A 144179-nucleotide genomic window follows, 5' to 3' on the forward strand; every position below is an offset into this window, starting at 1 on the left:
TGGCATAGGTGGGCATAGGTTGGTATGGCGGTCATGAGTCATGGGGAATGGGATCGGGGGTCAGTCACGGGGGTGGGGTGTCGGGATCGAGGGTCGTCGCGGGGGTTCGCGATCATTGAGGGGGAGGTTTGGGGGTCAGGGGTCGGAGGATCGGAGTGGGGAGGAGGGTCAGGGGTTGGGGGTGGGAGGATCGGAGAGGGGGTTTGGGGGTGGGAGGATTGGAGTGGGGGGGGATCGGAGTTGGGGGGAGGATCAGGGTTGCGGATTGGAGGATCGGAGTCAGGGGAAGGATTGGGGGTCGGGGGTCGACGATCGGAGGGGTCCGCGATCGGGGGCCGGGTGTCCACATTTGTTGGAGGGTCGTGCAGGTAGGGGGAAGCACTCCTGCTCCTTCAGGTCAGCAAGCTGTGCCTTTCTAGGCACCTACCTGTTAGTCTCAGGCCTTCTCGCCTCCTTTCGTGAGGCGTAAAACAGAAGGCCCAGGAATCCCAGCCCCCTGGGGTTGAAATCGGGAAGTCCAGAAAAATGGAGGCCCGAAACCTCCTTGAAAGGTTTTAAGGCCCTACCCGCCTCCTGGGAGCAGGTTGGTCAACCACCCCTCTTCCAGCCCCCGTGAAAACAGGAAATGGGTGGGTTGGAGGGGGATTGGGGGCGGGTCTGAAATGGTGGCAATTTTCAATGCAGCCCATGGTGTCCAGGACTACACCACTCCAAATTGGGGTAGAGCCTAACAGAGCACTTGAATGGTAGGGAGTGCAACATGAGACATTACAGTTCCACCTTGTCAGTGCTTCAGGTGGGATTCTTTGCTGTCTACTAACTTACTTTAAATCGATGGATTTGGAAAGTGATGAGAGAGGAAGACAAAAGAATCAAAAGTAGAACAAATAATTTGTCACAACTCTCAAAACTACACACTAAATCTTAAAGGGCTTAAACCAGGTGATCACATCTGGATCAAAGGTTCACAATAAGCATGATAGTCACAAAGGCAAACACATCATGATTCTGCCTTGTCAATGGCCCAGGTGGGACTCTTCTCCAAAAGAGAGGAACCTCACACTTATTTCAACACAAAACCAGGTTCAAGAGAATAAGTCTGCTAACAACCAATTTGGGGATTTTAGGAGTAGGGGGCACAGTCTAAAAATTAGAGCAAGACCTTTCAGGAGTGAGGTTAGAAAACATTTCTACACACAAAGGGTGGTAGAAGTTTGGAACTCTCTTCCGCAAACGGCAATTGATACTAGCTCAATTGCTAAATTTAAATCTGAGATAGATAGCTTTTTGGCAACCAAAGGTATTAAGGGATATGGGCCAAAGGCAGGTATATGGAGTTAGATCACAGATCAGCCATGATCTTATCAAATGGCGGAGCAGGCACGAGGGGCTGAATAGCCTACTCCTGTTCCTATGTTCCTATGTTCCTAAGTGAAAGAATCAGGTACTGGCAACAACCATTTGTAACTTAATCATACACTGTAGAAGCATTGGACACTTGTCCTGGTAACCAAAGAAAAACAGGATCTTGGGCAAAATCTGGATGACTTTCAAAACTACTGTCTAGAATGGACTAGAGAAAAAAAAATCTTTTTTTCAATAAACCCATAGACTGGATGTAGAGTTAGCTGCCACTTTAAAAACAAGTATGACCTCCCTATGAACTCAGGAAGTGGAAATATTTGGATAGAGGGGTGGAGACAGAATGTCTGTGAGACATGTGCTTCTTGCAGTTCAGAATAAATCTGTTTAACTAAAGAATAGCAGCCTGATATAGTGTTTGTACAAAATAGTCTGAATTCAGTTCGCAGTAGATATAAGCCCATGCCACAAAACTGCCATCACTTTTCAGAGTTGTTCATTTGCCTAAAAAGTAAATATAGGATAGCAGCTCGGTGCTGATGGATAACACCATTGCTTAACATAAACCTGTAAGGTCTGTGCCTCATGAACACTACAAACGATGAGCTAGGGTGGCTGTTCTTACATCTCTTTGTTATCTATAGTGCGAATGAAAATAGCAGTAGGGTTTTTAGGGGGAGGAAGAATAGAAACTTTGAGGTTATTTTGGTTCTCTATACCAATTAATGGGCACATGGCTTTACTATGAAATCCAGGTCTCCAATGGAATTATTTTCTGCTGGGTGGTATGTTCTATTTATTGATTGCTGGTAGGAATTAGAACTTTTATATTTGAAATCTTGGTGATACACATCAAGTCCAGGATGCAGCTTTTGGTAGGATACTGTTTTGAAAATAAAATAAATTGCCTCCAATTGCAGGACAAATGAATAGTTGGACTCCTGTCCTACTAGTTTTCAACTGCTTGTGGGATTTTAGCTTTTAACAAAAAGTAGTTTTTATGCTTGAGGCGATATTAAAACCTACCTTGAGTTGGCTTTGACACTATTCCCTGACCAACTGTTGAGGGCCAATTGAGGAAGTCGGGAGTGAGCAAATATCACTGAATCATCCCAAACTTAGACTAAACACTCAAGGAAGAGTTAAACTCTGAGGGGACCTAGTGAGAAGTTGATGAGTTGCCACAATCTGGTATTAATGGATGGTAAAGTCACTGCCCATCTCAAAATCATTGCCTTGAATACTGGCTAATGAGAAAAGGATAATGTCAGTCTGTTCCTTTGCTTGTATCAGTGGTGAGTTTCACCGATCAATTGGATGAGTTAGAAAATCTTCCAGATTGTGGAGCAATATCTGCCTTGGTCTGCAATGGCGTATGTGGTGGTTTATATTGTTAAACATTTAATTATCTTCTCTAGTCAGATGTTCACCAATATGCATCCTCTTCCTGCTGAGAGGAAAAGATGGACTGAACTGCAGGCTTCTCACAATCTTCCTGAGTGACATTCAATGACTTGTTAGCAGATTAGGTTGGTATCAAGTTCTACTCACTTGTGAAATAGAATATCTTGCTTTCACACTGCACTTCCATCTAGTGGCCTAGCTGAGAAGGGACAAACCTCACTAAACTTAGGGGCCCGATTTTAAATCCGGGCGGGTTTTGGACGGGTGGGTAGTAGGGTGAGTTCAAAACTCACCCGCTGCCTCAGAAAATAGGCCCGAAGTATTTTAACTCTTGGGCCTCATTAGAATCTCGTGGATGAGTTTCCCACCCGAATTACTGACCCACCGGGAAACCCATCCAGTTTCAGAGCTCAATTTCCAATGGGTCAGCTTTTCTTAAAGCAAAGTTGCATGGCCTTCCACCTCCTGGATAAATTTTGCTGCACAGAGGAGGGGAATGCCATAGATATCGAGGAAATAAGCCTCAGGTTCTCTGAAGCTCCCTGGAGGTTCTGCTGGAAGATGTCAGAGTAAGGTGGGAAGTTCTCTTCCCACCCATTGGCAGGAGGATCATGAAACACCAAGTGCACCAGGCATGGAAAGGGATTGATGAGATTGTCCCTAGGACCTGGATCCAGTGCAAGAAGCACTTCAATGACCTCTCAAGATTAGCAAGGGTGAGTACAGCTCTTTCTTTCTCCATATCTCTCAACAGCACATTGCTACACTCTTTCCCCCTCCCGCTCCTCTCTCAGGAATTCCCTCCCCTCCATCACATCCTTTGCCACCCAGTACAAGGTTACGCTAGACCAACTTTTATTCTCATTACAAATACACACTCACCTCTTCCTTGTTCCCTTCACAGCAGTCACTAACACTAGTCTCTCCTCACTTGCTAGCCTTTGCAGAATCACCAACTTCTGTCAAGGCCCATTCCTCACTTCACACTCCACACACATGCTTTTAATTCAACGTCATTGCCTCTTGCTTCTCCCTCTCAGCATCCGCCCAGCAAGCAGTAGCACCACATATCTGCACTCTACATTGTAGGAGACACTCACTAACTCTCAACCTCTCTCTGCAGGATAAAACTACTCGCTGACCTACATTGGCTCCCGGTCTGGCAGCGCCTCGATTTTAAATTCTCATCCTTGTTTTCAAATCCCTCCATGGCCTCGCCCCTCCCTATCTCTGTAACCTCCTCCAGCCCTACAACCCTCCGAGATCTCTGCGCTGCTCCAATTCTTGCCTCTTGTGCATCCCTTATTTTAATTGCTCCAGCATTGGCAGCCATGCCTTTAGCTGCCTCGGCTCTAAGCTCTGGAATTCCCTCCCTAAATCTCTCTGTCTCTCTACTGTCTCTCCTCCTTTAAGACGCTCCTTAAAACCTAGCTCTTCGATCAAGCTTTAAGTCACCGTTCTAATATCTCCTTATGTGGCTCAGTGTCAATTTTTTTTTGAAAATGCTTCTCTGAAGCACCTTGGGACATTTTGCTACATTAAAGGTGCTCTATAAATGCAAATTGTTGTTGTTTTTGAGTAAGACCAGGGGAGGATCACCCAACTTCATGAGCCTCTCCGAGCTGGAGCAGCAAGGGCTGGAAATCAATGACCCCTCCTGAGCTGTCAGGATAGGACGTTTTGAGGCCGGGGCTTCTCTGAACAGCATTTACTTGCACCCCTTTGTGAATTTCTGAAAAATGCACAATCACACATCTTGACTGCATCAAGCTACATTTTGATGCCTATCATCTGCTATTGCCAGACTCTCAGTACCAGCGTAACTCTTGACCCATTTATCCTTCCTCTAGTTATTTCCTTTAGGTGCCAGCATTGGCTCAGTGGGTAGCACTCTCACCTTTGAGTCAGAAGGTTGTAGGTTCAAGTCCCACTCCAGAGATTTCTGCACATAATCTAGGCTGATACTTTGAGGGAGTGCTGCACTGTCATAGGTCTTTTGGATGAGATATTAAATTGAGGCCACATCTACCCTCTCAGCTGGACATAATAGATCCCATGGCACTATTTGAAGAAGAGTTGGGGAGTTCTCCCCGGCCAATATTTATCCCTCATCAATAACACTAAAAAACAAATAATCTGCTCATTATCTCATTGCTTTTTGTGGGACCTTGCTGTGCGTGAATTAGCTGCCACATTTCCCTACATTACAACAGTGACTACACTTCAAAAGCACTTGATTGGCTGTAAAGTGCTTTGGGACATCCTGAGGTCATGAATGGCACTATATAAATGCAAGTCCTTTCTTCCTTTTCTCAATAGCCAAAACCCGCAAAAGAAGACACCTCAGAGGAGGAGACTCTTTCTGAGGAGACACCATCATGCGTTCCATCACTCCCAAGGAACAGCACAGGGAGTGACACCCTGGCTGGGTTACAGAGGGTCTTGCAATGAGAAAAAAGCTGCTTGCTTCACACAAGTAGTTATATCAGGTGTTGGAGGCCTGCCAAGGAGTTTCACCACTACGGCTGAAAGTTTGGAGAAGTCTGCTTCCAGCTGTGTGGTGTCATCTCCTAAAGCATCAGCACTCTGCAGCCTACCTTGGAGGGTGTGGTCACTTCCAGGATCACTGCAGCCGGGCCCTTATGATAGAAGTCAATGTGCACAGCCTTTACAGCTTTGATGGAAGCTCAAACGGCTGCCATGCAGACTCTGGGCTCAAACCTGTGTTCCGCCTTAGAGAGGCAGATGTCCACCTTGGACAGGTTGATGGAGCAAATGGAAAGGGGCTTTCAAGGGTGTCTCTTATCTTCTTTAGTCTGGTCTTCCACAGATCAGTGAGAGTACTGAGCCCCATGGGAGTGGCAGCGCGCAGCAGGAGCGGCACGAGTTGCTCTCTCTCAGGTTATCAGCATGTCTGCTTCCTTGTCACCCCCTCAACCAATGCCAGCCATGGTGCCAGAATGTCATCTAGGCTAGTCTGGGCTGTGGTGCTCAAAGGCCTGAGTTCCCAGAAGTCACTGACCACAAGGACCTCAAGGATCACCACATGAGCAACAACAGCCTTCCACCAGCTCTGCTGAAATCATTGGGGGAATATCTCATAGGAGTGGCAGAGTTAGTAAAACTTCTTTTATGAAAAGCACTATGCGTTGATCACTGGGGTGACAAAAGAATTCACCCATATATTGTGTTTGGAATTAAAATCACCATCTTTATCACATTTGGGATTTTGGTCTATAGTTTCTTCTCATTACAGCATATTAGTCTGTATTGTCAGAATTTCATTGACAGAGAGGTTGGCTGAATGGGTTCAATGTTATTCAATACAGAATCAAGGTGAAGGCAGTAACAAGGACTGTTAATACTTTTTGTCACTTGTCAGAATAGGGAATTAAGGTGGTCATTGAAAATGCTGCTCTTTCAACTGACCCCTAGCCTCTCTAGTTGTAATGTGTTGTGCTGTCCCTCCATATGTGAAGTGATTAATTTTGGTAAGCGGAATGAAGAGAGGCAATAGAAACTAAGCGGTACAACTTTAAAGGGGTTGAGGAACAGAGAGACCTGGGGATGTACGTACACAAGTCTTTGAAGGTGGCAGGACAAGTTGAGAAGGCTGTTAAAAAGGCATATGGGATCCTTGGCTTTATAAACAGAGGCATACAGTGCAAAAGCAAGGAAGTTATGCTAAACCTTTATAAAACACTGGTTAGGCCCCAGCTGGAATATTGTGGATGATTCTGGGCACCCCACCTTACGAAGGATGTCAAGGCCTTAGAGAGGGTGCGGAGGAGAATGACTAGGACGGTAACAGGGATGAAGGACTACAGTAACGTGGAGAGGCTAGAGAAACTGGGGTTGTTCTCCTTAGAGCAGGGAAGGTTAAGGGGAGATGTTCAAAATCATAAAGGGTTTTGATAGAGTAAATGAGAAAATGTTTCCAGTGGCAGAAGGACACAGATTTAAGGTAATTGGCAAAAGAACCAGTGGCGACATGAGGAAAAAAAATTATGCAGCAAGTTGTTATGATCTGGAATGCACTGCCTGAAAGGGTGGTGGAAGCAGATTCAATAATAATTTTCAAAAGGGAATTGGATAAATACTTGAAGGGGAAAAATTTACAGGGCTATGGGGAAAGAGCAGGGGGAGTGGGACTAATTGGATAGCTTTTACAAAAAGCCAGCACAGGCATGATAGGCTGAATGGCCTCCTTCTATACTGTATCATTCTAGATTGAGAAATTAGATTAAAAGACATGATGGTAGATAAGCAATGGTGAATATTTAAAGAAATAATTCATAATTCTCAACGAATATACATTCCCGTGAGGAATAAAAGCTTCACGGGAAAAGTGGTCCAACCGTGGCTAACTAGAGAAGATAAGGATAGTATTAGATTAAAAGAAGAGGCTTACAATGTTGCCAAAAAGATTACAAAGCCGGAGGATTGGGCGGAATTTAGAAATCATCAAAGGATGACCAAGAAATTGATAGAGGGAGAAAATTGAATATGAGAATAAGAAATATAAAAACGGATTATAAGAGCTTGTAGAAGTATGTAATAAGGAAGAGAATAGTGAAAGTAAACGTGGGTCCCTTAAATGCAGAGACAGGAGAAATTATAATGGAGAATAAGGAAATAGCAGAGACATTAAACAAATATTTTGTATCTGTCTTCGCAGCAGAAGACACAAAAAACATACTGGAAATAGTGGGGAACCAAGGGTCTAATGAGAGTGAGGAATTTAAAGTAATTAATATCAGTAAAGAAAAAGTACTGGAGAAATTAATGGGACTAAAAGCTGACAAATCCCCTGGATCTGATGGCCTACATCCTAGCGTTTTAAAAGAGGTGGAGGGGTGTCTTCAGCCATGTGTGTAGAGAGTATCCCTTGCCTCCTGGCAGCCAGCTTTTGACGTTCCTGGATGGATGAGAGTCGCAGGTTAAAGACGATATGGCAGCTGCCAGCAAAACTGACGCAAATTCACATTATCCTTCTATGGTGATCACACACTAGTTGAACATTAATGGAGTGGAAACCTTTCCTGTTCCCATAAGCTGCTGGCTCATCTATGCTGTCTGATAGCTACATGAGTGCAGTCTATCATGCCCTGAACATGAGGGAAGCTGGCCACTGCTGCAAATCCCAAAGCTCTCTCTCATTCTGGCTATTGACAACCATCACGAATGTTTGATCTGGCATGGAGGGTATTGGTAGCCTGTTTAATGAAGCTGTGCACTGCAGATTGAGAGATGTGGGTGATGTCCCCTATAACAGCCTGGAAGGATCGTGGCAAAATAGTTAAAGGTGGTGGTGGCTTTGACAACCACTGGCAAAGGATGGCTCTCTGGTCCAGCAGGCAACAGTTTTTTTTTGCATGAGGCTGCATAGGTCAGCAACAGATTGCCTGGTGAAGTGCAGCCTCCTCATGCACTGCTCCTCAGAAATATCCAAGAAACCGACTCTTGGCCTATAGACCCTGTGTGCTGGCTCCTTGAAGAAGCCCCCCTCACCTGTTGTATTCTAACAGGACTGCCTGCTGCTTGTCTTGGTTGTTCAGGCTGCTGCTGCTCCTTTTCCTCCAACTGTGCATCCATCCAAAGGAGCAAAGCAAAAACAGCACCCATGATAAGCAGCAAGTGTTTAATGAGGGTAGATGGGGGTGGGGCAATCAGAAAGAAGCAAACTGAAAACTCTGAGCTGCTTTGGAAATGCACTATTCACAATGGCACACAGATCCTAATAACCTGAGAGCCTGCAGGTGAGTTCCTCTTTAAGTTCATCTTTCAGTCATGTCAGTCAGTTTGTGACGTCACTGCCAATATGTTTTACTCAGCGGGTTGCTCACTGTGCAGGATTTCTGGCCCACCCAGTTAAAATCGCATTAGAGTCCAAATGATGCCATTGGACTCCTGTTTGAATTTATTCATAAAGCACCCATATTGGCGACCTCAGTCAGTTGCAAAGTAAAAATAGCAGTTGGTGACTTTCCGGTGGCAATGGGGCGGTTAGTCAATTTTCAACATTTTCACTGCTCATCCGTTAAATTAAGGGCCAAGATGTTCAGGTCGTAAGTACAGGTCAGCCCTGCAGGAAACTGACTCCCATTGTGCCCTTCTGGTTAGAAGATGTGTCGCTGATTGTTATTCCCACTAGCATGAATTGTATATCATAAGCAGTATGATATACAATTGGCAACAATTTGCAACAAAGTTTTCATTTTAACTCTTAAGCATTACTTATAATGTCCATGCGCTAACCACATGAAGGACCTCTTTATTTAGTAGATCAAGCATTACAAATGACAGAAACAACTGGCCCTCACTAAAATGAAGGGGTCTCCTGTTGCTGTAATAGTTCTACATATGGAACAATCCGCAGTATTTGATTGGATCCTGTTTCGATAACCTGAATTTGTTGGTATTGGCAGTGTTCAGGTTTCCTGCTGTCAGTCAGACTAGCAGAATGCATGCAGTATGAATCCTGGCACTGGAAGCAGTCAGGCTCACTATTTACTGCTTCTGACAGTGTCTGCATTTTGCAAGTTTGATTGAAAGTGAAAAATGCGGGAATGGTTGACACTGGCAAAGGCAAACTTCTCCAAATCCTAATTCGTACAGACGACAATGCTTAGAACAAAAATGCACATTGTTAGAGAAAACTGAATTACTCCAATATCCACAAAGATATTGTGCCTAAATCTGATTTTCAGGATAACAGTCACTTCAAGCTGCAGCACTGCTTTTAAAATGAGTTTGCTTTTAGATGTACTGCTGCGAATGTAGTAAAAGCTAGCACAGAATGTGTTACAAAGCGGTAACGTAGTCAAGCGGTTCAGATGACACAATGAAATACGACAGCTAATCCATCCCATGTCCATGGTTGTTCCTGTCGGAATAGGCAAAGAAGTTGAGCTGTGAATTTCTCTGGTACTTGGGGGGCTATCCATCCAAGATGTACATTTCCCTGGCAGCCCAGAAAGGCTCTCCCTGCCGAATCCTCATGTCTGATCAAAATTGTTTTTAAAACCTCACATTTGGACCATCCAAATTCCAGATGGGTGGGGAGGGAATAAATCAAACCACTCACATATACAACACTATACACATGCTGATAATCCTAAACTGCTGTGCTTGTATCTCCATTCTGTGTATATAATTGTATTGATAACATGAACAGCCAGTATCATTTTAAGAATGCTGATTATCGTTCCATCTGGACTCTTTGTTCTGTTCCATGAGTGATGTCACCATGGGCTGTCAACATACGCCATTTGTGTTCTGAAAGTCTCCCTCAGGAGAGTCATGTCCAAGTTTGCGGGCTCTTAAACAGAAAAAAAAACTCTGAATAAATGTAAACCCATGCTGTTATCACTCTGCATTCATCACCCACAAGTAAAGGTGGTTTAAAAGAGCATTGCTTTCGCAAAAAAAAGTGACTGGCATCCTTGTTTTGGTTTGGCAAGAGAAAAAAGTCATAAGATCTATGTGTTATTTTCATCCTTGTGATACCACTTGAAGTGTTCTCATGTTGTATGTTTAGAAACAAATGAAATCAAAGTTTTTATAAAGATTTAGCAAACATGAAAAGAGATCTTTTTTTTTGAATCATGTCATATCATTGCTGTAATATTTTAAGACAAATTTGGGGTGAAAAAAGGGACAGCCAGTAGTGGAAATTTGGGGGGTGCTCCCCTTAGATGTCCAAGGCAATTTTCAGGCGGGTCTGTAAATGAGCACACAACATGCCCGCATGAAACAGACAGAAGGGTGCTTATATATGCAAATCGGGGGCTTATACACTCTGTCCCATTGTACCAGGCCGTGAGCGGCCTAACTGCGACCTAAACGCAGATATGATCAACTTTCTGCTTTTATTGTGTTCGACTATGGTAAGCACCAGTGTAATGAGCAGTTCTTTTTTATGCCAGGCTGTTTCCACTTCATTGCATTGTTGGAGAAATTATGAATGGACTCTCTGTTTGGCTGCACCATTCCATTTAAGTGATGTAAATCCAGCCCATTTAGTCAAATTTTGTGGTCATCAAAGTGAAGAATACCAGTGCTAGGAAGTTTTCCAGTGTCAGCACCAAGCACTCCCAGGTCAAAGGTATAATATAGGTCCCTCTGCTCAGCTCAGGAATGTGCCTTCATTCCACCATCAGAAAATCACCCACTACTCACCAGTGTGAAGTATTTCATTTTGCACACCAGCCATCCTATGGCTTTTTCAATAAGATTGCCAATTTGTGTAAATAAGGGACGGTTTTGTTCTAATGGCCTACATCTATTAAATACTGAGCTGAGGCAGGCTCAACTTATTTCAATGTCGACCCTTACAGCCAGAAAAGAGAGGAGGCTTTCATGCTCAGATCCATGACACGAAAATATTGGGTGCTAGTCCAATCCACCGGCCGATCGTTTCCCTCTGTATTCATCCTTTGAAAACTAAAATGGTGAACCGATACTTCTAGTTTCAACGCTAAACTACAGGCCCTGAAATTCTAACTCAGATATAGGGCAGAGAGCGGGGGATCAGCACCTGCAGCTTGAATTTGGAACAGAACCTGGTTCCACTGATATTCTGACCTGTGTTATCATTCAGCCATTTTTCGGTAGAGAGGCCTGTGAATGGATCTTCCGCCTTGCCCCATTACCTCAAGGTGACGGGGGGGGGGGGGGGGGGGGGGGGTGGGTGGGGGCGGGGAGTTCCTGGGCTACCTTGGGACTTTCCACTCTTGACATCTTTTTGAAAGGCCTCAAAGGTAATCAATTCTGGAAGAGATTGGAGACAAAATAGTTCCTTTTGGAACCAAAGACTCCAAAGTGTTTAGTTCAAAAGGGCCCGGGGACACCCTTGGCAGAGCGGCTGTGGGCCAAATTGAGGTGGGCGCCACTGAAATGCCAGCAGCCTGCTCTCACCATGCAAACAACCCCATCCGTACAATTTGGGGACATTATAAGTTGATATTTGTAATTCAAGGCGACAGGTTTGGACAGACAAGATAAGCAGAGCTAGGATTTATGCTGATATTATTTCAATAAGAACTGTAGTGGATTATGTAAAAGTATGTAATAGATCCGGATATGTCCATATAACCAGACTTGTGTATAACACTAAAACAAAAGCAATTCTGATGAACAACAAATGACAACAGCTGGTCTGATGAAAGGTCATCGATCTGAAACATTGGGCTCGATTTTAGCACCCGCGATCGGGTGCGTTGGTGGCGGGGGGACTACAAAAATCGGGGATTCCCGGGATGGGTCGGGAGCCTGGCTCCAACCTGCCCACTTCCGGGTTTCCCACAGATGCACTGACATGCGCGTGCAGCCCCCGCATGTGGGACTCCCGCAGGCAATTAAAGCCGGCGAGGTGCCACTTAAGCTATTTATTTTGGTATTTCAGGTCGTTTACAGACCTGATTAACGAGATATTTTCGGAGGGTTGGGATTTTACATACAACTGGGACTGTTTCCCGTACTGGGGGAAACACTCCCAGTTCAAATGGACGTGTTGCAGCTGCAAAGGTCCATTTGACAGATGGAGGGGGGAGACCCTCACTCATTGCAGGAGACCACTCTGTCACTTTGGACAAAGTTTGGCCTCCACCACCCTCCTCCTGACAATCAAATTCACCACCTTGCACACTTACCCCGGGGTCCAGACACATGTACCTACCTTGCGGACCCCCTCAGATGTACATCTTCCGGATGGGGGCTGTAGCTGCAGTCATGACCTCCTCGGAGGGCGAACAGCATCACCAGCCTCACCGGTCACGCCGTCCACCTCTGACACGTGGAGCTCCACAACACAGTGCTGTGACACATACACCAGCACAGCAGGAGGGAGGGCAACCGCAGAGAGCGATGCGTCGCAGAGGGCACTACCCTCACCACAGGGTCCACAAACCGAGGCTCAGCTTCCAGGACCTCTCTGAGCAGCAGTGCACACGGTGGCTTAGAGTCACTCGACATGTAGTCGTGGACATCTGCAGCCTCCTTCAAGCCGAGCTGCTCCCGGCTGGCCCGAGGACCATCTTCTTACCTGTCGCTGTCAAAGTCACCACTGCCCTCAACAACTTCTCCTCCATATCAGTCCAGGGTGCAACCGGGGACATCACCGACATCTCTCAGTCGTCTGCACAAAAGAGCCCTGAAAATACACCTACACCCACTCTGCAGTGACATAATGGGTGGCATCAGTTGTGGGTCTTCATTGTGACCCTCAGGAAAGGGCATTATTGCACAAACCAGACAAGATTCGCAAAGACGTGGCAGTAGTGGTGCCAATATAATATATAATGTGAGTTGATCAGAAATTCAATATAAGTAAAAACCATGACAAACCCTCAAACACCCTTGTGTATCCCCTTCATGCTCACGACACATTTGCCTTACGCTTCCTACTGCACATATGTGATGCATGCCCTGTGACTGCAGCACAGGTAGTGGCAGGTTGAGTGAGGCTGTCCGTGAAAGAGATGCATGAGAGGGTGAGTATGAGATAGAGCCATGAGATTGTATGAGGATTGGGTTGAGTGGTACTGGCGAGGTGAGTAAGTGCAGGTAAGATGAGGATGAGGTTTGAGTGGGTATGAGGGGTGATGTGACAGAGTAGTGTTGGCAGTGCAGAAGGAGGTGTGGGGTGGGGGCGGTGATGTGGCAGACGGAGTGTAGGGGAATGAGTAAGTGTACTCACTTTGGCTGACCTACTGAGGTCATTGCAGCGCCTCCTGCACTGTATGCAGGTGCACGATATGTTGGTGGTGCAGGTGACCTCCTCTGCCACCTCGAGCCAGGTCTTCTTGGTGGCAGAGGCAGGCCGCTTCCTCCCGCCCGCCGGGGGGGAGATCTCTGTCCTCCCCCTCCTCCTCACCCCATCCAATAAGAGCTGGAGTGAGGCATTATTAAACCTGGGAGCAGCCTTCCCCCTGGGCTGCTCCATGCTGTAATTTTTTCTGTTTGTTGCAGCATCAGTCAGTGGAGGACTGCCCCTTTAAATAGAGCTCCTCCAGCTGACAGACCTTACTGCGTATGCGCAGTCCGCCCGCCGCACAGCTCAGCAGCGGGGAACCCGGAACAAGAGGTAAGTGGATCCAATCAGTCTGCGATTGCGTTCGGAGCAGACTGATTTCACCGGGCGCGTTACCCACGAGCCCAATCTACCCCCCGCTGCGAACCTTGGTAATATCGGGCCCATTAACTCTGTTTCTCTCTCCACAGATGCTGCCTGACCTGCTGAGTGTTTTACAGCATTCTCTGTTTTTATTGTGTACAACACTATCGGTTATGCTATTACTCTGTCGATAAGGAGCACTCGAGCATAGCAACGAACTTGCATATATGTGGATTCAACAGTGCTTTTAATTTTTTCATGGAACTATTACGATCGTCAGCACCTGGCTGGATGGCAACATTTGACCTTCTGACTTGTGGCATCTGCAACCTGCTTCACAGGAGGAAAAAACAAGGCCCATAGTTAAAAACATTTCTACATGGACAGACAAATGAAATGGACGACACAGGCTGAAATATATTTCCTCCACACATGTGGTAATGCTTATGTGCATTATGTTTTTCTATGGCTCACAGATGATTGTACAACCCATAGACTGCTTTGTGTTGCTGTGAGTTGATCTCGCGTGTAATTCAGTAGCACTCTTCGCCGGCATCACAGTTAAATGGAATCAAAAGTCTGCTTTTTCTTTTTACACAGCTACGTTCTGACTTGAAATGCTGTTTGACTACTTTCATCTCAATGATTGAAATGATAATGAAAGCCAAACTTGCATCATACTCACGTCCGTGCAGGAAGAGTTTTGATAAAATTCTTAAACTAAAATATCATCAATGGTCAGGAAATGATATCTGTTCAGAGCCACAGAGTAAACAATTCTGCACAGTAACACTGCTGTTAGCGATCCCCAGAAGCAGCTAAAGGCTGTTCCCATTGATTTAGTTTCCTCACCATATAAATTGTTCCAGCTCATAGATCCACGCAGGCTGCAGAGTTAGGGACAGAGTTTTAAGTGTTTGTCACAAGTGATGTTTCTTCAGCTTTATAAAAATTACAACATGGCTCTAAAATTCCTGGAATTGGAGAAAGTGGAAAGCAAGAGCTTTGCCTGTGGAGTGCCAGGAATTTGGGACACAACCCATTTATGCCAGGAATCTGCCCTGTTTGTGCTGGTCTGTTAAATGTGGTGGGAGGGCCTTGATCGTCCACCAAAGGGGCATCTCTGCAGAATTCCTGGACTTTCCCAGAACATCCTGTCCATTTCACCCCTAAAAGACCTCAATGTTACCTGTGCCCCAGAAACTTCCAAGAGAAAGGTAATCAGTCGATGCCAGAAAGGGAATGTGTGCCACTTGTTCCCTTAGGAGCAAAAAAACCCCCCATAACATCCAGCACTTGTGCTGGTGAAGTAAGCCCCCACAAATACCGGGGCCCTTACGTCGCTGATTGGGCAATCTAATATATACATTTGATTTCCCTAGGCTAAGTAAGAGAGAGATAAAAGATTGGAGTTTTATTCTGGTAGGAACAAAAGGACCATATCATTTATCTGAAATTCTTGTCTGATGACACTTGCCAAAGGAGCATCCATTTTGTAATCTTCCCATTCTAAAGTAGTGCAGTTTTCAATGAATTTTAGCAGGCTTCAACACTCTAACAAAAAGTATTGATAAAGAAATATTAATGCCATTTTAAAGGTATACAACAGACTCTGAAAAAAGGCAATGAATTGAGATTCAGCCACAGTACTCAAAATTGTTCAAATGGAGGGAAAAGTGGATCATTGAGAAAATGTTGAATTTTATTTAAAAGACTGTTGACATCTGGGTGCCAATGAGTTTTCAGAATTTAAAGTTTGCCCTCAATACACATTGCGTTATCAGTCTCAGCCATGCCAAACAAAAGCCAGATACTGTCCTACAGAGAGAGAGAGAGAGAGAGAGCGGAAATCGAATGAAGTCATCCAGGGCTATTCTTCTGCACCACTTGGCAAACAAAGAGCAACACAGGCAGAGGACTGGGAATAGGTCATCTGGCTAGGCATGCTGCACAGACAAGGACGCCAAATGTAAATGTTGTTAAAAAGCCAAATGAATTTTGTAGACGCTTCGTGGAATGTTCAGCAATGTTTTGTAAATGAATAGAAATGACGCTGTCAGAAATACCTGTGATTACTTTTATAGCAATATGTAATAAAGTTGCACCGTAACAACAGGAAAAAAAAGCTACTGATCAATTTCAGATAGATATTCAAGATTCCCCTTCCTGCTCTTAACATTAGAATAATTTTTCAGTGAATATAAATTTCACGTGTTGTGCCCTCTGTGCATATATGCAGGTGGGTGTACTGGAGGAATAGAATATTTTTCCATATTTTAAGTTTCAGTTAGAATCATCAATATTGCCATTAAATGATGCTCACCAATAACCTGCTCACCGATGCTCAGTTGAGTTTCCACTAGAAGCACTTGGCTCCAGTTCTCATCACAGTCTTGATCAAAACATGGACACAAGAGCTGATTACCAAAGGAAAGGTGGGAGTAGCTCAACATCAAGGCAGCATTTTAACCAGTATGGCACCAAGGAGCCCCAGCAAAACTGAGGTCATTGAGGGTCAAAGGAAAAACCCTGGAGTCATATGGTTTATGGTTCTTGGAGGCCATTCATCGCAGTCCCAGGACATCCCTGCAGGAGTTCCTCAGGGTTGCTTCTTTTGCCCAATCATCATTGGTTGCTTCATCAATGACTTTCCTTCCATCATAAGGTCAGGAGTGGGGCTGTTCACTAACAATTCTACAGTGTTCAGCTCCATGCACAATTCCTCCGATAATGAACCAGCCCATACCAGCCGATAGCAGGATATGGATAACATCCATCAAGTTACATCGAGTCTACAGCACAGAAACAGGCCATTCGACCCAACATGTCTATGCCCCACACGAGCCTCCTCCCATCCTACTTCATCTAACCCTATCACCATATCCTTCTATTCCTTTCTCCCTTGTGCTTATCTAGCTTCCCCTTAAATGCATCTATGCTATTTGCCTCAACTACGTCTTGTGGTAGTGCATTCCACAATCTTACCACTCTTTGGGTGAAGAAGTTTCTCCTGAATTCCCAATTGGATTTCTTATATTTATGACCTCAAGTTTTGGACTCCCCCACAAGTGGAAACATTTTCTCTACATCTACCCTATCAAAACCTTTCATTATCTTAAAGACCTTTATCAGGTCACCCCTCAGTCTTCCCTTTTCTAGAGAACAGAACTCCAGCCTGTTTAGCCTTTCCTGATAAGTATACCCTCTCTTTTCTGGCATCATCCTTGTGAATCTTTTTTGCACCTTCTCCAATGCCTCTATATCCTTTTGATAATATGGAGACCAGAACTGTGCACAGTACTCCAAGTGTGGTCTAACAAAGGTTCCATACATGTTTAACATAACTTCTCTTCTGTTCAATTCCAGTCCTCTAGAAATGAACCCCAGTGCTTGGTTTGCCTTTTTATGGCTTTATTAACCTGCATCACTACTTTTAGTGATTTGTGTATCTGTACCCTGAGATCCCTTTGCTCCTCTACCCCATTTAGACTTATTATCCAAGCAATATATGGCCTCCTTATTCTTCCTACCAAAATGCCAATTACACGCCCATTCTGCAGACTTGGGTGGACAAGTGACAGGTAACATTTGAGTCACATTTGAAGGGGTTGTGGGATCAGAGAATTGGGGCTGCAGTGGTGTTGCCCCAACTCCAACTGCACTCCCTTTAAGCATAGTTCCCTGCTAGGAGCATGGGATCGGTGAATTTAACCGATTCTCTCCACTTCCCTATTCTTCCTTTGTCCTACTGTTATTTTAACTTTAATTTTACCCTTTGTATAAGTAATATAATTTATTCTACTTATTCTAGCCTTTTTTTCAATTTTTAGTTACCTATTTTCTTCTGCCTCCCGATTCCCATCATCCATTTTGAAAGTTTGAGAAATTTTGAAACAATTGCCATTTGAATGGCTGTTTTTTTTGTCAGATAATTAAGTGATAAAGATGTCAAGATTGGTGCAATTACATGATCAGGCCAATCTTTGACTTGTTTCCCAGGTCCAAAAGATGAAGGGGTTACACATCAAGTATATGGATTGGTTCTCCCAGCAGAAGGATGCATTCATTTGTGGCACACTAAAAATTGAACTGCCAAAAATCATTGATTTCAATTGTACGCAATTCAGATCACATCCTTAAAATGGTCACCACCAATATCCACACATCTAACAATTATGTGTCGATTCACTTGGCATTGTTGCCTCGGTTGATACCGTCTGCTACTTACCCATCTGTCAATTGTATTCCAGTGAAAATTCAAACAATTTCGCAGAGCAGTCAAGGGTTAATCAATAGAAATATAATCAGTCTCGTAAGAGTTAGTGGTTGAAAAAGTCCCTCAAGTGTTTGTATTATTGTCTCATTTTAAAATTTATATTAAAGTTTATCAGTTATAGAGATGCAATATTCTGGGGACTTTCCACAAATGCTGAATTCTCTTTTAAATTTCTATTGCCAATGTTGATTAGATAATCAACCCATTTAGGGCAAGTCAGAGGATAATTCACTTAAGTGATGATTACATATATTCAAATAAAAATACAATTTTTAATTAAAATACAGCCCATTTGTTAATCCAGCATTTTCCATAATAAGTCTTTGAGAGCTGATATAAACTGGATTTTAACTATACATTTTCACCCAGTTCTCAGCCAATAGACACCTGGGTTACGAACTCCCCAGTAATCTGAGTAAGAACATCTTGGACCTGAGGCTGGTGCACATCTGTAAAATACTTTCTACAATAAGTCAAAGACTGCCAAAAAAAGTAAAACTGAAATAATTTATTTAACCACTAGAGCACCACAAAATTTGCAGGCTTCACAGACATACCATGTGTTAAAATACATAGTAATTAGCCAACAAATATGTATGTTTGACCATAATGTACGTTTGAAAGATAAAACAAGAAAAAAGCACCCACCCTCCCACCCAAGTGGTAAGATCATCAAATGTCCAACATTTACTAAGGATCAAGAAATAAGTGTACAATTTTTTTAAAACAATAGTTTCAAAGACTTCAGCATTACAAGAGGAAGCTTTATAATAGTATCAGTGCAATCCTGAGGAAAAGAAACTTCATCCTAATGGGGCAAAAAAATCAGCAGAAGGAAATATTGAGCAAAATACAGAGATATGTTTTTTTTTAAAAAAGCATTCAACATTTGGCTGCGTCCAGCGCAATCAAGTATAGTTTGACATTCTGGCATCCCATCTCCTTCTTTTAGAGCTAAAAGACAACTTATTAAGCCATTCAGATATAAGACCCTATTCCATCCACATTGAACGACACCCATAAGAGTTAAAGATAGGTTATCCCTGACAAAAGTGCTTACGACTGGCATTCCAGATGTCAGAAGCTATTTTCATGTATTTATCCACAATGTATATTTTGTGAATTTCAACTGATGTTGAAAAGTGTTAGATGAGAGCTAAATTAAGGCCGCTGTCTTCATGAAAAAAGTATTTGGCAAACATTTTTTCATTTGTCTGAAACACATGACACAATTACCTCATAGATGTAAATCCAGCCAAAATGTATCATTGTGTCACTTGCAGGCAATATTACAATGATGAAGATGATGCATGGTTCTTCTCCCTCGCCAAATAAAAGACAGTTTGCCAATTACTTTTTTCTTGAAGGCAGTGGCCCTTTAAAATGATTTACTCTTTATATCCCAATGAACAATGGAAATCGTATGGGAATTAGTTCAACAATTCAAAAAGATCTGAAATGAATAGACAGTATTATAAAATAAGTGACATGGTTTTATCATCTAGTATGATGAGCATCACAGATGTAAGGGTTTCCAAATGGTTTTAAATGAATGTCCTATACACATCAGTGAGTCATGAGAAGTAATGAGGGGGATCTGGATATTTATTTTATTTATACAACTACACCAGCACATTTTCCACTGTATATCTTAAGGAAGCTGTCAAAGGTCACTGCTTATTTCCATGAGTTAACTTGTGAAATTTTAGCACACAGTTTCTTGCATATTTTTCTAGTGACCTTATGTTTACTTTACACTTACCAAGTGAATGGAAATAGTCACAACGGTGGGATATTCCCTTGGCTTAACATTGTAAGATTTTTTGAAATTACTGTTAAAAATTGCTTCTGAATTAAAATATTGGAAATAATAAAGGGTCTATGTTTTGTTTAAACTTGACTTTTCATAATCCCCCAAATAGGTAAGCCGTCCCATCCCCATATTCATGTCCTTCTTAGCTGGGAGATACAGCCATAAATGCGATGCCTGCTGTTCTCCATCTGCACCATAAATGCTGCTCCCTAGACACCTGCCAGGAACATCACTACAGTAATATGGAAAGGCATCTCTCCCCTAGTAGTTGTTTATATAATCATACCTCATAGAAAGAGGCCAGTCAGCCCATCATGCCTTTTCCCACTCTTTGAAAGAGCTATCCAATTAGTCCCACATCCCTGCTCTTTCTCCATAGACCTGCTCTCTTCCCTCTCTTCCCACATGGTTTTGACTGGGATAAGCATTCTAAGCCATCATTTCTAGTTAGGAGTCAACTAGCTATTTTTATAGTCACTGTGCTATCTCTTGACTAGGATTCAAATAGAATGTTCTGCTGAGGAGACAACATTCTGCTGTCATAGATACTGGGCTGCCCAAGGCAGGGAATGAAGCTTAGAAATCCTGATCAAAAAGCATACTACTATTATAGACCAGGATTGGAACATGGATCTCCTTGGTTAAGAAACAACACTTTAGTGTCATGGGTAGGGGGATCATTTGTGATCCAGCACCCTTTCACCTGTAGCCCTCAGCAGACATGCTTTATGGCTGCAGACTGTTGCCAGAGTATTTGGCACTGTTCTGTCTCCTTCTGTTGCTGTACAGTGAGAGAAAGAAAGGAAACTCTCCTGGTAAAGAGGACTATCCCTGCATTCATAAAGCATACGAAGGGGCTCTATTAAAACTAAAGGACATGTAGTTTCAATGAAACTATGAACTCAATGGTTTTCTTTTTCTTTCCTGTGAGGAAATGCCTGGTCTCCACTTGAAATGTCACACTTGAAATGGGGAGCTCACCATGCGAAGACCTGCTAGCAAAGACCCACGTTCTCTTATTCCATGATGCAGTTTGTTAAGGCATTCCTAATTTGGCCCTTGAGCAAAAAGGCACTGTCCTAGTATTATTACTATTGGCCTGCTCTTAGCCTAAAAAGGAACTCAAGTATCCTGGTCAGCTGAGCATTATAGCTATTGGGATGCCTTTACAGATAAAACTTTTCAACCTTGATGTAAACAGAAGCATCACTTTCATATTTCATATTGTTCTATTTTCTTTATTTTTAACAATACTGTACACATTTCAGTTTTGTGTCTGCTAACTGTTCACTCATAAGTAACTGATAACAATAAAGCATCATACGAGTAGATTTAAAAACAGAAGTTACTAGCAGGGTTAGAGTTGAGATTTTGTAAATGGGCTGATGCTCAATTTGGAGGAAGGGGAAAGCCAATATAATTTAGCATACCTTAAATCTGGCATTTGGGAGCAAGGGGCATTTCCTTAACTGCTCCTAAAGATGAATTTGAAGTATGGAACTCCAGAACCAGAAACCCCAAAGAACATAAGCCCCCATATTCTGCTCTCTGCATTCGTTTTTGCAAATTCATAAATGCATTAGCCCTGGAATTGCAAGAGTCTGCTCCTGATGTGCAGTCTTGCTCAACAGGAGTGCAGATTGGAAGCATGGGTGGAAAGGCCAGTGCCGGAGGTGCTGCATTTCTGATTTTTCAGAGATTAAAACTAATGGCCAGAATATTAAGAGTCCCAAAATTGTGTGTGCAGACCTCTGCATCCAGTTCTCTGATCAGCGCTGGAACTGGAGCTTCGCAATTTTGTGCTATTATCTGGAAACGCAAGTACAAATTCGTCAAAACCAATGCACAATGGAAAATATCAGTAAAGATGCTTTTGAAAGAAAGAAAGACTTGCCATTATGTAGCATGTCGGATTTGTGGCGTTCCTGATTTTCTGGCCATTGATTTTAGCAGCTGGAAAATTAGGAGCATTGCATATCAACCATGCCGACCCCCAATCCGATCAGCACTTCTGTCGAGCAAGACTCTGTACCAGGAGCAGAGTCTACAATTTCGGGAGCTATTATGCTTATGAATTTGTTAAATCTAATCCAGAGAGTAAAATATAAGGGTTTTAGGGGAAGGAAAGGGCATTAAGTCCAACAAGTCTGTTCTATTTGGGATAAATAAACCCCAGCTTTCGCCTTCTCACCATATCGCTCAATCCCTTCTCTCTCCAGAAATGCATCAACTTCACAAGTCTTCACTGGACACTTCTTTTATAAACATGTACACTTTGGGTTCCAAATGTTCCATCTGACATTCCTTCTTACTCCTAACATACTAATTTTTAGGCCCAAATGCTAATCTCTAGCATTCCCCAGACCAATACCATACTTGGCTGATAGCAAGTGTATACTTGGTGTGGATTTCAAAGTTTGCTATTGTTTCCTGCCACTTGACCCAATAACACATCCCCTCAATGAACATATCAGCAATACATTTGACTACATTTGTGCCCTAAGAAAGGAGTATATAGGATGCCAATTGCATAACAATACACAAGGGATCAAGTAAGGCACGGGACCTGTACAGCATTTCCACTAAGTGGGACTCTTTTTATTTCACATATTAACACTTACAATTCTTCCAGTGTTTTAAAAAAAATTTTTTTTAAAGGTTCTGTGTCTCATCTATCACACTAAAATAGTAGGTGAAGGTTAGGAATAAAGCCTTCAATGTACATTTTTTTCCTTTTGTTTCTGTTGGTAGTTAAACGACAAAATGTTTCCAAATAGTTCGATCTAGTACCGTGTATTGTTCTTTTGTTTAACACTGATGAACCTGGGATTTTCAGGGGAGTTGTATTCATTCTTAGCTGCATTTGCAAGACTTAACTACCATGTTCGAAAGATGTTCAATTTTGGGAGTTTTGCCAATGAAATAGAGGATAGTGAGCGGCTCCAGGTCTTGAGAAACACAGCAAGGGGAGGCAGAAGCTTCAGGATTTATATTGTTGTACAGACTAAGTATCTGAAATAAAGAAAACATCATTTAGTCTGCCAAATAATCTTTTAGAAAAACACAGTCAGATGGCCTGGGGTCATTATGGTAGGAAGTTTATATATGACTGAAACAAAGAGTGAATGGTCACTTGAGAACTGTCCTAAACAAATACTGCCATACTGGGACAAAGGTAGTTTTGTTGCTTGACCATTGACCCATTGAATAAGCAAAAGAGAATTGTTATACAGTTTTTTTTAACACCATAACATGTCCAGTTCTGAAATATGGTTTTATAGCAACATCACAGAAACAGTCCACCAGTGAAAAAATACCACTTACTGCATGTTTTTGACTTTTAAAGAACACTCAGCCCTATTGATGGACGCAGATGGAAGTGAAAATATTTAATATAAATCCATGGCAATGTGTGAAATATTTTGAAATGCTGAAGTAAATTTTGCCAGTACTATAGTATGTCACCTTTTGGCATCTGTAAAGATTTTGACTGTCTCCTAGGGATTAAACAAGGCTGTGTTGTATCTCTAATTCCTTTCTTTAAAAAAAGGTTTTTATTAAATAAGCTGTAAGTGATGCTGCTCATTGAGCTCAAATGCACTGTTATTCAGGGCTTCAATGTATTCACAGTGACTGCCAAAACACTGGTGGCTCTGCAGGTTTGACTGCTACCATTCTAACCACTAACAAGCTGTCGCTACCCAGAGGACGAAGCCTAACACCTCAGAATCCTTGCTCATTAGCTTCCAAGTGGTTTTATAGAACTGTTGCAGGACAAACCAATTAATGGGCACCCTGCTGATAAAAATATTGGGAGGAAATGGTACATTCTCTCAGGCACAGATTTGTTTTCCATCATTTTTAACGGAAAGAGTGTAAACTAGGGATGCAATTTTATAGGAACAGGCTGAAATAGAGATACTTCTTAATAGAAATAGCTCAAATGATGGAAACTATATGAACAGTACAAAGTAGGGACACTGCTCTATAGGAACAATGTGGGATAGAGGTACTGCACTTCAGGAACAGTGTGGAGTGGGTCGATTGCGCTTCAGGAACAGTGTGGAGTGGGTCGATTGCGCTTCAGGAACAGTGTGGAGTGGGTCGATTGCTCTACAGGAACAGTGTGGAGTGGGTCGATTGCGCTTCAGGAACAGTGTGGAGTGGGTCGATTGCGCTTCAGGAACAGTGTGGAGTGGGTCGATTGCGCTTCAGGAACAGTGTGGAGTGGGTCGATTGCTCTACAGGAACAGTGTGGAGTGGGTCGATTGCTCTACAGGAACAGTGTGGAGTGGGTCGATTGCTCTACAGGAACAGTGTGGAGTGGGTCGATTGCGCTTCAGGAACAGTGTGGAGTGGGTCGATTGCTCTACAGGAACAGTGTGGAGTGGGTCGATTGCGCTTCAGGAACAGTGTGGAGTGGGTCGATTGCTCTACAGGAACAGTGTGGAGTGGGTCGATTGCTCTACAGGAACAGTGTGGAGTGGGTCGATTGCTCTACAGGAAAATTGTGGAGTGGGTCGATTGCTCTACAGGAACAGTGTGGAGTGGGTCGATTGCGCTTCAGGAACAGTGTGGAGTGGGTCGATTGCTCTACAGGAACAGTGTGGAGTGGGTCGATTGCTCTACAGGAACAGTGTGGTGTGGGTCAACTGCTGTACAGGAATGGTATGGAGTAAGTATACTGCTGCATAGGAACAGCGTGAAGGGCGTACACAGCTGTACATGAAAAGTGTGGAGTATGCATACTGCTGTGCAGGAACAGTGTGGAGTAGGTACACTGCTGTACAGGAAAAGTGTGGAATGGATACTTTGCTATACATGAACAGGGTTGGGTTAATGAAATCTCATATACCAGATCTGTTGAAAAAGTCATCTTATAAACTCAGTCTCAACAATTGGTCTGCAGGCTCTGATACGTACGATGGGAAGACCAAGGGCAAGGATTTGACTTTATTTGCTGCTCTTGCTCTCAGCTAATTGACTATATTGTACTGTGAGTTGTGTTGTCAAGCATCCAGTTGTTTTGAGTCCAGAACAGTTAAATTTATGGAGCAATGTGCAAATGAAAAGTGATACTGTTCCCTGCCCTACAAGGCTTCCTAATTCTGGAAATTAATTTCATAGAAATTGGGCCAAGGTGGACCAAACTCCAACTCTTTCCTCTTCCACAAACAAATGTTCAGGTGTTACGATAGTAAAATTGTATTTGCATTGCTTTATCATTGTTTACAGGTTTCCATAGAATAACTGTCCAATTTTACACATCTTTAATAAAAAATGGGGTGTAGAAAGTACAAAGCAATGACATTTGGCTGCTTTCCTTGTGACAGCACAAAAATAAATCATACTACATGGCACAAGTGCAATTTAACTGTATCGTAAAAGATATAACAGACCAAAATGTTTAAGCTGTTCAATGTGATAGTGTCAATGCGACCATGCAGTCACAGACAGTACTTACCCTGCTATGTTGAGTATCTGAGCTCCACAAGTAAGGACAGGCCCCAGCACAAAAGTTAGCCTGATAGCCCTTGGGTTCATGAATCCATTTCCACCCTAGGTCTCTCCGGAAGTCAATGTATAGTGGGCGTAAGCAGCAGTTGTCCTGTACAGTTCTGTTCAATAGACAAACATCCACACTCAAATGACAGAAATATATATATAAATGTTTTTTTTTCAATTTCCACTCATTTTTTCCCCATATCTCCTGAAGTTTCTGACTTATGCAGGAGTATGTCTAAAGCAGATTTTTTTTTCATTCTCGTGACGTGGGAGTGGCTGGCAAGGCTGGCATTTATTGCCCATCCCTAGTTGCTCCAATACAGCTGGGTGGCTTGCTAGGCCAGTTCAGAGGGCAGCTAAGAGTCAACCATGTTGGTGTGGGACTGGAGTCTCATATATATTAAATGTAAATTAAAAATATTTTTTAAATGAATGTTTTTTCTAAATCTAGCAACACTCGCTGCATAATGTGCATTAGTTGTGGGAAAATTTATAAGGCTATCAGCCCAGCGCTTGGCTACAATAAAAAAAGGCAAACAAAGTAATGTTTTGCATTAACAGAGAGATAGAGTACAAATCAAAGGAGATTGTATCATTCCTGTACAAGGTGTTGGTCAGTACCCATCTTGATTACTTTGCTGTGACCTTGCTGTGCACAATTTGGCTGCCGTGTTTGCTACACTACATCAGTGACTACATTGAGGAAGCTGATTTACATCCATACAGTCAAGAATGCAATTGAAGCTCAGGGGTTTTCTAAATTCATTATTAAATGTAACACCTTGTGAGTTTAATGTAGGAACTCACTTGCATTCGCTAGTTCTCCTGTGGATAACTACTTTGCATAACAGGTGATGTTTATTGTTCATATTTCTCTGCCTTAAAGGAATAGAAACTAATCTGCACAAATCAGGTCTGTTTAGAAGAAAGATAACAAATGATGACAGTAAAGGTATAGCTTGAGGCTGTTTCTAAAGACAGAATATTCTTTAGAAAACCAAAACTACATGTCTGCTGGAAAAATATTTGTTTGCTTTTATTATGTTATCAGATCAATTATATTAAACTTAAAAAACAAGGCTTTTGAAAGCTTGCAATGTATAACATATAGGTACTGCAAGTTGAAAAAACATTATATAACAGAAGTATGTCACACTTTTTGCCTGTCTTTATTAATTTGAGGGGAAAAAAATAGATGTGAGTACAATGTAGCATTTTCTGTTTTCTATGAACACCCACTTTTTCACTAAAATTAGCAAAAATGGGAATTTCAAACTCCTTCCATGACACATAAAATTTCTCATCCGAAAGGAGAGTCAGGTGAATGAGAAGCCTACATCCATTTCTAATACTTTCTAGCCTAATTAATAGTTATTTCTAATGGAGATATTTAGCTGATTGTTTACGAAGATTTTCCATTCATTTATCTGAATGTCTTTTGAAATTTTAGTCAGTTGACCACTTTCAGGTAAAAAATACTCACTCTGGCTGTCACAATAATACCTGAAATATTGTTGCAATTTATTTTTTGCATATGAGTTTATAAAAAATTAAATAATAAGGTGATGCTATATGTTACCACTCCAACTGGCTACACCTGTATTAGAAATGATGTAGTTTGCACTGCAGATTCCCCTCAGGGCAACCTCTCCAATCTCATCCAGGCCACCAGAAATAGGCACAGTACGAAGGCTAGGCTTGTCCCTATATCAAAGGAGGAAAAATTGCTGGTTGAGTCACCAGCTGGGGACTGACTCAAGAGCTGTGTTACCAGAGGCCTAGGACCAGGTCACTTGCCCACTCTTTTGGCTAGAAAATGGTGCATGTCACCTGGGGAGTTAAAGGGGGAGAGAAGCACTTAAATATTCAGTACGGTAAGAAATTACATTTTATATATGGAATCATGAACACTTAATTCAGCAAACAAATAAAAATATAAAACTCTGCCCATTTATTTATGTAATTATTTTTCCTTGTGAAATATTTTTCTAAGAATTAAGTTGCCACATCAAATAATTAATAGAATTTTTTTAATGTAGGAGGTAGATTTTCCTGACCTTTACCACTGGGGAGTGCCCATTCCTTAGGTACAAAGGCCACTGTATCATCAAATATCCCATCAGCATTCCTTTAAGACTCTGGGGTTTGGGGTGGATAACTTTCAAAGATTAAATTTCTCTCTAATACTTCAGCATACTTTGCCGATATTTCCTTGTTAAGCTTTTTGTTGAAGCAGCCTTTTTGTTTACATGGTTATACATGCCAAAGATGTTTTTCTGTAGCATAGGACAAATTCCTGGACTAAACTGGCACTAAAAGGCATTTATGCCTGATGAAGAAATGTGGAGATATCTGCAAAGTGAAACACTGTTGGGAGAATTGGTGACAAATGACATGATGCCAAAAATTGATTTCCAACAAATTCTTTGACATGCAAACCAGAGAAAAAATGGATTAAAATTCAATTAAAAAAATACACGTTGGCATTAAGATGGTATAATTCCAACGAAGACTGGTGAAGTTTGCATAAGGAGTCACTGTGAGTGAAAGGTGAAGGCAAGTAAGTGACCCATTTCCAGGGTTGGACGGGCATTAAGTATGGATGAATGTTGGCATTTTCCTTAACATTCAGATAGCATGGGGAGTGAATGTAAATAGAAGGTGCAGACAAGTAAATGACTGTTCATCACGAAAGCCCCATCAAGTATCCATTGTTTTTTCCCATCTGCCAATTTTTTAAAAAAACTACCTGTTTTTTATTTTTGGTAAAAGGTGAAGGTATGAAACATTTAAAGGAGGGAGTTTTAACAGAATTTGGCATTAATGGGGATTCATGTCTGATTGTGCTTAATGGCCATGAGACAGACAGTGAAGGTAGCACAGGGGAGTGCAGTCGCAAGCAAAGCCAAGTAATTGCGGGGGCAAAAAGAGTAACACTAATAAGGAAAACAAGTGAGTGATTGTTGTAGGGAATTCCATAATTAGGGGGATAGATAGCCATTTTTGCAGCAAAAACATGAAGTCCCAAACAGTATGTTGCTTTCCAAGTGGCAGGGCAGTGGCAGGGCGTGATCAGCCAAAAGTTATGGTTCATGTCAGAACTAACAACATAGGAAAGAATACAACAGAGGTCTTGCAGAGGGAATTTGAGAAGTTAGGAGCTAAGCTACAGAGCAAGACATCAATGAGAGTATTGCAGGATTACTCCGGTGCCATGTGCTTGGCTACTTAGGGGCAGGAAGATTAGAGGCAACAGGGTGTAGCTTAAGAAATGGTGCAGAACTGAGGGTATCAGATTTCCAGGGTATGGGCAAATTCTGGGAAAGGTAGAAGCTGTACAGAAGGGACAGTCTTCATTTGTCCTTGCAGAGAGAGTTAATTAGATAGTGGGGGAGAATTTAAGCCTGCAAGGAAGGGGGAGAAACAAACAAGGCTGACCAAAACTAGGTAGGCTGATGAATATTGAAGCTTCCAAGAAGCTAACTATAGATAAAGGAGGCCTCAAGGATAGCAAAGGGGAAGGGAAAAATAACAGAAAACAAATAACACTGGAGAGGTTAGAAGGGATAATAGTGAGACTTACCTTAGAGGGGCAAAAGAGGGAGAATCAAAAATTATAGCAGCGAGAAAAAGAGAAGTTTTAACAACAAAGATAACGGCTAAAATGTATGTAGACAAAAGCAAAAGGGAATAAAACTGGGGGAATCAGGGCAATAATATACAGGTAGAGTGTGAGTTCAGCTAAGGAATTAAAGAAAGGATTGCTACAATAATGGGTGTATTTTACAGACTACCAAATTTACAATTTCAATGTTTAAAAAATTGAAAAGGAAATCTGCAGGCAGTTCAGGGAGATCTGTAGAAATAATAAATACATAAAATTTTTTAATGGATACACAGGTTAAAAAAAAAAAGAGGCCAAATGGAATTATGGCATTTATATTGGGGATAATTTAATACAAAAGCAAAGGTGTTACATTAATGACTCTGTACAAAACAAAGGTTAGACCACAACTGGAAAATTGTGCAGTTTTGGGTTTCCTCACTAAAGGAGAGATATAATATATATAAAAGATAAAGGTTTACCAGGGATCATACTGGGGATAAAGGGTTCAAGTTACAAGGAAAGGCTAGAATAGGTCTGTATTCTCTTGAACTGAGAAGATTGAAGAAAGATTTGATTGAGGTGTTCAGAGTGATAAAAGGGATAAGCAGGATAGACATAGATTGTTTTTCTCCCCTTGGTAGGCAAATTGAAGCCAAGAGGCCATGATCTCAAGATAAACATTAGATACAGTGACGGGGAGATTAGAAAAAACTTTTTTAATGCTAAAAATTATTGGAATGTGGAATGCTTTGCCACAAGTCATGATCAATACTAAGTCAATTACAGCATTCAAAAAGTACTAGATAACTAGTTGAAGAAGAAAAATATCATAGAGTATAGAGAGAAAGCACAAGAAATGAGTTAACAGGAAATTAGGACTGTATAAAATCAGCCACCAAGAAGGACCTAAATTCAATGCAGCCAAGAGGGGCTGAGTGGCCTCTTGTGTTAAAATGTCTATATTTCTTTGAAAATCTCCTCTCTTTGGTAGCTACAAGAGTCCTATGTGAAATAAAAATGACCCTAATTTAGCAATAATTAACACTTTGGGATTGAATTTCTTTGGTAGTGCACTGCTTATAACATTTGCATAAAATTCCTTAGCACACAATTTTAGCACAATTGTTAATATGCTCAAAATAAAGAGACCAACAATTGTATTAAAATAGCGCACCTAGCAATTTTATGCAAACCCATTAAGAAGTGGACTACCAGAGGAAATGAAACTCCCAAACTAGCAATCTCACTCTGTAAGGCCTCAGGATGGCTGGTTTGAGAAATGGGAAATGTCACACTGGTGTAGTAGGAGATGCTCCTCTGAGGCTAAAATTAAAGCTCATTGGTGGGGCAGCGAGGGAACATCACTCTACATTTAACCATCATATACATGGCCTGGAAGTACTTGATGATGACACTGAATGCCTGAAATAGAAAAGTGCTCCATTTCCCAGCATTAAATTCACTCAGTCACTGCAGAAACAACAACAACAACAGCTTGTATTTATACAGTGCCTTTTAATGTTGGAAAACATCCCAAAGATGGTGAAAACCAAGCCAAAGAAGGAGAGATTAGGAGGGGTGACCAAACCTAGGTCAAAGAGGTAGGCTTTATGGAGGGTTTTAAAGGAGAAGAAAGAGGTAGAAAGACAAAGATAGCAGATTCCAGAGTGGGACCTAGAAGGCTTGAGACGTCTCTCCCAATGAATGGGCAAAGGAAAGGGGGGATGTGTAAGAGGCAGAATCAAAGGAACAGAGTTCCAGGGTCGTAGTGCTGGGAGGAGGTTATAGAGAAAGGGATGGGTGACCACGGGAAGATTTAAAAACAAGGACAAGAATTTTAAATTTGAGGCATTGGGTGACCAGTAGCTAGGTCAGTGATGATGGGAATGACGGGTGAATGGGACTTGGTATGGGATAGGATACAAGCAGCAGAGTTTTGGATAAGCTGTAGTTTTTGGAGAATGGAAGACCAGCAAGGACAGCATTGAGGTAATCGAGTATAAGGTAAGAAAGGCATGGATGAGGGTTTCAATAGCGTAACAGCTGAGGTAGGAACAGAGGCGGGCAATGTTATAAAGGTGGACGCAGGTGGCCTTTGTGCTGGAAAGGTATGGGTTTGGAAACTAAACTGAGCTTGGTATCAAACAGGACACTGAAGTTGGGAAAGGTCTGGTTCTGACACAGTGGATGTGGTGGTGGGGCTGGTGGATGCTTGGCATCAGTGATAAGAGAACGGAGTTCATGGTTGGGGGATAAGGCAATGACTTTGGTTTTCCCAATGTTTAGCTCAACTTTACGAACACATATTTCACCCAAAAAATTATATATCTATGGAAAAAAGATTAACATTAATACTTAGCAATTTTAGCAACTAAGTTGATTGACAGGGCAATGTAGTCTCAGTGTTTATAAACATAACATTTCAAACCTTAATACTTTCTCTGGATATACACTGCAACTGAGTGCATAGTTGAGTTCACAGAGACACATGGGACTGAAGGATGTGCAGCATGTGTGTTTATATTACCTAAAACAAAATGCAGCATCCAGTGCACGTTTCTTCCGCCGACTAGATTGTTGTGACTCAAGTCTATAGGTTGGTAGTAGCATTAGGAGGAGATGCGCCGTTTTCCCATTATAATGTTTACTTTTTAGTTTTCTCATGTCACCACTGGGATAATCTCTTGGATTGTTGTCATAAATTCCTTCAGAAGTAACAACAGCTCAAGTTAGAAAAGGATAAAATGCATGATCCTGCCTTCAGCATATTTCTTTATTTCCATAAGTTAAAAGACCTTCCGAAAAGCCAGACCAGATACCCCACTTCTTTGATATTAAAAATTTAAATACTTCCCCTGTGCCTTGGGTACAGATTATGGTTAGATGTTATAGTAACAAACATTTTATTAATTGTGCTATACAGAGGTTGAACTCGCCTGTGCGCACTGGGTGCATTATGACCATTCTTGGTAGTGCGGGCAGAGGAAGTGCAATGCAGCTTCTGAGGAAGAGGAAGGGCTCCAGAGAAAAATAGGGATTAGTCCCATCTGTACAATTAGCCCCTCCTGTATGCTGATACAATGCAGTCTGACAGTAAAAGTCATATCCACTCAAGAAAACTGCCCTGGTTGTACTGGATACCATCTATTTGCTTTCTTTTAATATTAAGCAACTAAAATAATAGTCTGCTACAAATAAGAAGAGCATTAAGGAGGTGAAAATGAGATCTGTGCAGCTCAATACAGAAGAAGAGATATTTCAATCTGTGGACAAGGAAATCATTTTTAACATCCATAAGAAAGCAACATTTGCTGTCATATGTCAGAATGAGGTGGCTCATTACTGGGGGCAGAGTCTCCATCCCCCTCCCCCAACTAACTTAGAGATACTGCGGTCAATGTTAACATCACAGGTGAGTTCAACTAACTCAGTACATGTCAAGAATTGAACCTGAGAGCTTCCTGGTCTGTATGGCTCATAACATTTTGTGCATTTAGCCCCAGACCACAGAAATATCCTTTTAAGAACAAGATCTATCCCAGGCTAAACCAGCAAAAATCAGGCATGTAGTCTATCGGAAACTGTGGATTTCCCACTTGGCTGCCAATTAGCAATAGTATATTATTATTTGCTTTTTTTTGAATTTTATCAAAAAGAATGGAGCAGAATTCCATGACCTTCGTCCCAAGATAACACCTAATCCCCAGGCACAACCGTCAGGAAAAAGGGTGTGGAGAACAACAATAGTCGCAGGCCCAGCATTTGTATGGTAAAGAGGTGGGACGGGAGTTGCAGGCTCTCAATTTCCTGTGCTTGCATCCCAGGGGCACCCATTTTCACTGGAACCCAAGATGTTGGCGATGGGTCTTGCACCTGAAACCCTTCAGATTGGAGAATCTGAGGATACCAGGCAGTAAGATAAAGATAGGACAAAAGGTAAGTGGCCTACCTTTTATTGTAGCACCAATTAGATTTTCCGGCCTAGAGGTCCTCTGGCTGCTGTTCTCCAACAGAATTCCCTAAGGCCAGCAGCCAATTTTGCAGCTGTGTTCCTGTTTCCATCCCCGTTTCCTGGTACATGATGCTGTCAGGGGGATGGGCCTATGTCAGGGCTGTGGCCAGCCCACCAATTACCACAGCCTGCCATGAGCCCGAGCAGAGGGCAGCCAAGAAAATCATTCCCATTGTGTCCTTATGGACATATGGCTTTATTTTTTTAAGAGGACTCATCACCCCAAATTTTAAAATGTCTCAAATGGTTAAAATCTGACATTTATGAAGCAGCATGGTCAACACTCACAATTCTTAAAGCGAGTGCCAACACAGCACCAAAGCAAGAAACTCAAAATGGCACAGAACCGGAGCTGAAAGAGTCATCCCTAATTCCTTCAGCTCTACTTCAGTGCTGTCTCAAGACTCCCATTTGGACACTGCATTGGAACTCACTTCAAAAATTGGTCACACTAATAAAAGGCACTGAAATGCTTCAGTTCTGGGCCCTTAGATTTTCAATTGGGTTTAGGAATCACCCCTAGTAACTAAAATACTTTTGCTTAATTGTTAGAACTTAAAAATTCAATGTAACATTACTGTGAAATTCCATAAATATGACCTAACCAAGGTCTGTTAACTTAAGGAATCTCTGGAATGCTTACTGTTTCCAGTAGCAAGATCCATTTTTCCAGCAACTGTAATGTATGTTACTATAGTGCTGTACTAAATGAAGTTACAGCTGCTCAAAGTCCTGAATTCCAATGGCGGTCCTAGCAATGATAGGAAGAGGTTAGGTCAATAAAATGGAGTTTCAAAAAAAACTAACATAAGTTTCAAAAAATGATTCATCCTGAGTTTGGACACCAAACAAATAAAATTCTATTGATTTTATATTATGTCATATAGCTCTTTTAAATATAAGAATATCAAAGCACTATTCGACAGATATTGCTTTGGCACTGGTCCACTTTTGTTATCTCTTTCTCACTGCTGTTAAATGGCATGTTTGACTTATTGGTTTGGTTTTGTTGGAATATTAATGTCAAGAAGAGTTAGACAATTATTATTTATCAAAGAAACAAGCCATATTAGAACAACAGTAGTAAACTAACCAGTCAGACAAATCATACCAGTTAACATGAACCTTTGACCTCACTCAGTCACAAAACTGAAAAATATTTTTAAAGGAATTATCTATTTCTTATTTTAAGAAGTTGTTGCCACTGACATTGGAGAATGAATGTCCTCATCCCAAAGCAGTTAAAAGGAAAATATTTGGAGAACCTTATAAAAACTCTAGGCTATACAAATAATCTGTTTTTAAAATGTATATATATGTCAAGGCTATTTATTTTTGATGTCAAGAGAGTTTCCTCCTTGGACTCTCTCTGCCTGACCAGTATGTGATAAGGAACATTTTGTAGCCATTATTCAAACATGATACTTTTTCTTTAAGAAATCCAAAATATTTTAATGAATGTCCATAACAGCTGCTGCTTTCTACAAACATCTCACAATCCAGCATGGAGATAGCTCAATTTTAATTTATTACAAGTAGTAACTATGAGCGAAGTATCATAATCTGGTTCTTCTGTCGTTGCTTTTAAAGCTTCATCGTTAGCTATCTTCTTACTTACAAGCTAGACCAGATAATTGTATCCCAGTCCTAGTCCAAGTGGTATTGAGTGATCAATTGTGCCACACTCTTATAGTGCGCATCACAAATATTTTGCTACGAAGTCCATTCAAAATTACATTTATAATAAAATTACAGCAGGTGCCATTGGATCTGCTGCTTTTGCCATTTTAACTGATATCAATGCTATAACAGCAGTCAGCATTGTCTATCAAATAACAAAGCTCACAAAGGTCAAAATAAATGACAAAGAGCTGAGACAGATGACACAGGACCAAAAAATCTTACATTGAACTACAACACAGGGCTTAAGCAGAAAACTGGAGCTGAAACCAAGGCCATCCAGAGCCAAAGGAGGTGCAATAGCCCTTGATAGACTGCATGAAATGTGAATCAATTGATTACCCACAATACCTTTCTCTAAATGATGTAAGAATTCTGTTATATTCTCTACCTGCAAATCTGGCTTCCAGCTCTTCGCTCTTATTTGGTATAATATAATTATTTGAAGGCACAAATGTGCAACATGGGCAATGTAGACTTATTTTAAATCCAAGATTTCTGTCTGCAAAACACAAAATATTGAACATTTTAATGCACATCATAATGCACATTTTACAAAACCAAAATAGATAGTCTCAAAAATATTCTTTCAGACAATATTGCCATTTAAATAGAAGTGGAAATCACAAAATTTTACCTCGATGGAGCAGCCATTCATTTACTGTCTCAGTAACATCAAAGGACAACCATTCCCCTTCAGTTCTCGTTCGTACTACTTTACTGTCAATATACCGCTGAGTTGGAGATGAAGGTTCTTTAGATTTTAGAATCTGAGAATAAGAATGACATGATGGTAAGACCTTCTAACTACATCAATGTCAATCAAAGCATTCTGTCCTCAAATAACCTCATCTCGCTTTTGAATATCAAATCCCAAGAACCTGGATAAGAAAGCAGGGCAGGGAGGGAGTCAGATTATGAGTCAATAATTGAAATCTTACACAAAGGATAGCTTTCACACAAAGGGTAGTGAAAAGGCAGGAAGGAAGGGGAGGTGGGGTGGCTATGTTAATAAAGGAAGGAATCACTGTAATACAGAGAAATGATATTGGGACAAAGCATCAAGATAATGAAACAGTTTGGGTGGAGATAAGGAATAATAAGGGAAAAAAAACATTAGTGGGCGTAGTATATAGGCCTCCTAATAGTTGCAACTCTGCTGGAAGAAGTATTAATCAGGAGATAGTCGGGGCATGTAATAAGGGAACAGCCATAATTATGGGGGATTTTAATTATCATATTAACTGGACAAATCAAATTGGGCAGAGCAGCCTTGAGGACGAGTTCATTGAGTGCATCAGGGATGGATTTCTTGAGCAGTATGTAACTGATCCTATAAGGGGGCAGGCAACCTTGGACCTGGTCCTGTGTAATGAGTCAGGATTAATTAATAATGTCCTAGTTAAGGATCCCCTTGGAACGAGCGACCACAACATGGTTGAATTCCATATCCAATTAGAGGGTGAGAAGGTTGATTCTCAAACAAGCGTACTGAGCTTGAATAAAGGAGACTATGATGGTATGAGAGCGGAATTGATTAAAGTTGACTGGGAAAATAGATTAAAGGGTAAGACGGTACATGAGTAGTGGTGTTCATTTAGGGAGTTATTTTACAACTTTCAAAATAAATATATTCCACTGAGGAAAAAAGGGTGTAAAAGAAATGACAGCCATCCGTGGCTAAGTAAAGAAATCAAGGATAGTATCCGACTAAAAACAAGGACATATAAGGTAGCCAAACTTAGTGGGAGGATAGAAGATTGGGAATTCTTCAAAAGACAGCAAAAAGTAACTAAAGGATTGATTAAGAAAGGGAAGTTAGATTATGAAAAGAAATTAGCAAAAAATATAAAAACAGATAGCAAGAGTTTCTATAGTTATATAAAAAGAAAAAGGGTGGCTAAGGCAAACATAGGTCCCTTAGAGGATGAGACCGGGAAATTAATGGTGGGAAACATGGAGATGGCAAAAATGCTGAACAAATATTTTGTTTCAGTCTTTACAGTAGAGGACACTAAGAATATCCCAACACTGGACAAACAGGGGACTCTCGGGGGGGAGGAGCTAAATACGATTAAAATCACTCAGGAGATGGTACTCAGTAAAATAATGGGACTCAAGGCGGATAAATCCCCTGGACCTGATGGCTTCCATCCTAGGGTCTTGAGGGAAGTGGCAGTAGGGATTGTGGATGCTTTGGTGATAGTTTTCCAAAATTCCCTGGACTCAGGAGAGGTCCCGGCAGATTGGAAAACTGCTAATGTAACACCGTTATTTAAAAAGGGTAGTAGGCAGAAGGCTGGAAATTATAGGCCAGTTAGCTTAACATCTGTGGTGGGTAAAATTTTGGAGTCTATTATTAAGGAGACAGTAACGGAACATTTAGATAAGCATAATTTAATAGGACAAAGTCAGCATGGCTTTATGAAGGGGAAGTCATGTCTGACAAATTTGCTTGAGTTCTTAAGTATCTCCGCCAAAAGGCTGCGGCTGCTTGGTCAATTGAAATTTTCAAGAGTGAGATTGATAGATTTTTGTTAGGTAAAGGTATTGAGGGATATGGAGAAAAGGCGGGTAAATGGAGTTGAGGTACAGATCAGCCATGATCTAATTGAATGACAGACCAGGCTCAAGGGGCTGAATGGCCTACTCCTGGTCCTATGTTCCCTACCCACTGCCAGATTTTCCCTTTGCAATCTGAGCAAAAATCAAGCTTAGTGGGTTCAAACTTTGGTGGAGTGTTGATTGGATTTATTTATTTATTTCCCATTAAGATAGCGCACTTTTCTCAGGACAGCCCAAGCACACATGCTTGGCTGAGTTTGGATTGAATTGAATCATGCCACATATCCTCAATGTCAAGACCCTTACTGGTGACAGGACTCCTGCCCTCTGCCATGGATCAAAAGCAGAGTGGATCTATGGCCTTACATATTTCCTAACTTTTCATTCAAGTTGTCCAATAAATGCTCAAAGCATATTGGTGAAGATCATACGTAAAGATCCTTCTGTGCATTGATGACCTTCCTCCTTCGCATCTCCAATTTGGATAGCAATCCATTCCTGACTTTATGATAGGTCACATGACTGTAGCTGTGGTTTGCTGATAACATTTACATCTCACAGTCTTGAATGTACCACAAATTAAATATATCCATTGGAGACCTTTCAAGATATTGCAACAACATCAGACCCACTTGATAAGACAATCTTTGAAAGCCACACACAAAATGTATGTTAGTGTGAAATCAGTTATGAATAGGGTGTTTTGTATAACTTCTCTATTAGAAAGAGTCATAAGCAATGTGTATTACATCATAGATTGTAGTATATCAGACAATGTTATATTGAGTGATGATGTATCAGAAATGGATAGGTCCCATCTCTTCCAATTTTACTAGCTGAAGCCAACTGTATTTTGTTTTTTTTAACAGAAGGTTAACCCTCAGCAGAAACTTTCCACTGTTTACCATTTGCAGAAAAATTGTAAACGTGTGTATAAAGAATACATTTATAAATAGTAAAATCTTCCCCCATCATCCTCTGTACATTGTTCACAGTTGAAGCACTCTTTGCACAGAAGGAAAAGCTACTGTTGCCGACAACTGCAAGACTCACTTATTTTCAGTTTCTTTTATCATACCTCTTTACTGCAGCCTTTCTTTTCCTGAAGAGTGTACAAGTAATAAGGCAGAACCCAACCACCAAATTTCAAGCATTCAGCAAGCTAACATGAGCAGTAAGTTCCAGCAACATGATTGATATTTTGATGTTGGTCTGGGCCAGCCACTAGCCCACTGTAATTAACAGGTCACATAACTTGACCCTCAGAGTGCCACCGATAGACACAATACCAACATAATGTTTCAACCACTCACCATTTTTAATGGTATATATATATATATAAAATAGCTTAAAACACTGGCTGCACCAAAATTGGTTACAATTTAAGTTCTGTGTCGCCACAGGACATGCCATAAAACCAGTTGGGCACTATCACAATAATTCAAAAGATAGGGATCAGGATATATTGTTGTATGTCTCCTTTATCGTGTGTTTCACAATGGTTCCCGTTTTGGACTAACTTAATAAGTGAGTTAAAGAGCAAGTCTTGGTTACAATCAAGAACTTCCTGATATTTTAAAGTACTTTGAAGTCTCCTGTGTTTATTTCCTCCCTTGCACTTGAGCAAATTGAATAATTAAACACTCTGAACAAAGGACATTGTCACGGAGCGTCCATATCATTCCACTGCCTTCTGTATGTGTCCTGTGAGGCATGTCTAATATTGTGTAGCCACTGGCACTAGAAATGTCTTGGGCTTCTCCAAGCTGGTGTAAATGTTTACTTGACCCCAGAAAGGCTGTTTAGGACTTTCAAAGTGGATGGTTTTTTAAAAAAAATCACCAATGAATGTAAAGAGTTAATACAGTGATTCACAAGATCTCTTAATAGAAGAAAAATGTGACTTCAGTGTAAGCCTGGTTTCTATTTCAGCAAGCATGGCATTTGGTGTATATCGGTAAACACTGCAAGTGCTGGTGTAGCAAGATTTATTATGCCAGTACCTCCCCACGCCTGCCTCGCTTATCCCTGTTCTAAATGTTTCACCATCCAGTACTATCTTCAATTGACCAGGAAGAAAAAAAAACTCTCTATTTTAAGCCTTAAGTCTTTTTTATCTCTCTCTCTCGGTCTCTCTGTGTCACTCTCTCTAGTTCTGGCTCTGCCCACTCCCTTCCTTCCTTCACATGAAAAGATGGAGAAACATACTTATGCACACTTGAGGTACAAGTCAAATAATGAAATATCCAACTAACAACTGATTCTGCATTTTTTTGGAAATTGGGAAAAACATCTGGTAGGCAGACAGTGTCTGCTGCAGGACCAGTCCAAGAAACCACGGTTCATTTTCTTATTCAAGAATGGTAAATAGAATATCTGTACATGCAGCTGATGACTAAAGCAACAATTTTGAGGAAAGTGCAGAATTCTTTTCTGGTTCCAGTTTTTCTTCCATTCACTTTTCTATTTTCCATTTCCTCTCCCACAGTCTGTTCCAGTTAAACAAAATGGGTAAGTCCACACACATGCACATGGTTAAGTATATCATTTTTTTCTTAAATGCTGGGTTTCCTCTTTATTTTTTAAATAGCTTTGTGCTGGAAAACAAGAAGAGAAGAAAAGGAGAAGAAGAAATAAATGTCTTACAATTTAAAAAAATCTAAGTTCTTGGAAGGAATAAGATGACGCTGCTGGTAATGCGATGGGAGAGAAACCATCTAACTCTTTTACTTCAAACCCATTTTTTGTCCATTTATTATAGCTTCCATTATTGAATTTGTTCTCTGATCTAGAAAATATTCTGAAAGTCTCCTGGGAGACAGCAGAAGAAATGACTGGCAACAATATGTTGGGAATGTATCTGTAAAAAAAAATCTTTAATCCATCTCAGAGGCACAGGTGTTTGGTAGCAGATTGTACATTTGACATAATGTGACAGCCTTGACTGGTAGTTTGAGAGCAAGCAGTTAGAGAAAGGGGATAGCAGCTCTCTCGTGACAGTAGGATACAGGCTAGCACCAAATAATAAAAGCTTGATTCCACTGCAGAGAAGTCAGAGAATATGAATACTACTCCTCAGGCTCCAGTCAGTTGCCAAAAGAGTTAGTGATTTGGAGAGCAGGTTTCATCAGCAGGATCACTTCTCAGCTAAGGAGGCCTCCATCACTGGCTCAGAATGGGAAAATACGAACATTTAAATAAACAAGATTGCCATAAAAACCAGAGCATACAGAAATGACACCTCTAATAAAATCTGAATGTCTGCATTAGTAGCCTCCCCATTCGTAGAGAAAGTAATCACCTCACAGAGAGAGCCCTTTCAGCCTTGCAGGCTGCAACTTTATTAATGTGATTGAGATAGAGTGCATCACTGCCTCACTCCCAGTTTGCAGGATAATATGTAGCACAAGAAGCTGAAAAAATAGGAGCAAAAAAAAAGAAACAATTTACAGAAAGATTTTTAAAACATGTGGATATGCTCAGATTAGGGAAGATGTACAGGATTTAATTAAGTTCAAATGTGTGATGAGAATAAAGGAGAGATTTGAATTTGTAACTTTAAACAGTCACAAAAGAGAAATGACAGAATGACTCATTATGTACAGAAGTAGAAATTCAGGTATTTGGAGATGAAGAGAGACACTATAAACTATTATCTTAATTCATTACCACAGTGTTTAATATTTTTCCTTTCAGTATTCATTTTTGAATTTAAAGGTCACATGTTTTTACATTTACTAACTGCAAAAATGTTGTTATTGGCCTCTATCTCTATTACTTTTGGCAATAAGTAGAATATGGGAACAGGAAAGCGGTATTACAATATTAGAAGGGCTTGATGGTTGGTATTAAGACACAGCCTGCATCGTGCTTTCCATTAATGTCAATAGGTTCTGAAGTAATCTCTGGAATTGCCTGAATAAAAAAACCAGCTCACACACAGACTGTTGCTCCATTGTTAAAGGAAAATAATTAGAAGATAAGAAAGCAGTTTCCATTTTCTGCAGAGTGTTACACCACAGATATTGAACACGTCAGGCACTGTGTACAGAAAATATCCCAAAATATACCTCTAAAAGGTGATGAAATCATGAGGGACTTTTCCTACCCCCGTCCAAATTTTCTCCACCCCACCCCTCTTCTAAAGATGCTGACTTAAGTTGGAACCCAGTTTATAGGCACTAGAGACACTCCAAGACCTCACCCAGTTGGTCATTTCTTCATGTTTAAATCTAAATAGTGTTGGCAGGCTACGTGACCTCTGGGGAGAAGAGAGTTGCATCAACCCAAGTCCAAACCTGCTTTCACCCGACTTCCATCCACAAGCACTTTTCAAATTTCACTGAAAGCACTTGCCTGTGAAAAAGCAACTCATTTAGGTTTTCATACAGAAGCGGAATGCAGAGAGTGAAAGGATTCCAGCTGTGATGTTTGTAGGAAGAAAAGGAGATAGGGAGGAGGAGCCAAACTTTTGATGCTTAAGTATGGTTGAGGAGTCATCCTGCAGCCATACACCACAGCACCCTGGACCACACACACACATTATAAACAGAACACTATCAGTGCCTGAGTATAAGTCATTAGTTACAAGATAATAGATACCTGTAAGTGAATTATTAGGTACTCCTGCTCCTCCTAAGCTCCAAGTTCGTCATCCTACGCACTCTTCCTACTTCATATAACATACTGTGTTGAAATCAAGACCCACCACACTTTCTCCTACCCTAACTCATTCTTTCCCAGGGCATCAAACTTGTCAAACAATTTACATCTCTCAGTCTTCCCTTCCTCTTTTGATCTACAAGCTTTTCAAATCCAACCTTGGTGTCACTTACCCACTTGACTTATTTTGTTTTCTCTCCTACTCTTTTCAGCCTCGGTGGTGTCACACACTGTGGGTCTTGTCCCTTAGGTTTTGCAATAGGAACAAAAAATCTAATGCAGGAATTTAGTTGGCGTCATAAACTGTCCGAATGCATTGCAAAGGACCTCTGAGCCACTGGATTTAATTGCTGCCTTAAATCTATTAACTGGTATTGGTTATTATTTATAATACATGCCAGAGAATAATCCTTTGTTCCAAAGGTTGTTCTGCCAGTTTTCCTAAAGCAGTGATTCTATGGCACTAACACATACTCTTCATGTGTGAGTCTGGACAGTGACTGTCGATGGACTATTCAACCATAGTCTATCACAGCAAAGCCTGGTCATATCCTCACATTCACAACGCATACTCCCAGCAGGGGTCAGTGAGCAGCAATCTGGAATAAGGCCCCGATTGATTTTTCCTCTCCTTTACCTAAGTCACTGACACTAATTGTGGCATGCCCATCTTTATCCGGCTGATATCAGCTAACTCAGCATAACACAGGATCTTACTCTGGGACCCTCCTGGTCAGTATGATTCAGCACTTAACTACTGAGCTATCAGAAGCTACAACATTAACCTTCATTATTTTAATATATGTACAATATAGTTATTTTAAAAATCATTGCTTACTTAAATGAATTGGCTCTCCATGTATTCTCTAGCATCCAATGTAAGCAGATTTGCATTTTATGAAGGAAGGAACATACAATACACTAGGTATTATAAAAATAATTCCTTAGATGCTTCAGTCAAAGCCATGTTTTCTATAAAGTTCATGAATATATTCAACAACTGGTAAGTCTATCATATAATGGGTTGATAGTGGCAGAAAATTATATTTTTTAAGTAAATGAACAGATTAGATGGAAACAGTTTCTGTTCAAGATGGAATGCCTGTGACTATACAATTCTGTTCAGTGTTCAATTGTACATCCTACTACCCAATCCCCGCACCACCTTGTATATTGTAGCCAAACAGCATCACTCACTGTTTAGGGAATCCCCTGATGCTCAATTAAAAACCATTTAGAAGAATAAAGGGATGGAAATGAATATGGTAATTTTATTCAAAACTTCAGCAGTATAAAAGGTACCAACAGGCACCATGTATTAACCAACTGAATAATTTAACATTCCAGCACTGATGAGTTTACCCATCCAGATGCTGTCAGGTTCTGGGTGGTATCCAGATGTTGTTGGGCTTCAGCGGGCACTAATCAGTTTACCCATCCATGGGCTATTGGTTACCCGGAAGCCAATGAGTTTACTCATATATGATGCAACCATTTTACATTCTGGGCCTACTATTAGCTGGAAAAAAGCAGTCTTTGAAGTTGTGTTGATGAAAATTCAGGTCCTGAAATTCTGCCATGGGGTACTAGCATGTGAATGCTAACGTGTTTGTTGGATACTCCTCTTTTCACTATGTTAATGGACGTGTTGACTCATTTATGTTAAGCTGATAAATGCCCCGATAAGATAGTGCAGAGAGGAATTTCAGATAAACATGCTAGTGTTCATGCGTTAGAATCCCATGAGGCTTAATTTCAGGATCTGGAGTTTAAAAACTAGCTTTTACCTCCAAATGGACAGCGTGTAGCCAATAGAAATAAAGGTTTTAAGATTAGTTTTAAAATTAGGGAATTGGGTGGTGCAAAGGATTAGATACTAGCCTGTTAGCTCTAAGACCGCTGTTCAAATCCAGCCTGGACTGACGGGCTAAATGTCTCCTACATGAAATAAGTTTGGACAGTCTAAATCACTTCCTAGTGGACATGGGCCTACAGCACAAAATTAGTATTAATTGTCAATTTTACTCAAAGAGGCTACTGGAAATAGAAAACATCACGTTGGTGCAATAGGGATTGGGACAGAGTAGAGAGTAGAGACAGCTTTATTCTGTATCTTGCTGTGCTTTAGTTGACCTGGGAGTACTTGATGCTGACACTGGGTACCTGAAATGGAATGAGTTTCATCCCTCACTTTGATAAGCACAATTTTTTAAAAAGGCTTGGAAAAGCAGGCAGCAAAAAGAAATATAAATCTAATTTTTAAAAAATAGTATGGATTAAGATTGGGAGGACGGGATATAGATGAGCAGAAATGTTAAAAGTGCATTTTTACTGCTTACTTTAGTAATGCCTCCTCAAAACCTACCTCTTTAACCTTGCCTTGCCTTTGGTCACCTCCCCTAAATCTTCTAATCCTGCTTCTCCCTTTGTGAAGTATCTTGGGAAATTTTGTTACATTACAAGTGCCATTTAAGTGCAAATTGTTGTTGTTTCAACATGGAAAGGCAATATATAAAAGACAATTATTGTTATAAGTTTTGGCACTCACCCATATTCAGATATAGCTATAGTGTTTGACTGGCTGTGCTGAAATTATTTATCGATTTGTAAACAACACATCCTCTGCAGGGTCCTAAGATATACATATACATACATATACATTTTCCTGATATATAACATCCAGAAAGAAAATAAGATTCCATTATTTCTAAGGCTGAATGATTCTGGTGGAGGCCTGAAGGCAGGTTACTTATCTGCCTTCTTAACTGGGGATGGTGCAAGTCATGAGCTTCACGCTTTGACTGTATTTTCTCCCTGCGTTCTCCCATTTTTGTGGTTGGATGTCTTTTCTTCACTAATTCACATACTGGCAAGTGTGAATCTAAATTCTTTCACTGTTGTTAGAGTAACAATAAATAAATCTATTCAGACTTATCTCTGTAACCTTCCTGATTACAGAACACCCAGCATGTTCTGAGACCTGAAATATTAATTTTGAGCCTAACATTAAAGAATGTGTTTATTTATTCAAACAATGCTATGAGCTAAGAATATTCCCAGAGCTCTAAATGCTTCTTTAATTCTATAATATTCAGTGTTAGAAATTAAAGACTTACTCTCTCCCCTGGATCTCATATGTATACACATTATTGAACATTGCAGAATTCAGTTCTTCAATAGTTAAATAATTTTGGCATATTCACTTAAACACCATAGCCACGTATGAATATTTGTGGGCGCTTGTGCATACAAAAAGTTTGCCTTCCGAGAGCACAACGGAGCCAATTTTTTTTCTGATATGAATGGCGTTCCTGGCATTTCATTCTTACAACGCATAAGGACATGGTCTCACAAGAACTGGAATGCAGCTCAGAAAACAAACGTAGAGCTGTTGAACTGAAACTCACAACAAGAGTGAACCAGATTTTCCTTCATGCAAAGTCTTCTTCTGACATTAACATAGAATGAAATGCATGAAGAGAGTGCACGCTTAAGAAACTCTTCCACCTGACCTCCCTTGTCGTCTGCTCCATAATAAGCGTCTCCAAATTAGAAATATGTAAATCATCAAAACTTTTTGACCTTGCACTTGGGAATCTTCGTGGCGACATTTACTCAGGAAGAATTCCAAATCGTTCTGCCCATTGGAAGTGAGAACATTTTATGAATCTGGTGAAAATTGCTTTTTAGGCATTAATTCCTGGTGTTTGGAATTAGAGGCAACTATAAGCCACTGATGCATTAGTTTAGGACTTGAAAAGAACATACAAAAACTACCAGTCAGTGGGACCAGCAGCTGCTGAATATTATTGGTTCACAATACTGGCCTGCCAGTATCATAGCAACTGCTCTTACTGTATCTAATAGACACACAGGAGTTCCTCGTGTGTGAGGATATGGTTCAGCAAAACATAAGTTGGCAGTTGATAGCTATTCAATAGTTCACTGGGTCATTTATATTTTGACTGTCACTGTTTTTTTGTTAAATATGCTGGTCTTGGTCTAGTAGACTAATTATAAATCTAAGTTCTGCAGTGGGGAATCGGGCACTTAGGGCAGAACAGAAATAACTGGCTTCGCCAAATAGAAAGATTACCTGCTGCTCCCTTATAGTCACCATTACTACATTCAGTGAAACTGGCAGAGGCACATGAACATATATTGGTGCAATGAAAATAAACTGATGTTTCGGATGTGTAGAATGGACAATAGAAATGGTGAATTATCTCACTACGTTGTGCTATTTGTCTTAAAGGGGCATTTGAAACCCAACTTAAGTCAGAAATCATTTCCAGCACAAATTGGCAATCTAACTCAAAAAAAACCATAAAAATGATTTCTGTAAAAATGTGCTGAGCTGATTGGAGTTTTTTGGATTACTGCAGCAGTTATTCTAACAAACACATAATCAATCCTAAAAAAAAATGCAAAACGAACCACAGCTTAGTTCTATTGTACTGAACCAAAAATCCAGTTTTTAATGGTTGCTGTCAATGAGACTGGTTTATGTCCACCAATTTTCTTCCTATTTCTCTCCTCCTCTCCTGAAGGTGTCAACTCATGCTGGGATTTCATAGATACCTGCTGTCCTCCAGTATCTCACCAAAGGAGCCATTCTTCATGTGTGGGCCCAAGCAGTAAGTGTCACCAGGTTTTTCAATCATGGATGCATTAGAACAGAGCTTGATTCCATTCTCACCCAATGTCTGCACACACACACACACAATTTCCAATGGGATTGCTGGATTGGGTGCGAGGACACAGGATGATTTTTCTCCTCCCTAACCTGAGGCACTGAGGCCAATTATAGTGCCCAAAAATGCTTCCCTGGCCAGCTAACTCAGCACAGACCAGGGATTGAACCTAGGGCACTTGCTAGTCTGTGTGCCACACTGTAGTGCGTTGGAGAGGTGGAGGCAAAGGCTCTTTTTTAAGCCATTTTGCACTTGAAATTAACTTGGCTAGAGTCTCTGAATTGAGAATCCCCATAACTAAGAAGCCACTAGTACAGATTCAACTACAAGTGCTTTAAGTTGGTGATTAAAGGCTTTTTGCTGCCTCCCTGTTGGCATCGCTGTATTTCACTGAAAACCTGGATTTTAGTTTGAATGTTTGGTTCTGGTCCCTCAAAAGAATTTTTTTTCCTTGTTGTCTTATCTAGAGAAAAATTTACCATAGCCTCAGTCATTTGTTCAAGTGTCTTTGGTCAGGAAACTGGTCTCCACAGATGATAAGTTGGTGTCACTGGTCAGGAAGCTGGTATCCATAGCAGAAATCTGAAACATCTGTATATGTATATACATTATATGTATATATAGTACTTGGGAGGTTTAGACAGTGAAAAATCTGAATTCCCAGCTACAGGGCTTTTTAAAATCAGATATGCAGGGGCAATAATGGTTGGAAACAGAAAGACCTGCACCTTGAACACTATCAACTAAACTACTCTGTTTACTTAGTACATTAATGGAATTTGCTTCCTTCCAAACAACAAGTTAATGGTACAATGAAGTAGGGTCCCATGATGCCTTTTAGACAAATACAATAGATTAGGTCATCTATTGCCAAGTGCAAAATCAGACAGGGGGTGGAATTGGGGCAGGAGGGAATGTGGGATCATGGCTTGAATTCTGAGATTGAATTTGTTGGTGATGGAAAAGACCTTAATAACCTCAATAATTAATGTCTTCACATGATGAGACACAGAAGTGAATGGAAAAAATGGACTTGTATTTTAAAAATCAGACTTTTGATGTCTGGTTTACATCTTAGAAATTTCCGGACAGCCCACTCAAAAACAGGACTGTCTAATCCAAAACTGGACGGGTGGCAAACCCGGCAGTAGAAACTAGGAAGTTCCACAAAAGGACAGCTGAGACCGTTTGAGAAAAGAATGTTGTAATACTGTAGTACATTCCACAGGGAAGACAGCTGGGACTGTGAAAAAAATCATGATTAAAAGAGGAATACACAGAAAAGAAAAGGCAAAACAATTAGATGGTCTGCTAAGTAAATGGCAAGGGACTTGCTGTGTGATGTGTACAATTGGCTTTTGTTCAATTCAGGGACAACTGGAAGACTGAAGAGTTAAGAGTCTGGTCCTGCAGTTATTCAGCCAAGTGTTAGTATGGCGAGACAGGACACACATGCCTCCATTATATTTCTTTAAAGTTGGAATCAGTTCATGCCAATGTGGCGCACACATGTAACACCTTTTCCACTATGGGTTGGATGTGTGTGCCAGAACTGACTGTCTGGGCCGTTTTTAATCTTGATAAATGGTTGGCAAATGATTGAAGGGCCCAGAAAACTGAAGGTAGGCAGATATACACACCTTCAATGAAAATAACTGCAGCATTCACTTCAAACACCTTTCCGTTTACTTCCCTACAAGAGGTTTAAAAGGAATTTAAAAGCTGGCAGAACAATTAACCAATACGAACCTACCTAAAATCTGCCATTTGTGTGGCTGGAAATTGAAAAAAAGAAAGACTTGCATTTATATAGCACCTTTCACAACCTCAGGATGTCCCAAAGTGCTTGTACTTTTGAAATGTAATCAGTGTAGTAGTGTAGGAAAATTGACACGCTGTATCTGTGAACCTGTAAATGTGTCTAGTATAGGTGTGGAGGAAAAAAGTGGATGTATCTGGGATGCCTGTTGGTTGACTGTATTATGATTCATCTTCAGACACGTTTGCCAATACCAGAATTTCATAGCCTCTAAATCAAAATCTAAAATGGGCCAAATGCCCAGCCATAACACTGTAAAATAGTTGCCGTTTTGTAGTTTTTTTTTAAAGTAAACTAAAATCCTTGCTCTTTGCACATGTTGGCTATAATACTGCATAAAGGATTGGAATTGTTTTGAAATACAATCCATAGAAAAAAATTCTCAGATATTTGGGATTTGAGCATAATTTGTATGAAGGACACAGCTGCTCTGGTGAACCTGAAGCTAAAGGGAAGGACATTTGGTTGATGTATCAAAGCTCACAGACAGAGGGAACAAGCACCGAAGAAAGAGAGCAGGCAAAATGAATGGTATTAGATCTTGCTAGAGATTCCTGTGGCTTGGGTCTATCTTCTGGAATTATTAGACACAAATTCTTCTTTCTGTTTCCTTGGTACAGAACACACACCTAGTCAGTTTACTACAAATAGCCAATGTGGCTTCAATCAGTTTCTTTGACTGGAAGGCAACTTCTGTATTTTCAGGGTGGTCGTGGATAGAAACTGAATGGAGACCTTCATGAATAAATGGGGCCGATTTTAGTATCCGATATGCCTTGTTTATGGTCGCAGACGGTGCATACTGGCCTGCGGAATCCAATGGAAATCAGTTCTGCTGGTTTGCTGTTTAATTTTAGCCCTGCTCTATTATGGGATCATGCCTGGAGCGGGTGTTGAAAGCTCCCATCCGAAACAGGTGGGAATTTCATTCAGGTATTCAAAAGGGGACTGGCTGGTCACCGCTCCATTTCCCAGGCCTTTGATGTGCTGGGCACAAGGTCCAACAGCAGTGTTGAGAGTTCCATTCCCCCCCAACTCCACCAACCAAAATTTCTAGCCTTAATTATTCAACAGAGTGCTATTTACATTTGACTATTCGGGGAGGGAATAATGCCTGTTCTAAACCATTTGGAATTGACTTGGGTGATAATCAGCCCCAGTGTTTCTCCTTAGTACAGTAAGATTTAATTCAATCTCCCAAAGCTCAGTATTTGTATTGGATGAAAAAAGAATAAATATAACTGTCATGGCGCTAGTTTCCTCCCTCACCCGTATTGCAGTTTGACCTCTGCTATGGAAAATTTCTGCCTATGAAAAGGGTTATTTACAGCGCTATCAGTGCGTTTCATGCAATCAATTACCATGTGACTGTGTGAATGCATGTGCATGTCGGCAAGATGGGTATTTACCAACATGACAGCATTTCAACGAGTAATATGAATGAAGCCAGAGGAGAGTTTGGTATTGGCATTGAGATGATCTGATTAGATTTCAATGGATAATGACAGCGTGTGTGCTCCAATTAAGGAACAGGTGTGTGCCAGTGAATCAGCTGTACAGAAAGTGGGAAATGTTCGGGGGGCAGGTTGAGCTTCTAACTATGGTGTCGTTGTATATCAAAGACTATTTGTATGGAGGCACTGTTCGTAAATTCACAATGGGCTAGAATAGCTTGTTTATTGTTTTTTTTCTCACTCTCTCAAGTCATGTGTGTACTGTTACAGAATAAGTAAAGGTAGCAGCTTTTCACTAAACGCAATGGATAGATTAAAAGCAAGAGCAGCAGGATAGTAGCTCTTCACTAGTTAGTAAGAAAAAATCTTGCCCTGCAAAAAGAAATTATGTGTAAATGTCGCCTTGCTGCAAAACTAATAAAATTACATTAACACCACCTGGAACACTACATTAACAGTATCTTCCCTCTACATAATAATGTCAGAAAATTACTGCATTATCACTAATGGGGAGAAAAGTAAAAAAAGGCACATAGTTTGTACACAGATAGCGGACTGGAGTTTCCTTAATCCACCCCTATCTCGTTGGGGCAGAGTGCCCGCCTGCCATCCCAACTCTGCCATGATCCCAGCCCAGTTTCCTGGGTTGGGGGTCATTAGGTGTTCATGGCAAGATCCCGGTGCGATCCCCAACAGCAAGCGGGAGCCCACCAGTAGCACATTGGAGAATTAAGATGGTGCTGTAGCAGGAATGCTGCTGCAGCAGCACACAAAGAGGCAGGAAGCATCATTAAAGTAGCCACAGGGCCCTGAAGACTGGACCAACTCATTTACGGAGGGCCTTGGCTGAGATTGTGGTTTTCAACAGGTAAATAGTTGAAGGGAGAGGGTGCCTCTACTAGGCCTTCTCTTTCCTTTCAAAGAATTTTGGAATCTTCCCACAGCTGATCCAAGCCTACTACAACCTTTCCCAGGAAGCAGCAGGAAGAGGGCCAAATGCAAGGAATATCTACTTAGGACCAAGCCCCACCATCCCTCCCCCCACTGCCACTTGCACGCAGCAGCCAGGGAAGGAATGGTCAGCGGCAGTCCTGGTAGGGTTAGAGGCAGGAAAATCCAGATTGAGGCAGTAAGGCACCACTGCCCCATTTCCCTCATGCCCTCATTCTCTGCCACTAACCCACCCCATTTCATGCAGGATCACTGAGGAGAATCCAGCCCACACTGTGTTAGCATCACAGACTATAGCAGCAACACAGCCAGTACCATTTTGCACTTTATCTGTAGAGCACCACTTCACTGGCATTGGCTAAAAGACTAGACAAATCTGCATATTTCAAGCCTTTCCTTTTTAAATATTTATATAGTTATCTTTTAAATGTGTCTTTTTGATGTATATATATATTTTTTTACTTTATATACTTCCCTGCTTGCCCCCCCCACAACTTTCACTTGCCCCCTGCCCCATTCCACAGACACAAGACTGGAATGGTTTAGGCTGCAGAAGTTTCCATAACTGCTTTCAACAAAATGAGCTGTCAAAGTGGACAAGGTATTTTCTACTAGGCCCCCACCTGAACTGAATGGGCTCACTTTTGTGTGGTGTTTTTATCTAATAAGCCCACTGACAATGAACAATGCTTTCCCAAAGAAAACAATCAGTTAAAGGCACTCATAAAATTTTTCAGCCTTTTGGCTGGGATATAGGAGCATAGAAACAGGGGGACGCCATTCAGCCCCTTGAGTCTGTTCCACCATTCAATGAGATCATGGCTCCTCTAGTGGCTGGGAGTCAAGAGTTTGGCTTCTCGACATACTGGCTGGCTTCATACATTCCATATCTCAAGAAATAGCAAGACTATCAGCTTTACTGCTTGTGCTTTGGGAAATCATTACTTTGAGATAGATAAGAATAGCAATGCCAGGCTAAGTAAAATTCTATCGCCAGCAGCTCAAGATAACTATAGAATGTAGCTAGCTCAGCTAATATCAATTTAAACTGTCCAACAGACGCCCTTTTGGATTATATTCCTATTTTGACTGTATATGATCCAAGAATCACAATACAGTGTAGAAGGTGAAAGCTTCTTCAATTCCCCCTGTTCAATGCTCCAGTCTCAAAAATTGCTTCCCTGATATGAGTGAGCTAAAAGTACAGATTTGACAGTGCCGTTTCAGGCTGGACTCTTGGGACAATATATTTTATTCCTGATCAAATTTTCAGACCCAAAATTACTACCATTTTTCCGCTCAAAATGCATTAATGTTTTGATTTGATTTTATGAGGAGATCGCTTTGTGAAAACAAACAAAAAAGTGTGAAGAATGCTGTTGCTTCTGGGAGGCCTTGGCCCACCCTCAGATCTCTCCTTTTTATCAGATAGAAATCACTATTCAAAGGTGTTTTTCTCTCTCCATAAAAAGGGCTTTATTAAAAGAAGTAATCTAAGAGTATCCTGGTTTAGCTGCCAGTGGTATTATTGACATAATTCAATTTTGGCAGAGCTACTATTTGTAGCAAATCTATCTTGCCTTCCAATGAAAAGGACAGGGATTTCCATCTTTTAAAGGTGCACGACACCATGCTGTTTAACTTCTACTTTGTGAAAATAATGGGCTCCTGGAAACATAAAATTACAAAAACAGACTGCTTTTGAATGTGTAAGATATAAAAATGAGGTAGTGTCACAGCATCATATTGACGGGTTGTCGAGGAGCATGTTCTGGGATGAAGCAAGTCAGCCTCCAGTGAAGAATGGCTGACTGAACAGATGACTTATACATGTACTGAAGAGCAACTCTTAAGTCATGGATTCAATTTTATTCATAAAACTGCACCTACATAAAGGCCAGTCAGTAATGCCATGTTGATTGAAATCTAGTTATTGCAACACACTGTATTACATCACATAAATAATATTATACTATTTTCACAACTTTTTGTGCATTCACATCTTGCTGTATTTTGACTGGAGTGCTAGAGATTAAACATGTTAAAGCGACTGTTCTTCTCCCCCCCCCCCCCATCTCCATTTGTACAAGAACAATCTAGTTACTGGAGAAACAGCCCAAAATCCATTCATAAACTATCCAGTCAGGATCAGGATCTCATATGTTTTAATTTTTGGGGGGGACAGGGGAAGTACAGAGAAACACTATCCTTCCTTGAATAAAAACAGAAAATGCTGGAAACGCTCAGCAAGTCTGGCATCATCTATGGAGAGGGAAATAGAGCTAATGCTTCAGATCGATGACCTTGCCCCAGAATTGTGACGAAAGGTCATCAACCTGAAACGTTGGCTGTTTCTCTCTCCACAGATGCTGCCTGACCTGCTGAGCGTTTCCAGCATTTTCTGTTTTTATTTCAGATTGCCATCACATGCAGTATTTTGCTTTTTAATATATTTTCTTGCTTGTTTATAGAAATCTCTAACTATTCCCCTGGTGAGAGGAAGGGCAGGGAACTTGCTCTGAGGCATCTGCAAATGATTTGACTACAAACAACATTACAACCCCATAATGTGACTTTCCTGTGGAATTTCCCTCCCCTCCTGTTGAGAAATGTGTGGGCCACGTTCTCTGCCTCCCTTTGATGGTAAGACTGAGTTCAGGAACCTACTAACTGAGGAATTGAAACCATTAGCCTGCATCCAATCATTCTGTGGCACTGTCTACGACAGCCTGAATGCACTATGCCATGTCACCACTCTGCCACTGTGCCATCTTAGATTTTTTTTAAGTATTAAAATAAGATTGATGGCACAGTGCCATCTGGCATTCAAACAATGATTTAATTATATTCTCAGCACCACATCAGGAGGTTTGCCAACCTCCAACCCAAACACGGTGCTGTGGTACTCCTGCACTGGCATAATAGGAAGAGAGAGCTTAACTGAAACTACTGAACAGCAGCCTTAAGAAAATAAACAAATCCCATCATCCCAATCCACAGCTGATTTTCTTTCTACCAAAACATGCATGAACAGCCCATAGTAAAATACAATAACATTCATTTTAAAATCTTATATTTTCAAAACAAATCTTGCATGGTTCTTTTGTGAGCTTGTTATTTTAAAGAGAATACTTGCAATAAAAAGTACAGAACTATGAAGCTCAAGAAATCCAAATAAAACAACCTTCCTATAGCACTCTGTAAGTTTCCATAAACAATAGTGAATGCAGAGTAAACATTCCCCCCTATACTGTATGGCTCTCTGTACAATAGTAAATGCAGAGTAAACATTCCCCCCTATACTGTATGGCTCTCTGTACAATAGTGAATGCAGAGTAAATATTCCCCCCTGTACTGTATGGCTCTCTGTACAATAGTGAATGCAGAGTAAATATTCCCCCCTATCCTGTATGGCTCTCTGTACAATAGTGAAGATGTGGAGATGCCGGTGATGGACTGGGGTTGACAATTGTAAACAATTTTACAACACCAAGTTATAGTCCAGCAATTTTATTTTAAATTCACAAGCTTTCGGAGATTTTCTACTTCCTCAGGCAAATGTTTCAAGAGCTCCTTGAAGCCTACGCATTTATACATATAGAACAATACATGGTGTTTACAGACTGCCCCTGCAACTGCCCGTTGCCAAGGCAATCACCGTGTTCAGACAGAGAGGTGTCACCTGCAGAACCCCCGAATACACATTCAACAAAAAAACAAACAGGGAAAAAAAACAGAGAAAAAAAACACAGAGAGAGGCAGAAACATCCGGAAGGCAGAGAGAGCCAGCAAATGACTCATTATATTAAAAACAGATAACATTTGTTCGATGGTGGGGTAACGTGTAGCGTGACATGAACCCAAGATCCTGGTTGAGGCCGTCCTCATGGGTGCGGAACTTGGCTATCAATTTCTGCTCGACGATTTTGCGTTGTCGTGTGTCTCGAAGGCCGCCTTGGAGTACGCTTACCCGAAGGTCGGTGGATGAATGTCCATGACTGCTGAAGTGTTCCCCGACTGGGAGGGAACCCTCCTGTTTGGCGATTGTTGCGCGGTGTCCGTTCATCCGTTGTCGCAGCGTCTGCATGGTCTCGCCAATGTACCATGCTCTGGGGCATCCTTTCCTGCAACGTATGAGGTAGACAACGTTGGCCGAGTCACAGGAGTATGAACCGTGCACCTGGTGGGTGGTGTCCTCTCGTGTGATGGTGGTATCTGTGTCGATGATCTGGCATGTCTTGCAGAGGTTACCGTGGCAGGGTTGTGTGGCGTCGTGGACGCTGTTCTCTTGAAAGCTAGGTAGTTTGCTGCGAACGATGGTCTGTTTGAGGTTGGGTGGCTGTTTAAAGGCGAGTAGTGGAGGTGTGGGGATGGCCATAGCGAGGTGTTTGTCCTCATTGATGACATGTTGAAGGCTGCGGAGAACATGGCGTAGTTTCTCCGCTCCGGGGAAGTACTGGACGACAAAGGGTACTCTGTTGGTTGCGTCCCGTGTTAGTCTCCTGAGGAGGTCTATGCGATTCCGACGGGCCACAGCAAAAAATCGCATAGACCTCCTCAGGAGACTAACACGGGACGCAACCAACAGAGTACCCTTTGTCGTCCAGTACTTCCCCGGAGCGGAGAAACTACGCCATGTTCTCCGCAGCCTTCAACATGTCATCAATGAGGACAAACACCTCGCTATGGCCATCCCCACACCTCCACTACTCGCCTTTAAACAGCCACCCAACCTCAAACAGACCATCGTTCGCAGCAAACTACCTAGCTTTCAAGAGAACAGCGTCCACGACGCCACACAACCCTGCCACGGTAACCTCTGCAAGACATGCCAGATCATCGACACAGATACCACCATCACACGAGAGGACACCACCCACCAGGTGCATGGTTCATACTCCTGTGACTCGGCCAACGTTGTCTACCTCATACGTTGCAGGAAAGGATGCCCCAGAGCATGGTACATTGGCGAGACCATGCAGACGCTGCGACAACGGATGAACGGACACCGCGCAACAATCGCCAAACAGGAGGGTTCCCTCCCAGTCGGGGAACACTTCAGCAGTCATGGACATTCATCCACCGACCTTCGGGTAAGCGTACTCCAAGGCGGCCTTCGAGACACACGACAACGCAAAATCGTCGAGCAGAAATTGATAGCCAAGTTCCGCACCCATGAGGACGGCCTCAACCGGGATCTTGGGTTCATGTCGCGCTACACGTTACCCACCATCGAACAAATGTTATCTGTTTTTAATATAATGAGTCATTTGCTGGCTCTCTCTGCCTTCCGGATGTTTCTGCCTCTCTCTGTGTTTTTTTTCTCTGTTTTTTTTCTCTGTTTGTTTTTTTGTTGAATGTGTATTCGGGGGTTCTGCAGGTGACACCTCTCTGTCTGAACACGGTGATTGCCTTGGCAACGGGCAGTTGCAGGGGCAGTCTGTAAACACCATGTATTGTTCTATATGTATAAATGCGTAGGCTTCAAGGAGCTCTTGAAACATTTGCCGGAGGAAGGAGAAAATCTCCGAAAGCTTGTGAATTTAAAATAAAATTGCTGGACTATAACTTGGTGTTGTAAAATTGTTTACAATAGTGAATGCAGAGTAAACATTCCCTCCTATCCTGTATGGCTCTCTGTACAATAGTGAATGCAGAGTAAACATTCCCCCCTATACTGTATGGCTCTCTGTACAATAGTGAATGCAGAGTAAATATTCCCCCCTGTACTGTATGGCTCTCTGTACAATAGTGAATGCAGAGTAAACATTCCCCCCTATACTGTATGGCTCTCTGTACAATAGTGAATGCAGAGTTAATATTCCCCCCTATACTGTATGGCTCTCTGTACAATAGTGAATGCTGAGTAAGCATTCCCTCCTATACTGTATGGCTCTCTGTACAATAGTGAATGCAGAGTAAACATTCCCTCCTATCCTGTATGGCTCTCTGTACAATAGTGAATGCAGAGTAAATATTCCCCCCTATACTGTATGGCTCTCTGTACAATAGTGAATGCTGAGTAAGCATTCCCTCCTATACTGTATGGCTCTCTGTACAATAGTGAATGCAGAGTAAACATTCCCTCCTATTCTGTATGGCTCTCTGTACAATAGTGAATGCAGAGTAAATATTCCCCCCTGTACTGTATGGCTCTCTGTACAATAGTGAATGCAGAGTAATTATTCCCCCCTGTACTGTATGGCTCTCTGTACAATAGTGAATGCAGAGTAAACATTCCCCCCTATACTGTATGGCTCTCTGTACAATAGTGAATGCTGAGTAAGCATTCCCTCCTATACTGTATGGCTCTCTGTACAATAGTGAATGCATGTTAAACATACCCTCCTATACTGTATGGCTCCCTGTACAATAGAGAGTGCATATAAAACATTACCTTCCTACAACACATTGGCCCAGAATTCCCAATAAATTTGCACCCAAAAAACAGTGTAATTACAGTGTAATGCCGATTTCTAGCACAAAAGATTGAGTGCGAGGGACTCATGGACTACTTTGTCACTAAGATTGATACCATCCATTTAGCTGCCTCTGCCGCTTCCCTCTCTTCCCCTAGCCCACCAAGCCAAATTTCCCCTAAGGTTTCCCCCTGCCCTAGCCCTGAACATGCATCTTTCTCTAGTTTCTCTCCTATCTCCCCTCATGCCCTCTCCAAGCTCATCTTGACCATGAGACCCACCTCCTACTCCCTCGACCCTATTCCTACCACACAATTTCCCTTCCTGGCCCCCATGTTAGCTGATATTATTAACAGTTCCCTCACCTCAGGTACTGTCCGCTCCCCTTTAAGTCTGCCGTCACCACCCCCTCCTCAAAAAACCCACCCTTGACCTCTCTCTCCTTGCAAACTACCGCCCCATCCTCAACCTCCCTTTCCTCTCCAAAGTCGTTGAACATGTTGTCGCCTCCCAAATCTGTGCCCATCTTTTCCGCAACTCCATGTTTGAATCCCTCCAATCAGGTTTCCGCCCCTGCCACAGTACTGAAACGGCCCTTGTCAAAGTCACAAATGACATCCTATGTGACTGTGACCATGATAAACTATCCCTCCTCATCCTTCTCGACCTGTCTGCAGTCTTTGACACGGTTGACCACACCATCCTCCTCCAACTCCTCTCCTCCATCGTCCAGCTGGGTGCACTCGCCTGGTTCCATTTTTATCTATCCAGTTGTAGCCAAAGAATCACCTGCAATGAGTTCTCTTCCCGCGTCCGCACCGTTACCTCTGGAGTCCCCCAAGGATTGATCCTCGGCCCCCTCCTATTTCTCATCTACATGCTGCCCCTCGGCGACATCATCCGAAAACACAACGTCAAGTTCCACATGTACGCTGATGACACCCAGCTCTACCTCACCACCACCTCCCTCGACTCATCCACTGTCTCTGATTTATCACACTGCTTGTCCGACTGGTCTAACTAAATATTGGGAAGACCAAAGCCATTGTCTTCGGTCCCTGCCAAAAACTCTGTTCCCTAGCCACCAACTCCATCCCTCTCCCTGGCCATTGTCTGAGGCTGAACCAGACCGTCCGCAACCTTGGCGTCCTATCTGACCCTCAGACGAGCTTCTGACCACATATTCGCTCCATCACCAAGGCCGTCTACTTCCACCTCCGTAACATCAGGTGTCTCTTTCCCTGCCTCAGCTCATTTGCTGCTGAAGCCCTCATCCATGCCTTTGTTACCTCCAGACTCAACTATTCCAATGCTCTCCTGGCTGGCTTCCCATCTTCCACCCTCCATAAACTTGAGCTCATCCAAAACTCCCGTATCCTAACTCGTACCAAGTCCCGTTCGCCAACCTACACTGGCTCCCGGTCCAGGAATGCCTCGATTTTAAAATTCTCATCCTTGTTTTCAAATCCCTCCATGGCCTCACCCCTCCCTATCTCTGTAACCTCCTCCAGCCCTACTACCCTCCGAGATCTCTGCGCTCCTCCAATTCTTGCCTCTTGCGCATCCACGATTTTAATCACTCCACCATTGGCAGCCGTGCCTTCATCTGCCTAGACCCTAAGCTCTGGAATTCTCTAAACCTCTCCATCTCTCTACCTCTCTCTCCTCCTTTAAGACACTCCTTAAAACCTATCTCTTTGACCAAGCTTTTGGTCACCTATCCTAATATCTCCCTATGTGGCTTGGTGTCAAATTTTGTTTGATAATTGCACCTGTGAAGCGCCATGGGACGTCTTGCTATGCTAAAGGTGCTATATAAATGCAAGTTTTTGTTGTTGTTGAAATTTGGAAGTAAGTCATTTACACCCATTTTTATACTACACCCGAATTTCCCGAAAACCTCAGCTGAACCCTCTGCTGCTCATTAACATAGTTTCGCCCCCATGAGAAAGTGCAGCTCGCACGAATTTCCTAAATTTTACGCCAATTCTGAACAGGCAGTAAACTTATGCCTAACATTTTAGGCACAATAGGACCCAAGGTAATATTTCTGGTGTATTATAACATTTTAAGCGATTTCTTTTTAATTATTTCTCTTCATTGAGACCTAAATGTATTTTCTGTTTCATTGAATGCATCTTTACGGCATCAAAATGATTTGCATTAAAAACTGAAGAACTTCTATGCGTTCCTAATGTGCATATATGATGGTTTGATGATTTAAAACCTCAATTTTCATGCATAAAGAGGGACAAAGAAGGAATATGGCGTCAGTTTGACGAGTTCCTCGGGCCCCAATTGTTTACTCTGATTTCCACTTGTTTTACGCACGTTCCTTTTATATTCCGGCGTATGCTAATGAGATTTTCAGCGAATTTCGGCATAACTCACCGACGGGAAGATTGACGTAAATTTCAGCGTAACTTGCTGGTTATGCAGTTTCAGGAAATTCCGAACCAATATTTGGTTCCCTGCCTAATATAGGCACCAATTAATAACAATGTATGGGTACTCTCTCATGCTCCCATTATTCCCAATTGTTGGCGTGAGTCCCCATGGTGCAGGTTTGGTATGTTCACATGTACCAAACAAGTTATCTGGCCACCCACACTCTCCTTTGAATTTTAGAGCATTACCACAGACCACAGTACGTGTGCATACAGGTACATGCTATGCATTGCGACACCATGGGGGTGATTCTCTATATTGGGGCTCATTGTGTTTGAACGACAGGCTTCTAGCGGGATTTCTTTCATCAAGGTGGAACCCACCAATGCAACTAAGAAAACTCCGGCAGGGCTGCAATGGGAACATCGCAATAGCACAGAAGAGGCTCCAGGGTCATAAAAAGGGCAGAAATGTTCCCTTTGAAGGCCTTGGCCAAGACCAAGATCTTCAGCACTGAAGTGTTTGGAGCTGAATGAAGGGAGAGGAGACTGCTACAAGACCTTTTCCTTCTATTGGTGGAAATAGGAGCCGTCACAACTGCTTCCTGGGGCCTCCTGTCATCTCCTCCATTGCCCCCAGGAACCAGCAGTAAGTGAGGCAGACGGGTGGGAACCCATGGGGCATCTGGCCCCGACCTCCAACCATCATTTTACATGTGGCGGGCATGGTAGGAACAGCCAGTGGTGGTCCCAGTGGGGACTGGGGTGGGAAATGCTGGTGGGGACAGTGAGGCCAAATTTTCTGTCAAGCTCTGCTATTTTGGGTGGCATCACAGAGAATAAATCCCCCCCCCTCTTCCACATGCTGTGTATGTACATAGTGGAGTTGTGAAGTTGGAAGAAGTGAGGATGTGCAATGAACATTATTGAACATTATGACTAACACTTCAGCAATATCCTCACCTATATCTTTTAATACCCTGGGGTGGAAACCATCAGGTCCTGGAGACTTGTCTATCTTAAGTCTCATTATTTTCTCCATTACCATTTGTTTACTTATATTAAATCTAATAAGTTCCTCCACTTGATTTATTTTTAGTTTCTCTGGTACCACTGGTATTTTGTCCTCTTCCTCTATGTGAAGACAGATACAAAGTACTGATTTAACAAGTCAGCCATTTCCTTACTGTTGATTACAATATCACCTGTGTCTATCTTTAATGGGCCCATATTCCCCTTAGCCACTCTCTCTTAATATATTTTGAAAAACTTCTACTGTTAGCATTGATACCCCTTACAAGTTTTGTTGTTCCTTTTTGCAGTTCTTATTACTTTATTTGTATCCCTTTGTTGCTTTTTATAGCTCTCCCGTTCTTGTGGATTTTCACTTTTCTTTGCATCTGTTTAAGCCTCTTCTTTTAGCTTTATATTGTATCTTACCTGATTTTTTGATTATCTGAGGTGACCCAAGAAAAGGACTTGTGCTAATATGTAACAACAACAACTTGTATTTACATTGTACCTTTAAGGTAGGGAAATGTCTCAAGGCACTTCATGAAAGTGTAATTGGACAAAAATTGACATGTAAGTGTTACAATTGCATTGATACAGCCAATGACATCATGAAATGCCATAGCTTGGACAGAAATTGACACAATGCTAATCCACCATAATACAACCATACTCACTAGATGCACCAAAGTTGGGAGCAATACTGACACCCTACATTCACATTTTAGTATAGCATTTACAATCATAGGAAAATTAATGTAGCTAAAATTCAAGCATAATAGGAGTATCGTAAAAAAACATAAAAAACATTCCCCCCCAATAGCAGAGTTGTTGTTCCCTTTTTAATACAGAAATTACACTATTGATAACAAGTTCTATGTGGCTTGCAGCCTAATAGAGAAATCATATTTAACATTTCATATAATACTCTCTTACTAATACATTCTGCATGATTCATTGTCTAATACTGTAGTTAAACCAGATTAACTGATTAAATAACAGTATCCTGTGTACATAGGTGCTGATCTAGAAAACTCATTCATGTTGTTGAACATCTCCAAAAAAGCTGACACAGCCCCATAAGCTGACAATTCAAATAACAATCAATAATTCAAAAAACAATCTTGAATGCAGGCTCATGACCAGCGCTACTGCTTTATGGTGATTAAATAAGATAAATCTTATTTCATTGCAAGTTTTGCGATCACATCTTATAATTCAGACTATTTTCCAATGAAAAACAAAACCTAAAGACCTTGTCTATGACATAAAAACAAATGGGTGTACTGAGAGTGCAGTGGAGCATAAGCTTGTTGTAACTTAAGCTGCTAGTACACCCATTGGCCCAGATTTTGCTGAAAAAATAACTGAGTGTAAATGACGCAAGCCGTTATTAATGTACAAATCGGCCAGCAACTTGTGGTGAGGAAGAGATTCCCCATGAATTGTGAAAAAGGCATATCCTCTTTAACCTCCCCATAATTTTCATGAAGTTGTTGCATTTGAACATTATTTGCCCGTTAAACTCGCCACAGAAAGTTAAGTCTAGTAATTAACAGCGTAAGTATTCTTTTAACGACATGAGAATTGTTAATGACTGCCAATTAACCTCTCTTGCCTAGAAAGTGAACAATTAAAAGTGTGGAGTCTCATTCCTTCAGATTATAAATTGTTGTTGGAGATTTTAAAAATGTCAAATTTAAAATTTTTACATTTTTTTCTTATTTTTCCTTTCTGTCTCTTTTTTCTCTCTATCTTAATCCATTCTTTCTTTCCCTCTGTTTATTTCTCTTTCGGTACCTGATTTGACATTGAATTCACCCACTCTAATTCACCCTCCTTCTCAATCCTTCCTCTGTTTATTTCTCAATCCTTTCATCTCATTGGTTAAGGAGATACACTGTTTGTCCCGTTGTTCACCAAGGTCCCAGATGTTGCCCTCACTGCATCAGCTCGCACTTACAGCAAATTTGTGGGCAAAAATTTTTAAAACCTAAACATGCATGAACAAGTCTAACTAAGAGGGCATGCCCTGCGATGCCCTGTTCCAGCAAAATCTGGGCCAATATCTTCATCGCTTGTACTGTAGAGAAAAACCGAAGTACACAAAAATGTATTTTTCGTATTGGTGGAGCCAAAAATTTGTGAAGGGGTATGTGAGTACCAAAGATATAAAGTTTATTAGCATGGCCACCCCCTCCCCCCAGATGTTTTAGTTTTTGACTTTTTTTTTGTAAACGTTCCAGAATTTTGTAGTGTACTGTGACTCAGCCTTTGAAGTCAAAAATAATTAAATCTCAAATGGTTACAGATATTTTAAATATTAAAATCAACTAGTTGTTACAAGTTACAATTGACTTTTAATTTTTGAGTATACTACAGCAGAATGCTGATTCATATTAATACCAGCATTATTTATCCCACAATAACAGCAGCTCATGATAATAGAAGACACTGTAATGCTGGAAATGATTTAAAAAAACTCTAGTATGGGGTTCATTAATTCAAAAGAAATGTCATTGGAATGCCAATCCCCTCACCTGTCAGCCACCAAGTGTTGGGCTGAACCATCTTGGGACCCATGTGCTTTCCCAACCCCTGCATATGGACACACATTTCTGGTACATTTGTGGCATTCTGGGGTGACTTTAACAAAAGGTTCCACAAACCATAAAAAATGCTGATTTCAGTATTTGGCATGTATATATGTAGAGCACATAGTTTCTCTCTAATAAAGAACTTTCCCCACTTATGACACTTACATGACTCCTAAAGATGAAGTAATGGCAAGGCTTCACCATACCTATATACAACAATTACTGAACATTTAAATTAACAACAATTAGAAAGCACATTAAATGTAATAACTTTTGAAAAATGAAAAATTACCTGATAAAGTTCTATTCGTTGTTCCTCTACTTTTGCTTTTGGATTCTGTAAACGAAACACTCTGAACTCTGCCTTCACCAGGTTGGAAACATTTTTCTCCATTGAGCTGACGTCTAAATACACACGTCTGAAGTATGGGTTGTATTGTTGGGACGGAATGACATCTACATGGAAATGTAAAGAGCAATGGCAAGTCAATATATCAACAAAGATCTGCAAGCATACTTGTAAAAACAACTGAAGCCAGTATGCAAAATATTAGATTCAGTCAGTGATCCCAGATGTCCCTCTATAAATATAATGTAGTCCACGGCCCCCGCTCCCAGCTTTCATAAATGATCAGCTTAATTGTAAATCATTAAATTATGATATTTTCCACATTCTTAAGGCTGGCATCATTTAATAACAACCTGTTTCAGAGGGTAAAATGGCTTCAGATTTCTATGTAGGGTAAGCATTCTATGTGCTTGCATTTCAGAGGTGTATGATAAAATTTTACTACTCCAATACTATAATTCTTGAGGGCTGGCACACTAGGGTCTCAATTCCTCATAATTTTGCTCCCTTGTTTTGCCCTTCTGTGGCACACATGGCAGGACTATTTTGCAGGTAATACATCATAATAGCTAGTCAGGATATTTATAAAACATCTGCACTAATGTAACTGCCAAATTAATAATTCATTTTAACAATACAGCCACAACAGACTTCCACCAAATTTATCCGCATTCTACAAAATATCAGGCATTAATGAAAGAGCTAGTTAAAGAAAGTATTATATATCAAATATTATGGATGAAATGAAGTAAAAGGCTGTAATTTCATCTCAGGGGGTCAGAGGAGGTCCCTGAACAATTTGAGCTGCGCTCTTGCCACTTATGATGTTACCTGGAATCTTCAATTAAATAACTGGCTTGTTACTTTCTCTCAACCATGCATTATACTATATACATATGTTCTCTTTTTCCTGTTGAGAAATAGTTTGAATTGAAATTCATAGGACTAATTTCATGGTTTCTTCTTGCCAGTCTTGTAATTTAATTCCCTTTCCTTTAAGAAAAGTGGAAGCATCACTTAAGGACTTCAATATGTGGATACGGAAAAGCCTCCCTGTGGTTTAGCTGTCAACTAAAGGTGTCCACCATCTGATTGGTTGAAAGGATGGTACTGATTTATAATGATCGCTGCAGTACTTTAACCATTTAAACGCTGACATTTCCTGGTAATTTCCCAAATATACGTGTAGTAGAGATCTAAACAACTTCAGTAATAGCAGATATCTGCAAACATAATTTAAAAATCAGCTACTCTTTAGGGTTGAATGGTGCAATCATTTAACATACTGTGTGCCTCCATCTCTGGAGTTCAAAACCAGGCCAACCAGCTCCCCAATGGTTCAGCAAATATATTGAGTAGCTGAGCCTTGCGGCCAGAAAGGCCCCAGACTTGATCTGCGCTGCGTTACCTGGTCTCAGCTGGGGCCGTGGTAGAGGTGGTATAATTAGTCTCAGCAGCTTGGACTAGGTAGGTTAGAGCTCCTGTTGCCAAATCATCCAATGGCCCCTGCTGGAAATGCGTGTGTGTTGACATCAGATGAGGACAAGATCAGGCTTGGCAGTGATACCTCTGTTGTTTAATTGCCTCTTAACACTCAATGTCAAATGTAACACATGAATAACAATCATTTGGGCAAGGCACCAAAGATGATTGTTATTCATTGAACTGTACCTAGTAAGGAGCCAATGCCTTTATTAGAGAAAGAGATAGAAGGAAACTGGTTGAGAATAAATACAGCCCAGACTTATGGGATGAAAGTCTATTCTCCCTGCTGGTTGTAGGAGTCTTACATGAAATAAGTTTGTGCAATCTCAACCCACTTCCCAATAAGTACAAATTAACAAAACAAAACTTCCCACAATTCAGCACTAAGTGGCACTGAATTGACAACTTCACTCAGAATCAATAAGGATGGATCCTGCGACAAATGCAAGTGTCACACAGGTGCAGTAGAAGATGCTGTTCTGAGGGTTAATGTTAGAGCCATCATAAGACCACAAGTTACTTACAGATGAGGAAGACCATTTGGCCTATTTTAATTAATCCATCCTGAACAACCCTACACTCTCCTGATAGCTGCATCTAGTTGTTTCTTAAGTGATTCCAATGTTTCCGCCTCCACCACTCTATCCAGAATCCCATTCCAAGTATTGATCACTCTGTATGGAGAAGAACCTCCAGATATCAGTCCCAAAGTTGACCTTTTATTGGTTTGAACCTGTGCCCCCTTGTCCTACTCACACAGTTTAATTTAAAATATTATTCCAGAATAACCTTTTCCATACCATACGCTCTCTTATATAACTCTATAATATCACCTCTCACTTGCCTCCCTTTCAGGCTAAAAAGCCTCAGTGTCTTCAGTCTTTCCTCATAGCTCAGACCCCTGACACTAGTGATCAGCCTCATGATTCTTACTTGCATTACATCCAGCAATTAAATATCTTCTTGTTTCTCAGTAACCAGAGCTGGACATAGTACTCAAGATGTGATCTGACCAGAGCACTGTACCGTTTGATCACAATTTCCTCTGATTTATATTCGATTGTTTTGGCTCTGTAGTTCAACATTCTATTTGGCTTTGTTGATTTCTGCTCTGCATTGGTAGCACAAGTTAAGCATTGAGTCTACTAATACTCCTAGGTTTCTTTCAATTTCATCCTTAGCTACTTATACACCATTCATGGAGTACGTAAATCATCGATTTTTCCTTCCTCTGTGCGATATTTTGCATTTGTCTGCATTAAATTTTATCTGTCATCGTTCAGCCCAACTGCATATTTTGTTTAACTCATTCTGTAGTTTCTGGGCTGCCTCATTGATTTCACTGCCCTTCTTACTTTGGTATTGTCTTCAAATTTGGCCAATTTATATTGAATTTCTGAATCCAAGCCATTGATGTACATTAGAAACAGCACTGGCTCCAACACTGAGCCCTGGGACACCCGACGCAATACTTCCCCCCCCCCACCACCCTGACATTACCTCTCTAACCAATACTCATTCATTTCTGCCCTTCATCCAATTTCTTATCCATACCCAAGTTTTGCTCTGAATCCTAACAGCTATGAGTTTAATTAGTAACCTTTCATGTGAAACTTTATCAATCACCTTTTGGAAGTCATACGGTTTAGCACAGTTGATTTGGGTTGTCACTTCTAAAAGAAATCAAGGAGTTTAGTCAGACAGGATCTGTATAAAGCCACGTTCACTACTGTTCACTAGGTTATTTTTGTACAGATAATCCTCAAGTTTTCTCCTGATTATTGGTTCCAATATTTTACACAGGATTGAAGACTAAAGGGTTATCATTCCCTGTGTCTGTTTTGTCACCCTTTATGAATATGGGCACCACATTAGCATGTTTCCAATCTATCGGAATCTCCGCGGTGCCCAATAACTCTCTCACAATGATTGTCAGGGCCTCACAGATCTCCTCTCTAGTCTCTCCCGACACTCTGAAATAAATATCAACTACCCCTGGGGATCTCTTTGTTTTAAGCACTTTCAGCTTGTCCAAAACTTCCTCATTTATATCAAAGTCCTGAATTTTACTTTGATATTCTTTGTCTGGAGAGGCCATCTTGTTCATGTCTTCCTTTGTGAATATTTGGAGGAAGTGATCATTCTAACTAGAATTTTCACATCAAGTATAGTAGTATAAATTTGAGTTAAAATTCCTAGTATAGAGTTGCCAATTACACACTGAGTTGGCTGCTGCACCTCCAGAAACAATTCCCTGAGTAGGTGGTTGAATGTTAGAGTAACCGTGCCAGCTCCAGTAGAACAGCTGGAGTTGACAGAATGCCCCAGAAACCAATGCATGTCATGACATCATCCTATCTACTTACTGGAACAAATCTAACTCCAAAAATCAGTGCATTATTCCACATGTGTAAATCCATCTATGCGCATGTGCAGTGGTACTCTCTTTTTTGAAGGAAACCAGGGCACCACTGTTGGTGGCTTTCATTACCTGCTTGATGTAAGTGAGGTAGTAATTTTAATGCACATCACTTGTGTCCCCCACCAGATATGAAAATGACATAATCAGCATTGTACCTGACCTGGAAGTACTTGACGCACTGAGTGGGAAACGCAGAAGAATATTCTCTACCTCCAGCAGTAATGGTCACAAAATCCAACCTTCCAATAATGTAATAATATGTATGAAACTGATATTCTCTAAATTTTTAATCTTTAATATTTTAAATTAGAATTAAGGGAATATATGAAACCACAGTATTATTGTGTTTACTGCAGTCTCTGAGTGAAGTCCCATAACGAGTTAGCACAGTGCTATAGCACATTGTCCAAGTAAACCCAAGGGAAAATACATGGTAACACAAAATAACAAATTGCCAGTCTTATTGTATGAGTCTACACTACTGGTGGGGGAGTCCAGAACAAGGGGACATATCCTTAAAATTAGAGCTATGTCGTTCAGGGGTGAAGTCAGGAAGCACTTCCTCACACAAAGGGTGGTAGAAGTCTGGAACTCGCTCTCCCAAAAGACTGTTGAGGCTAGGTCAATTGAAAATTTCAAAACTAAGATTGATAAGATTTTTGTTATGCAAGGGTATTAAGGGATATGGAACCAAGGCGGGTAAATGGAGTTAAGATGCAGATCAGCCATGGTCTAATTGAATGGCAGAACAGGCTCGAGGGGCTGAATGGGCTACTCTTCTTCCTATGTTCCTATGTTCTAGTTTTAGTCCATATAGGGAATATAAGACTTTGTCATTAGTCATCCTTTATACTGATGGAATAAAGTTCCCTGCTCCTTGTTGTATATGCTCTTTTCTTCTCAATATCTGGTAGCTAGACAATGGGACCATCATCAGCAACGATGCTTCAAATGTGGGCTTTCAAATGTTTGCACACAAATCTTGGCATCACCTACTTTCTGGATTATTTTCCATAATCTACAGAGTCCAGGTGACCTAAAAAAAACTGGCCAATAAAAATAGCTTTAAGTGGCCAAAACAGCAAGTTTATCCAACATACACGAAATATTTTTTTGAATATAGAGGTCACCATGACAACACCTTTGGCTGACAGATGTTTTGGCTTGTTTGCACAAAATTGCACTTTAAACTCATTTTTGTTTCCACTACAGAGGAACACACACTTAACCCTTTCTGGACAGAACTTCAACAGTCCCTGGGAATTTTTTTTGTTGTTGCTTAAAATGATATTCTTTTATTGGAAATTTAGCAGATAGTAATTAGAGTCAAGGGCAGATTAGGAGTAGACATGTAACAATTTCACTTCCAGTTAGATGGGAGAGAGCCTTTGGCTTAGTGGTAACATTCCTGTCTCTGTGTTAGAAGGTGCAGGGTTTGAACTTCTCTCCAGTGAGTCCTGGAGAGTGGAGACCGAAGCTCTGGCTCTGAGTTCTAGGTTGGCATCCACCAGGGATACACATGTCCAGTGGATGTGGATGCCCCCCTACCCCCCTCATCATATGGGTTGTGGGAGCCCATAAACCCATCTCGCCCTATAGGGCTAACCACCCTATCAGCTGGTATAAAGATGGTTACAGCCATTGAAAGAGCATTTACATTATGGCCTGTTATGACTGTTAATCAGCCTGCGAATCCTTCCACTGCTTCACACTGTTCTCCAAGGGAAGAGTGTGAAGATACGAAAATAACAACAACTTCTAGTTAGATGAGCCACTGATTCATCATACATGGTGACCAACCAAACAAACACACAAAACAGTTAGAACATAAGGAATATCACCAGATACAACTCTATTCATTCCCTTGTTCTTAGGATATATTGCTGTGTATCTAAACCAGTTACAATACATAGAAGGGAACTGTTAAAATTTCGGTACATCTTTTATAACTGAGTAGAGATTTATGTTTTTATTCAAACGCACATTAGATAGATTGAAGGGGGAAAATTGCAGAGCTATGGGGAACAAGCCGGGCAGTGGGATTAGTTGGATAGCTCTTTCAAAGAGCTGGCACAAACACGATGGGTCGAATGGCCGACCTCTGTGCTGTAAGATTCTTTAATTTCTATCAGAATATAATATTTTGGAATACAGTATATGAGGAAATTAAGACATGACATATGGTAAGTGTAGCATGCTTGGGAGGAACAGATGAGTAGATCTATTGATTCCAAAGCTTTCCACCACTGGGGATTTTCCTTGCCTCATACCTGGGTCGATTGTAGACTAATTGATAGAGATTGATTGACATGATTAGTCAACAACTCCATTACTGTTATATCATGCGACTACCAGATTGGTAGGAAGCGAACTAGTTGGATCTTGGTCTTTTTTCATCTAGCAATTCTTATGCTCCTATGTTTTGATTGACCACAAACATCAGGCTCATTCCCACATGATCAGCACAGCACTGGATCAAACATTCACTACCTTGTAATGACTTTTTTTTAAGGTAAAATCAGACAGCCAACAAGGGTTTCTAATTGTAGAAATGTAGCAGCCAGACTAATATTTTGGGCCTTCCTGCCTACTGTTAATTTTAATCCCTAGTCTGGACTTGTGAATTTTATTTTTGTTTATCCAGTCAGGGAAAACAGAAAGTTGTAATTTCATGTTTATTTTAGATGTTAAGCAGAAAATGGTGCTTTAGCCCTTAAAGGGCTAAAGAAGTTGGTGGTGTGGAGTATTGCGGTGTGATGCATTTAAGGGGAATCAAGATAATTACATGAGGAAGAAAGGAATAGAAGGATATGCTGATAGCGTTAGCTAATGTAGGGTGGGAGGAGGCTCGTGTAGAGCATAAACACCGACAGAGGGCCGAATGGCCTGTTTCTGTGCTGTAAATTCCATGTTATTGTCGCTCCAATGTGTTGTATCACATGGTCCAGCACACTGGTACTGTACCATGCTGTATTCCATGACCCCCACATGTTAAGTGGTAGCCATGCTCGCAGGAGTAGGGCAGAGAGTAAATCCCAGGCACTTAACCCTGCCCCCAACTGAAAGGAAAATTAAAGGTCAAATCATGCCAAATCACTCATGCATCCATCCCAGCATCGAGCATCGGAGGGGGTGCAGGGTAAGTGAAGAGAGAAAAGTAGGACACTAATGCAGACAGAGTTAAAAATATCTAAAGTGCCTATATCCTTCTTGTACTACTGAGGCAGCTCTTCAAAAATATCCACAGTCACAGCTATACATCCTTATTTGTTACCACAGACTCTGTAAATCAAACTTATCAACAGTCAGAGCTACAGAACTTTGTTTTATTGTTACTATTTATCTTTTTAAGAATTTCTGGATTGTTTCAATCAACATTTAGTTTGAACAATGGAAAGTAATTTTACAGGCACTCAAATGAAGACAACTGTTTCCTGTTGTCATTTTGACTGACTGGAAAATATTTCAGATACCATAAATAAGACTGGAGGGGGAATGTAGAATGTTATGTTGCATGGCATTTATTTTGGAAAACTTCACTTGACAATATCAGTTTTCATACGCTTTTCTCATAAAATCAAGCAAGCTTTAAATATTCTTTTATAGACCATCATAAAGAGTGGAATTAATTTGCAGTGCTTCCTGCTGTTCGGGAAAGTAAACATTTTGCTAGGATCATAAAAGCAAATTCTTCGTGGTGCAGCCTGAAACAATTGGACTGTCCTTGGCTGCAGGGATGATCCTCTTAGTAAAGTCTAGAAACAACTCCTGGGGCATCTGTGTGGCTTTTGTTTCAAAGGGGTGAATTTTCACTTTACAGACGAGTGTAAAATGGAAGGGAGCAGATCGGTTGCCAGTTTTACACACTGCTCAATTTTTGTTTCGGGCGGGGTGTAAAATGGGCCACCAATCCGCTACCGCCCTTTTTCTGCCCGGTGATAAAAATGAAGATTTACCCCGAAGTGTTTTTGATACAAGTTTTAGCTTTGAATGAGCTACCGATTCTTCACCTCTGGTACCAATCACAAAGCTTGCTTTGTGTCCCAATACAGTTTTACAAACGGTGAATAGAAGCAGTTTCCCAAAACTGCACACAGGTAAATCATCTGCTAACCGCAAAGGTTTCAGCTGCTTTCCAAGAAAACTCACTCCACAGGAATTCACTTCCCTGAGGCTTGCAGCACATTTCTAATTACATGGCGGAAGCTATGGCCAGGAAATTCCTCGGAGCTGCTCCCACTCCGCCGGCGCTACTTTGCCAGGATTGTGGCATAATGGGGTTTCTGCCGCACTTCCAGAAAAGTAACTTCAGCAGAGCAAGAACAGCTCTTGGGAATTTCATGGTCTATGGAAACCATTTTGTACCATTATCGCATGTATATTGATGAATTGTCAAAAATGTTGCAGCAGGAAAATATGGACCACAATGAAGAGTACAATCATGCACAATTTTGCCTATTACTACAGAAAAATGTAAGGAGACTAGGTGCTGCAGTGGGTTAAATATTGCCTTTAACCTCTAGGACATGGCCTGACTGTAAAGGCTCTAAATGAAATGAGTTTGGATAGTCTCAATTCAGTTCCTAGCACAAGGATCTTCAGCACAAAACTGCCCAATACCAATTAGCACCATAATGTCAATCCTATGTAAAAATGCCACAGGATGGCTGGTGTAGGTAATGAAAAACTGTCACTCTGGTTCAATTCAGATTGCTCAGGGTGGACCTGAAGTGATTTGTTGGGCAGAGTAGAAAGAGCTATGCTCTTCATTTAATCGTGCTGTACCTGACTTCAGAAAGCTTGGTGCTGACACAGAGTAACAGACATGGAAAGTGTTCCATTCATTAATACTGACATTCATCACCTTGATGAGCACAAAATTCATACTAAAAAAAAGGGGAATACGTATTATCACAAGTTTATGAAATTAAGCATTAAACACACAGGCCTGGAGTTTCCTCTTTTACCGCATTCGGCATTTGGGCGCAAATTGCGCTGATGCATTTTACGTTGAGTTTCTGCTAAAATCTATCAACATAATCACAAACGTAAAATCTAGCATAGCGTAATCGTTTATTTATTCTTTTTGGCAATAAAAAATATTCATTGATGAATTTAAGAGACGTATTTAAGAGTGGTAGCCTGGTGCAGTTTAATTAATACAGCTAAAAATGGGTTTATCACAAAAAATAAGCATTTATAATAAGAGTGTCTGGTCCTCCAACTGTGAGTAATCTGATTTAAAATCACTGAAAATGACTCAAAAAACTTTACTGTAGCATTTTCTACTTTCATTGGTGTACACTAGGCAGTTTCTTAGTAAATTAATATTTTTTTTAATATTTAAAATGTTTAAACCGAGCCTACTAGTGCATTGGCGCCTAAGAAAGCTAGAGTAATTTTAAAACCCTCCTTGAACATCCGCAGGCTGGCACAATCGGTGGATACTCACCATTCTTGTTGTTTCGAGCGGGAGCTGTGGCCAGTTTTGTGGGTGGGGCTGGCCTTAGCGCAATTTTTTTTAGCCAGCACAAAACATTGCGGAAACTCGACTTATGCTAGGTATAAATTATGCCGAGTGTAAATCGAAATTCCTCAATATTTTGCACTGATTCAGTCGATTGCACTGAAAAAGCCAGCGCAATCTAACGGAATCTCTGGGCCACATTCTTACCGTGCTAATTATTGCTTAGATTATAATATGTAACACTGTCTGTTTTTGCTCATTTAAAGTTAAATCTGCTTCAAAGTGCCTAGGCACACTGTAAGTAGGGTTGCTGCTTTTAGGTTTAAATCATTAAAACCTGATGCCATTCCTTCTCCTGAAAGGAAAATGTTGAAGTCAGCATTTATTTCAAGAACACCGAGTAATCACTAAAATTAAGGGGAAAAGGTTAAAAAAAAGCTCGGCTATATATTTGCCTGCTATATATTATACCTACATTTTGTGTGTTAACTAAATAATGCTTTCTGGAAAATAAAAATGTTATTTTACTTACCTCAACAGTAATACAGACAAAACATTTATTCTATCTGTCAGATTACACTGAAACTGTCTATTTGGAAATGCTCTACATTATTGGTTTTGCACAGAATTTTACTCCAAATTTAATCTTTCATAATGAAAGAAAAATTGAAACCACAGAGAAACTGCCTAAAATAAGCATTAAAAATCATAAAAATCATAAACTTTTATCTAGTTTAGTTTGCTTTGCCTCACCTTCCCTTTTTTCAGCCTCCTCATGCTACATACTAACCAGATGGTGGACAAGTGACCTGCTCCCAGCCTTTAGTAATACCGCTCTATACCTGTTGCTAGCAAGTGTGCAAGATCAGCATGAAATGACCCACCCTCGATGTTCCCTCCCTATCTGAAGGAAAGATGTCTGACTGCTGTTCTGCACCTTTTGTTCTTGACAGTTAAAATCATTACTCACTCTGCAGAAAATTGCATATCTACTCTACCATACTGAACCCATCAATCAGTAACTACATTCAGTGAGCACATTCATTTTTCTTTGCACTCTTGACAAGCCTTTGCTAAAATACACTTACCAAAGACAGAGAAGTAATAAAGTACATCTAGCGATCAGTCCAAAAGACTCTGGGGACTAAAGTCTGCAGAGAGGCAGATGTGGCACTCTGAACAGTGGGCTTAAGAGACTGTCCAGGACCTGGTGAGAACGAGAACAATGAAGATGGAAGCAAGACAGTTGTGAGCAAATCGTTGGAAGCAGGAAGACCTGTGTACTAGACAAGAAGCAATCAGAAATGGGAAAGGACAGCAGTGAGCGAGTTGGGGGTATTTATTTTGAGGGACACATGATGGTAGGATTTGGGTCAGATGGGAGCCTGTGAATGGGGGAGGGGATAACACTGCAATAGAGTGATGCACCCACTTGCACTGCCATGAAGTTGAGGTAGTCCAAATTCCACAAAATACATGCAGGCAGCACTGCTCACTGCTTCTGACTGCTTGTAACATTTTTAATGATTGAAAAGAAATGAGACATTTGGCCGTTATCAATCATTAAATGTGAATGGATGCACTGTACAGCAGACTACCAGAGTTTGTTTCAGAAATAGAAAAATCTTTTGGGTGGGAATTTAGGCTGAATGTTTTATACTGAAGCTGGTGTTTACCATTACTGATGCAAGACCACCTCTTCCAGTCATTTACAACCAGCACATCAATGTGTATTTGCCTATTTTGTACCACACTTTTGGTATTGTTTCAGTACCCCAAAGGAATCTAAAGCAGCACCTGAGTGCAGTATAAAAACAGCATTAGAGACACTTGCAGTGCTAGGGTAGGTCAAGTGACCACACATCTATCAGCATTTGACTTACCAATCTCCTCAACCTTTTTCAGTGCACTGGACTTTTATATTTTGCAAATATTTTCCCACTAAATCTTTGGCTGCACACAATGTAAAGATTTCCTAGATAGGTCTACCAATACCCCTAAAGCCGACAGATGTTGTCAATGATGTAATATATTAAGGACACTCTTAGATAGATATTAGGACCTGGCTGGAGCTAGCTGATCCCAGGCAGGACAAGACCACTTCCTTACTGACAAGAACTTGGAAATATCAGGAAGACGTTACATAGACTGCAATGGCACATCAGTATCTCCATTTGATAAATTAGTGGATGATTAATAATCTCCCTGAGTAGAGAGCTTTTCATTTGCAACCACTAGCCTTCCCAAATTAACTTCCCAAATAACTTAATAGGTGCACTTTGAAATGACCTTTGCAGGGCTGTATATACAAACATATATATAAATTAGCTTTCAGCAGCTACTGCTTTTCATTAAACCTTCAGCTAAACTGCACTGCTAACTGAGGGCAGTAACTGTAGATGTGAAATGCAGCCAGCAATACCCGATTTATACATTGGACTACGCGTGGCTGGAAGTCATACTCTGCCCAACAGGAAAGAGCTCTGTGCATGAACGTTTACACACATGCATGGAGCTCCACTCCCTGGCTTTTTTTTTAATGTTAACAGAGTTGGCTTAAATGTTCACTTTCTCATAACATTTGAAAGACTCAGTGCAAAGTTTATAAAGTTCCCAGGTGTTACAACAGACCACCTGAACACTTTTTAAACCCAGACACAATCGTGCATCTTCTGAATATATTTACATTCCTAATAAAAAGATTGTTAGGCCAGTTCCAACTTTCCAGTCATATAAAGATTTCATCTGAGGATCATTTGCTGAAATCTTCCAGACAATTATTTAAATATGTTAGAATGGCACCAATTGATTATTCTTGGGATTGCTTGGGAACCAAAATAATTACTTTATTTGAAGTGTTTGGTTTTGTTTCCTTGCACTAAGTTTATTTCAATTGTACTTCCTATGTCACTTGATTCACATTTTGGATTTGCATCTGTTTCTGATGATTTGTAAAATATATAAAGCCGAGGATAGTGGTTACATATTTCGACAGCAGCTTTCAGAAACATCATCTGTAATCATGTTTCCTGCCTAAAGCCACCACAGCAAAGTAATCAAATCATTCAATAACACAGCATTTATAGGCTGAATCCAAACCTGCTTCCACAAGGCAGCAAATGTTTTCATTAGTCCTGTCAACTGTGTGATACTGCTCTTTTAAGGTAGAAAAGTAGGCCATGCAGCATTGAGATCTGCATCATTGTGCAGCTGCCTTGAGGGTTTGCATTCAATTGTAATTCCAGCTCTTCTTTCATTTATTTTTCCAATTGTATTTTACTTATAGACTGGACCATTTATTTACAGTGACTAGATTAGTCAAATTCTGTTTTAATTACATGGATTCTAGGACTTTTTAACTATATTTTTGAACTTGCAATCCAGCATTCTGACCATTTATAATTAGGGCGACTAGTTTACAATGGCTGTAGGAATTATATTCTGTTTTTATTACATGAGATTCTGGGAATTTTAAGATATTTCACAATTCCTTCTGTGAAAACCTCAATCCAGTGATATTTTAGGAATTTACCCTACAGTTAGAGAAATGATTTCTTAAATAAGAAGAACAATATATAATCATTTTATAAAAAAGTTTGAGCAATGGTTTGGCTTGTCATTTGTTTGGTGAGTACTACAATATGACAAATGATCAGGTTTTATACAGCACCTATAGAATCGTAAATATTCTCTATTCTGTGTAAAATACATCGATAGCCGGGAGCTGCGGGGCACAACTGTTAACCTAAAACGTTAAAAATCCCTCCTGAGCTAAATAATAATGAGAAAAAAGTGTGATGAAAATTAGTCGGAAGAAGGTTCACAGGATGGAACGTTAGCTTGGAAATTCAGTGAAACTATGGCATAAGAGTGGAGTTGTGCCAGTTTTTTTCCAAGGAAATTCGTGCATAACTGATTTAATGCTGATACATCACTATGCGCAAATTTCCTCGATTGTTTGCACCACTTTCGTGATGGATCCGCTGAAACCCTCTACTGCTTATTTACATAGCTACGCCCCCATACAAAAAGACCAGCTCACGTGAGTTTCCTGGATTTATGCGAATAATGCTCTGGCGTAGTTTGACGCCCAAATATTTAGGTACAGCAAAGTCACCTGATATTAGTGTAACTGAGATTTCTGGGGTTTGATAGAGATTTTCTTTGCAATTTGAAAAAAATATTCTTACTGAGAGCTGCACTATACTTAACCAAAATGCAGTCAGTCTCAATGCACATGAAATGTTTTGACACCCCACGCATTCAAAAGGGCTAAGCAGCTGGACATACACACGTTCCGCGTTATAATAGAAGAGATAGAAGAGCAGTGGAAGTCAAAGGCTCTGAGAATGAGGTGCCATGGCAGAAGATAGCAGCACGATATATTTCCCCTATTGGTGGCGCTGCATCTGCCCTTGTTTTATGCTGGCTGTTATGTTCTGGCGTAGGCAAATGAGCTCCGCAATTTGGGTCTAAATTCCCAAATTGGCGCAGAAACCAGTGTAAATTGCGGTGTAACTTCTGCGTAAATTAGATCCAGGAAATTCCAGTATTTCAAGAAAACAAAGCAGTTGATGGTATACTTCCCCAGGAAGTGATGAAATGACCGTTTCTGAAACTAATCCAGTGTTTAAAAATAAAACTCTGTTTCCCGGGCAATCCCAAACTGACTCTTGGCAGTGCCGGCTGCCTTAAAGTGGATGCAAATAGGATGCGGACCCTTAAGAGGCTCCAACAAGTAACGCACCGCTTTATTGGGAATCGTTGAAATGTGGTCTTGAAGCATGTTGTTGTCTTTTAAAAGAAAATGTGTTGAAATGTATTTTCAGAAATGCATCTCTTCCGGTCCCCTTTACCGCTTCATGAATTACAACGAATACAGGCAAAACAGCCAGTGTGAAGAAACTGTTGCCAAATACAGTTTAAGATCGTGACCAGTGATGGGGAGAAGAAAACACTTTAAAACAAAACAAAACCTATAAAACCTGTGGCTCACGAAGGTCAAACTCCGCTCGTCCCAAGTTAGTTTGGCCTTTCAGCTCGGAGGAAGTAAGCACAGAGCTTAATGTTGGGAAGCCAGTGTATTTCTTATGAGCTTTTTATAGTACCGGCTTGTGGGAGAGATGGTCTCATTGTCCGACACTGGACTAACGCTTGATGACTCAAAACATTTAAACCTCCACAGTATCATTTCGTGAGCTGTGTGTAAGCCTCTTGAAATTGCAATGAAAAGTACTGGCTCACTTTTAATTCTGTTTCTTAAGAAATGTCCTCTGGCTGTTCGCGAACTGCAGCGACAGCACATCATCGTTGCTTACTTTCTGGCATCCGATTGGTTGAAAGTTGTTCATTGAAATACATAGAACTCACCTCAGAAAACAACAAGATCGTGATGGAGCCTGGATTCAGAGCCAGACGTACAGGGCATAGAACACAGGGGCTTGGGTTTGGAGCCTGGAGTCTAGTGCCAGAAGCATAAAGCTGGAGCATGGAGTTTATAACCAGGCACATAGAGCACTGAAGTATAGAGGCTGCGGTTTGGAGACTGCAACCTATAGTTTATGCCCAGGAACAAAGTCCGGATCACGGGTTCATCACAGATCTTAGAGGCAAAAGCAATTAATATGGACTCTGGAGTTACCAGGAACATAGAGCATGCAATTTTACCATAGCACCCATTGTACCAGGTGTTCATGCAGAATTACAACAAAGGGACTTCATTCCGGGCCCCTCCTCTCTTGGATTGTTTTATTTTCAGTTATCTAACATAATCCCTGCGTACACATTTCATAAAATACGGACACATTTTCATTCTTAACAATCCGATCTCCCCGTCCCATATACTGGGTTTGAAAATATTCATAAGAGCAGGGACATGCCCACGGATCTAACTTTGGAAATTGTACTCGAATGCTTTAGAGCAACTCGTTCAAAGCAAATGTATTTGCGATGGATTGAAATGTATTAATTTGCATTACGAACGATTACAAGAGTATTACTGTAGATATATGTAATTCCTTGGCTTGGACTTCTTGATAAACAGCAACCTATTCCACTCACCCTTACTCTTTCTAGGCTCTACTCATATTTGTACCCAGCAAACATTGAGACTATGTTTCTATTTTCCAAGGCAAATAAAGCACAGATACTTCATCCAGTCAAACTACGGTCGTTTTTGTTTAGTTACTAAAGCTTTTTAATACAAGGAGGCTGTAGCTTTGAGATTTGACCTCCAATAAACTAGAACTTCTGTATAGGAAATGTAAGTTTCAATGCCATTCTCCTAATTCAGGATTCAGGTCAATAACTACAATTAAGAAAACTTTTTAATATATAAATTACTAAGGTATCGTAATTTATATCTCACAACTACCCTTTTGACCCATTTCTTGCGTGTAATAATTTTGGCACGCAGCCCAAGCTGGAGGTTGACGGTATTTTTGTAACGGCCAAGGATAGCACTGTATGTGAAACTGTACACTGAGGATTGCGGGGCATGAAATTTCTCTCCATTAACCTGGTGCAAAGCGACTTAACGTGCACGTGGTCCGCACAGAAATAGCGGATTACACTTTGTTGTTAAGAGCTGTTGCCTGATCTGAATACAACTTGCAGCAAATGCACTGGACTGATACTCAATTTGTTGGAATGGAACTCTGTTACTGTTCACTTGCAGTTCTGAACTGTATTAATACGTTACGCTTCGACGGGCTATTTTTAAAATGCGATATTATACTGTTTAAGCCTGATGCTTAATACTTCACAAATAATTTCAATAACGTCAGTAAAAGGTCTAACGAAGAATATAGGGAAGATTCTACAGTTTATTTTCCAGTTACTGCTTCTCTGAGAAATTCTATAACTATTTAGCGGTGAAGCTGATCCTGAAGATCACATTTTATAGATTTACTTTCTACTCTCTTGACATAAATTACCATTTTCACGCAATGTAAACATCGGATAGTTAACCCTTTAAGGACTGCAACAACGTTTCCGAGCCCAAAAAAATGAGCCTTTAATCAATCTAAAAAAAGTAGTTGGGTTTTTTAATGTATTTATTTCTACATTCTACAATAATCGGAGTTAGAAACATGCATGCACAAGTCAACTTTATTTATTCTGTGCGATATTATCTAAGCGCGCGTTTTGAAAGCTACAGAAGATGGTTTAGCACGCAATGAGTTAAACGGTGGCTGGAGATCCGAACCTTTATCCCTGTGCCTGACTGTCGTGTTTGTTTACATAGCACCTGTCTTGGAATTTCAGCATTTCCACTGAAGACAGCAGGTTCTAGATTCTGTGATTAATATTTTAGATACGATTTCCACGGGGTATTATCCAACACCGCTTGGTGCTCAGATGACCGTGCTCACCACCCACAACCTAATTTACCGCTACAAAAATAAACAAAACCAAAAAAAAAGTCTTTTTTTTTTCAATCACGTCAGTTTGCTCTGCACAAACTGCAATGTGCAAGTAGGCGAATACCCCCGACGCCTTCTATATAATATCTATATTACATCTTATATTTTAAAAAGTTTCGCGCGAAAACAAACAGACTTTTTTGAGGTGTTGGTCATACGTGCAAAAACATTTACATAATTCTTAAAGAGGAATGGCATCCCTTTTTGCTGGCATAGGTTGGATATTAAAACTATTAGACTCTTCCTTTATACGAAGCATTGCCAATCCCATATCTTTAGCCAAACTGGGGCGTATTTGAAATAAGCAGATTTATGGGCTCTTAATGTTTGATAAATACATTACAGCCTCCATAGGCTGACAAAAAGGGATACGATCTCTTTAAGTTGCTATTAGGGCTTACTTTCAGGGTAGTTATATGGATGCATATCAATCTTGTAAACTTCTTTTGCGTAATACTCCTCTTCGCTTCTCTCTCGTTCACAAGTGGCAGCCCTCTCGTTTGCTTTCTCCAGAAGCAAATCCCTGGTGCTGTTGTAAATCGCGATCACCTCCGACGAGACCTCTTCTGGCTCCGGGTGATGTTCCGGGGGGTTTGTGAGTTTCAGTTTGCTGAGGATTTGCCCTCGGATGGCCTCGATCCTCTTCTTCATGAACTGTTCCATATCGAGAGTGTTGCAGGTCGACAAGCAAGCGGCGATCATCGCGAAATCCAGCGTGAGAAAAACAGTGAAAATGGAGTAGTGCATTTTCAAAGTTGGGTAGTTGGAAGTTGATGGGGGGGGGGGGGGGGAGAGGAGGTGTGTGGGTGGGAATCAACTGCAGATCGTGATCTTCACGCGAAAAAGTATCAACAAACTAGATATTTACAAAAAAAAAAGACGAAAGGCACTTTTTTTAAAACCTTGATTCTCAAGTCCTGTGGAGTTCAATGACTTGCCAAGAGCTGGCTTCTCGCTGCAGCTGCAGTACAGGCGGTAACGCTGCTTGTGCCGAAGATAAACACACCTTCACTTCATCGCAGTCCGGAGGAATCTCTAACTTCTCCAAACTTTTTTTTCTCTCTCTCAAAGCGTTGGCTTTCTCCAGTTATAAAATGTCAAAATACCAGCTGCCACCTTTATTCCACCAGACTGAGCTCTCCTGGAGTCCACGATGAGGTTTTTCTTAAAAATGGGAGAATCTTAACAAAAGCAAAACTAAATTTGGGAAATGCTGTTAATTTTTTTTTTAAAAAATAAGGCTGGCAAAAGATCAGATTTTTTTTTAAAAAGGTTTTTTTATATATATATATATAGTTTAAAAATCTGAAGCAGGGAGCCTCACGTCATTCGCGAACCGTTATTTTCGCTCCTCCATCCTAGTCTGAGAGCCCAGGCTGGGAGAAAGTGAGTGAGAGAGTATGTGTGCGTGTTAGAGAGAGAGAGTTGCCAGCAGATAACATCACGCCTGCACAGGGGAGAGATTTATAATGTCTCACTTTACCACGTGTTGCCTCCACCGAGTGACGTGGGGGTCCGACCGCTCGAGGATTCCTCAGCACTCGTTACCAGGCTGCCCACTTGACAGGCAAGGGTCGAGGAGTCCGCGCTGTCCTAGCGCCCGCACGTCTTCTGAGACGTCACCCACTTCCCTCCCCACTCCACCCACTCCGTTTCACAATCGGCTCATGTTTGAAGCGCGGATTATTGACTCAGGCTCCGGCATTGGATTTTAAAACGCCGGGTTTCCGGAAAAGTGTAGTTGCAGCAATGGTTGTATACCCTCACGAGTTTTGTATCTCGTCCACCTTTTTTTTTAAAAAAAGAGTTTGCATCTCAACTGTGGCACAAGATAAAATTTAACACTGAACAGTAAATATCTAGCGTTATTTCTGGGTGTTCTCCTGGGGAATGGATACAGTGAACACAATTCCACCCCACGCTTTGCAGTACGTACCGATGAAAATAAACAACCGACAGATCAGAAGCTAATGTTACAGCTTTTTGTGAGGTGGCTTGAAGATTTGTTAACTCATCTGCTCAGTGTGACTGTAACATTAAGGGTGGTGCTGCTGACAGTTTGTTTAAAAGTGTGCTCTGTTGTAGCTTTAATAAATGCGCTTTCGACAGTCCTGCTCCCCACGTCAACGGACAATGAATCGGGGCTTAGGATCCCTAGCAGTCCATTAACACACTTTTAATTTAAGGGAATGATGGATTCTGTAACCACCTTAGCACCCTAACATTACAAAAATCTGTCAAAGATATCACAAGCCGCCTAAAACATGGAACTGGACTGAAACTAGACAACACGCGTGGCATCAGTGTGCACGAAACCAACCAGTGTTTGGTCCGATTTCTAATTGATTTTTCACTAGACAAAAGTCCCACTATTCAGTAAAATACAAACAACTGAGCAGCCTTTTAAGTTTACAAAGCACCGGGCACGGGATCAAAGGGATTTGCACAGAACCCCAGTGAAGATGAACTTTTGCTTCAAGTCGAGTGAGTCATAATGAGATGAAGTCTCTGGCCGCATTGTCAAGAAGACCTGGCGCTGCTCTCATGATCTGTAACTTTTCCATTCAGGGACTTATTACATACTCCAATTATACTTTGGAGTTATGAGAATTCTTACTTGTAGATATTTTAATGTTCATATTAAAGGGGGGAGGGAGAGAGAGAAGACACTTGCTCCGTGATTTCCGTTCCAGCTGTCCTACGTTTTGTATAAAAAAATTGTTCAAATATTATTAAAAATCCGCTCAAACTCGCCTCAGAAAAATAGGATTTTATGAAGTAACGAACATAAATTATAGGGGCGCTAGGGCCCAGGGGGCGCCGCACTTCTCGCGGTAGGAGCCGCCACTCCACAGAATGGTGCTCGCTGGCTCAGAATACTTTCGTGACAGGCAATTCTGATCATTTGAGAAATCGTCTACCTACGTGACTCAGAAAATTAGAGTAGACAGTTGGACAAGTAGTTTAGTTTTTAAACCAACAGACAGTTGGGCAAATATTTCCACATCGCAGGGGAAAATAAAGTGATTCAGACTCGGCAGCACCATTGGAATTCTCCCTTCAAAAACGTGCAGTAAAATAAAACATACAGGTCACACAAAGTAAATGCCAGTTTCTCCAGCAACTCCCCAACTCGCCACCTCCTGAGGGTCGGCATTATCTATTTTGAGGCTCTAGCAAATACTAAATTCACACTGACTGCAAGATCTACATTTTCTGTCATATGTCTATATTATATGCAGAGAAATGTTTATAAGCAAAAGTGATAAATATGTTTTGTAACATTTTACACATCTCCCTTTTACAGCTACAATAACAAGATTCTTGTAAGGTAGGACAAAGCGACTGATAGTTTTTTTTAAAGTGGACCAGCACAATCTTCTAGGCCAATACTTCAATGCAGTACTGAGGGAGTGCTGCATTGGCAGTTATTGACTGAGATGGAAAGCCTGTTCAGGCAGATACTACAGATCCCATAGCAGAATATTTGAAAAGCAGTAAGCTCTCACAGGTATCTTGGTTATTTCTCCTCCAACCAACAAAATTAATTGGCCATTTATCTCATTACTGTTTGTGGGATCTAGCTGTGCGCAAAAATATTGCCGTTTATCTTCAAAACTTCAATATGTTTCGACGTGAATGAACCACAGGTGTTTGCTTTATGCTGTGAAGTGCACCTCTTTTTGTCCAAGGGGGAAGGAATAATTGGTCCATCTGTAGCAAGGATCAGACCTAAAGGGTACAAGCATACATCTGGACCATTACTAGTCTTTATTAATTCTATATTATTGCTATTTCAATGAGCATTGAATCTTTCCCTGAATTCCAGTTTTCCACCATTCAGTTCTGAAGGGATCTGCACACAAAATACAGTGGAAGGTGTGGATTAGGAACAGGATTTTTAAAAAGCCCTTGGAAAGAAATAGTTTGCTTTATTAAAAAGGCAGTTCATTCCCCACATTGTACACAATTTCATGCATTCACAGAATGAGCATTACTGTAGTTTACATTTCTTAGGCGAAGAGGTGCTAATGATCGCAAGGCTCATCGGTCTGAATCACCATCACTTTCCTCGCCTGCAACATCAGCCCTTTTTTCCCCATCGCTCTCTTTATCCCAGTCTTTCATGGTGGCTCCCATCATGAAGTCATCACGTAATATGTTCCATGCTGCACTATCTTCGGATTTAACTTCAACCTGAAAATAAACCAGTTGATTACTAAATATAATCAGAAGCACAAACGAACACACGAGATTCACTTTTCCAACAGCTTTGGCAGTCTAAACACCCATCTGATGTAATATTTTAACCCCCGGTGCTGGCTCATTAGAATATTTCCTGGCACACAAATCCGTTACAAAATATGGATTTAATAAAACCTTTTGAAACGAGATACAATATTTCTTTTGATCTCTGAACCAAATTCCCTTTATGTGCTACATTACCTCATATGGCACAAAGCTGGCTTTTAGGAAGTTTGATGACTATAATATAGATCTTTATTTGGAACGAGTCAAACGTTGTTATCGTGGCACTAATTCACTTTCTTGCGGTCAGTTGGTTAAAGCGGAAGCAATCTTGTACAACATTTCCTATATTTGTGTTTAAAACTAGAGGCATCCGGCTCAGTAGTTGAAATCAGCCGTGAGCTCCCCCTCAACTCCCTTTCCTCAAGAGTTACTATTTATACAAGGCTGTGCATCATGGCCATGTAGAATTTTATAACTGGATACGGGAGCAGAATGCCGAGGCACAGACTGGATTATGGTGGAGCTGGGGCGCCACTCCGAGGCACCTTGCAGTATTACATTATTAAACCCCGATTCCACCGCCTACGATACAACGCCAAAACGCTCACTAGCTTGTTTGCTGGAAAATCCATTTCATGCGCTGTTAGAATTTACAGAAGCAGGAAACATAAAATAACGGATAACCTCGTTAGCTTCCTTTAAAAAACACGAAAATCTTAAACAGCTAAAATACACGAAAGTGCTGGTTTTGCAGTAGCAAAGTTTTTGAAGGAGGACATGAACACTGAAGATATTTTTTTTTTTTGGGGGGGGGGGGGGGGGGTTGTTCTGAGAGCTTGCCCCCTCCCGTTTTGTAAATGTGGCCCTGAATCACACTGCCGGAAGGCTGCAAGCTAGGAGTACTGAGCATTCTCACATAACGTACAAGCTTAATTGGCATTGGAGCTTTGGTCTTTCACGTTTTTCTTCAGTAACAAAATAACCGTCACTTTTTCTTAGTATGGTTCAGAAGGAACCTTGAAGTTGGCATCCACCAGGAGTTGCAGGTACTGATATGAATCAATAGTCGGGTCAGACGGCCCTTGAATCTTCCAATTAATACCTTTGAGATGCTGCTTTGAGTCTTGTAAAGCCATAATACCAAACCTTGGGTGGGTGCAGGGGGTGGCATTCACCACCATATCCCACTGGTTTGCCCGTTGTTCAGGATGGTGAATGGAGAAGTCACAATACAGAAGTCAGGATTAATACCTTTGTATTATGAGTATGTATTCAGTGTGATAGGAGGCATGGTTTAGATTAGGTCATTAGGATTCTGCAGTGGAATGCTAAGCTAGCAGGAGGTGTCAGGTTAATGCAATTTAAGCATCAAAGGGTTTGTGCAAGAATTATAGCTATTTTGCAGCCAACATGTCTACCTTTCGGTTGTCATCACTGTGTTAAAGTGTAATATTTATAACCATGCAAAATGTCTTATCATCTACAGTGACTGTGCATACCATGTGGAAAAATACATTTCTATCATCATTACTGCCATTAAAGATTCAAGAAAAGTGTAGCAGTTATAAATAAAAAATATACTTTCATTATTTGTTTTCAAATGGAGTTTAAAGTTGCAACCATCAGTCCTCCAGGATTGGCCAGAGCTCTGGTGGGAGACATGGGCACAACCAAAATTCTAAAATGAAATAAACACATCAGGGAGTTCACAAATCCAAGCCAACTCCTCTCCTACAGGCATCACCTTTTGTTAGGGTATACTTACATAGGCTCTAGCAATCCTCCAATACCTTACCCAAGTGACCATTCTTCATGTGAGCCTGGACAGTGAGTGTCATTGGGCTATTCAGTCACAGAGAGCATCACAACCGAGTCAGATCATGTTTCCATACATACACTTTCCAGCAGGGATCACTAGATAGTGATAAAGAGCAAGAACAGAACCCTGGTGGGTTTTCTATTCTATCCTAATTTTAGCACTACGACTGTTACCCTAGCTGACATGAGCCAGCTCAGCACAGACCAGAAATAAAACCTTCTGGTTCGTATGGTTTAGTATTACACCAGGCAGTATCTTTACCCTCTGGGACAGGGGTGTTCACCTTTTTGTCTTTGCGGGTGCACAGATGTACACCATAGAGTCACATACAAAGTGCTTGCGTTTATTTCAATTAGCTAATAGCATAACTTGTTGATGGTTTAGGATGTACCCACCAATGAGGCAACTGTGCTAAGAACAGCCATTTCCAAAACTCTAGGCCCACAAAATTAAAACAGGACAAACTTGCAAATAGGAATTTAGAACAAATAGGACCAAGTTGCCCTAGTTTGTATTTTCCTCTTCCCCTTTAAATCTTCCTCCTTTTGCTGAGTTATCTGCATGATTACGAGACACATTGTTTCACCACTTTCTTTCCCACAGTGGATAGATCTTTCCACAATGGATTTGTAGTTCAGCATTTAAGCATCTCAATAACCCCCTCTTGCTCATGCTCAGATGCAAACATTAGTCCTCTGCAGTGCCAAAAAATCCTTATCCTAAATACCATAAGCTCAGTTTTTTATTTAATAGTTTAAACTGCGTAAAAGGGGAAAATCTATTTTTCATCCCTTCCCCAACCTCCCCTCACCCTGCTCAGTGATTTATAATTTTTCTGCCTGGTGGAACAGGTTATCACTGTACATTTTGGATATTGAGGTTTCACCGGAGCAAGAGAAAATGTAATTCTCATGATGCATTACACACATACACAAAGCCAAAAATTCCCAGCACCCCGAGCCCAGGTGAAATTTCAGACTTAGACCCATGTAGGAAAACTTCTTCCTGTCAAGGATTTCCAACATTAAATGATCAATTTTAATTGTACATCTAGTGTTTTCTTTTCACCAGAATTGTGTACGAAGTTACAAATGTTAATTGTACACACTGATCTGACTGAAAACAGAAACTATGAGTGTGGTTTGATCTGTAGCAGTTTCCAGTTCCAGACTGCTTAGTTTGAGGAAAAGAAAATTGAATAACTTAATTGGGTGGTTCTGCAGAGCATGCCCATTGGTAATTGGAAAATTCTATCTGTCAAGCGAATGGACTTGGTTTTTGATTGCCTCAAATATCCCATTGACTAAATGCGAAGCAATCAGCATGGTTAACTTTGGTGGCTCTTTGAGCCTATCATGACTTTTGTGCCCTACAAGATTTTTAATTAGATTTTTCAATGATAAAAATACTAACTTAATTTTACTTCCTTTCTTTACTGATCTTCTGCAGCATCTTTTTTCCCGATAGTTTAGTTTGATTCATGGCTCTATATGTCTATACTTTGCATTCTTTTCTTTCCATCAGGATCCATGCCAAAACTTCATGAACAGATCAAATGCAAAGCACAACAGTTAGAGCTGCTCTGATCAGCAGCCAGTTACAAGACTTTTCTTTTCTCTTGCTGCTGATCGGAGAGGCTTACCACTGCTACTCACATTAAAACCATGTGTGAAGCCTGCAAGATGGAAGAATCTCTTCTACCTGGCAAAGTCTATTTCTTACTAGCCAGAGAAAGCTATAAACCACAACTTGTCTGAAGCTCAATAACCCTCCAAATTTTATTCTGCATTAAAAAAAAAATCAGTTTATTTTAACCACTTCACAACCAAATTATGGATTGATTGATGCTTATGCTGATTACAAAAAAGTGCCAAGCTCCACATCCAGAGTCATAGATTGAGATCCAGAGTCTCAGATTGGGAGCCAGTTAAGTGTCTATTAGCTGAAGGATAAGCATTCAATACTCTCCTTGCAAACATCTTTCCTATCCATGTGCCTAATGTAAAGTTAGACTATCCTTGACATTGATAACTACAAATCAAATAACCTGTAATTGTATTCGATTTTTAGGTCAATCTTTCAAAGTCTAACTTAAACACGACCATCTAAACCAGACTATTCAAAAGAAATATTAAAAATCTCAACGGTTGAGCAACTTAGTCTACTAATTTTGAACAGCATTTTGTACAATAAAGCATGGATGTTAAAAGACATTGTGTCTCAACACATTCCTGAAAAATATCTAAAGGTGCTTCACACAAATTACTTTTTGACTTATGTAGGCAAACACAGTAGCCAATCTATGCACAGCAAGAGCTTACAAACAGTAAATGAGAACTAACCAGGTTAATCTGTTTTTTGGTGGTGTTGGTTAAGGGAAGATTGTTAGCCAAAATACCAGAATTCCCTGCCCTTCTTTAAAAACTGCCAGGGCATAAGGTGTGACTTGAATGACACATCCAACAGCACAGCACTTCCTCAATACTACAGTGAAGTGACAGCCTAGATTATGTGCTTGAATCCTGGAGCAAGGCTCGAACCCAAAACCTTCTGACACAACAGAGAGTACTACCAACTGAATCACACTGATGCCTTTCTGCGAAGTTGATACAAAAAGCATACCTGTAGTGTTAAAGAGCAAATGCTGTCACTTGAGATTAGAGGCTCATTTTTAGTACCATATCTATTCTATACTCTACCACATAGGATATCCCGGACATGGATAAATGCTAAAGGTGAATATTAAAATGCAAACAAATTCACAGCAAGAGCAATTCCTTGCAAAATGCAGTCTCCATCTTTCCTATTTTTGGATCCAGACTGTTTTCATGCAACTAAAAAAAAGCCTGGATTTTATGTAGTACCTTGAACCTAGTCTCAAACATCTCAAAATCCTTCACGCACAATGAATTCTTTTTGAAATGCTGTATTATACAGGCAAATGCAGCAGCCATTTTACATACAGCAAGATCTCACAAATAACACTGAGATGAATGATCAGTTAATCTGTTTTCAGTGGTGCTGCTGGTTGAGGATGGAACATTGGTCAGGATACAAAAACTTTCTGCTCTTCAAATACTGCCATCCTTACTTTTCTTTGTAGAAGTTAGTATTAATATTAGAAGCTTGTTAAGGATAGGATAGGGTTTATTACCCTTTACACATCCTTTTTGTATCAGATATGCTAGGATTTCCAACAGCCTATTCTACTGAGGGTGTGGACCTTTCCAAAGAATTCTCCTTGCCTTTTTATAACCACAAAGTAAGTGGAAGAATCAGCCTCACAGGTTCAACAAAAGGCCATCAGTAAAATACAAATGAACCAGCCAGAATTCTGATATATTTGAAAATGGTGAACCACCAAATAACAAATATCTCCTAAATGTCATGGAACATTTTGTAATTTCAAAAGTACTTATGTTTATATGCCAATTGTACATGTTTAGTCTTTAACCCAGGCTGCTACATTAATCTTGCCAATTCAGTTGGTTATTTCAGTTTCTTGTAAGAGTCTCAATTCCTCCTCTTCACTATTTCTCCAGTTTTATGAAATTTGATCTGTTACCTGCCTGATGCACATTACTCTTTCTTGCTCTCGCTCACTTAACAGCCCTATATCTTTTACAGAATATCAAATCAGGTACAAAGTAGACATTCTGCTCAAAAAGAACTGACTTCCTGAAAAATTTATCGGATGTGAAGCATTATTGCTGTTTCCACCTTCAAACACACAAAATGTCATTACATAAAAATCCAGTTTATAGCAATCGATCCGGCCAGCAGCTCACAAGATTGCCATAATCAACTGATCAGTATAGGTGCTGTGTGTTGTCAGCCTTGGCTCAGTGATAGTACTCAAGCTCCACGTCAGGACTTGAACACCTAATTTAGGCTGACACTCCAGTGCAGTCCTGAGGGAGTACTGTCTTTCAGATGAGGCGTTAAAGCGAAGGCCTGCCTGTTTCAGTGAACATAAAAGATCCTGTGGCACTATTTGAAGAAGAGCAGGAAAGTTATCCCTCAACCTATACCACCAGAAACAAATTAACTGGTCATTCACCTGATTGCAGTTTGGGGGACCTTGCTGTATGCAAATCGGCTGCCACATTTGACACTTCAAAAGAAATTAATTGGCTGTAAAGTTCTGTGAGACATCCCATGGTTGTAAAAGGAACTATAAAATGCAAGTTCTTTACATGTACCAATTTTAAGAGCATTAATATTCTGAGCAGCACATTACAGGAAGGCTGAGCAGCTAATTAATCAGCTTCTTAAAGAGCTGGTGAACAGCATTTATTTGTTCAATGCTGTTCATTGCCACTAAGAAATAATATAGATGGCATTGAAGTGAAAACAAGGGAGATTCTATCACAAATTTATTAATACAATTGATTTGTACTAATCAGTACAACCAATGGAAAAGCCAGAGTTATTGAAAATGGATTTTGGCAAGTTCTACTTAAGCACTATATCCACATGATCACCACAAATGATTTCTTTGTACCAATTGTTAAGCATGTTAACAGCCAGTCAGATATTGGCAGAGGCCAGAGTGACCTGGAAAAGGGAGAAAGATGGAGAGGAAAGAAAATAAAGTCAAATTTGGCAACTGTTCACAATTTGTTTTTTCTTTTAAACGTACTAATTTAACAAAATGACTCACTTTATTCACATAATGGTCAGTTTTCTGACACAATCATCTGGGATGGACAGATGGATGCACGCACACACACACATATATCTACTCAGTTGTTTAGATTCTATTCAACAGAAAGCCAACAAAACAAGCACAATTATGCAATCTAGGTCTTTGGTTTAGTGGTTGGCTAACCACAAATTAATTGAAAAACTACTCAAAGCCAGCTGGATTTCATTTTCTATGAGAATACTACTCTGTAAGACACTGTTCAATAGATCTTGTACGTCATTTCAATCATGATTCAATATTTGACATTAGGAACATCAACTTCACAGTTTTTTGCCAAATTAAATGTATGCATCATTCAATTACAAAAAACAATATTCCTTGATGATTATTTAATTTCATGCCTTTACTAGAAGCTGAAGGAATTAAGCCATAGATGATCCCTTCAACCAGTACGGCATTTAATATTTCAAACTTTTTTGGGGTTCATCTTCACAGCTCTTCCTTTCCAAAACCAAGATAAATGTAAGGAATCTTACAACACCAGGTTATAGTCCAACTGTTTTATTTGAAAATCACAAGCTTTTGGAGGCTTTCTCCTTCGTCAGGTGAGTGTGTGATCCCACACTCACCTGAAGAAGGAGAAAGCCTCCGAAAGCTTGTGATTTTCAAATAAAACAGTTGGACTATAACCTGGTGTTGTAAGATACCTTACGTTTGTCAACCCCAGTCCATCACCGGCATCTCCACATCAAAACCAAGATATGCAGGGAGACTTTCAACTGCTAGCTACTTGTTTCTCACCTAAAAACGAGCGACTGGCAGTTGAAAGTCCGATACGGACAGTGTGTGCCTATTGCCTGTCTGAATCAACTTTTAGGCAGGCCTTTAATGGGCGGCCAGCACTCCTGCCCAAAACAGACGAAAAACTATTCGATTAAGCAAATTGGGCTCTTTTCTCTGTTGTAGAGCCCCAATTGCAACTTTTACAGAGAAATGGGTGGAGCATGCATGGCGCACGTCAGTCCCATTTCTCCAGGCGTGGAGAGTCCTAACCAGCAATCTTTAAAAGGGATCACTGGAGGCCTCTCCAAAGGTAGCTTTCATGTTCTTTTTTTAAAAATTCACGGGGCCAAGAGGAACAAGAGCGCTCTTCCTGGTGTCTCAAAGATTTTCTGTCTCAGTCTCGCACTCCAGCTCACCCCACCTTGCCAAGCCTAGCTGTGCCATTTTCCACCGTGGGAAACCGGCGAGCTGCAGCGGGGCACCTGTTTGGTGCCCACAGCTTGCCAATACAAAATGTTATGAACCTGAAAGTGGTTGGGATCTCCTGACTGCCACGTTGGGGGTGTGCAGCACCGACAGAACGCCGTTCAACACCCAAACCTAAAGTCTTCCCCGCAGTCTACACTGCACTCCTGCGGCACATCTCAACAAGTTGTGAAATTGTCCAGAACACTATTTTTAACTGCTGTCTTGAAACATTTTTATCATCCATGACGGGGATGGCATGAAAGCAGCGATATATGCTTGAAGGACTTGTGTAAACTTTGTTTCTAATGGTGTTGAAATGCTGTCAACGTAAACCATCAAAATTAACTTTATCTCTTAACAAACTTTGAAATTACATGTGCTGTTTCAATAGATTGTGCAATTTAAATTTCAACATTGCATCCATAAAGGGATCTCCTTGGTTCACTGATTGCATCTATACACACAAAAAATGTAAGTAATCCAGCTCGTTTGCTTACTCTTTTTACTGTCCACTGTTCAAAGTATCCTTATGTATTGCCCTACAGCTGACTACACTACATAGAAATGAGTTCAGAAAAAACTCAGTTCCCTCATGTTGCTAGGTAACACATCAAATCTTTCCAAATATTTCAGTATTAGTACGCATAAGCTAAGCTTTATGAGTTTGAAGTATTTAATTACAACACCCAATCTTTTTTGGAAAAGCCTTTCACAATCTAATGAATTCTCAGTATTTACACTCAGTGCCTCAAAAAACACTTTACTAAAACTCAGGATAAAAAAGTGGTTTCTAGTTGCAAATGGAACCACAATTCAGTGCCCTACTTAAGTATTACTTTGAGACTTTACAGAAGCAGGAGGAAAACAAAGTGCAACTTAAAATGTCAAGTCCAAAGTCATTTACGAAGAAAAAGACACCTTAAGTTAGTTTTTAAAAAACTATTCTGGCTTACACTCAGAGGTAATCACTTCCATCTGGGCATACAGAACCTGCGAAAAGACTACAGTTTCAAGCCATGAAAGCAAATATTTGACTCCAGCCACAGCTCTTTCAATCACAACTGTTCACAAAATAAACAGTCAAACCTCAAACCATTCAGAGTATTTCTCTAGAAAAACAGATACACAAGCATGACATGTATCCCCTGCCTCTTCCAATATTTTAGTTGCCACATTTTACTGGAAAACAAATCATATATGTGTACTAGTTTAAAGAAAAAGTAAAGGACATCATTTCAGTCAAATGCCAATGTCCACCCCCAAAAGGAATTAATGATAAAAACATTCTTGTCCAACCCAAGCTGCAAATTCATTTTGTAAATGTCAAATAAAACAATATGATTTCCAATATGTCAGGATATCTAACTAGATGACTATTCAACATTTCTGCTAAATATTAATTGACAATGACTATAAGGAGCCACAAATCAATTGTAGTCCAGGGCTTCATCAGTTCAAACAACTAAAGACACAAGAGTCTTATTTTAGAATGTTATTCTTGTTTTTCTCTTCCTTTAATATAAAAGAGATACAAAGCCACTAAATGAAGCAATCAACCAACCTAACCCTACCAATTAGATTAAATAAACATATCCTGGTTGATTGCATCATTTAGTGGCTTGTTTTCTAGTCTACCAACTAGAAAAGCAGTCCAAACTTGACATGCGCAACATCTAAATTAATTTGGTTTCTAGTAGAAGAAAAAAAGAACTTGGATTTATAAGGCACTTCACATAATCTCAAGGCATCCCAATGCACTTAACTGCCAATGAAGTACTTTTGAAATGTAGTTACTGTTGTAGGTAGTGATGTCCCTTTATGACCATTACCCTTGGTGGACATCAATGACACTCTCCTGTGTAACGACTTCACTTCAGAAGCAACTACTATCACCAGATCCACCCTCCCCCTTTCTGCTTCCTCCTGTTGCCATCCTCAGTAATTGAACTTCAGGTGATTGCACTCTCTGGTAGAACAGACACAAGGACATGGGGCCCGATTTTACCAGGGGTGCGGGTTCTCGGCGGGTAGGCCAGCGGGCGCGTTGAAAATGCGCCCGGTGAAATTAGTGGGTTGCCCGCGCGATCGTAGCAGGCAACCCACTAATTGGATCCACTTATCTGCTCCTCCGGGTTCCCCGATGCTGATCTGCGCGTCGGGCGGGCTGCGCATGCGCAGTAAGATCTGTCAGCTGGAGGCGCTGTATTTAAAGGGGCAGTCCTCCACTGACAGATGCTGCCACAAACAGCAAAAATTACAGCATGGAGCAGCCCAGGGGGAAGGCTGCTCCCAGTTTAATGATGCCTCACCCCAGGTATCATTAGATGGGGTGAGGAGGAGGGGGAGGACAGAGATCTTCCCCCCGGCGGTCGGGAGGAAGCGGCCTGCCTCTGCCACCAAGAGGGCCTGGCTCGAGGTGGCAGAGGGGGTCACCGGCGCCACCAACATATCGCCCACCTGCATACAGTGCAGGAGGCGCTCCGATGACCTCAGTAGGTCAGCCACAATGAGAACACGTAGTCTTTCCCCTACACTCCGTCTGCCACAACACTGCCCCCACCCCACATCTCCTTCGGCACTGCCAACACTACTCTGTCACATGACCCCTCATACCCACTCAAACCTCATCCTCATCTTACCTGCACCTACTCACCTTGCGAGTACTCACCCCGCCACTACCACGCAACCCAATCCTCGTACAATCTCATGGCTCTATCCCATACTCACCCTCTCGTGCATCTCTCTCACGGCCAGCCTCACTCAACCTGCCACCACCTGTGCTGCAGCCACAGGGCATGCATCACATATGTGCGGTAGGCAGCGCAAGGCAAACGTGTCGTGACCATGAAGGGGATGCACAAGGGTGTTTGAGGGTTTGTCATGGTTCTTACTCCTATTGAATTAAAGAACAACTCACATCACACATTATATTGGCTCCACTACTGCCATGTCTTCGCGAATCTTGTCCGGTTTGTGCAATAATGCCCGCTCCTGGGTATCCCTATGAGGACCCACCACTGATGCCACCCAGTGTGTCACTGCAGAGTGGGTGTAGGTGTATTTGCAGGGCTCTTCTGCGCAGACGACTGAGAGACATCGGGGATGTCCCCGGTTGCAGCCTGGAAGGCTGTGGAGCAGAAGTTCGGGAGGGCAGTGGTGACTTTGACAGCGACAGGTAGGAAGATGGTGCACGGGCCAGCCAGGAGCAGCTCGGCATGAAAGAGGCTGCAGATGTCCACGGCTACATGTCGACTGACTCTGAGCCTCCGTGTGCACTGCTGCTCAGAGAGGTCCAGGAGGCTGAGCCTCGGTCTGTAGAACGTGTGGCGAGGGTAGTGCCCTCTGCGACGCATCTCTCTTTGCGGTAGCCCTCCCTCCTGCTGTACAGGTGGATGTGTCACAGCACTCTGTTGTGGAGCTCCACGTGTCAGAGGTGGGCGGCGTGGATGGCGCGGCTGGTGATGCTGTTCGCCCTCCGAGGAGGTCATGACTGCAGCTACGGTGGCCCCCATCCGCAAGATGTACATCTGAGGGAGTCCGCAAGGTAGGTACATGTCTCCGGACCCCGGGGTAAGTGTGCAGGTTGGTGACTTCGACCATCAGGAGGAGGGTGGTGGAGGCCAAACTTTGTCCCAAGTGACAGAGCGGCCTCCTGCAATGGGTGAGGGTCTCCCCCCCACCCCCCCCCCACCTGTTAAATGGACCTTTGCAGCTGCCACAGGCTGACGGCTGCAACACGTCCATTTCAACTGAGAGTGTTTCCCCCAGTGTGTGAAACAGTCCCATGTTGATCCAAAATCACACACAGTCCCTTAATCAGGTCAGTTAATGACCTGAACAAGCAAAGTAAATACACTCAAGTGGCATCCCGCTGGCTTTAATTGCCTGCGGGATTCCCACCAGCGGGGGCTGCACACACACCCCCGCACATCAGCGCGGAACCCGGAAGTGGGCGGGATCGAGGCGCGATCCGGTCCCGCACCTGGATTTCGAGAATTTCGGGGCCCCCCCTGCCGAGAACGCACCCGGTAGCGGGTGCTAAAATCGGGCCCATGGTGTCTGAAACTTGTGAATGTTGAGGTGCTGTTGCAACAGTTTTGTGTTTTTGGTATAAAAATGGATGTCCAACTTAATCTCCAGAAACCAATGTAACTTGTTATAATCTTGTAGAAACCTGACAAGATAGGACTCTAAAATAGAACAGACAACTTTTATGAAGTCTATTGCTCTGAATGCACCAGACTGCACTGAGGTTTGGTAAATAAAGCTACAATATTTCATTGCAGAACATACAAGTTATGGAAGATATTGAAGTTGCTGACAATGATGAATAAGAACTATATTGTTTCACATTGCTGATAAACTTCAGACTGCTGACTGGTTACCTTCTTTGTCAAGGGGAAAGTTCTTAACGGTCTTAGAACATAAGAAATGGGAGCAGTAGACGACCATGCAGCCCCTCTATCCTGCTTCGCCATTCAATAAGATCATGGCTGATCATAGACTTCAACTCCACTTTCCCGCCCTATCCCTCGGTATCCATCGATCTCAGTCTTGAATATATTCAAAGACTGAGCATCCACAGCCCTCTGGGGTAGAGAATGCCAAAGATTCACAACCCTCTGAGTGAAGAAATTCCTCCTCATCTCGGTCCTAAATGGCCGACCCCTTATCTTGAGACTATGACCTCTAGTGCTAGACTCTCCAACCGGGAGAAACAGGCTCTCAGCATCTACCCTGTCAAGCCCTCTAAGAATTTTATACATTTCAATGAGATCACCTCTCATTCTTCTAAACTCCAGAGAATATAGGCCTACTCTACTCAATCTCTCCTCATAGGACAACCCAAGATTCAATCTAGGGAACCTTTGTTGCACCCATCTAAAGACAAGTATATCCTTCCTTAGGTAAGGAGACCAAAATTATACACAGTACTCCAGGTATGGTCTCACCAGAGCCCTATATAATTGCCGCAAGACTTTCTTACTCTTATACTCCAAACCCCTTGCAATAAAGGCTAACATACCATTTGCCCTAATTGCTTGCTCTACCTGCATGTTAACTTTCTGTGATTCATGTACAAGGACACCCAAATCCCTCTGACTACCAACATTTCTTAGTCTCTCACTTTTTAAAAAAAATTCTGCTTTTCTATTCTTCATACCAAAGTGGATAATTTCACATTTCCCCACATTATACTCCATTTGCCACCTTCTCGCCCACTCACTTAACCTGTATATCCCTTTGCAGCCTCTTTGCGTCCTCCTCACAGCTACTTGCTCACTTAGCTTTGTATTGCCAGAAAACTTGGATACATTACACTCGGTCCTTTCATCTAAGTCATTGATATAGATTGTAAACAGCGGAGGTCCAAGCACTGATCCTTGCAGCAACCCACTAGTTACAATCCGCCAACCTGAAAATGACCCGTTTATTCCTACTCTATGTTTTCTGTCCATTAACCAGAAAATCCACGCCAATATATTACCCCCAGTCCCATGAGTCCTGATCTAGTGTAACAACCTTTTATGTGGCACCTTATTGAATGCCTTTTGAAACTCCAAATATAATACATCCACTGGTTCCCCCTTATCTACCCTGCTAGTTACACACTCAAAAAACTCTGATAAATTTGTCAAACATGAATTCCTTTTCTTAAAACCGTGTTGACTCTGCCTAATCATAACGTGATTTTCTAAGTGCCCTGTTACTACGGCCTTAATAATATATTCTAGCATTATCCCAACTACTGATCTCAGGCTAACTGGCCTATAGTTTCCTATTTTCTCTCTCCCTCCTTTCTTGAATAGCAGGGTTACATTTGCTACCTTCCAATCCACAGGGACGGTTCTAGAATCTAGGGAATGCTGGCAGATCAAAACCAATGCATCCACTATCTCTGCAGCCACCTCTTTTAGAACCCTAGGTAGTAGGCCATCAGGTCCAGGGGATTTGTCAGCTTTTAGTCCCATTAATTTCTCCAGTACTTTTTCTTTACTAATCTTAATTACTATAAGTTCCTCACTCTCGTTAGACCCTTGGTTCCCTGCTATTTCCAGTATGATTGTTGTGTCTTCTACTGTGAAGACAGATACAAAATATTTGTTTAACGTCTCTGCCATTTCCTTATTTTCCATTATAATTTCTCCAGTAACTGCCTCTCAGGGACCCACGTTTACTTTCTCTAATCTCTTCCTTTTTACATACTTGTAGAAGCTCTTACAATCTGTTTTTATACTTCTTACTCTCATATTAAATTTTCTCCCTCTATCAATTTCTTCATTATCCTTTGATGATTTCTAAAACCCTCCCAATCCTCAGGCTTACTACCCTTTTTGGCAACACTGTAAGCCTCTTCTTTTAATCTAATACTACCCTTAACTTCTCTCGTTCGCCACGGTTGGATCATTTTTCCCATTGAGCTTTTATTCCTCATGAGAATGTATATTCGTTGAAAATTATGAATTATTTCTTTAAATGTTCGCCATTGTTTGTCTAGTCATATCTTTTAATCTAATTTCCCAATCTACCTTAGCCAACTTGCCCCATCATACCTATGTAATTGGCTTTGTTTAAATTAAAGACCCTGGTTTCGGACTTAACTACATCACTCTCAAACTCAATATGAAATTCTATCATATTTTGATCACTCTGCCCAGAGGATCCATAACTATAAGATTACTAATTAACCCTCATTACACAATACTAGATCTAAAATAGCCTGTACCTTATTTGTTTCCTTGACATATTGTTCTAGAAAACTGTCTCGAATGCATTCCAAGAACTTGTCCTCCAAACTACTTTTGCCAATTTGCTTTGTCCAGTCTATATGAAGATTTAAGTCCCCCATGAAAACTGCATTACCCTTGTTACATGCTCCTCTAATTTCCTGATTTATACTCTGTCCAACACTATAACTACTGTTAAGGGACTGTAAACTACTCCTACCAGGGTTTTCTGCCCCTTGTTATTTCTTAGCTCCACCCATACTGATTCTACATCCTGATTTTCTGAGCTAAGATCCTTTCTCATTACTGCCTTTATCGCATCCTTTATTATCAGGGCTACCCCCCCCCCCCCCCGCCCCCAAATCCTTTTCCATTTTGTCTGTCTTTTCTAAAAGTCAAGTACCCTGGAATATTTAGTTATCAACCTTGGTCACCCTGCAACCATGTCTCAGAGATGGCTACTAGATTAAACCCATTTATCTCTATCTATGCCATCAACTCATCTATCTCATTACAAATGCTTTGTGCATTCAGATACAATGCCCTTAATTTTAACTTTTTACTATTTTTCCCTTGTGTGACCTTAGTCACTAATGCCCTATTACCTTTGTTAAGCTCTCTGTCCCTTCCTGACACACTCTCTTGTTTTTACCCAAATCGCTACTCTGCTCTACAGCCTTGACTCTTCTCTTTAGACTTATAAATTTACCCTTACCTAAACCCACCCCCCACTCTAGTTTAAAGCCCTATCTACCGCCCTAGTTATTCGATTCACCAGGATACTGGTCCCAGCCCAGTTTAAGTGGAGCCCATTCCAACAGAACAGCTCTTTCCTTCCCCAGTACTGGTGCCAGTGCCTCATGAATTGAAACCCCTGCTTCCCACACCATTCATTCAGCCACACATTTAACCATCTAATCTGTTTGTCCTATGCCAATTTGCAAGTGGCTCAGGTAGTAATCCAGAGATTATTTCCTTTGAGGTTCTGCTTTTTAATTTGGATCCTAGCTCCTCAAACTCCATCAGCAGAACCTTATTCCTAGTTCTACCTATGTCGTTGGTTCCTAAGTGGGCCACAACAATTGGATCCTCCCCCTCTTGCTTTAAGTTCTTCTCCAGCCATGAGGAGATGTCCTTAACCCTGGCACCAGGCAGGCAACACAGCCTCGGGACTCCTGGTCAAGGCTGCAAAGAACAGTATCTATCCCCCTGACTATACTATCCGCTAACACTACCACATTCCTTTTCGTTCCCCCCCCCCCCCACCACTTGAATGGCCTCCTGTACCATGGTGCCGTGGTCAATTTGCCCATCCTCCCTGCAGGCTTTGTTCCCATCCATTCAGGTAGCAAATATCTTGTACTTGTTGGACAAGGGCAAAGGCTGAGGCTGCTCCGCCACTGCATCTGGGGTCCCCTTACCTGGCTGACTCACAGTCACATCCTCCTGTCCCTGACCATTAACCAAATCCAAACCACTACGTAACCTAAGGGATGTGACTGCCTCCAGGCTCAAAGCGTCTAGGTAACTCTCCCCTTCCCTGATGCATCGCAATGTTTGCACCTCGGACACCAGCTCAACAACTCTGAGCCAAAGTTCCTCGAGTTGCAGACAGTTACTGCAGATGTGGTTGCCAGGGATCACGCTGCTCTCCACAAACTCCCACAAGCTGCAGTTACAGCACATCTCCTGCACTGCTATGTCTATCTAACCTTGTTTTATTTACCTAAAGTTTTTATGTAATTAATTCACTTGGTTTATTTTTAGTTATTTTTTAAATTAATGTATTTAGTTTAAGTTATTAATTTAACAAAGTATTAGCAAGTTATAGGTTCCTAGTTTAGGAGCAAAAAAAATGTATTACTCACCAACCAGTCACCAGTCTTAGATAAGATGCTGGCCTTGCCAAGTCAGAGTAGTTGATGTGGTACAAGGTGACTAAACAAGGCACTCAATCACAAAGAGGAAACTGCTAAGTATAAAACCTAGGACTTGGTCTCTACAATGCCGATTACGCAGACCTGATAGCGGGTGGTGATTTGCTATCTCTGTAGTTGAAGTCAAACAAAATGAGTCTACAGTCTTCTAGCTGGCCATCCACTAAGGAGGGTCCCATAACCTGCAAAGGGAAAGAAAGCAGTTGGCCTGTGAAGCATTATTTAAAGCCTCTGGAGCAATTGAGAATTGCTGTGAATGTATTTTATGATGTAGCACATTGTGAGGCTAAGAGGATCATTAGGAAAGGAAAGCAGGATTAGTACATCATTTGGGAATGCTTGCAGTTACACAAAAATGAACACAAATCATACTGCTTTTGGCTGAAGTTGGTCATCATTCATGATTCCTCTGATCTAGGGTCGAAGTCCATTGTTTTTCAGATGGCAAAGATGCACTCAGATTTGTTGGAGACAGAAATACATTAAGTTGGCATTTTCCCCAACAGGCTGAAGTAGGAGCCTATTTGCCCAAGAGGTTGGAAAAGGTGAAGGGGCTACTTAGATAATAGGCTTTGACGAACCTGTTCGTAGCAACTAATGGTAGGATGGCAGGTGTGGATAGTGCTAATATCAAATTCTAAAAGTTGCTCTAGACTAGGTTGGGGGGGGGGGGGGGGGGGGGGTGGGGAGAAGGTTGGGGTTTGGAAGAGATAGTAATAGTCTTAATGATTAATGTCAAGAACCAGAGTTGCCATGTAGCTGCCCTGAAAGAAATTGGCACTTCTTTTGCCAACTTACCTTAGGATCTGGTGCACTCCATTCACCATCTTCAACAATTGGCCAACCAGTGATGTATAGTGTGGGTGCCACCAGGTGCTGTCTCAAAAGGGGATCGCAAAAGATACCAAGTAGAAAATATAAGTGGTGCCTGACCAATGGTCAATTTGTATTGGTACCCGAGGGTTCTGATCAATGCCAAGTCTTTAGGACTGACCTGAGAAGGGACAAAATGCTCTGTTTTTCCTCATCTCTATTCAATAACAGTAAAGTTCTATGTAGGTCAAGTTTGTGGCAAAAGAAATGCATGCAAATAGTCCCCCTTCATAGTTCAGAGCTCCTAGGTATGCAATGGTTTCTTTGGCTCCCATGAGAGATCAGGGGCCGAGCTATGAGGAGGACTTATGGCAGAAGAAGAAAAACTGTTACAGGGATGAAGGGTTGCAGCCTACGCCAATCTACTGTTGGATGCCATGTTTGGACATTGAGCATGAATTCTCATTCCCAAATATCAAAAATTCAAATGCTTCTCTTGATTGCATTTTAAAGAGGCAAGCAGTTGTTGAAGTTCCACATCTCCAACCGGTGAAACCATCATGTGATGATATGTGGTGTGTGTCTATGTCGTGGGCAAGAGGGTGGATGCAATACACATTTTATAGCAATATGTGCTACTTACCGTGCCAATCAGGGGTTGTTCCTGGTACCTGTCGCTGGAGTAGGGACAGGAATAGGAACAAAAAAGTTAAGCAGGGGGTCAGGGTCGTTGGGGTCAAGTTGGTTCCAAAATGGCAGGCCTGGAGTTGAGAATTTGCCAGAGAGCTGGAGTAATTACCGGGACTGGGATTATTCCTACTCTGCTCTAGATGACTCTTCAAGTCAATGCCCTAATGGGTAGGTTACTCCTAGTTGGAAGCTAAGGCTCAATGCCATTAGCTGCACAGTTTTAGTTGACTAAACTCCAGCAGTATCCCTCTGTATATTTGGAGGTTCCCAAGCCTTAGTTCATGCCAAATGGCACTAGGTTCTTTTCATTTCAGTAATGGTAGGTATCCTTGCAGGGAAAGGAGTGTGCATTCTACATCAGTCAAACAGAATCTACTTGCATAACTTTCTAAGTAATTTGTTTTGGAGACTCTTAAGCAGGGTGTCTGACAAGAGATTCAATTGTGGAAATCAGATGTCAAGAACGTAAATCTTGCTAAAAGCATCTTGTTGCTATTTAAATATTGTAACTACTAATAAAATGGAGAAAATACATTCTCCTGCATTTTATTAGTCCAATTATGAATTGTAAACCCAAAAATGCCCAGAAACGATTTCAACGAGGAAACGAGTATGATTTGTTCAGAATATGCTCCCTTTTTGTAGGAAAAGTGGTATTATCGGAAATTTGAATTTTATTTTCGAAATCTCACTTTCCTTGCTGATATGAGTCTCCCTCCCTGCTAGGCTGATCCAGTGAAGCTAATTATTGGGAGCGCCTTCGGTGTTCCATTAAACAGCAGGAGGTATGATTTCAGACCAACCAGAGAACTTCCCAACCTCAGGAAACCCTGCTGTAGCTAGAAATGCAGTTTTCCTCTGTGTGCCCTTGCAATGGAGTGTTCAAGGATGCAAGGGAACATTCCTTGTGATGGATACCACTAGGAGTGAAGGAGATCCTATCTGCAGGTGTCCTTATTAGTATCATAGTAGGTACAGCACAGGAGGAGGCCATTAGGCCCATCGTGCCAGTGCCAGCTCTTTGAAAGAGCTATCCAATTAGTCCCATTCCTCTGCTCTTTCTCCACAGCCCTGTAAATTTTTTCCCCTTCAAGTATTTATCCAATTTCCTTTTGAAAGTTATTATTGAATCTGCTTCCACTACCCTTTCAGGCAATGCATTCCAGATCATTACAACTCACTGCGTAAAAATGTTTCCTCATGTTGCCTCTGGCTCTTTTGCTGATCACTTTAAATCTGTGTCTTCTGGTTACTGACCCTTCTGCCCCTGGAAGCTGTATCTCCTTATTTACTCTATCAAAACCATTCATGATTTTGAACACCTCTATCGAATCTCCCCTTAACCTTCTCTGCTCCAAGGAAAACAACCCCAGATTCTCCAGTCTCTCTACATAACTGAAGTCCCTCATCCCTGGCACCATTTTAGTAAATCTCATCTGCACCCTCTCTAAAGCCCTGACATCCTGAAGTGTGGTGCCCTGAATTAAATACAATACTCCAGCTGAGGCCCAACCAGTGATTTGCTTTTGTACTCTATGCCTCTATTAATAAAGCCCAGGATCCCATATGATTTTCTAACAGCCTTCTCAACTTGTCCTGCCACCTTCAAAGATTTGTGTATGCGCAAGTGGCTCTGTACCTGCACCCCCTTTAAAATTGTACTATTTAGTTTATATTGCCTCTCCTCATTCTTCCTACCAAAATGCATCACTTCACACTTCTCTGCGTTAAATTTTATCTGCCATGTGTCTGCCCATTTCACCAGTCTGAGTATGTCCTCCTGAAGTCCGTCACTATCCTCCACATTGTTTACTACATTTCCGAGTTTCAAGTCATCTGCAAACTTTGAAATTATAGCCTCTATACCCAAGTTCAGGTCATTAATGTATATCAAAAAGAGCAGTGGTCCTAATACTGAACCCTGGGGGCACTGTTTCCTTCCTGGTCAGGCTGGAAACACACTGTTCCAGAAAGTTCTCGAACACATTTCAGGAATTCCTCCCCTTCTTTGCCCTTTATACTGTTACTGTCCCAGTCTATATTGGGAAATCGAAGGCCCCCATTATCACTGCTATATAGTTTGCGCACCTTTCTGTAATTTGCCTGCAAATGTTCTCCTCTATCTCCTTCCCACTATTTGGTGTCCTATAGTATACACCCAGTAGCATAATAGCTCCTCTACGGTTCTTAAATTCTAGCCAAACAGATTCTGTCTTTGACCCCAAAATTAAATCATCCCTTTCCGGTGGTGGAATAGTTTCTTTTCTTCCCCCCTCCCCCCCCCCTTTTCTATCTGTCCTGAATACCTTGTAGCCAGGAATATTAAGTACCCAATCCTTCTCTTCTTTGAGCCAGATCTGTTATTGCCACTGTATCACAGTCCCAGGTGGTGACTTGAGCCTGCAGCTCATCAACCTTATTTACCATGCTACATGCATTTACGCACATGCACTCCAAACTCATCTTAGACTGCCTTGCATTTGCCCCCTGCCTGATCCCTTCTATTTCTGAACTATTAGTAAGAAAGTATTTTTAAAATAAAAAACTCAAATATCCAGTAAGATTTCTGTGGGAAGTACTTTGAACACGTTATTCTCCTTTAAATAACTAAAAGAAAACATTCAATTGAATGCTAAACCTTCTTGCCTGAGTGGCACTGAATTAAAGCTATAAATGAAACATGCCTTAAAAATCATTTCAGTTGCCACTTTGGGGAGTATTCAGGCAGTGATAAGATTGTTGAAAATGTATCTGTTTTCCCTTAAACCTTTTTAAATGTTCAGCTCCAGAAACAACTGATGAAACAATGACTCCAATGCTACCAATCATGTAATCTGTTTACAAACTTGAGGTATGGTTCTACAAGATGCTTTACTGGAATTAAAATGTCCGTGATAAACTCCCAAGCCTGACTGTAATGTTAGAAATGGTTACTCTCAATTCATGCTTTATAAGATGAATCAAACATCATAGATAATTGTAGTAGGGTTTCATCTGGGCAAATTTAAGAAATGGCTCATTACATCCAAAAACTGAGCCCGAGTAAAACTTTTAACAATAAGCAATACATGTCTTTGAAATAGCAATAAGTAGCGACCCATTAAACAGATTGATAAATCAGTCAATGGTGCAGCTGGCCAGTTTAAAAAAATAACCAACTGGTCTAATGTAGAGGTGTGGTGATGCAGACTGCCATTGTCCCTTGTACAAAGGCAGATTTTTAAAAACAAATTGGTGCTTTCACCAAAAGCTAGCAGATCTCCTGTTACGTTGCTCATGGTGAGTCAGAGGTTATTCTGTTATAAGGGGTATTAGTGTTTGGGGGTGGGGAGAGAGAAAAGAGAAAAAAAAGTCTACATAGATACTGGAAGAATTTAAAATGAAGTTTGAGAGAGATGTACTAAAAGACAGTGAAATAAATCAGTTTTCATTGCACTCTTCACCTATTCCAGCTAAATAAATTTGTTCTCTTCACATACTAGTTACTTTAGTTGCATGAACAACTTGTTGAATATAATTACTTATTTTTTTCCTATCCAAGTTGGACAAATAAATGTTCAAGTTTAATCTTGTTTTGATGTTTGTAAATACAAAAAAACAGTTTCAAAGTTGTAATAACAGTTTTCTAGCTTTTAGTGCTGTCTTCCCTCAGATCTTTCTCCACAGTGGCTGAGACTTGACAGTCTGCATATCCTGGTACACTCTGAACAGTCAATCTTGCTGTCCATGTTAAAAGAAAATCTTGACTGTTGCACAGCCCTAGTCCAAATGTGGTGCTATTTATTTCAGTCAAAAGGAAGATATCCTTTAGTTGAATTCTGGAAGTAACAATGCACAGATTGCTTGTAGAGAGCAACATTGGTACATACTGAGAGTTTTGTGCACACAATATTTGCAGTTACAATGGTGCGTTCTGAGAGTTGTAGTCTACTACCTAGTTCCACCTCTTCATTCAGCTAAGTAACAACACTGGGAAGCCTCAATAACTTAAGGATACTCAAGAGAAACAGGTTACTAACATAAACACTGACATTTCAAAATGCATAAAGCAACTTTATAGGTAAGTTTAATAATTTTCTTCTAATTTTGTGCACAGTATTATTAGTGTGCAAATCGGCCAGCAAATTCAGGGGATTAAGAGATATGCCGTGAGTTGCAAATCTCCAGAATTGGTGGTCACTTTACACCACTTTGCCGTTTGCTTCGCACAAACAGCAACTCGCCCATAGCCTCCCTGTTATTTTTTTTTAAGAACTTGTTCGATTTGCACATTAATTGCCCATTAAACTCACCACAGAAAGTTATGTCTGGTAATTAAGAGCACAAGTACCCTTTTAACAATGTCACAATTGTTAATGCAATGCCAATCAACCTCTCTGGCCCAGAATGGGAACAAATTAAAGTGTTCAATCTGGAATGCACTGCCTGAGAAGGTGGTGGAAGCAGATTCAATAACTTTCAAAAAGGAATTGGATAAATACTTGAAGGGGAAAAATTTAAAGGGCCGGGGGAAAGGGCAGGGGAGTGGGACTAATTGGATAGCTCTTTCAAAGAGCTGGCACAAGCACGATGGGCCAAATGGCTTCCTTCTGTGCTGTATCATTCTATGAATCTGTATCATTCTATGATTCTGCATGTATCCCTTTATGTAGTCAATTGTTGTTAAGAGATTTTAAAAATGTCAAATTTAAATTAAATATTTTTTTCTTACTTTTCCATTCTGACTTTTCTCTCTCTCTCTTAATCCAATCTTTCTTTCCCTTTCTGTATCCGATTTGACTCTAATTGTCCCACTTTAATTCACTCTCCTTTTCCGTCGTTCCTGTTTCTTTCGCAATCCTTAAATCTTATTGGTAAGGAGATACGTTGTTGGTCCCACCGTTCACTGACGTCCCAGATGCCCCGTTGCCCTTGCTGCGCTGTTATCAGATCGCACTTCCAGCAAGTTATGGTGCATACATTTTTCAAGCTGAATGGTGCAGAAAAAAGTAACTAACGGGCACTCCATGAGATGTGCAGCTCCAGCATGATCCGAGATCCGGCCCAATTATTTCCAGCACTCAGTTTAGCAGAAAAAAAGCTGGCAGCCAAAAAGATTGTGAGACTATTGGGTTTTTCTTCTTTCTTTTATTGGTAACAATTTCCTAACTGCTCAGTGTTGGGCTGGCTGTTTTCATACATCCTGATAGTTAATCATTGGTAGTATTTGCACCATCTTTTCCTTCTTTTGACTGGAACATTTCCTATCCTGTTCAATTGTGAGGTACAGCTGTGACGGGGCAAAACATATACTATATCTATATTAGAAAACTCTTGCATCTAACCTCAAATCTGAATTTTGGTCCTGTCAAAATATTTCCTATGCCGTATAAACCTTGTAAAAAATACCTATACCCAAGCTCAGCACTTCACATCATACCATTGCTCAAGTAATACACACATGGCTGATTAACCCACAGGGCCTACTATGTTTATCAAATTATCGTCATGTGTTGTTCAAATCTACACAAGACAATGCCTGAGCAAATATGATGGCCAGAGGATATGGAAACCTAATGTAACTGTTCTTCTGTTAGGCTGGGGGCGGGGAAGAAAAGAGGAAACAGAAAGTGTAGGGAGGGAAAAGAAGAACCGTCGAAGCTTAAATTTTGAGCAACACTGGATGTGTCCAAGAAATATCGTAATTCCTTTCGTAGAAAGTTACGGCACAGAATGAGGCCATTCGGCCCATCATGTCCGTGGTGGCCTATGTGATGCCACATTTTGCGTTTCTACCAGTTTAATTGAAAGGAAAAGCAAATCAAAGTGCCCAAATAAAACAGCTGCTGTCAGTCTGACCCATCTTTCCGTTGCTCTCTCAAAGAAAATTGTCGAGCTACGTAAAGACACTCATCACTTTTATATCTTTTATCACTTCTGCATCAGTTATGATAACAAAATGCATCAAAACATTTCAATACTGAAGACACTTGGCTGAAAATCCACAGGCCTGACAGCGAGACATAATACAAACGCTTAAATGTACGCACCAGCCCATGACTTCTGGTGCTGACCTTGCCAAAATATGTGGAGGTCGGGGGGGTGGGGGGGGGGGGGGGGTGACACCACATTTTAATATGCCCTGCCCATCAGCTTTCTATACAAGAGGCTTAAAAAAATAAAAATCTTCAGAGGACTCGGCCAAATTCCAGGCCTGGACCATGCGGTGGCCCCCAACATCTGCTGGTCAGCAATCCGACACACCCGCCTTCACTCGGTGTATTGGGCTCATTGATGCTCTGCCAGGCCAGGGGCAAGAAAACTCTGCTATGCTCCCTCTGATGACAGACCTACAGAAACTGGTAAGGAAGATTTGGACCTAGTGGACTTACAGTAGGAATATACCAAAAGGGCTGTGAATATTCAGCCCACATTGATGAATGTGACACAAAACACAATGTTGGGCTACCTCTCCTTTCAAGTTCTGATCTGAAGGACAGTTTTTCCTGTATGTCTCAGTTTGCTCAAGGTAAGGAATGCCTGTGCTTGGGAAACTGAACTATCCCCCCCATTTTTTGCACCAATTATGAAGTGCTCCGGGTTCACTGGTGGCATGCGCCAGATGTGGCACGTCAAATGCTGCCGTTGTGCGTTACAAGGCAAACGCGCCCAAACCATTCATTGGTGCATCAGTCAATGCTGTTACACCACCACCTTGATGAGGTAAGGTAATTTGCATCAAGCATTTACACAAAAGCAGTAGTGTAATTTAGAAGTCAGACCCCCAATCTGACTCCTAAGTGCACTGAAGCCAAGAGGTGCAAGGTCACTTGGGTTTTGCACAGGTGCAATGCAACTCCAGTCAGCTATAAAGCTATATCGAAAGTGCCCACACTGTCTATTGGTGCATCTGAGCGCTTTAAAAACATACCTTGCAATTATTTTAGTCTTAGGAGAGAAACAAGGCTGCTGTCTGTGCACTAATATTTTTTAAAAACTAACTGGTCAGGGAATAGAGCACATATGCACAATGCTCCTTTGTGCTAACCTCAGTACATGGTACAGCTGGCAGTGTAACTTGGGTCTGTGCCCTGCACATCATACTTTAGACTGGTATTAGTAAAACAGCACCCAGTGTAAGATTTTCATTTCTCCCTTACTCCACCCTAGCTGGTCTATGAATCAGTACCAAGTAGAATGTGATTTAAATGTGGAGCAAATGATTCTCTAAGATACAATGGAAACTGTGTTGTTACTCACCAATTACTCAAAATCACCTATTCCACAACGGCACACAGTGATCATCAATAGACTGACATACTGAGCTTTTTAAAATATGGCTTTCATCATGCCACAATCTCCACATGACCAACAGAGTTGCCAGTGTTCGGTAATCTTGTATGAAAGTCCACACACCTGTTTTCCACTGTTAGCCGTCCTTTCTGCTGAGTCCCGTTGCACATTCTGTCCTGATCCTCGGAGAACACTGATGAAATCTTTCTTTGAGACAGATGACAACAACTTGGCACGCTTTCGTTCAGACCCACCTACTTCTTTAACTTTTTCATCCACACTGGTTTGATGCTTTCGCACAGCATTAAATAGTTGCACAACACCCCTGTATATTAAACAAATAGGTCAGTCATCCTAGTCCATAGAAACAGGAAACATTTGACTAGTTTCTAGCCAATTTGCCTTTTTTTCCCTCACTTACAGTGATAGATCAAAGTGATTAGTTCTCTGCCTTCTCCAAGCAAGCAGAGATATTTGCCACAATTTGTCACTGATTTGCCTACAGGGCCAATTTTTAATAGGCATCCACAGGTTGGTTCAAGTGTCTTCAGTTTTCTTCTGCTACATTGAAAAGTAATTCAAAAATGAACATAATGTTTTTATGAAGTGATTTTTTTTGAATCAACGCAATAGCAAACATGGCAACATGAAAGCAAACCCCTCTGGACCAGATTACTTTCGACAGTACAAGTATTTTCAAACACAATATGCCAGGCAATGCCAAAAGCCAGTGAATCTTCAAAAGGCTGTTCGTCTGACATGATGGGTCCTTAGCTGCTTAAAATTCACATCAGTGAGCCTAGACCACATAATCACCTAACAATTTTGGTCTTCGCATTGAGGGAAATGTGTAAAGACTTTCAGTATCAGTGGATTTCATTGCCAAATACAACTAATAGCTGGCACAGGGTTCCTTATCAAGTTAAACATATTTCTACCCTAAACCCACTTGGAGTAGTATTTATAAATACACTGGAGCAGAGATTCATAAAATGTTGATTGGGTCATTCATTGGATTAGCGCACTGTCCTTTCATCCTGTGATCAGAATTCAAACTCAGCCCAAACTAATGAGATGAAAGTCTCTCAGTTGGTTGTAGAGATCCCAAGTGAAATGAGCTTGTACTTAACTTTCAGGTGCTCAATACCAACACTGGGCACCTGTTTTAGTTTAACCTGAAGGACAGGTGTCTGGCATGCAAGGAAATGAGGCAATATAAAATGACTAATACAATAGTAAAACTTCATTGGGTTACTTTAGTTTCTACTGGTTAGCTTGTAGATGAAAACTTATTGATCTGAAACTATCCAATACTAGGTTCGAGAAAAAAATCTGGTAGTGAGCTTATCAAGCCTCACTCTGTAATACAGGTCATTCAAGACATGGCCAGACTCCAGGAAAGGGACACAATAGATGATCTCTCTTCATCTCCCTTGTTGATCTTGCCACTGCAGATTATAAATGAACTAAGGAAACCTTTTTTTGTAAGTTTACAGATATTATCAGTTCCAAATGAGCAACGGCTTACAAACAGATAACATCAGAGTATTGGAATTCTGATATTTATTTCTTATTTTAATTTGAAAAAGGAATAGATAAATACACGAGTCACAGCAGGTTACTCTTATGCGCCGCCTAGTGGGAAGATCAAGTAAAGCATGAGCAGAGATTTAGGAACAAATCACAGCCTAGACTTTCAGATTGGGGCGTATCTCCAGCAGAGTGGGATATTCGCCTGCCATGGATATTATTCCCAACCCCAGCCAACTTTCCGCTGGAGGTGGACTTCTCAGCCTCCGCCGTGGGAGTCAAACTAAACTGGGGCAGAAACTTGCTGTGGCAGGTCTCGAAGCTGCCTGAAAAACTGAAAAAATGTTTCAGAAAGTTTTTGTTGCTGCTCTTGGGCTTCGTGCACCTACATGCTCTGACTGAATGTACAGCCCCCCTAAAGAAACCTATGAATCCCTCTCCACCAACCCTTGGATGTTAGATGCCAGGACATAACAGCCGTCCCTGGTGTCGTGTTTTAATGGGGCAAACCGCAGAAAACGCAGTGAAGGCCGTATCTCCCTTATTTCAATCTGTTTTGCGTTTGCTTGTCTACATATAGGCAGCTGCAATTTATGTCCACCAGGCTTATTCTCTGGAAAGAGGTGATGGAAATGTGGCCCAACTCATCCCTCAGCACTTCTTCAGCCCTATATCCTCTAAATATGCCTGAAAAATAGAGAGAATGAGCGAGAAGGTCAAGGCCCACCCGTCCATCCTCAGCTCGGGGATGCTGCAAGGCCGAAGGAGACGTAAAAAGGGTAAAAATATTTAGGTGGATAGGTGGAATTTAATTCTCAGAAATCAATCTGGAAATTTACCTTTTGCTTTAATGAGAAAAAGTCATGTTAAATAACAAAACCCAGAAAAAAAGGTCTCTATAACAAACTTGTCCTGAAAAGTCCTTTGATTTCAGTGATCTGAAACAAACATTTAGCATCTTATTTACCCTATCACCATATCCTTCAACTTATGCATTTACAAGGAGAGCACTTACACACTGCACCTTTTGTGATCACATCTCAAAGTGTCGCCTCGCAATCTTAAGCTATCGGAAATTAAAATATCTCTATGTGCCAGACAACTCTTCTATGTTGAGAAGCATGATATCTACCTGGTGGCTATTCTCTGGAAGTTCCTCTCAGTGTCTCGGTCTCGGACTACATCGGGTTTCACTCTGCACATCTGCTCCCATTCTCTCTTTTTATCCAGCTGCCAAAGAAAGCTCATTTAAGAACATACTGAATAATCCCGTAACTTCACAGAAATCAATAGGTTTTTAATGTATAAATTAGTGTATTAAATATACCAGATTTTTACCAGGAACTGGTGAAACCAGTGTCAGCAAAAGTAAAACCTCAGCAAAATAGTTACTAGCATTTGTAATAAAGCTGTGAACACCATGAGACAACTCATGCCATGTAAAGTAACTTTTTAAAAATAAAATTTTGTGCTCAAAGTGAGGGACATTAGTCTGAAATGGAATACTTTCCCATTCAACACTTGTCAGCCTCAAGCACTTCCACATCAGGTAAAGCACAGGTTGGATGCAGGGTAAATCCCAATGTGCTTTTACCCCAACTGCACTAGTATGCCATTTGCTTTTCTCACATCACTCTGAGTCAGATTATCAATTCAATTCAATTAGAAGCAGTAGTGTGTGGTAGGCCCACATCCACTAGGAACTGCGAGGGAGCCAGGCAAACTTGTTTCACATGCAACCTTTGCATTCAGGAAAAGCAGACTTGCATCCTGTCAGATTCCAATCCAGAGGTCAAGAACAATATGCTAACCCACTGCACTGTATAGTGCCCATCAGAATCACCTCTGTCAAAACATGCCACATTAACTGGAATTTCAGAAATATTAGAAATGCGTGTAAAATTAATAGCATTTACTACTAAACATTATCAGATACACAGGAGGTCTGGCACAGGAGTACTGGTAGTAATCCAATCTTGGGAGTTTGTTGACAAGCTCTTCAAATTTCATTTTTGTGGCTTACAATGTGATTGAGGGGTTCAAACAGCATTGCTGCCTCCAGACCCACTGCCAGCATCCCTTATGTAACCTCCTTGTTGAAATAAGTGGCCAAGACAAACATTTGCAATTCCACATTGGTCAACAGCAAACACAGTGCTCTCCAAGTGCTGTTTTAGCAGGGGTCACCCATACACACCACGCAATTCCTGCAATCCATTTTTAAATTCTACCACTCAACCAACAAGGCATTTCATAAGAAGAAAAAAAGATGAGAGCAGGTTTTATTTTCCACGTGATTTGGAGTTAAGTTAGACCCAATTCAAGTCTTGGTTTTGACTGTAGACACTCCTTGCTTCTGTTCAGCCACAAGCAAGAATTGAAAGCAAACAAAATGGGATACTTGACTGAAAACAGTGACAGCTGTGGATTCAACTATTTGGATTTCAAATATTTTTACACCTGACAATTCAGAAATGTGGAAAACTTGGAAAGCAGCAATATTTGTTTGAGAAGCTCCTTGAAGCATGCCTAAGTTTTAAAAAGACATGGATTTACATAAGAACATAAAAAATAGGAGGAGTAGGCCATACAGCTGCTCAAGCCTCCTCCGCCATTCAACAAGATCATGACTGATCTTCGATCTCAACTCCATTTTTCAGCCGGATCCCCATATCCCTTGATTCCCCTACAGTCCAAAAATCTATCTCAGCCTTGAATATACTCAACGGCTCAGCATCCACAGCCCTCGGGGGTAGAGGATTCCAAAGATTCACAATTCTGAGTGAAGAAATTCCTCCTCATCTCAGTCCTAAATGCCCGACCCCTAATCCTGCAGCTATGCCCCCTAGTTCTAGACTCTCCAGCCAGGGGAAACAGCCTCTCAGTAAGTCCCCTCAGAACCTTATATGTTTCGATGAGATCATCTCTCATTCTTCTAAACTTCAGAGAGTATAGCCCCATTCTACTCAATCTGTCCTCATAGGACAACCCTCTCATCCCAGGAATTAATCTAGTGAACCTTTGTTGCACCGCCTCCACGGCAAGTATATCCTTCCTTAGATAAGGAGACCAAAACCATACACAGTACTCCGGGTGAGGTCTCACCAAAGCCCTGTACAATTGTAGTAAGACTTCCTTACTCTTATACTCCAATCCCCTTGCAATTAAGGCCGACATGGCATTTGCCTTCCTAATTGCTTGCTATACCCACATGCAAATTTTTTGTATTTCTTGTACGAGGACACCCAAATCCCTCTGAACACCAACATTTAATAGTTTCTCATCATTTAAAAAATAATCCGTTTTTCTATTCTTCCTACCAAAGTGAATAACCTCACATTTCCCCACATTATACTCCATCTGCCACTCACTTAACCTGTCCATATCCCTTTGCAGACTCTTTGTCTCCTCCTCACAGCTTACTTTCCCACCTAGCTTTGTACTGTCAGTAAACTTGGATATATTACATTCGGTTCCTTCATCTAAGTCATTAATATAGATTGCAAATAGCTGAGGTCCAAGCACCGATCCTTGTGGCACCCCACTAGTTACAGCCTGCCAACCTGAAAATGACCCGTTTATCCCTACTCTGTTTTCTGTCCATTAACCAATCCTCTATCCATGCTAATATATTACCCACAACCCCATGAGCCCTTATCTTGTGTAACAACCTTTACGTGGCACCTTATCAAATGCCTTTTGAAAATTTTTGTAACGAATGCTGCCAATACTATTTGAGCAGAAAAACAAACCAAACCATCTGACTATGAAAATCAATTATCATTTTCTCCACGGTATTCACTCTACCCTGACCATTATGTACCACAGAAAACATTAGGAACCGAAGGGCCATTAGGCCCAATAAATTTGTTTTTTTTATTGATCAGCCCCACCGACCTGCCCTTCTACATTTCTCCTCTTTCCAGAAACACATTGAATTGTATGTAAAACACATTTATAGTGTCAGCTTCAATGGGCTTCCCTAGTAAATTACTCCACAACTCTTATAACCTTCAGGTGAGAAAGAAATCCATTTGATTTCCCTTTTTACAACTACCTTCTGGCACAGTTACCAGCTGATAGTCAACAGATGCTCCACTTGCCACCACAGTTTAAAATGAGAGCCTGAAGAGCATTTAAATTCTTGTCTAGATGTAAAATGGCTACTACAGCAGCTAGTAACTTCCTCCAGAGTCAGACACACAGGGAAAGACAGAGTGTTTACATCTCAACAAGAATGTATCTCACTATAAAGATAGGACAATAAGTACAAAAGAATTTTAGAAAATGTGTGCTATGACCCTGGTAAAAAAAACTATTACCAGCAAGTCATCCTCTATCTTGCTTCTTAAATCTTAAAAGCACAGCGCAGTACCTGTTCCATCCTTTCTAACATTGCCTGCTTTCGTTTTTCTTTTTCTTTCTGTTTCTCTTTATTTTTAGCAAGTATTGTTGCTTTGTTCCCAGGCATCTTCTTATTCAGAATTCTGTTCATAGCATCTGCCCAGCCAGCACAGGGATTTGCTGGATTTGGGTCTGCAGTTTCCCCTCCGGGTTCAGTTGCTGGATCATGATTTTTCTCATCTTCCCCTGAAGAGAAGCTGTCATCTGCAAGATCTCCATCAGAATCTAAAATGGAACAGACAGGTATATTGCTTTGAATATAAAGAACGCACTCAAGTCGTGTTTTTCATTTGATGCAATGCTGACATCTAGTGTCAACTACAGGTTCAGCAATCTCAAAGCTGCAGCTTTTTAACAGACCCACAACTCGCCTGAATAATAAAATCCGGGCTTAGAAATATTTAAGAAAGGGTGTTAGAATTTAGTCCTACCTACCTCATAGTGAGCAGTTTCAGGCCTGGGAGTAAATTGCTGTTGGTCCTGTCTTATATATTCAAGGCAAGTCATGCAACATGCCATTTAAAAGGCAGCACAAATTTCAAAACGTAAATGAAGTGTACAAAATCACTAGACAGTAGCTGCCAGAATTCTGTCACTCAACATCAGCTAAATCCGTACTTACTAGACATAATGGCCTAGAAATTAGCTCGCACTGACAGAACGATTTCTGTGTTGGAACAGGTGTTCCCGAGTCATACCCAATATTGGACTTCGGGCCTCATTTACGCGAGACCGGCAAGCTGCAGACACCTGCTGGGCGTTCCCAGGCAGCTCAATGGTTAAGAAGAATTGAATTTTGGGCCACTGCATTGCTGGCACCAGCCCCTCTAGTAGGTTCTGGGAGAGAGGGGGCGATTGGGAGAGAGTAATCGAAGGCCAGCAACGGTCTTTGGCATTGCAATGGACCCGGGAGAAGTACTGTTGCATCTCCTGGCTCCACATTCAGGCAAGTATTTATTTTTAAACTTACCTTTTTGGTGGCAGCCTCCAGCGGTCCCTTTAAGGTTTGCTGGTGAGGCCGCTTGTAAACCATGTTCTCCTGAATGCAGTCAGCCTGGCACTGGATGCTTTCAGGGCTGCCCAAGTTTGCAAAGGGTGCCTCAAACAGGCATTAAGCTCCCTATTTACATTTGCAAAGGGCCTAATGCCTGTTTCATGGGCCCTGGATGCCTCATCTTCTGCCTTCATCTATATTGCAGCATGATATGCGTACACCCCACCTGCCATACTGGATGTTTCAGTGCTCGTTTTGAGCCTGAAAACCTGGTACGGCACCGTCAAATTTCTAGGCCAACATACATAGAATGTTCCCAGAATGTGGAAGGTCCTGTAGCAAAATCATGATGTCAACTGATAACCATTTGGACCCAGCCATACTTCCACTGTCACTGGTCTATGAGTAAATGAATTAATATTAATGTGAAGCCCTGAAACCGTTTCAATTTCATTAGCTAGCCCAGGAATAAATTTACATTTTGCTAAGAATCCTGTGGATACACAAAGTAACTGTTTGTGAATCTTTTAGAATACTGTATTATTAAGTAATACAGTACCAACCATTTTTTGATTTACATAGTGCAGGGAGGAAAGAATTGATAAGGAAACTTGTTGGCGCAGGACTATCACTGTTTGTACAGTGCTATAAACAGGAAGCATGCAGTTTTCTATTGATCAAGGAAGTCTTGTTAGCTTTTCTCGGTTAATAGTAAATGCAACCATAATGCAGGGGAAACATTGGTTTTAAAAAGGTAAAATGGCTGCTTCGTACTTTCTGCAGTGATCAACCTACATTTCTAAAATGCCGTTAGCATCAACAACATCCCACAGCACTTCACAAATAAGCGCAATGAAATCTGATGGCAAGCTAGGAAGAGATTAAGAGGGCGGAAAGGTTTTGAGGAGGTTTTTATAGATGGAGTGACAGAGAGGTTTAGAGAGGAAACTCTTTAGAGTAGAAGAGGTGACTGAAGATTGCCATCAAGGGTGAGATGAAGGGAGTCAGGGTAACAGAATGTTCAGGAGGGGATATGGGGCTATAAAGATTACACAGATAAGGTGGGGTAAGACATGGAAGGATTTATGGACAAGGTCAAGGATTTTTGAATTGAGTGCACTGAAGAATGGAAGACAGTGTAAGCCAGAGAATGAGGGTTATGGGTGAGCAGGGCAGTGCAGGAGAGGATACGTGTCGCACAGTTTTGGAGCAGGAGGCGACTAAAGCATGTATAAAGGCTTCAGTGATGGTGGGTGCAATGTTGCAGAGGCAGAACTAAGCTGCTGGACAAGCTATTGAGTTTAAAGGTTAGTTCAGGGCCAAATAGGACACCAATGTTGTGAATCGCCCGGATCATCCTGATGAGTGGCCAGGGAGGAGGATGGAATCAGTGGCAAGGGAGCAGAGTTTCTAGTTGGGGTCACAGACAATGGTTCCTATCTTCTCAACATTGAGCTGGAGGAAGTTGTAACTCATCTGGGACTTGATGTTGGACAAGCAAAGGCAATCAAGGAGTTGAGAAGCGGTGAAAAAGTAGAAGCATCATCAGTATACATATGAAAGCTGACCCATGCCTGCAGACAATGTTGCTGTAGGGCAGCATGTAGATAAAGAAGCAAAGGGAACTAAGAATAGACCCTTAGGGAACCATGATGTAACAATGTGCAGAAGGGAAGCCACTGCTGGAAATGCACTGGCTGCAATCAGCTAGTAGGAACTGAACCAAGCAGTGCCATGGAGCTGGATGGCAAGCAATTTTGAGATTGGGCAACTCCAGCACAATGCAAATGTCAGTGTGGCACCAGCACATAAAGTATAGTATATATAGGTTCATAACATAACAAGCCAAAAGCTTTGCATCATTTCTTTCTTCCTCTCCTCCCCACATGTTTTGACACTTACAACTATACGTACACAAGTGAACTGATTAAACACAACACAAGCATACTATTCCCGAAAGGAATCAGACATCTGATTTAATTGCTCAGTACAAGATGCTTGTTCATATTTGATTACATAATGTACATTATTCTAAATGTCAGTGTCAAACTCAGTCAGTGATATGTTGAATTTGTTTCTGATGAGAACCTGTAAGTGAATTCATGATACAACAGAAACCAATTACAGGTAAAGGTCTGAGAATAGTATTATCAAGTCTCCACAACTTTGCCAGTACAGGCTTCAGAGTAGGTTTGTGTGCAGCCCAATAAGGATTACTTTGGATGTCCAAAACAATGCTAACACAGAATTAGTGATACACATTAGACTCCCATCTTAAATACGCAATGTTGCAACATTGGAAGAAAGTAATTTTGATAACACAGCGGATGTCTGGGGCAAGCTGAGTTCAGTCAAGGTTGCCATGGTAAAACCCTCCCTGACTCAGCTTGATATAGCAGCCAGAGAGGCCGATGAATGCATGGGAAGAGGTGCTGATTGCAGCAGAAGAGGTTGGCCTCAGTCTGGCCAATATTCAGCTGGAGGAAGTTTTGACCCATACCAGTCTTGATATCAAACAATTTGACAGGGTGGCAAGAGCATTTGAGTTAATGGAGGAGGCAGTGAGGTCTAGCAGAGTGTTATTGGCATACATGTGGAAACTGATCCTGTGCTTCTGGATAATGTTGACAAGGAGTAGGACATAGACAGTGGAAAAGGGGCCAGGGATGGACTCTTGGCACACAATGTGGCAACAAAGCAAGCAGAGGTTTAGGTGCCATTGACAATGTAGTGCCTGCTTTGAGTCAGGCAGGAACAAACTGAGGAGAGCAGTGCCTTAAAGTCTACTGCAGACGTTGGGGGATGGAGTTGTCAATGATGCTAAAGGCGGCAGACAGATGGAGAGAGAAGAGTCAGGAGTCAGACTCACAAGCACACAGCAAGTGGTTCATAACAGTGCAGATTGGAGGGACTCGAATAAGGAGGCGAGAGGCGAGGAAAGGAAGGCTTTAGATCAAATCATTTTCAGCAAAAATGAATGGGAATAGTTTAACTGGGAACAAACATGGTCTAAACGTTCAAGTTAATACAGGTCTCCTCCTGTCACCGGGCCCGAGGGCTCCTCTGAAGTTGCTCCAGGCTGAAGCCGCACTCCTTCCCCCGCCCCACATCGCTCCTACCGTCCTTGCTCTAAACTTTATGAAGACCCGCCACCACGCCCGGGCCCCGCTCACACCCATTTACCGCTGAATTCCGCTTCTACTCCCCTGCCGTCTCCACGTGAATCAGTCACCACCTGCACCGCCATCTTAACCGGAATAGAGTGCAGCCCTCAACCCTCTCCGGGTAAAGAGTCGGGACCAATGGTTCCGGCAGCGCGCCGCCTCTTCCGCTGGTTGAGCGAGTTGGGTCGGCGCCGTGCCCGCAGTGGGTGGACCGGGATCGTGATTTGAAATCGGACATGATCGCTGCTCCTGCTGAAAATTAATCGAAAACCTCCCCGAACAACGAGGAAAATGTTTTTTTTTTGCCGCAGTTGCCCCTCTACTTTTACACCAGTTGAGCCGAGTGCATTGATTTAACCAACAATTCCCCGAGAGTTTATGATAAGATTTGTATAAATTGATAACCGGCGGCTGGTGCGGTTTTTGTAGTGACCACCCGGTATTTGTGTAGAACTATCTTTGACCATCAGGAAACAGGCCCATTTTACACATGAATCAAGTGACTTGTAGCTGAACAACATCCCACCGCAAACCCGTCAACTCTCACTTGTCGTATCCCAGGACCTTTGGCATAAAACGTCTCGGGGGCGTTGAATGTGCAGATCTGGGTGAGCGGCTTGTGTGTCCTCACAGCCTGGGTTTAATGCCCTGTTGCTATCTGGTTTTGTGCTTATATGGATAAGGAAAATGTGGGGGTGCTTTTTCTTGATAGTAAGCCCCCCCCCCCAACTAGGTCTGTCTTAAAAATCTTAAGATGAGTAGTACCCGTTAAGAAAAGTCTCTCGCTTTTTGAGCCACGGAGACTTACCATTACCTATACAGTTAATCTGTGACATTAGAAAATATGGTCTATTAACTCCCCACCATTTGGCAGACGAGTCAGCTGAAGATCGCAACCTTGTTTGCAAGGACTGTGCTGGCAATTCGCAGCCTGTCTCCCTTGGCGAATCAGAGAATTCAATCAAACACAATGGATGACGGGTCGATCCCAGCACCCATAGCGGTTGTGAAACCCCTCTATTTAAACTGCAGGGCCCATAGTTTTAATAGAAGGCTTTTACTTTGACAATTCTCCACTGCGTCTTTTGCTTTCACTCTTGATAACAAATCGCACGTCCAAATGGGCTGTGAAGAGAAAAGGAAATACACAGCGGAAAAGCAAAGAAAGGATAAGAAATATAAGGAGAAAACAATATCCAAGTGTCCAGTTCTGACGAAAGGTCTTGGACCTGAAATGTTAACTCTGTTTCTTTCTCCACAGGATGCTGCCTGACTTGCTGAGTATTTCCAGCATTTTGTGCTTTTAATATAAATGTCTCTTGGGCACCCCTGTAGCCTCCACGGTGGATGCAGCTGGCTGCTTTTAAACACGTTTATATTTTTGGCTCAAATGGACACCACAGTGTGTGGTTCTTGATTAAAATTCTCTCAGCTAGGAGAATTTTGATCACAAGCCACAAACCAAGGATTTGTCAAAAGTTCAGCAAGCAATTAGGAAGGCAAATGGTATGTTAGCCTTTATTGCAAGGGGGTTAGAGTATAAGATTAAGGAGGTCTTGCTGCAATTACGTAGGGCTCTGGTGAGACCACACGTGGAGTACTGTGTACAGTTTTGGTCTCCTTACCTAAGGGAGGATATACTTGCCTAAGAGAGGGTGCAATGAAGGTTCACTAGATTGATTCCTGAGGTGAGAGGGTTGTCCTATGAGGAGAGATTGAGTAGAATGGGCCGATATTCTCTGGAGTTTAGAAGAATGAGAGGTGATCTCATTGAAATGTATAAAATTCTTAGAGGGCTTGACAGGGTAGATGCTGAATGGCTGTTTCCCTGGCTGGAGAGTCGAGAACTAGAGGTCATAGTTTCAAGATTTTTCTTTTTGTGGGACAATTTTTTTGTGTGTTTTAGGCCCCCATTTATAAGAAGGGGGGGTTGGGTGTGTTTTTATGTGCAGCAAATCAATAAAACTAAAATAAGTGTCAAATCATAATTTTATTATATCGATAGTTTCAAGATAAGGGGTCGGACATTTAGGACCGAGATGAGAAGGAATTTCTTCATTCAGAGGGTTGTGAATCTTTGGAATTCCTTACCCCAGATGGCTGTGAATGCTCAGTCTTTGAGTATATTCAAGACTGAGATCGATGGATATTTGGACAATAAGGGAATCAAGGCATATGGGGATAGAGCGGGAAAGTGGAGTTAAGGTCGAAGATCAGCCCTGATCTTATTGAAAGGCGGAGCTGGCTCGATGGGCCGAATGGCTTACTCCTGCTCCTATTTCTTGTGTTCATATGTTCACAACCCTGCAGAAGTTGAATGCATCATTGAACTGCTTCATTCAGTTCAGTAGGAACTAGTACTAGCTGGAGGCTGATACAAAACAACCACACTCTGAAAAAATACATAACCACTGGATGCTGCTCAATACTTAGAAGTTAAATGGCTTTCTGTGATTATGTCACTCTACGTCAGTTCTCGGACTGGTCCTGATTGCTGGCCCCTAACACATGTGGCCCTTTTCCATAACTGGAATAATTGCAGAGTAGGGGACAACCTCTATTTTATAAGACACGTGTGTGTGTGAGTGGAGTATTTTAAACCAAAAGTACTTTCCCTACAGTTTCCTTCTTTAATATGTAATGCATCGACATCATGAAACATAGAAGTGTTGTGGGAAAATCACCACTCGGAGTTAGACTTAAAGATTCAACATGCAGTTTATTGGACAAAGTACTTTGGGAGAAGAACTGGACGCTCCGCAGCGTGCGCAACTACCTTCTCAACTTCAAAATGGTTGTCATGCTTTTTTATACCTTTGAAATACAGATTTTCAGTAGCTATTACATCATTAGTCTTTATTAGTGTATACATTAGCACAGCAACCGCGGACCTCCAATCACATTAAAACAACTGTTATCACCTTAAGACAGTATGGTCTTTGTCTATTCAGTCTGGTTCTGTAGTTTTTATCAGCTCGTTGTGAAATGTCTTTTGTATTCCCAGACTGTAAGTCAGTTTTGGAATATACAAACTCAGCACTTTTAACTTTCTTTCCCACAGTCACAGAATCAATTTTGTTTAGTAGAGTCCATTTTGTTAGTAGTCAAGTGTTATGTTTAAGCTTTTAATTAGGGTTAGTCTGGTCTGCACAAAGCGCATTTCGGTGTGGTTTTAGGGTAATGACCGCCACCATGCACACAATAGTCACTTCATCTTTGCTTTTAACCCAACAGCCCAAATTTTACGCTAACAGACCCCCCTGTTGGTCATGATTATGGCTTAATAATCATTGAGACCAATATAGATAAAGTCTATGCAACATTGGTCCGGCACTTAATACACAGCCTTTCGGGTATTTAACTTCCGTGATGTTCTGTGCGTATGCCTAACCCGTAACTCACAGGTTACATGTTACAGATTTTGGGTGCAAAGTGCCCTATCTTTATGCTATTCATCTGTTGGGGCGGCACATACGCATTTCTGTTGTAAATTATCCCACCCTGTGCTTCTGGGCTGTGTCCAACACTATGTGGACATACAGTGACAGCATGTCTAGTAACACATACCTTTAATTTTGTTCCAGCCAAATTCCCTTTAAATTTCTTTTCAGCATATGGTAACATATTGTGATGGGATATGTGCATTCCGTCCTTCATTACCCCAATATTCTTGTTACACCTCTCGTCCCTGGGTTTCGGGTGCCATCACCAGTATTACTAGTACCAACCCTAGGAGCCCTCCTCCGTTAGGTTTACACTCCACTTGAGTGGGGTACACTCGCACCATTGCCCTGAATTAGCAAGGGGTGATGTTCTTGTTTGGTAACAGCCACTTGGAGGTACCACCTCCATCATGCCCACAGGTCAGGCTCACCCTCAGTTTGTTGATTCGTTATTCATAAGGGTACTTCCCCTGCCTGTATCTGGGCTCGGTTCTCTCGTGTCTGTTCCACAATCCAGTTACCATATGTACTGCGGATGTCATTAGCAGCCGCCTGCTAAGATACATTATATTCGTCTTTTATTAATTTATTAATGGTTCGGGCATGTGTTTCTAGCACTGTAGCTATCCTGTGCAAATGTATGATCAGTATTTGATCCTTGAAACAATTCCTTATCTGTATTTTCATTTATTTTTAAATATTTCTTTAATGCGAGACCCTAAATCTCTGACCTTTTGATCTAATGTTGCCAAATCAATGTTACTGTCCGATACAATATTTACAGTCAGCTCCAATATCCCAAAATTTATTTATTTTACGTAATTTCTTCTTGAACCGCTTTTCATTTCCCAAAATATCCCACTACATTGTGCCCTTCTATCATTTCACAATTATCCCAACTTGAGAGCAGTATTGTTGGACTGACAGGACTTGTCAATGTAAAATTTTTCTTCCCTCCCGAAAAGAATTCTTGATACACAGCATTCAATAGGAACCATTTAGACTGGACTTCTTTTATTTTAAAATATAATTTGATTATCCCCTTAAATTACAAGTAAATTTTTCTCCTCGAGTGCTTGAATAGCAACTCATATAAATTTTTCTTATCAATTCCAATTTCAGAAACAAATTATGTCCAGGCTTTGTGGTTTTATAGTAGAGATGAAGTACTCATAATTTTTTTTGGATGTAACTCCCATATCTTCCCACCTCGAGCACTCTGTCTCAGAAGACGATAAATGGGTTAAAACAAAACAAATCAAAATGTTTTCAAAGGAAGAGGATCAGGTTGATATCACCACGCTGTGACATTTGGTATCTGCTGATGTCTGCAGCTAAAGTCTTAAATCTTTAACATCACTGGATCGTTTCCTGCACCAAATTTGTCCAGCAAAGGTTGCATCGTAACTTTGTAATTACTCTTGGTAACCAGGGTCACCTGTTTTAAAAGAAACAGAGAAATCCATTGCGGCTCTTCTTGAGAGCCCAAGGGGTTAATTTGTCAAATCATCATTTATTATTTATTTTGTCCAAAGGAATAATCCCTTTACCCGAAACAAATCCAGAAAATAAAACAGGAGAGAGAATTTGCCTAGTCCCTTTCTCTCTCTCTCTCTCTCTGGAGCACGCAGCCTGTCTGAAATAAACACTGTCTCTCCCACATACAGATGTACGTAGGACTGTAGACTGGAATTCCCAACTCCAAGTCCTAATCTCCGTGTTTTCAAGATGTGCAAATCTATCTCTTTTACAATGTCCACCTCCATTCCATGTCTCGCTTTGTTTTAACACTTGAGTAAGGAGGTGTAATTTTCGTAGCATTCTCAATGCAAGTTATATAATTTGTCAGGGAAGGTCTCCCTTCATTGGTCAGATCTGTATTGTATCTATTATTCGTGAATAGCCCCCGAACTTGTCGAAGTTCCTCATCATACTGTGGCGGGGTAAAACTGATAGGCGTTTAGTACCCTGTGTCAGTACATAGCTCAAGTAATCTCCCAATTGTCTAACCTATGCTTTCTTTTGATACGATTTGTTTTACATTTCTTTCTTATCAATTTTTTCCACTGTAGCATTGGGTCAACTTTAATAATATAACCTATACCAATTGTTACCTCATGTTCAACCTGTGTTCTTAGCAAGCCTCAGACAGTTCTCAACCGACTGGGTCATTTCTATCTATTTGAACTGCTCTTGGCATGACAGTCTGGCTTCTTGGGATGGAAGGGGTTAACATTAACTTCACACAGCTTTGACTGAATTTTTTTTTCACTTCTCACATTTGTGGATTGCTTTCACTTTATCTTTTTCACACTATTTTTGAGATTTATTTTAATCATAGTGTTTAATCAATCACAATAGCACAAAATGCTTCGAAGATCAAATTTATAACTAGAGATCATCCCGCAATTGTAACTTGTAATCTGCACTTTATCTTTCTTTACAATTAAAACCTCATTTTGTCTTGGTGAATTGGAAACAGATATCGGTGTCCTTGGGAAGGTTAAACTTTTCTAACAAACCGACGGAGTCGGATATCAGATTCACGCAGCGTTCTCAGCTTTTACGTCAACGTAATTTTCACATAAATTTTTTTTTTTTAAATTCATAACGGGAAACAACATCTCCTATCGTACATTTTACTTTATAGTTAGTCTTCGTAAGTTTTATAATTTGCTCGTCATACACAACTATAGCTTTCCAATTCATTTTTTAAAATACTTTTAGTGGGTATGATTGTGACCAACTCTCCGAGCTGTTCCAGCTTTCCAACGTTTCCGATCACGGTGATACCAGATAGCTTTTTTTTATATCTGTCCCGTTATATTTTTTTTAAGCTTTTTTTTAACCATAGCCAATCACAAGATAAAAATTCAAAATGCCAATTTTTAGAAGATCCCATGTCTGGAATTTGACATGCTCACATTTTATAAGAATCAGAATTTAATCGGTCACTTAACCTCAATAACTCCAGTTTTAATTCAGCAATCTCAGAATTAATCACAAGACAAAACACACACAAAAGAAGAAAACATGTAAGACGCAGTAAGAAGGGGGTATGGCCCACAACACCGAAAAAAACCCACTCACAATCAGGACAGGCTTTTTAAAGAGACAGTGCACCCTTTCTTTTCCGGGTTTCTGTCTTTTAAACATTTTAATTGATTCTTTTTTTCTAATTCCCTTATCCTAGTTTCTAATTCCCTAATTTTATCCTTATCTTCGCTCCACTTTCTAGTGGAGGTGAATACTTGTCCTATTAGTCCAGCTAGTTGGTGGACTAGTAATACTCCTGCCTTTTTTGTTCTTTCCTTCTTTTCCCTATCTATCCACTTTCTCTGTTGTTCTAAGGTCTGAGAAACATCCCAGCCATCCTTTTGCATCTGCTTAATCAACGAGTGTCTATCTGTCATATACTTCTCAATAAGGGAACCCGCAGGTCCCCATCTAGGTTGTTCACTTGTCATCTTCACCTGTCGTGCTCTGATCTCGCTATATCTTTCGGGTCCCGGTCTCTCACCGGATTTTCTTTTCTGTCTATCCAGCCTCTCGCTATATCTTTCGGGTCCCGGTCTCTCACCGGATTTTCTTTTCTGTCTATCCAGCCTCTCGCTATATCTTTCGGGTCCCGGTCTCTCACCGGATTTTCTTTTCTCTCAACTTTCGGGTCCCGGTACCGGACTTTGCCGGTCTCCTAATCACCGACTATGTCGGTAGTGCTGGCGTACGTCCAGCCGTAATCCCCGGTCTATGCCGGAATCACCGGATTTTCTTTTCTTTCCCAACACTCTGAAACTTTCTAACTCCCAGCCCGAACTCCACTCCAGATTTTACTTTCAGTTGCAACTATATACTCACGGCCACAATTACCAGTTTGGTAATGTGCTTCCTCGCATGGAGTTCGGCTCCAGGTTCATATGATCAGACAGTACACATCGTAAATTAACTTATGCTCTAACTTATGCTCTAATCTCTGCGTTTGTTCGCCACTACAGAGTTTGTTACCGGATCAGCACGAGCAACCAGTTCCTGTTTATACCCAACAGTCCCATAAATTCTCTTAACTTACCCCCCATTTTTAACTGCATTGTTGGCTCAGTCTGACTCCCACAGTTCAATAATCTCTACTCCAGTTCGCTGATCGAGGCCAACCGATCAGCTCACCAGCAGTGAGATCCTGCCGACTACGCCAATTTGTTGTGGGAAAATCACCACTCGGAGTCAGACTTAAAGATTCAACATGCAGTTTATTGGACAAAGTACTTTGGGAGAAGAACTGGACGCTCCGCAGCGTGCGCAACTACCTTCTCAACTTCAAAATGGTTGTCATGCTTTTTTATACCTTTGAAATACAGATTTTCAGTAGCTATTACATCATTAGTCTTTATTAGTGTATACATTAGCCAATTAAGCCCGCACAGCAACCGCGGACCTCCAATCATATTAAAACAACTGTTATCACCTTAAGACAGTATGGTCTTTGTCTATTCAGTCTGGTTCTGTAGTTTTTATCAGCTCGTTGTGAAATGTCTTTTGTATTCCCAGACTGTAAGTCAGTTTTGGAATATACAAACTCAGCACTTTTAACTGTCTTTCCCACAGTCACAGAATCCATTTTGTTTAGTAGAGTCCATTTTGTTAGTAGTCAAGTGTTATGTTTAAGCTTTTAATTAGGGTTAGTCTGGTCTGCACAAAGCGCATTTCGGTGTGGTTTTAGGGCAATGACCGCCGCCATGCACACAATAGTCACTTCATCTTTGCCTTTAACCCAACAGCCCAAATTTTACGCTAACAGAAGTAAGTGAAACACATTGACATACGATATATATTTTAAAATTGGATATCAGGGCCCAGAAATTGGTTCACACCTGAATTCCGGCTTGAACCCAGCAGCGGCAATGACCACCACATGGAAACTGATGCACAAGAGAACCATGCAAAATTTGTGCTCTTGTGTCATCAGGACACTACTGGCGTGCTGGGGCGCTAGTGGCACCTCAAGAGGCAGTGTGCCAGTTGTGAAGAGGAAAGCTGGCCAGCAGGGATGCCAGTACTGGGTCTATGATAAGTCAGGGACGGGTAAGGAGATCAGGAGCGGGGTGAGCGGTAGCTGGCAGCAGCCCGCAGTTTCAATGTGAAGCCATACTTTTTTGGTGGGAGTCTCCAGCAGTCCCTTTAAGGTCCACTAGTTTGGCTGCCTTAGGCCCACAAAAACTGATCAGAGCATGCACAGAGCGTGCTACGGTCAGTCATGATCTAAGTTCCCAAAGGGGCCTGATACGGGCGTTAGGCTCTCCATTTGCACAAACAATGGGCCTAACTCCAGTTTCAGGTAGCACCCTGGACAACTCCAGGGTGCCCTAATCAATTTGGCATGTGGCACTCTCCCGACATGGATCAAGTGCGCTCATGCTGCATGCCATATTAGACTATTCAGTGCCCATTTTTTGCCTGAGAAACGGACGCTGCACAATCCAGTTTCTAGCCCCTAGAGTTTAGATTAAAAATTCTCAGACAGCCCACCCAAAATGGGGGCTCTCCAAACGTACATTGGTTAGTTCACTCGGAATTACTCTCTCCTTTGAATTAAAAGATTTTAGCTCCACTCCAGGACTTCAGCAAAAAACGTAGGCTGCCACTCCAGTACATTGTCCAGGGGGTACAGCCATCCTTTGGATGAAATGTTAAATCAAGGACCTCTCTGCCTTTAAAATGGTTGTTAAAGAACCTACATATTATCTGAAGAGCAGTTCTTCTGGTGTCATGTTTAATATTCCACTCTCAACCAATGTTATCAAAAACTGGCCATTCATCTCATTGCTGTTTGTGGGATCTTGCTGTGCACAAGATGGCTGCTGCAATGGCCCATATAACTAGTCAGTGCACTTCAAAGTAATTTATTGTATGCAAAGTGTTTTGTGAAGTTTCTGAGGGTGTTTAATGGACATCTTTTTTTCCTTCTTAACCAAACTGAACAAGTGACATTCCCTTTATCAAGTTGAGTTGTTCTTGAGCTGTTACTAGTTGACTGTAAATTCTGCACTATTTTATGTACTTCAATTATGTAGCTTTATGTTCTAGTAAAGACATATTCTGTAGTAAATAAATGGATATTAGAGAATCATAGCATCATACAGCCCAGAAGGAGGCCATTCGGCCCATCGGTCCATCGTGCCTGTGCCGGCACTTTGAAATAGCTATCCAATTAGTCCCACTCCCCTGCTCTTTCCCCATAGCCTTGCAAATTTTTCCTTTTCAAGTACTTATCCAATTCTCTTTTGAAAATTATTATTGAATCTGCTTCCACCACCCTTTCAGGCAGTGCATTCCAGATCATAACAACTCACTGCACAAAAAAAATTCTCCTCATTTCCCCTCTGGTTCTTTTGCCAATTACCTCAAATCGGTGTCCTCTGGTTACCAATCCTCCTGCCAGTGGAAACAGTTTCTCCCCTTGAACTCTATCAAAACACCTCAAAATGTTAAACACCTCTATTAAATCTCCCCTTAACCTTCTCTGCTTTAAAGAGAACGATCCCAGCTTCTCTAATGTCTCCACATAACTGAAGTCCTTCATCCCTGGTACCATTCTAGTAAATCTCTTCTGCACCCTCTCCAAGGCCTTGACATCCTTCCTAAAGTCTGGTGCCCAGAATGGGACACAATACTTCAACTGAGGCCTAACCAGTGATTTATAAAGGTTTAGCATAACTTCCTTGCTTTTATACTCTATGCCTCTATTTATAAAGCCAAGGATCCCGTATGCTTTTTTAACAGCCTTCTCAACTTGTCCTGCCACCTTTAAAAGATTTGTGTATGTAAACCCCCAGGTCTCTCTGTTCCTGCCCACCCCCTCCATTAAAATTGTACCATTTAGTTTATATTTCCTCTCCTCATTCTTCCTACCAAAATGCATCACTTCACACTTCTTTGCATTAAATTTCATCTACCATGGGCATGATTTTGACCCCAAGCCGGGAATGGGGCGGGGGGGGGGGGGGGGTGGGGTGGGGGGTGAAATTGCGGACGGGAAACCTAGAAATATGGGTTTTCCGGACATCCTCATGATTTTGACATAAGGATGTCTTTTATTTTTTTTGTCGGTTTACCATCCGACTGGCCGGCCTGATTGACAGGCTGGTCTCAGTCGGGTGGGAGACCAGCCAGGGAGAGGACGTGTTCAGGTAAGTCTTCAGGTAAGTCTTTGTTTGTATGGATGGGCGGCATGGGTGGGCACGGGGGCATGTGTGGGCAAGCGGGTCATCAGTCATGGGGGGGAGGGATCGGGGATCAGTCACGGGGGGGTGTCGGGATTGGGGGTCATCGCAGGGATCCGTGACCATTGGGGGTAGCATCGGGGATCCGCGATTGGGGTCAGGGGTCCACAATCGTTGGGGGTGAGGATCAGCGATCAGGGTCAGGTATCCTCGATCGGTGATTGGGTCGGGGGTCCGCGATCAGGGATCGGGGGGGTTCGCGATCGAGTGAGGGGGGGTCCGCGATCATTGGGAGGTCGCTGCAGGTAGGTTTGTTGGGCCTGGGGGAAGCATTTCTGCTCCTCCGGGCCCACAAGCTGTGCCAGAAAGGCATCTACCTGTTAGTCTCGGGCCTTCTCGCCTCCTTTCATGAGGCGTAAAAGAGAAGGCCTGGGAATCCCGCCCCTCTGGGTTGAAATCGGAAACTGTAGAAAAATGGAGGCCCAAAGCCTCCTTGAAAGGTTTTAAGGCCCGACACGCCTCCTGGGAGCCCCTTGTCCCGCCCCAGTGTAAACCGGAAATGGCTGGGTTGAAGGTGGGTTGGGGGCGGGTCTGAAATGGTTGAAATTTTCAATGCCCTCCCATCCCCAATCCAGCCATTTTTCACTGTTAAATTCATGCCCCATTTGGCTTCCCATTTCACCAGTCTGTCTATGTCCTCCTGAAGTCTGCTATTATCCTCCACATTGTTTACTACATTTCTGAGTTTTGTGTCATCTGCAAACTTTGAAATTATGCCCCGTATACCCAAGTCCAGGTCATTAATATATATCCAAAAGTAATAGTATGACATTTACCAATTTCATATCTGAGTATATTCACAGAATATGTACACGGTAACTTTCACACCTCAAACATAAAAGAAAGCATTTAATCATAAGTTCAGTTGCAGTTCAAGTGTTTTGTTCCCCATTTTGAAGTAATGTTGACACAAGTTGGAACATAGTCATTATAATCAGGGATGGAACATGGTTGAATAAAAGAAAAAGTTTTTTTGTAAACCGCTGCAATAGACAGCCAGAATATAGCTAAAATACACCATATATTTTCATTTTTGAATCACAAGAAGAGTGCTGTTGTAGTATTGATACTGAATTATGCTTCCCCGCATTGAACTCAGCAGCAAAGCATCAGTTCACGTTTAATGCTAGGAGAGAGCCCAATCTGCTATTCTCAAACTCTCTTAACATTAAAAATATGTCAAGTTAAGTTTTAACAGGTTCCATGAGTTATACTGCACCCAGTGCCAAGTTTAAACAAAGTGACTGGAGGTGGCTTCATACCTCCTGGCCTTTAGTGCACTTGGGAATCAGATCACCTTCTGACCCTTGAGTTACATGTCAGCCTTGCCTCAGTGGTAGCATTCTCGCCTCTGAGTCAGAAGGTTGTGAGTTCAAGTCGCACTCCAGACACTTGAGCCCATAATCTAGGCTGACACCTTCGTGCAGTACTGAGGGAGTGCTACACTGTCAAAGGTGCCATCTTTCAGATGAGATGTTAAACCCAGTCTGTCCTTAGGTGGATGTAAAAGAGCCCATGACATTATTTGAAGAAGAGCATGGAAGTGTCCTAGCCAATATTTATCCTTCAACCAACATCACCAAAAAACAGACTATCTGATCATTATCTCATTGCTGTTTGTGAGACCTTGCCATGCGCACTTTGCTGCCGCATTTCCTACATTACAACAGTGACTACACTTCTAAAGTACTTAATTGGCTGTAAAATGCTTTAGGACATCCTGAGGTCAGGAAAGCCACTAGATAAGTACAAGTTCTTTCTTTCTTCTTTCTTTACATCCACGCTTGAGACAATACTCATTTGAAACTGCTTCATATCAATGTCTAAGCAGCAGTGTAACAGTGCTAGAATAAAGATGCTTTCTCTTGCATACAACACTGTATCTGTCAAAACAATAATCACAAACTATAAAATGATTGAAACATTGCTGCAATTTTCCTTTTGCATGATTCAGCTACTGATTTGATAAATGTAAACTAGTGACAAATTTGAAATGATTGAAACAGTGTTTAAAGGTTTACGTTTTCTCTGAAACATTTCTATTTAAAGCACATCATTACACCTGTTTTTTCTTTTCCCTCCTGTCAGCCGTCTTTATTAACTGCTGCACCCAACAACTCAGCTGAGAGTGACAGCTTGTCATCTGGGAGAAGCTCAATGTGAATGCCACACAAGTTGGAGCCTCAACTCAAGGCTTCTAGGCCATGGCTCTCATGTGATTGCAGCTTTAGGCTGCTAATATTCATCTCTTCTCCGATACAAGAATGTAATTTTGTGCATTCTTATGGTCAAATATTTTGATTTGTGGCCTTATTGGAGAATCTGAACTTCTCCTCCCATTTATTTTTATATGTGTATATGTGTGTACCTGTAACTGAGATTAACACCAGTCACAATACCTCACCTACCAGAATAAAATTCTTTACATCATTAGATTAATACAAATAAAATGTGAGGTTCATGTAAATAATGCTGTAATACATATACTTCTGATATTTTAATAATTGTACTACAGCAATGTTAATATTAATTACAACATCACAGTGCATTACTGAAAACAAACAAAATCAATGAGCTCAGGGAGAAAGCAATTTCTTTAGACTTGTCGGTCAGAGTAAAATTGATGAAGGGAACCTTTTTGACTGTGTTGATATTTGCATACATAACAGTTAACGTCCTTCATAGATAATTCATTTTGTGGTTTTTTGACCTGATGAAGCATTATATAAATGCAAAGAATATACTATAGTAACAATAGGCATCATCTTGTTTATAACAGCCCTCACCATGCATTGATGTGAAACCAGTGAATAAACTGTCCCTCATACTTTAACAGAAATCCAGAAATTGCTTAAAAAAGAACAGTGAGCTCAACAGTGCTCACCATTGTTAGTGGTGAAATCGAGGAGCAAGTTCCGGTGTTCACACATGTGTAGTCAAACACAGAAATCCGGAACTTGCTCCTCCAGGTTCGCCGGTGAAATGACAGCTTCACAATAAAGGCATATCGCCCGCTGCAATCAACAGAATCAATGGACCAGTGCCAACTTGCTCTTAGAAAGTAACTAATAGCGCCACAAAACAGGTACGCTTAAAATACCAGGTCTAAATTAAGTTTTAAACTAAGTCTTAATGACTGCCAAACAACTAAAAATTAACTTTTAAAAATTATTATTTTAATAGTTTTTGGTCATTAAAAAAATTATATTTTAAATTTAAAAATGTAAAACATTTTTAAAAACTTTTTCCTTCTGTCTCTTTTATTTAATGCGATTATTTCTTACCCTCTCTTTTTTTCGCTGTCTATAACTGTTTATACAAAGGATTTTAATGTTGTACCTTTCATTTCCTGGATTTTGTGTTCCAAGCTTATGGAAGCTGTTTGCAGCGTGTCAAAAATGCTGCAGTCTGATGGGTCGAGGGAAGAAAATAATCCTCTCGCTTCTCCTATGGGTCCTAGCTTCAGCTGGAGCTATCCTTGGGCTTTTCTCCGCTTCCTATCAGAAGAAGTGCACCCAATAAGTTAATGGGTTAGTGTAAATCTATGGAGCGATGAGCGCTGTTGGTTCACCGCTTGGTGTAATTTCTGGGCCAATGTAATTTGTCTTTTGCGTGACTCAGGTATTGGTATGATAGATGTAAACTAGTGACAAATTTGGAAGATGTACAGCAATTAGTTCCTGAAGGTGCATCTGCAGCATCACCAGCCAACTCCTGCAGGCTTACAAGCAGTCAGAGACTGCGTGTAACATTGTACAAAGCTGATGCTATACTCCAAATAACATAAGGCAAATCAACAGCATCTAGTTCATTAAATGTTCAAAATGGCTTTCCTTGGAAAACTACTGCATTGTGATTTATTTGTTTTTAGCAATAGAGAGACACATTTCTTTTTCTGAAATATGATCTTACATATAATTACATAGAATTTACAGCACAGGAACAGGCCACTCGGCCCAACTGGTCTATGTCAGTGTTTATTCTCCCCACATGAGCCTCCTCCACCCTACTTCATCTAACCCTATTAGCATAACCTTCTATTCCTATCTCCCTCAAGTACTTATCTAGCTTCCCCATAAATGCATCTATGCTTTTCACCTCAACTGCTCCATGTGGTAGCAAGTTCCACATTCTAACCACTCTCTGGGTAAAGACATTTCTCCTGAATTCCTTATTGGATTTATTAGTGACTATCTTTTATTGATGACCCCTAGTTTTGGACTCCTCCACAAGTGGTAACATCTTCTCTACGTCTACCCTATCAAACCCCTTCATAATTTTAAAGACCTCTATTAGGTCACCCCTCAACCTTCACCTTTCTAGATCGACACCATCCAGAACAAAGCAGCCCGCTTGATTGGCACCCCATCCACCACCTTAAACATTCACTCCCTCCACCACCGGCGCACTGTGGCTGCAGTGTGTACCATCTATAAGATGCACTACAGCAACTCGCCAAGGCTTCTTCGACAGCACCTCCCAAACCCGCGACCTCCACCACCTAAAAGGACAAGGGTAGCAGGCGCATGGGAACACCACCACCTGCACACTCCCTTCCAAGTCACATACCATCCTGACTTGGAAATATATCGCCGTTCCTTCATCGTCGCTGGATCAAAATCCTGGAACTCCCTACCTAACAGCACCGTGGGAGAACCTTCACCACACGGACAGCAGTGGTTCAAGAAGGCGGCTCACCATCACCATCTCAAGAGCAATTAAGGATGGGCAATAAATGCTGGCCTTGCCAGTGACACCCACATTCCATGAATGAATTAAAAAAAGATAAAATAGCCCCAGCCTGTTCAGTCTTTCCTGCTTGTTATAACCTTTCAGTTCTGGTGTCATCTGTGTAAATTTTTTTTTGCACCTTCTCCAGTGCCTCTATACCCTTTTTGTAATATAGAGACCAGAATTGTGCACAGCAATCGTAAGTGTGGTCTAACCAAGGTTCTATAAGTTTAACATAACATCTCTGCTTTTCAATTCTATTCCTCTAGAAATGAACCCCAGTGCTTTGCATTTTTTATGGCCTGTTAACTCTTCAAATATAAGTGATTCCTAAAAGGCCCAAGTATATCTCAAGTTGCTTTGTTTTTTTATTTATGACATGTTGTTGATTTAGGAATAAAAATACTAAATACATTTAAATAAAAGTCAAAAGGGCAGTGACATTTGTTATTGCCAAGGGACCTACAGTCATGTGATATCACAGAGATTACTCAGATAAAAAGTAAACTAATTAAGCAAACTGTAGATCCCGAGAACAAATGCCTAGTGCAGTATATTTTTATTTTAAGGATATGATTGGTAGCTTCATTGTCTAAGAGATAAACATTTCTTTATCTGAAGTAAGAACTTGGGCACATGAAATACACTTAACATCGGTGCAAAGTGTAACAGAGTTCACTCACAGAAGCGTTTAAGATGCTACCAAGAGATGTCTCCCTGCAGGGCATCTTGGCAGCGACACGGAGGCCAAGGTGTTCTGTACATCATGTAAAAACCGCCAAAACTCATTTATATCTGTAATGCTCATAAGTCATTAGGGCCTTTCAAACTTGTGCAAGAACTACTGTCATCCATCATTGCTGGCGAGATAGGCTCAATTCTAGATGACGTGTTGAAAGAAAAACAATAAAATTGAACCCACATGATCTGAACTGCCCAATAACCAGTCAGATAGTTCAGTTAATCATAACTGAGAAGTATTTTCTCCATAGTACAGTACCTGGAACTGAGCTTTAGATTCAGATGATAAATGTTCTAATGTACTATTGCAAATGAGGATGAAAAACATTATGAAGTGTAACTATAATATACTACAGTTTAACCCCTTAAGCTATAAATTAAAGCAATATATTTATAAGTGTACAACTCTGTGCTTGGATGATATGCAACATAAAGGTTTGATCAAACTTTATCTTTCCATTTTCCATAATCAGTACTTTACAGGGTCCATTTCAGCTGTTAGGAAAAGACCGGAATATTAGCGTGAGGCTTCTCCTGGGAACATTAAAATATAAATTACAGTACTTTGAATTTCTTTTTTATAGGCACTTACCTGAGAGCTAAGAATGTGTTACTTAATAAGCACCATCTAGCTTCATTTTTCATGTACTGGTATTCTGATATAAACCATTAATCGGATATAAAAGTGAAATGGTTCGCCTTTCATGATTTTGTGTGCTTTGCTGAGGGTTAGCACAGGAAATGATCCACAGAGCAACACTGTGAGACACATATAGGGGCACATGCAGAACGAGAAGCTGTTATGATCCATTTGGGATCTTGCTCATTAAGAAATGTTTCTTGGGAGTCAGGAGAGGAAACACCTTGCAGATGTGAACAAATGGGAACATTGAGAGTTCTTGCAGATGTGGACAGAAATATGGGAAGTGTTCAATGTTCAAGTATTTAATACCTGAGTCTTTTTGTCATGAAAAAAGGCTGCTTCCTGAAGACACCTTCACCTAATATCTGGTGTAATTATTCAACTGGGTTTGAACTGGTCTCGTCTGCTTTCAATTGTGACAGCACTTCATGACATAAAATGAACTTGTTACTAAATGCACAAACTGGTTTTAAATTCATTAATTCAGTTTGTTTGAATTACAGTTTAAAAACTGCCCCAAACACTATTTTGACAAGCACCCAGTCACTCAAATTTGATTATCTAGTCAGCTGAAGAGTAAAACCATGCAATTCCTGCATGAGCAGAGAGGTGTACTCTTTAACTCACTAGATAATATTTGTAGATTGTATTCAGGCCCAATAAAAAAGTTCAATAAACTTGCTTAAGTTAAATTGATTAATATGTAGGGTGGATCAGTAACACAGTGGTTGAAATGCTTGATTCCCAGATTCTTTGTCTTGTAGGCTTGAGTTCCAATAAATGCGACGGTTCCAACTTGCTTGATAATACTAAGATAAAATGCAATAGTGCTGTGCATTAATATTGGCCATTATATCATTGCCAAAATGAAACCTTCATCTCTGTAGCGGACAGAAGTTCAATTAAGGGAGGGGGTGAAATGCCTAGGCCTATATTCCTTCACCAAACGTTTTATGCTTAGATTGAATTGTTGAATGAGGGAGCTGTGGTATAAAGATTTGCCAATTTGTTGTTTTTCACATACAGTCTATGTAGAAATTCTGAACCAAGTATAATGGCCCTGACATCCCTGGGGTCAGAGAATGTGGAAAGCCTTATTTCTGCCTCGGGTGCCAAGAATTTGGAGCAGAACCCAGCTACACAGCAATTCTGCCCTGTTTAGACTTTCCTTTTAAATTCTGGCAGCAAGCGCCACGGGCTGATCTTCTGCCCACCACCTCCCCCCACCCATGTCAAAGGGGCATGTCTGGGAAAGTTCCTACACTTTCCCTGGAATTTCTGGCCTTGCTGCCCTTCTTGGGCCTCAGCGGAACTCGTAGCAGCTGAGATCTGGTGTGAGTCCCATTGGGGCCTGTAAAAAAGTGCCAAACTGTTTCTAGCACTAGGTAATTGTTCCCATTTGATTCTTTGGAGGCAGAAGATCTGAAGAAAAGGAACTTCTTTAGGGCTTCACCAGGCCTCACCTCCGCCATCAGAGCAGCACAGCGTTGCTCTGACATTCGACTGGTGGTTCAGGGTAGGTGGCACTAATGCATTCTGCTAGGCATGAAGCATTTGTTCCAGCCATGGAAATAACTTGCCAGTGGGATGAGGTCTCTGACCTGGGGTTAGGGAAGGTGGATCCCCTGGAATTTCAGGATCAACATGTCTTGGAAAACTACTAATGCATTTATCAGATCTAAACAATTCAGTCTAAACTGAAGACATATTTACAAAAATTGATTAGCTTTCTAAAAATGGTTGCCAATGTAATATCTTTAATATATTAAAGGTCTTGTGTATAGTTAGTGCACACTTCCTGTCAAGAGTCACACTTACTTTCTGTAGCACTTTTCCCTCACACTTTGTTGATATCACCCCTATATTGTGATCAATTCCGTTGGAGATCTGCTATATATTCTGTGTAAATATATTTGTCTAACAGCCAAAATATATCATACCTACAGAATGTAGATGAAGTTATGATTAGTGTTATCCAGAAGAGAGTGAATATCTAGGAGTGATTCAAAGGCAGTCAATGAATTTAATGGTTTAGATAACAGTGATATGAATCTCAAGGTTAGAAAATAGCTTTGAAATTGTTCCTTAATATCCATTTTTATAATATTTACTATTTCAGTATTATGTAGGGGCTTTATTTTATATCTGGTCTGTTTTGTTTGATTTCCCTGAAGGTATCAGTGTGAACACAAACCACGTCTCTGATGCTTCATGACATTCACAAGAGAGAATTGGCAATTGTGATGTTATTACTGTAGGTTTATTGAGACATAATCTGTATTTGTTTACTACGAATTAAGCTTTATAAGTTTGAAAATGTTAACACCACTGCAATCACAGTGCAACAGCAAAGCTAATTCTAAAAAAGGAGATCCTTTGAAGTTAGTGATGATAATACTGTGCTTACAAAATGACTAGATTGGTAGAAGCTAAAAAGAAATTAGAAGCTAAGGTTTGTTATATACTTGGAATATATTAATTTGTGGATAATAAAGAGTTCAGGTTGCGTTCCTGGATTGAGCACAAAATTGTTTTAACAGTAAAATTCAAATGAGTTTTACTTGAACAGTCTTAATTTTGGTATCATTTCAGCAACATGTGTTTGTAGCATACCCAAATTTTATGATAGGAAATATGAATGTTTCTTGATTTATTAAGATTTAAGCTTTCGATAACAGTTCCAGTAATTCATTGATCTGTAAGAAGATGCCTGATTATTACTAATGTATTGTGATCTATGATAATTCTGTGAACATTTATGATTATTTAAGAAAGTGTTCTGGACTTGGTAATGAAGCAAAACGGAGAAAAGTCATGAAGAAACTGCATTGAGAAATGGGCTACACAGCCCATGAGGAGAGAGTTTATTACCACAAACATTTAATTTTTTGTCAATCAGGCACATGCTACAAAAACCATAGGAAGATATTGTCAGTAATCTTTGTACTTACCTAATCTATATTTTAACTTGTGTTTATACTATGGGAATAACAATGTAAAACTGTAATCTGCAATGAGTCACATGACAGCATATCGATTTACATACATAAGATTCCTTTTCACTTGTGGCATTTTGGGATTACATTTAACTGTCATGTCAGCACCTCAACTAGATTTCTTCTACTCTCTGACCTCATTCAAATAAAAATGAAGATTCCAGCAAATCTTTGTTTATTATGTACAATAAAAATACATAGGGGTGAGTTACAAGGGCGTGTAACAACCCAAGGGTTTAAATGAAGTTCATATTTTTACATGGAGGCTTATTTTGTGTTTGGTCGGTTCATTTTTTTGTGGCAGCAGCTGTCATTGTGGACATCAACCACAACTTTGATGTGCGATGACATTCATGCAGGAGGATTAAATCATTCCAACTCTGCACTCAACTGGTTTAGGACATCATTTGTTCTGATGCCTTTGCAATTCATCCTTTAATAGTAACGATTGTTTTAATTTCAACATGTGATAATTCCTCTATTGATAGAATATTCCAGTACCAACAATCTAGTAGAGCAAGATCAACTTTTGCAGATGTTAGTCATAGAATGCAAAACAAACTCCAGTTGTTCACCAACTCCTATAATATATCATCACACGTGTGTGTGTGTGTGTGTGTGTGTGTGAGTTTGTGGAAAGGAATGTTAATACAATGTATTTGGGCCCATGGTAGTCCAGGGAAAATTGTTCCACCAGTGATATACTATAAAGTTCAAGTGATTCTGAATATTCATATCTACAATTTTATCACCTTATGATAAAATCTTATGATAAACAGCAATATCTCATTCCAATTTTACTCTGTCATTGCCTTTGCTTCTGAAGAGTATAGACGGGTATACTGAACATGTGTTAGGTAAACATCTTATCCATCTACATAAGAAAGTCCTGGAGTATCATAATTGGAAAATTTAGACACATTGATTAGGAGCAGTAAATGGTATGGGGTCCTGAATTATTTGGTGATGTCTGCATAGAAACATAGAAAATAAGAGCAGGAGTAGGCCATTAGGCCCTTCGAGCCTGCTCCGCCATTCAATATGATCATGGCTGATCCTCTATCTCAATACCATATTCCCGCTCTCTCCCCATACCCCTTTTGATGCCTTTTGTGTCGAGAAATCTATCCAGCTCCTTCTTAAATATATTCAGTGACTTGGCCTCCATAGCCTTCTGTGGTAGAGAATTCCACAGGTTCACCACCCTCTGAGTGAAGAAATTTCTCCTCATCTCAGTCCTAAGTGTCCTACCCTGTATCCTGAGACTGTGACTCCTCATTCTGGAACCCCCAGCCAGGGGAAACATCCGACCTGCATCCAGTCTGTCTAGCTCTGTCAGAATTTTATATGTTTCAATGAGATCCCCTCTCATCCTTCTAAACTCGAGTGAATACAGGTAACGTGCCCAGTGAATTCGGGGTGCTCCGCACATGATCGCAGCCTAATTGAAGCCACTTACCTTGGCTTCCGGGTTTCGCGCTGGAAAGCTGTGCAGCAGGCGACCTGCACAGCTGCATCATAGGCTGTCAGCTGAAGGAGCCCTATTTAAAGGGGCAGTCCTCCACTGACTGATGCTGCAGAAAGGAGCCAAAATTACAGCATGGAGCAGCCCAGGGGGAAGGCTACTCCCAGGTTTAATGATGCCTCACTCCAGGTCCTACTGGATGGGGTGAGGAGGAGGGGGAGGACAGAGATCTTCTCTCCGGTGGACGGGAGGAAGTGGCCTGCCTCTGCCACCATGAAGGCCTGGCTCGAGGTGGCAGAGGAGGTCACCAGCACCACCAACATATCACGCACCTGCACACAGTGCAGGAGGCGCTTCAATGACCTAAGTAGGTCAGCCAAAGTGAGTACACTTACTCATTCCCCTACACTTGTCTGCCATATCACCGCCCCCACCCCACATCTCCTTCTGCACTGCCAACACTAGTCTATCACATTACTCCTCACACCCACTCAAAGCTCATCCTCATCTTACCTGCACTTACTCACCTCGCCAATACTCATCCCACCACTACCACTCAACCCAATCCTCATACAATCTCATGGCTCTATCTCATACTCACCCTCTCATGCATCTCTTTCACGGTCAGCCTCACCCAACCTGCCACTACCTGTGCTGCAGCCACAGGGCATGCATCACATATGTGTAATAGGAAGCATAAGGCAAACGTGTCGTGAGCATGAAGGGGATGCACAAGAGTGTTTGAGGGTTTGTCATGGTTTTTACTTATATTTGATTTCTGATCAACTCACATTACATGTTATATTGTCACCACTACTGCCACGTCTTTGCAAATCTTGTCTGATTTGTGCAATAATGCCCTTACCTGAGGATCACCATGAAGACCCACAACTGATGCCACCCATTATGTCACTGCAGAGTGGGTGTAGGTGTATTTGCAGGGCTCTTTTGTGCAGACGACTGAGAGACGTCGGCGATGTCCCCGGTGGCACCCTGGAAGGATGTGGAGGAGAAGTTGTTGAGGGCAGTGGTGACTTTGACAGTGACAGGTAAGAAGATGGTGCTCGGGCCAGCCGGGAGAAACTCGACATGAAGGAAGCTGCAGATGTCCACGACTACATGTCGAGTGACTCTGAGCCTCTGTGTGCACTGCTGTTCAGAGAGGTCTAGGAAGCTGAGCCTCGGTCTGTAGACCCTGTGGCGAGGGTAGTGCCTTCTGCGACGCATCTCTCTCTGTGGTTGCCCTCCTTTCTGCTGTGCAGGTGGATGTGTCACAGCACTGTTGTGGAGCTCCACGTGTCAGAGTGGACGGCGTGGCCGGTGAGGCTGGTGATGCTGTTCGTCCTCCGAGGAGGTCATGACTGCAGCTATGGCGGCCCCCATCCAGAAGATGTACGTTTGAGGGGTCCGCAAGGTAGGTAAATGTGTCTGGACACTGGGGTTGAGGTTCCAAGTTGGTGAATGTTATTGTTAGGAGGAGGGTGGTGGAGGCCAAACTTTGTCCAAAGTGACAGAGTGGCCTCCTGCAATGAGTGAGGGTCTCCCCCCCCAACCTGTCAAATGGACCTTTGCAGCTGCCACAGGCTAGTGGCTGCAACACATCCATTTCAACTGGGAGTGTTTCCCCCAGTAGGGGAAACACGCTCAGTTGAGATGAAAATCCCACCCCTCCTAAAATATCCTACAAATCAGGTCTGCTAATAACTTGAACTATCATATTAATTGCCTTAAGTCGGATCCCGCTGGCTTTAATTGCCGACGGGAGTCCCACATGCGGGGGCTGCGCGCACATCTAAGCGCATCACTGGGGAACCCGGAAGTGGGCGGGTTGGAGCCGGGCTCCAGACCCGCCCAGGGAATCCCCGATTTTCGGAGCCCCCCCCAACGCACCCGCTGGCTCAAATGTCCAAAAATCGAGCCCTATAGGTGGGGAAGTCTGGAGTAGTTGTTGGTGAATCCTGATGAATGACAGTAGGAAAACCTACTACACTGATTAAGGAATTTTTGAACACTGTAGTATGAAAGCCTAGAATGTCCTTTTCAGACTCTTGGAACATTACATTAAGATCCTCTAAAAATCTAGTCATGGAAAGTGATGGAGCATATTAATCAGATGTTGTTTGCGGTAGAGTGGAGATGCGTCCTGTTTAATATCATAAGAATCTTGGTCACTCATATTTTTGGTTCGGGAGAAGGGATTTGTTGTTGTGTCAGTATTATGGCCATGTTTAATTGGTTACTGTTGACTGAGAGCAGCCTGTCATAGGAAGAAACATAGGAACGTAGGAACAGGAGTAGGCCATTCATCCCCTCGAGCCTGTTCCGCCATTCAATTAGATCATGGCTGATCTGGATCTTAACTCCACTTACCTGCCATGGTTCTAGATGGAATACACATATCAACTGGAGTTTTCTGCTTCTGCACTGACCAGTCCATTATGGTTCACTATTTACTTTAAAACCCTGGCCATTATTTGGACCAGAACTCCACCATCAATGATTCGTATTTATGTAACTCACGTGACTTTGGGTTTCTTTTGTTCTCTGATGTCTTTAATTATATGTAAGACTGGGGGCCAGCTATGGGGAATGGAAAGTCTCTCACTCTATTGTTGGACAAAGTGGTAGAAGATTCACAGCTCGCCCAGATGATAAAAACAATTATTATTGATCACCGGGCTGTGGTCTCCCCACATTTACAGTCTACTTCATCCGCTATTGTTTCAGGCCTTCGTAGAGACTGGAAATGTGATCTCTATCCCAACAGAGGGCCTTGCGTAAACCTGCTGTCCTTACCTGATCTGGCCTATATGTGACTCCAGTCCCACACCAACGTTGGCTGAGTCTTAACTGCCCTCTGAAATGGCTTAGCAAGCCACTCAGTTGTATTAAACCTCTATA

The 144179-nt window shown here is 41.3% G+C and overlaps 2 protein-coding genes across 2 annotated transcripts; both read right to left on the reverse strand.

Annotated features, from left to right (window-relative positions):
- Positions 1–19745: 19745 nt before the first annotated feature.
- On the reverse strand, positions 19746–82010 carry tgfb2 (transforming growth factor, beta 2). Its single transcript, XM_067988883.1, has 7 exons — positions 80883–82010; positions 63627–63790; positions 35413–35545; positions 35167–35277; positions 31611–31788; positions 25436–25589; positions 19746–22983 (listed from the first exon to the last, which is right to left on the reverse strand). The coding sequence occupies exons 1-7, from the start codon at positions 81226–81228 to the stop codon at positions 22825–22827; spliced, it is 1245 nt and encodes a 414-aa protein (XP_067844984.1). The 5' UTR covers positions 81229–82010; the 3' UTR covers positions 19746–22824.
- A 2383-nt stretch (positions 82011–84393) lies between these two features.
- On the reverse strand, positions 84394–120108 carry rrp15 (ribosomal RNA processing 15 homolog). Its single transcript, XM_067988884.1, has 5 exons — positions 120002–120108; positions 115796–116049; positions 112553–112650; positions 110014–110215; positions 84394–84678 (listed from the first exon to the last, which is right to left on the reverse strand). The coding sequence occupies exons 1-5, from the start codon at positions 120063–120065 to the stop codon at positions 84526–84528; spliced, it is 771 nt and encodes a 256-aa protein (XP_067844985.1). The 5' UTR covers positions 120066–120108; the 3' UTR covers positions 84394–84525.
- Positions 120109–144179: the final 24071 nt, after the last annotated feature.

Source organism: Heptranchias perlo, chromosome 8 (assembly GCF_035084215.1).
Source record: "Heptranchias perlo isolate sHepPer1 chromosome 8, sHepPer1.hap1, whole genome shotgun sequence".
Taxonomy (NCBI): domain Eukaryota; kingdom Metazoa; phylum Chordata; class Chondrichthyes; order Hexanchiformes; family Hexanchidae; genus Heptranchias; species Heptranchias perlo.

Bases quoted from the DNA above. Each gene is read 5' to 3' on its own strand.
- tgfb2 (XM_067988883.1), bottom strand. From the start codon at position 81,228: ATGCACTACTCCATTTTCACTGTTTTTCTCACGCTGGATTTCGCGATG. The intron at 63,791-80,882 runs GTAAGCCCTAAT...ATTTCCATGTAG, and splicing joins TCCATATAACTACCCTGAAA to ATGTCATTCCGTCCCAACAA. The intron at 35,278-35,412 runs GTAAAATTTTGT...TGTGTTTTGCAG, and splicing joins TGAATGGCTGCTCCATCGAG to ACAGAAATCTTGGATTTAAA.
- rrp15 (XM_067988884.1), bottom strand. From the start codon at position 120,065: ATGGCGGTGCAGGTGGTGACTGATTCACGTGGAGACGGCAGGGGAGTA. The intron at 116,050-120,001 runs GTAAATGGGTGT...GTTCCATTTTAG, and splicing joins AGTAGAAGCGGAATTCAGCG to ATTCTGATGGAGATCTTGCA. The intron at 84,679-110,013 runs GTGTGTGGACTT...GTTTATTTTCAG, and splicing joins CGGCTAACAGTGGAAAACAG to GTTGAAGTTAAATCCGAAGA.